Raw genomic sequence first — 136,484 nt, 5'->3', positions numbered from 1 at the left:
GATCCAGACCCAGGGAAAGGATGGATAATGCCACGGGAAAAGAATGGATCCTGCTCCAGGGAAAGAATGGATCCTGCTCCAGGGAAGGGGTGGATCCAGACCCAGGGAAAGGGTGGAGGCAGAACCAGGGAAAGGATGGAGACTGACCCAGGGAAAGGATGGAGACTGATCCAGGGAAATGATGGGTTCTATCACAGGGAAAGGATGGAGACAGAGCCAGGGAAAGGATGGATAATGCCACGGGAAAAGAATGGATCCTGCTCCAGGGAAAGGGTGGAGACAGAACCAGGGAAAGGATGGAGACTGACCCAGGGAAAGGATGGAGACTGATCCAGGGAAAGGATGGGTTCTATCACAGGGAAAGGATGGAGACAGAGCCAGGGAAAGGATGGAGACTGATCCAGGGAAAGGAGGGATCCTGACATGGGAAAAGGATGGAGACCGCCCCAGTGAAGAGATGGATACTGCATCGGGAAAAGGATGGATCCTGGAGGAGAGGAAGGAGGGATCCCGCCATGGGAAAAGGGTGGAGACAGACCCAGGGAAAGGATGGATACTGATCCAGGGAAATGATGGATCCTGCCCCAGGAAAAGGATGGATCCCAGCACGGCAAAAGGAAGAATCCTGCCCCAGGGAACGGACGGCAGAGCAGGGATATTCGGGAGAGGCAGAGCAGGGATATTCGGGAGAGGCAGAGCTGGGATATTCGGGAGAGGCAGGGCTGGGATAATCGGGAGCAGCAGAGCACGGCGGGGGTGCAACACGGGATGGGCAAAACGGCCCCTGCGAGCTGAGCAGAGCACGGCAAACGCGGGCAGTGACAGCACCGGGCACCCCAAGGTGCCCCCTGAGCATTCCCGGGCATTCCCGGGCATCCCTGACCTTGTACTTGCTGGGCACATCCATCTTGTTGCGCAGGAACTTGGCCAGGTGCATCACGGTCATGGCCGCGGGGCAGCGCAGGAACCGCAGCCCGGGGCTCTGGGGGAGCAGAGACCGGGCTGGGGCAGCTCCCACCGCCAGCGGGGTTTGGGGTGTCCCGGGTTTGGGGTGTCCCCCCGTGCCCCCCAGAACCCCCCGAGGCAGCTCCGACCTCCCTGAATGGCGTTTGGGATGTCCCGGGTTTGGGGTATCCCGGGTTTGGGGTGTCCCCCTGTGCCCCCCACATCACCCGAGGCAGCTCCGACCTCCATGAGTGGCGTTTGGGGTGTCCCGGGTTTGGGGTGTCCCCCCGTGCCCCCCAGCAGCCCCCGAGGCAGTTCTCACCTCCCCGAGCGGGGTTTGGGGTGTCCCGGGTTTGGGGTGTCCCGGGGTTTGGGGTGTCCCGGGGTTTGGGGTGTCCCCCTGTGCCCCCCACGCCCCCCGAGGCATCTCCCACCCCGCTGAGCAGGAATTTGGGGTGTCCCCCTGTGCCCTCCATGCCCCAGGACCTCCCTGAGGCAGATCCCACCTCCCCGAGCAGGGTTTGGGGTGTCCCGGGGTTTGGGGTGTCCCGGGATTTGGGGTGTCCCCTTGTTCCCCCGATGCCCCAGGATCCCCCGTGGCAGCTGGGGACTGAGGGCTCCGTGCCACCACGGTGCCACCACGGTGCCACCACGGCGCTCACCTTGTCCCTGTCCAGGTCCCCGTTCTCCACAGGGCCTTTCTGGTCCTCCCTGAGGGCAGAACACAGGACAGGGAATGTGTGGAAGGAAAAGGTGGAAAAGGGGAAAAAAGCCCTGGTAGGGCCGTCCCTGGAGGGGCTGCAGAGAGGGGACACCCAGGGCTGCACCCCCGGCACATCCATGGGCATTCCCAGGGCTCTGCAGCCGCTGGATCCCTCTGGAATGCTGCTCCAGGTGTCAGGGACATCCCTGAGGACACCACCAGCAGCAGGGACACACGGATCACTCTGCTGGGATGGATCAGGGTTCACACTGGGATCAGGGAGCACACTGGGATCGGGGATCACACTGGAATCAGGGATCAGGGATCACTCTGCTGGGCTGGATCAGGGATCACACTGGGATCAGGGATCACACTGCTGGGATGGATCAGGGATCACACTGGGGTCAGGGATCAGGGATCACACTGAGATCAGGGATCACAGGGCTGGCATCAGGGATCAGGGATCACACTGCTGGGATGGATCAGGGATCACACTGGGATGGATCAGGGATCACACTGGGATCAGGGATCACACTGGGGTCAGGGATCAGGGATCACACTGGCATCAGGGATCACTCTGCTGGGCTGGATCAGGGATCACACTGGGGTCAGGTATCAGGGATCACCCTGCTGGGCTGGATCAGGGATCACACTGGGATCAGGGATCACACTGAGATCAGGGATCAGGGATCACCCTGCTGGGCTGGATCAGGGATCACATTGGGATGGATCAGGGATCACACTGGGATCAGGGATCACTCTGCTGGGCTGGATCAGGGATCACACTGGGATCAGGGAGCACAGGGCTGGGATCAGGGATCACTCTGCTGGGATGGATCAGGGATCACACTGGGATCAGGGAGCACAGGGCTGGGATCAGGGATCACTCTGCTGGGATGGATCAGGGATCACACTGGGATCAGGGATCAGGGATCACACTGGGATCAGGGATCAGGGATCACTCTGCTGGGATGGATCAGGGATCACACTGGGATAACGGAGCACAGGGCTGGGATCAGGGATCACACTGCTGGGATGGATCAGGGATCACACTGCTGGGATGGATCAGGGATCACACTGGGATCAGGGAGCACAGGGCTGGGATCAGGGATCAGGGATCACACTGCTGGGATGGATCAGGGATCACACTGGGATCAGGGATTACACTGAGATCAGGGATCAGCCTGCTGGGATGGATCAGGGATCACACTGGGGTCAGGTATCAGGGATCACACTGGCATCAGGGATCACTCTGCTGGGCTGGATCAGGGATCACACTGGGATCAGGGAGCACAGGGCCGGGATTCAGGATGGGGCCAGGGATTTGGGTGCTCCTCTGTCCCCTCCAGCACCCCTGGCAGGGGCTCTCAGCTGCCACTGCCTCGCAGGGAAGGTGGGATGAGGTGACACCTTTAAGGTCCCCTCCAACCCACACCATTCCAGCATTCCAGGATCTCAGATTGGGAAAAGAGCAGGAATTCCTTCCCGACCCCAGAGCCGGGAGAGGCTTGGGGCTCCCCGGAGCGGTACCTGGAGCCCGGGTGGAACTCGATGGACAGGCTGACGATCCCCTCGTCCGGCAGTGGCCCCTGCTCCTGCTCCTGCTCCTGCTCCTGCTCCTGCTCCTGCTCCAACACCTCCCCGCGCTCCTCCCCGGAGCCGTTCGGAACTGCGGGAGAGAGGGACAGGATGGGCCAGGGTGGGACAGCCAGGGAGGGGACCTGGGGTGTGGTGCTGGGACATTGTGACACTGACACTGGGACACCGGGACAGTGACAATGACACTGGGACACTGGGACAGTGACACTGTGACGCGGTGACACGGTGACACTGACCCTGGGACACTGACACTGGGACACTGGGACAGTGACACTGTGACACTGACACTGGGACACTGGGACAGTGACACTGCGACACGGTGACACGGTGACACTGACCCTGGGACACTGACACTGGGACACTGGGACAGTGACACTGGGACAATGACATTGTGACACTGTGACATGGTGACACTGTGACACTGACACTGTGACACTGACACTGGGACACTGGGACAGACACTGTGACAATGATATTGTGACACTGTGACAGTGACACTGTGACACGGTGACACTATGACACTGTGACACTGACCCTGTGGCACTGCGACAGGGTGACACTGACACTGGGACACCGGGACATTGGGACATTGTGATTCTGACACTGTGACACTGGCATTGACACAGTGACACTGTGATACTGTGACATTGTGACACTGTGACCTTGTGACACTGACACTGACATGGTGACACTGTGACATTGACCGTGCCACTGTGACATGGTGACACTGTAACACTGACACGGTGACACTGACACTGACCCTGTGACATTGTGACACTGACACTGACCCTGTGACACTGACAGTGACATTGTGACACTGACCCTGTGACATTGTGACACTGACCCGGTGACACTGACACTGACACTGACCCTGTGACAGTCACCCTGTGACATTGTGACACTGACCCGGTGACACTGACAGTGACATTGTAACGCTGACACTGTGACACTGTGACCTTGTGAAACTGACCCTGTGACACTGACCCTGTGACATTGTGACCCTGTGACACTGACAATGACATTGTGACACTGACACTGTGACACTGACGGTGACACTGTGACACTGACCCTGTGACACTGACAGTGACCCTGTGACATTGTGACACTGACACTGTGACACTGACCCTGTGACACTGACACTGTGACACTGACAGTGACACTGACCCTGTGACCCTGTGACACTGACCCTGTGACACTGACAGGACATTGTGACACTGACCCTGTGACACTGACGGTGACACTGTGACATTGACCCTGTGACACTGACAGTGACACTGTGACATTGTGACACTGACACTGTGACATTGTGACACTGACCCTGTGACACCAACCCTGTGACATTGTGACACTGTGACACTGTGACACTGACACTGTGACACTGACAGTGACATTGTGACCCTGTGACACTGACAGTGACCCTGTGACACTGACCCTGTGACATTGTGACACTGACCCTGTGACACTGACCCTGTGACACTGACAGTGACACTGTGACACTCACCCTGTGACACTGTGACCCTGTGACACTGACCCTGTGACACTGACAGTGACATTGTGACTCTGTGACACTGACAGTGACACTGTGACACTCACCCTGTGACACTGTGACCCTGTGACACTGTGACCCTGTGACACTGACAGTGACCCTGTGACACTGACCCTGTGACATTGTGACACTGACCCTGTGACACTGACCCTGTGACACTGACACTGTGACACTGACAGTGACACTGTGACACTCACCCTGTGACACTGTGACCCTGTGACACTGACAGTGACCCTGTGACACTGACCCTGTGACACTGACACTGTGACACTGACAGTGACGTTGTGACTCTGTGACACTGACAGTGACCCTGTGACACTGACCCTGTGACACTGACACTGTGACCCTGTGACACTGACCCTGTGACATTGTGACACTGACCCTGTGACACTGACACTGTGACACTGACAGTGACACTGTGACATTCACCCTGTGACACTGTGACCCTGTGACACTGACAGTGACCCTGTGACACTGACCCTGTGACACTGACCCTGTGACACTGACAGTGACGTTGTGACTCTGTGACACTGACAGTGACACTGTGACACTCACCCTCGGCCACCGGGTACGCGGCGTAGAAGTCGCGCCGTCTCTTCATCTCATCTGCGGGGACAGCGACAGGGACGTGAGGGGGGACAGTGTCACAGCCGGGGGAGGTGACGGCACAGGGGGACACCCCAAAGGGGGGACGGGGGACACCCCGGAATGCCCAGGGAATTCCCGTGGGAGCTCCAGCAGGACCAGTTCTATAAATCCCGGAGCGGCGGCCAATCCAGAGGTTTTTTTGGTGGCTCAGCTCTTCCCACACCTCAAATCCCGCACTTTTCCCCCGTCCCGAGGAGCTCAGGGAGCAAATCCACGGCTCCTGCTCCCGGTTTTTCCCAAAGCACGGGATGGGCACCGTGTCCGTGTGTCCTCCTGTCCCCGTGGGAATGGGAAATCCAGGGAAAAGGTTTCAGGGGGGTGGGAGCGAGTTAAAAACACCCCAAAACTCCCGAATTCTCCCCATCCATCAGCTGCACCTTTGAAAAGCCCCGGCACCAGCTTGTACACAATGTCCTGGAGGGTTTTGTCCGACCTGGAATGGGGAAAAAGAGGAAAAAAGGGAGAAATCAGCGGGATTTGGGAGCGGTTTGTTCCCTGCACCACGAAACCCTGCTTCCCCCATCTCCCTTCTGGAAAATCCCCATCCCAAAGCTCCAGTTCCTCATCCCAAAGCTTCAAATCCCTCAAATCCCCATCCCAAATCCCCCGAACCCCAAATCCTCAATTCCCGATCCCAAATCCCCAGTTCCCCATCCCAAATCCCCAAATCCCCAATTCCCCAATTCCCTGTCCCAAAACCCCAAATCCCCAATTCCCCATCCCAAATCCCCCAACCCCCAAATCCCCAATTCCCAATCCCAAATCCCCAGTTCCCCACCCCAAAACCTCAAATCCCCAATTCCCAATCCCAAATCCCCAGTTCCCCATCCCAAAACCCCAAATCCCCAATTCCCAATCCCAAACCCCAAATTCCCATGGCAAACCCCCCAGTCCCCCATCCCAAATCCCCCAAACCCCAAATCCTCAATCCCCCATCCCAAATCCCCCAGACCCCAAATCCCCAATTCTCCATCCCAAACCCCATCCCACACAGCGACTCCACACCCCACGAAGGGTTAACCCCGGAAAAAGGAACGAAACCATCCCAGAAATCCTTGTAAATTGTTGGGAACGGCGGCAGTGGGATTTGGGGCCAGGATCCCTTCCAGCAGCCAAACCAATTCCCAAATAAACCACCCCAGGAATTTAAACAAAAACCAAATCCTGGATCAGCAAAGTCTCCGCAGGTTTTAGTTCGAATCCCGGTTTATTTTTGGGATGAAAATTTTGGGGTTTTGATTCCTTCTGTGGGAACCAGGGCAGGCTCTTGGATGGGAATTGGATTCCCTAAAATGTGAATATCCCGAAGCAGGATCAAGGAACCAGGGAAGCTCCAGCACCATCCACAGCCAGGGTTTTCCCAGGGAATCCGGAATTTCACATCCCCAACCCAGGAGCAAAGGGGCCTAGTGAAAATCCAATTAAAGCTGGAATTTTTTCCGTTTTATATGGAAAAGGAAAACAAATGCCTGAATCCCGGGTTATTTTTAGGCCAGGCGCGCATTTCATCCCGAATTCCTCCGGCTCGGGAGGCCCTGCTGGGATTTTATTTATAACAAATATTTTTATATCTATTTATATCTATTTATATCTCTTTATAGTTATATATTTATCTATAATTACATTTATTTATATTTATATTTATAATATTTATGTTTCTATATATAATATTTTTATATATTTATATATTTAATATATTTATATTTATATAATGTATTTATATATTTTTATATATAATATATTTATATGTTTATATATTTACATATGTTTTCATATATATTTTTATGCATTTATATGTTTTATATATTTATATTTATATAATGTACTTATACATTTTTATATATATAAAATACAAATAAATATAGAAAAATTATATATATTTATATTTTTATGTATTTATTTTTATTTACATATTTATATCTTTTATATTTTTATTTTTATTTTTATTTATTTTTTATATATTTATATTTATATTTATATTTATTTCTAGATATTTTTCTCTTCAGATTTTTGATATATTTATATATTTTACATCTTTTGTGCGTTTTATATATTTATTTATATACATCCATAGCTATCAAAAATATTTATAACGAATTCGCTTCGTGATTTATAACAAACTGAGGGAATTCCCTGCTGAATTCCCAGCCCTGCCTGGTGGCACTGGGGGACACTGGGGGACACTGGGGGACGCCGGGGGAGGCACTCGGTCCAAACCCGGGAGTTTTGGAAGCATTTGGGAAGCAAAGGCGCAGGGATTTTCCACCTGGCTCGGGGCACGCTCACCTGGGCCACATCTCCCATCTTTTTTCCCAATTTTTCCCAGTTTTTCCCCCATTTTTCCCCACGTTGGGACCACCCGGAGGTACCACCACCCCTTCCCGGAGCTTGGGGCCAGCGGCTCAGCCGCGCCGGCGGCTCCGGCCCCGCAGGAGATCCCCGAGGAGCCGTGGGAGCCGGAGCGTAAATATTTCATAGTGCGCCAGAAGAAATGGGAAAAAAAGGGGGAAAAAAGGCGGAAAAAGTGTTACTACAGAAACGGATTGACAAGGAAAAGGATAAAAATAAAGCCCGGGATGGAAAAGCGCCGGGCACGGATCACAGCCGGCCGTGGTTTCCATGGCAACCGCCTGCAGAGCCAATTCCACAGCTGGGAATGGATTTTCCCGGAGGAAAATGGAGCTGGAACCACGCACGGGCAGCGTGGCACCCGTGGGCAGCTGGCAGTGCCACCCCGAGGGATGGAGGGATCCATGGAGGGATGGATGGATGGATGGATGGATGGATGGAGGGAGGGAGGGAGGGACGGATGGATGGATGGATGGATGGATGGATCCATGGATGGAGGGATGGATGGATGGATGGACGGATGGATGGATGGAGGGAGGGATGGAGGGAGGGATGGATGGATGGATGGATGGAGGGAGGGATGGATGGATGGATGGATGGATGGATGGAGGGATGGATGGAGGGATGGATGGTTGGAGGGAGGGAGGGAGGGATGGATGGATGGAGGGAGGGAGGGATGGATGGATGGAGGGATGGATGGATGGATGGATGGATGGATGGGTGGATGGATCCATGGGTGGATGGATGGAATCCAGGACATTCAGGGATGGACACAGGGCACCTGTCCCAGCCTCTTCCTGCTGCCACAGAGATGTCCCCAAGTGCTGTTCCCCCCATGGTGGCATTTCCCACCGTCCCTACTCCCTTCCCACCCGGAGCGCTCCTCAAACCCCCTCTGCTGCGGGATTTAGGGTTGGGAACAGAGGTCCCATGCTGGTGATGCAGGACTGGGACACCGGCGGGACTGGGATGGAGCTACCATAGGGATGGGGACACCACTGGGACCGGGATGTTGCAGGAATGGGGACACCACTGGGACCGGGATGGAGCTGCCATAGGGATGGGGACACCACAGGGACCGGGATGGAGCTGCCATAGGGATGGGGACACCACAGGGACCGGGATGGAGCTGCTCCCGGGCTGACAGCGGAGCCCCAGGGTCTCCCTGCTCCAGGTGCTTGGGGCCGTCCCCCAGAGCAGGGACAGGGCGTGAGGGGACCCCCGAGCCCCCCGAGCCCCCCGAGCCCCCCGGGCTCACCTGATGCTGAGCAGGGGCCGGGTTTTGTGCACCTGCACGTCGCACATGGGGCAGTACTTGTTGGTCTCCAGGTAGCGGACGATGCAGGTTTTGCAGACTGTGGGCACACAGGGACCCTCTGTGAGCAGGGGGACGAGGGGACAGAGCCTCTGCACCAGCCTGGACCCCGGGGACCCCCACACCGGCTTGGGGACCCCCCACAATGGGTTGGGGATGGGATCCCTGCCCAGCGCAGCCCCATCCATCCCTCCCACAGCTCCACGGGGCAGCACCGCCTGGCACAGGGTGATGGGCACTGCGGGAGGGGTCAGTGTGGGGTTTTGGGGCACCCATGGGGACCCTTGGGGACACGCAGGACACTCACAGGAGTGCAGACACTCCACGATGGTGGTGGCGTCGATGAAGTAGCCGCCGCACAGGGCGCACATCAGGTGGGGGTTCAGCTCCGTGATCTTTATCCGGGTGGTCCTGTGCATCTTGGAGCAGCCCCAGGGCGGATCCTCCCTGTGGGAAAAGCCCCCCTTAAAGATGCACGGATGGGGCCTGCAGGAGCCGCTTTAGGGGACAGGGTGGGGACTGTCACCTGTCACCCACGGGGGCACCCTCAGCCCTGCGCCCTGCCAGCCCTGGGGGTGCGCACGCAGCACCCACCTGCCTTCCGTGCCACCTCCAACTCCAGAAGCCACCCAGCCCCCTCTGCGTCACCCCAAGTGGGTCCCCAACACCTTGGACACGTCTGGGTGGGGACAAATCCCCCCTGTCAGGAAATCCCCACCTGTGGCTGTGCGCGCACACACACACACACAAAAAGAAGTGTATTTTGGGTTGTTTCCATGGAAAAGGCATCTCCAGCCAAAATTCCATACTTTTTTCGACAGAAAATCCCAAGCCTGGTGCTGGCCACCTCCCCCCGGCCAGGAGCACCCGGCAAAGCCAGGTGGGCACGGCAGGAGCGGGGTGAGGATTTGGGGAATCGCCTCCTTCCCGCTCCGGTGCTTCCACGTTTCCAGTGGGAGCCGGAGCCTGAAATCGCTGCAGTTTTATTGTTTCCATGGCAACCCCGACACTTGGCGAGCAGCCAGGATATTGTCACAGCCACCCGAGGCCAGGGGACAGGGAACCTTGGCATCATGGAAATGAGCGTGGGCACGGCGGCAGGGCCGGGGCAGCGGCGGTGGCACCGCACGGAGCCACGGGGACACACTGGGACACACTGGGACACACACAGGGCTGGGACAGCACCGGCACTGGGATGCTGCAGGGATGGGACGCTGTTGGGACTGGGATCAAGGTGCCACAGGGATGGGACGTCACTGGGACTAGGATGGAGATGCCACAGGGATGGGAGAACCGCGGGGGCCAGGATGACGATGCTGCAGGGGCACCATGGGGACTGGGACGGAGGTGCCACAGGGATGGGGACACGACTGGGATGGGGATGGAGGAGCTGCAGGGATGGGGACAGCACCGGGATGGGCACCTCGGGGACACCCCTGTGCTGGAGGGGCAGCAGCCAAAGCTCTCCTTGCTGAGGGGGGCCAGGGGCACCGGGGGAGGGGGCTTGGGAACCCCAGGACCCCCTCCCAGCCCAGCTCTCGCCCCTGGGCACTCCCGGGTGGTGCCCCCAAACCCTCCCCAGCCCCCAGTGATGGGGGGGCACTGCCAGCCCCCTCCCCACGGCTGGGGGGGGGACGGTGCCCTGTGCCCGTCCCCTCTCCCCCGCACGGGACCGGGATTTCCACCGGGCACCGGGGGCGCGGGACTCACGGCTGCGTTTTGGGGGGATTGCGCTGCTTTCGGTGCTCGCAGCCGCCAATGGCGGCCCCGGGGCTCGGCGGGAGGGGGGAGCCCGAGCCACCGGCGCAAACCGGTTCTAATAAACCGATAAACCGGGCGATAACAGCCGCGGTCTCCTGTGCCGGGGGTGGGAGGAACAAAGCCCCGGAGCCCCCGCAGCCCCCGGAGCCCCCGGAGCCCCCGGAGCCCCGGCCCCGCCGCAGCCCCCGGGGCCGCCCCGTCCCGCCCGCGGCTCCCGCACCCCGGGCCCCGACTTTGGGGCTCTTTTGTTTCCGTGGGCGGTGGCCCGGCACGGTGCCCCTCCGCTCCCTGAACCCCCCGGCCCGGGCACGGGTGGGGAAGGACGTTTCAAAGTCACCGCTAACTCGGCCCCCTCCCCGCGGGACCCCCGGCGGCGGCTGCGACGGCGAGCGCGGGCTCGGGAAACGACCCGGGATGGCTCCCCCGGCACGGCCCCGGCCCCGCACGGCGCTCAGGGGCCCCGGAGCGCCGGGAACACGAGGGAACAGCCCCGCCACTCCGGCAGCGCCCGCCGGGACCCCCCCGCCGCTCCCGGGGTGCGGGACGCGGCAGCGGAGCTGCGGAGGGGCCGCGGCGGGATGGGGAAGGGAGCCCCGCTGGACACGCGTGACCACAAAGCGTGTGGGGACAAGGACACGCACGCACAGCCCCGGCCCCGGCGGCGGGACGGGTCCGCGGGGCGTGACAGCCGGCGGGCACGGGGGGGACACGGGCAGGGGGGGCACGGAGGGACCGGGGAGGGACCGGGCACGGGGGGGGTGGACACGGGGTGGCCACGGACACACGGGGGACACGGACACGAGGGGGACACTGACCCACGGGGGGGACACTGACCCACGGGGAGCAGGGACAACACGGGATGGGCACGGACACACGGAGGGCACGGACGCGGACTGGCCACGGACACGCGTGACCCCGGGGGGGGGCGGCCCGGCTGTGGCCCCGCCGGCGGCTCCCGCGATGGGGCCGGGGGTGGGGCAGCCCCGGTGGCCCCGGGGCGTCCCCTTTGTACTCGGGGCCGGCTGTCAGCGCGGCCCGGCCCCTCCGCCCGCCCCGGGGGGGTCCCGCCGCGCCCCCCCCACCACGGCCCCGCAGCGGCCCCGCCGCGCCGGCCGCGGGGAGAGGGCGGTGCGGGGCCCCCCCGGCGCTGTCAGGGCTCCGCAGCCGCTCCCCGGGGGCCGCCGCGGGGGGGGTCCCGGTGCGGGCGGGCGGGCGCGGGGCACAAAGCGGGGGCGGCGGCGGCCATCGGCCATCTTTGGGCCGGCGGGGCGCGGGGGGGGCCCGCGGCGGGGCCCGGGGCGGGGGGGGGATACCGGGGCCGCGTCCCTACCTGGTGGCGGCGGCAGCGGCGGCCCCGCGGCCGCCCCTCCGCTCCCGCCGCTCGGCGCGGCTCGGCTCGGCTCGGCTCAGGCGGCGCTGCGGCCGCGGCCCTTTTTTTATTTTTTTTTTTTTCCTTCTCTCTCTCGCTCTCTCTTTTTTTTTTTTTCCTCCCGCTTTTTTTTTTTTCCCTCCTTCCTCCTCCTTTTTTTTTTTTTTTTAATTTTTTTCCCTCGTTTTTATTTTTTTAAATTTTTTTTTATTTTTTTTCCACCTCCAGCCGCCGCCAGGCCCCGCCCGCCTCACGTGACCTCATTCCTTTGGGGGGCTGCGGAGGACGGGAGCGAGGGGCCGAGATTGGGGGGGACCCCCGACCCCCGTTCCGCCACCCCCCCCGACCCCCCAACCCCGGTGTTCACGGAGACCCCCGCGTTGTGCTCGGGGGGGGAAATGAGAGCGCCCCAAAAACCCGCTGGAATGGCCCCAAAATGCGGTGCCCGGTGGAACGGGGCCCCGTGTTCCCCCTCGGGACCCCCCTCCCCCCTCACCCGGGGACAGATTTGGCCCCAAATTGGGACGCGGGACAGGCGGGACCTTCCGCGGGATCCTCGGTGCTCGGCAAGAGCGGAGGGGGAAGGAAAGGGAAGAGGGGGGGAAAGGAAGGAAAAAAAATAGAGGGAATTTAAAGGGGGGGAAAAGGGGAAATTGGAAGGGGGGGGTGAGAAAAAAAAGTAGGAAAAAATAGGGGGAAATGAGAGAAAGAAAAGGAAAATGGTAAATGAGAGGGGGGAAAGGGGAGGGGAAAAAGAAAGGGAAGAAAAATAGAGGGAAATTAGAGAAAAGGAGAAATAGGGAAGGAGGTGGGGAAAGGAAGGGGGGAGGAAAAAAAAAGAAGGAAAAATGAGAGAAATTAGAGAAAGGGGAAAATGGACAAGAAGGGGGGGAAAGGGGGGGGGAAACCCAAGGAAAACAGAAGGAAATTAGGGAAAGAAAGGGAAACCAGGAAAATCAGGGGGGAAAGGAAGAAAAAAAAGGAAGGTAAGGAAAAATGGAGGGAAATCAGAGCAAGGGAAAACTAGGAAATGATGGGGGGAAGGAAGGGAAGGAAAACAGGGAAAACAGAGGGAAAAAATAAAACGGAAAAGGAAGAAAAAAGATCGGGAGAAAAGGGAAGAGAAAAGGGGGGGGGAAATGCAGGAAGGAGGAAAAGAGTAAAGGCAGGAAAAGGGAAGGGGAGGGGGGAAAGAAAGGAAAATCTGGGAAAGAAATGAAGGAGGGGAAAGGGGCGGGAGGAGGAGCGGGAGGCGCTGAGCGAACCGCGGCGCTCCCGCACTCCCGGGGTCACCGGCGGCTCCCGGCACACGCAGCCGCTCCCGGCGGCCGCTCCCCGCCCCGCCCGGTGCCGGGGCTCCGCATCCCGGGCCCGTCCCGGTGGCCCCGTGCCCGGGGGGTTCCCGGTGGGCGCTGTCGTTGCCGCTGTCTCGGTTCCCGGTTGCTCGCTTGCTCTGGTGCCGGTGTGCCGGTGCTGGTTCCGGTGGGTCCGGTGCTGGTGTCCGGTGTCCCTGTGCTTGGGGCCGGTGTCCGCTGTCCTGTTCCCGGTGTCCGTCTCGGTGTCCCGGTGGTGGTGTCCCGTTTCTGGTGTCCCGGTGCCGGTGTCCCGTTCCCGATATCCCGGTGCCAGTGTCCCATTCTCGGTGTCCCGTTCCCGGTGCCTTTCCCCGTATCCCGTTCCCGGTGTCCTGATTCCTGGTTTCCCATTCCCGGTGTCCCTTTTCCGGTGTCCCATTCCCGGTGTCCCATTCCCATTCCCAGTGTCCTGTTCCCGGTGCCTGTCCCCGTATCCTGTCCCCATCCCCGGTGTCCCGTTCCCGGTGTCCCGTTCCTGTTTCCTGTGTCCCATTCCCGGTATCCCGTTCCCGTTCTCGGCGTCCTGTTCCCGTTGCCGGCATCCCGTTGCCGGTCCCGGTATCCCATTCCCGGTGTCCCATTCCCGTTCCTGGTGTCCCGTTCCTATTCCCGGTGTCTCGTTCCCGGTGTCCCATTCCCATTCCCGATGTCCCTTTCCCATTCCCATTCCCGGTGTCCCGCTCCCATTCCCATTCCCGTTCCCGGTGTCCCGTTCCCGTTCCCGGTGTCTCGTTCCCGGTGTCCCAGTCCCATTCCCGGTGTCCCATTCCCGGTGTCCCATTCCCGGTGTCCCGTTCCCGGTGTCCCATTCCCTGTGTCCCGTTCCCATTCCCGGTATCCCATTCCCTGTGTCCCTTTCCCGTTGTCCCATTCCCGGTGTCCCGTTCCCATTCCCGGTGTCCCATTCCCGTTCCCGTTGTCCCGTTCCCTGTGTCCCGTTCCCATTCCCGGTGTCCCATTCCCGGTGTCCCGTTCCCATTCCCGGTGTCCCGTTCCCGTTCCCGTTGTCCCATTCCCGGTGTCCCGTTCCCATTCCCGGTGTCCCGTTCCCGGTGTCCCATTCCCGGTGTCCCGTTCCCATTCCCGGTGTCCCATTCCTGGTTTCCCGTTCCCATTCCCTGTTTCCCGTTCCCGTTCCCGGTGTCCCGTTCCCGTTCCCGGTGCTCCGGGCTGACTGCGGCGGGCGGGGCGGCGGTGCCAGCGCGGTCTCTGTGGCGCAATCGGTTAGCGCGTTCGGCTGTTAACCGAAAGGTTGGTGGTTCGAGCCCACCCAGGGACGCAGCCGTTCTTTTGCCTCCGCCGCTCCATTTTTCCCTCTCTCTTTTCCCAGCGCCAGCCCAGGATGCACAGAGCCGCACACGGAGAAAATTCCAGGGCCAGGATCTGCTCCCGGTGCTCCCCGTGGGCTCACGGCTCCTCCTGAGGCGGAAAAGCCGCTCCCGCTGTGCCCAAACCATCCCTGCCCAGCCCGTGCTCCCCGCCGTGGCCCCACAACCACGAGGACACTTTGGGACATTCAAACCGGGCTTGAAATCCTGTTTCCATCCCAATTCCGTGGTCGGGATTCAGCTGAGGGGGGTCCAAAACCCGCAAGGCTGAGCTTCCCCTCTCTTCAAGCTCCCGTCACATCCGTCTCTGCTCCCTGCTCGCCCTGATCTGCTTCCCATCCCAGAAATAAGGAAGTTCCTGCTTTAATCCAGGCCATGAGGTTATTGATCCTGGTTATTCCCACCCGCCTGTGCCCGGGCTGTTCCCACCAGGCAGGACGCGGCTCCGACTGCCGCCAGGAGCGTTTTATGATGGAAAACACCTCGAAAATCCACTTCAAAAAGACGCTTTAAAAAAAAATGACACTTTAAAAACGCAGCAGGCACGGGCTGGGCTCTGCTCCCAGCACCCGATCCCGGGATGTGTTCCTGGGATGGATGAACACCCCCGGCACGGCACCCTCGGAGCCGGGGCTGCTCTGCGGTGCCTCCAGAGCGTTCCCAAGCGCACGGACCCCGTTCCCTTGGGCAGGACTTCCCTCTCCTGAAGGAAATGCTCCATCCCGCCTGCTCCAGGAGGCAGCTGCCACCCGGGACAGGGAATCCTGGCAGAGCAAATCCCCCTTGGAATAAAGAATCCCCCGGCAGCCAGGCCCTGTGCCGGTGCCGGGATGTGCTGGGACCCCACAGAGGGACCGAGAGTGACCTTCCAAAAGAGATTTTTGGGAGAATCCCCGTCGGGATCTGCTGTTCCCGGCCCCACAGGGCGAGGTCGGGGCTTCGTCTCCGCGTCCTGAAGGCGCAAAAGCGGAGAGAGGGAGTGGGGCGCGAGGTCCGGCTGCTCTCCGGACCCATCCAGCTGTGCACCCCATGGAAACAGCTGTGCTGTGCATCCCTGGGCACGTCCAGCTGTGCCCCCACTGATCCGGCTGTGCCCCCACTGATCCAGCTGTGCTGTGCATCCCTGGGCACGTCCAGCTGTGCCATATCCAGCTGTGCCCCCATGGAAACAGCTGTGCTGTGCGTCCCTGGGCACGTCCAGCTGTGCCCCCACTGAACCAGCTGTGCCTCCACTGATCCAGCTGTGCATCCCTGGGCACGTACAGCTGTGCCGTATCCAGCTGTGCCCCCACTGATCCAGCTCTGCCCCCACTGATCCAGTTGTGCCATATCCAGCTGTGCCCCCACTGAACCAGCTGTGCCGTATCCAGCTGTGCCCCCACAGATCCGGCTGTGTCCCCACTGAACCAGCTGTGCCGTATCCAGCTGTGCCCCCACTGACCCAGCTGTGCCCCCATCGATCCAGCTGTGCCCTGATCCAGCTGTTCCCCTTTATCCAGCTGTTCCCCCGCTCCGGCTGTGCCCCCATTGATACATTGGCGCCCCATTGCTCCAGCTGTGCCCCCACTTATCCAGCCCTGTCCCGACGCAGCTATGCCCCCACAGCTCCAGCTCTGCCGCCCATTTTTCCAGCTGTTCTCATTTTTCCAGCTGTGCCCCCCCAGCCCTGCCCCCCCCGCACTCCCGGCATGCCTCGCGCGCCCACTGTGACTCGTCACTTTTCGGCCCCGCCCACCCGGCCCGGTCTCAGCCAATCAGCTGCGCGCACCCCGGGGGCTCCCGCCAGTCACCGGCAGCGGCTGCCAATGGGGAGCGGGTGAGGGCGGGACTACCGGTGCGACAGCCAATGAAAGGCGGCAAAGGAAGGAGCGGCAGCGGCGGCGGCCAATGGGAAGCGGAGGGGGCGGGACCGGCGGCGGCGCGGCGGGGCCGGAGCGGGGCCCGGGCAGAGAGCGGGCCGGGAGCGAGCGGGGCTGGGTCGGGGCCCGTGTGGGGACGGAGCGGGGGAAGAGCGGGGCAAGAGCGGTGACTGAGCGGTGACCGAACAGCCGCAGCCATGGTGAGACCCGCGGCGGCGCCGGGGCAGCTGCCGGGCCCGCGGTGCCCGGGGGAGGCGGGTGGGCGGGAGGCCGCTCCCTCAGGGGCTCCCCGCGGGGACCGGCGGTGGGGCCGCCGGAGGAATGGGAAACCAAAGCAGCGGGGAAATGAAATCCAAAGGCGGTGGGGCGGACGCGGGGAGGGCTCTCCCGGCCGGGCCCGGCGGTACCGGGGGTACCCTGGAGGCTCCTCCGGGGCAGCGGCGGGAGCCGGGCGGTGCCCGCTGAGCTTCTCCTGCCGTGCAGTCGATTATGTCCTACAACGGCGGGGCCGTCATGGCCATGAAGGGCAAGGACTGCGTGGCCATCGCCGCCGACCGGCGCTTCGGGATCCAGGGGCAGATGGTGACCACGGACTTCCAGAAGATTTTCCCGATGGGAGAGAGGCTCTACATCGGCCTGGCCGGGCTGGCCACGGACGTGCAGACGGTGTAAGTGAGGCCTTTGTGCAATAGATACTCGTGCTGAGCGAATGTCTTTGTTTATTCGTGGGGAGGGGAGAATATTTGTAATTAATACAAAATTAAACGGTGCCGGTGCTCCGAGTCTTAGTTCCCCTCGTGGGAGAGCTTTTAAAAGAAACCTTTGTGGGATTTAAGATCAGAGCACTGCTAAAATTCGACTTTGACTGCTGAAATTCGACTTTCACTGCTACAATTTAACCTCAACTCCCAAAGAAGCTGCATCTGCATGCCCTCCTTGCCCCAGGCCCTGGTGAAGAGGAAAAAGAGCCTGCCCTGCTTTCATCCCAGCTCTCATCTTTTGCAGTGCCCAGAGACTGAAGTTCAGGCTGAATCTCTACGAGCTGAAGGAAGGGAGGCAGATCAAACCCCAGACCTTCATGAGCATGGTGTCCAACCTGCTCTACGAGAGAAGGTAGCGGCCAGAACCGTTCCTGTGTGGTGCCAGGGAAGGCTGAGGCTGCTGGAGCTGTGCTGGGGAGGGTTGGGTTGGGAATTAAGGACAGGTTCATCACCAGAAGGGTGGTGGATGAGAGCACTGGTGCAGAAGGGGCACGACCCCAAAGCTTCCAGAGCTCCGGCAGCATTTGGACAACGCTCAGGGATTTTGGGGTGGGATTTTTGGGATTTTCCTATGCAGGGCCTGGGGTGGGACTGGGTGATCCCGTGTGGTTCCTCCCAAGCTGTTCCCTGGCCTCGGGGCTGCCCTGAGCTGTGCTGCTGTCCCCAGGTTTGGGCCCTACTACACGGAGCCGGTGATCGCGGGGCTGGACCCGCTCACGCACGAGCCCTTCATCTGCTCGCTGGACCTCATCGGCTGCCCCATGGTCACCGACGACTTCGTGGTCAGTGGCACCTGCTCCGAGCAGATGTATGGCATGTGTGAGTCCCTCTGGGAGCCTGACATGGTGAGTGGGTGCTGGGATCAGCTGGGATCTGTGGGTTCATGGATTCTCCCTCCTGTGTTAGCTGGAGGCTCTGGGCTGCGGGAGAGGTTTCATTCCTGGAGGAGTTCAGCTCGAGGGGAAAAGCTTGCAGGGTTTTGGGGGGTTTGGACAAAATCCAGGGAGTCAGGGTGGAGTTTGTAGCCCAGCTGAACCCTTCTGTTCCCTCTGTGCCTCAGGAGCCCGAGCACCTCTTCGAGACCATCTCGCAGGCCATGCTCAACGCCGTGGACAGAGATGCCATCTCTGGGATGGGCGTGGTGGTGCACGTCATGTGAGTGCTGCTCCTTCCTGGGGAGAATTCAGCAGGCTGGGCACTCAGTTCCCTCCTTCCCTGGGAGGATTCAGCGAGCTGGGCACTCAGTTCCCTCCTTCCCTGGGAGGATTCAGCGAGCTGGGCACTCAGTTCCCTCCTTCCCTGGGAGAATTCAGCGAGCTGGGCACTCAGTTCCCTCCTTCCCGGGGAGGATTCAGCGAGCTGGGCACTCAGTTCCCTCCTTCCCTGGGAGAATTCAGCGAGCTGGGCACTCAGTTCCCTCCAGGGATCAGTTTCCAGGGTATCCCTGAATCCTGCCCCTCCCACCGGTGTCCTTAGCGAGGCTCTGTGCGCTCCCAGTGTTTGATTTCGCTGTTGCAGCTCGCTGCTAGAACAGCAGCAATGACTCCCCTGTGCTGCACAGGGGTTGCCTGGCTGCATTGCCGTGGGAAGGAGGATGCTCTGCCGCACGTGGATGCAGCGTTAACTCCCAGCTCTGGCTTTGAAAGAGCCCAATTTACTTCCTGCAGCATCCCCACCCTGGGAGCTCCCCAGGGGGATAGGTTTTACTGAGTTGTCACACCCACCTGAGCTCCAGCTGACCCTGCCCGGGCACCTGGGACTTCCCAAGGGAGGGACAAGCTGTAGGCAGGGATTAAACCTGGATTTATCCATAAATAATCTCCTCTTTCCCCCTCCAGAGAGAAAGACAAGATCACCACAAGGACCCTGAAGGCTCGCATGGATTAGCCCAGCACAGGTGCTCTGTGGCACTCGGGACTTTTTAAAATAAAACTCTCCACTGAACTTCCCTTTTGCTGGCTCTGAGCACAAGGACTGAGTTCTCATCCCCAAAGCCGTCAGGAGGAGGTTTTTAGGTGGGAGCAGAGCTTCCCCTCTGAGCCAGCTGCAGCAATTCCCTGGATGTGAGGAGCTGGACAGGGGCAGCTTTTCCTGCCAGACCTGATTCGTTCTGACAGCCAGGACTTGGTAAAATCGGTTCTTACTTAATTCCAGACACACTTAAAGAGGCTTCTCCAGTTGTGGTGCATGAAATCATGGAAAGGTTTGGGTGGGAAGGGACCTCAAAGCCCATCCAGTGCCACCCCTGCCAGGGGCAGGGACACCTCCCACTACCCCAGGGTGCTCCAACCTGGCCTTGGACACCTCCAGAGATGGAGCAGCCACAGTTTCTCTGGAAAATCCATTCCAGCCCCTCCTCACCCTCCCCAGGGAGGAATTCCTTCCCAATATCCCATTTCAACCCTGCCCTTTTCCAGTTTAAACCATTCCCCCCTGTCCTGTCCCCTCCAGGACTCTCCCCAGAGCTGGTGGAGCAGCAGCTGGGGGTGACCCCCCCTCAAAGAGCACACAAATGTACACAAAGTTTTAATTTTATTTTTGTTTCTCTGGTTGGAGACTCATCTTGTAACATGCATGCATTTCAAAACAGTAACAGTGTCTCAAACTGCTCCTAGCAAACAGACAAGCACAGAGGACTTCAAATTCCTATTTAAAAAACAGCAGTGAAAAAACCTAGAATGTTCTTTTTTTTTTTTTAATTACTTTTTTTAGGGTTTTTTTTTTTTTTTTAGGTTTTAGATTAAACTTAAATTTATTCACTTTTTGCACTGATTAGCCCTGCCCACCCTTTGTGACCTGTGCCTGTGGAATCTGCTCGCTCGACTCCCATCCAGCTGCTTCGGCAGCCCCAGAGCAGCACAATTTTGAGTGGTTTCCACTAAAAACGATGTCCAGCAGCTCTGCCGTCCCTGTTATCCACGGGATTCATCCCAAAGAGCCAGGACAACGGGCAGTAGCTGAGGGGGACACTGAGAGTGGCTCTGCAGGAGCGGGGAGGGCTCTCGGGGTTGGGTTTGGGGCTGTGGCCAGGCCGGGTCTGTGGTGGGGACATCCCCCCCCTGTTGATTTTGGGGGAAAATCCTTCAGCTGGGGGTGAAATTCCAGGTGCAGCTGGAAGGGAGGCATGGAAAAGGACTGCATAGTAGTCATGGATTGGGAGCATCCACCACCACAACCTCCTGAGCACCCTGAGCCTGCCCGCGCTGGGTGATGGCCCCGCGGGAGGCGGCTCGGGAAAGCAGGAATTTCCTCCCAAAAAATCCAAAACCAACAAACCAACCAAAAGAAAGAAAGAAGACTCGAGTGGTTCAGTTTTCCTTGCTGATTGTGCTAATCCAGATTCCAAGCTGGGATTGTTGGGCGTGTGGCCACCCCAGGGCACGGATGGACTCCGTGATCGCGGCTTTCAGGATGAAAGCCAGGCCAGGCAGAGGCGTGGAGGAGGCCGGAGGGAAGGGTCCCCCTGCTCCCTGCTGCCAGCTGGGAACTCCTGGGGATATTCCCCCAAATCCCAAGGCCTCAGCCCAGCTCTGGGAATCTCCTGGGATTCCCTGGAGCCCCCAGTTCCCCGTGGCAGGGAGACTCAGCGGGCTCTGGAGTGGTTTTATTGCACTGCTGGAGCACAGCTGTGTCCCTGCCTTCCCTCTCCCGCTCCCGTTTCGGAGCTGTCTCCACAGGGAAGGTGGAAATGTCGAGTTCAAAGCAGATTTTGAGTTAAAATCCTGACAGATCAGAAAGAGAGAGCCCCTCAGGAATGTGGATCCCGCAGCTCCTTCCTGCCCTCAGGCACTGCGGAGGGGGAGATGCTGCACACTGATTATTTGGAACTCCAGTGGACCAAATTCTTGCTTTTTGTGGCCAAAAAACAAAAAAACAAACAAAAAAAAAAAAATCCTGCATTCTGCTGCAAATCCTGTCAGCCCAGGGGGGTCAGTCAAATGCACTTCAGTGGGAAGTGTTCATGCTAAGGACAGGAATTATTTACATTCAGCAAAACTAGAACTAAATCCACACCAGAAACAGACAACAAACTAGCACGAGCAGTTGTAAAACCAGAATTGAAAGGGCTGGGTTTTCCTTTTTTTGTTTTTTTTTTAAATACTTGAGTTAAAAAAGTGACCTAAAACAAGATTAAAAAAAAAACCTAAAAACAACAACGAAACGAAAAAGAAAACAAACAGAAAGAAAAAGTCCCTTTTAAAAAAAAAAAAATCAAATATTTGCAGCTTCACTTCTTATTCTGGTAAGAAAAAAATACTGTCTGGAAAGAAAAATTAGCATTTTGAACGTAATGCTACTCCTCCAAATGTAAACAATACACCAAAAAATGCTTCTGTTCAACAAAGTTCTGCAGCTGGGTAATACATCATGAAACTGAGAGTGATCCTTTAGTACAGAAATGTGGCACCCGACAGAAGGGGCACAACTGGGGAAGTGCTCAAGGGAAGGATCTTTGTGGGGCTCCCCTGATCAGCTGAGCCAGAAAGAGCCAATTTTGGGGCTGGAGTAAGAAAAATATTCACTGCTCTCCTCAAGCCCTTTTTGTCACAACTTCTGTAAGGATTTCTGCAGGAATTCCCTGGATTTTGAGCCGATTCCTCGTTCATTATTACAGAATTCAGCAAAGGAGATTTTTTTAAGCTTCATTCCCCTTTCTCTGCCTTTGCTGTGCGGTGTCTGCACTTCACCCACACCTCCTCCTCTCTTCCTCCCCCCCTGCTTTTCCTCCTCTTTATTTATTTATTTTTTAAACAGATGGTTTCAAGATAAAACAACTTCCAAGCTACTTTCCCCAAAAGGAGAAGGGCAAACTTACCAGGCCAAAGTTGCAGATTCAATGCAGATTTAAGGAATAAAAAGGGATTGGTGTTTAATTCCTAATTGGCAGTAAACTTAAGTGCTTATTAAGAGCAAAGCAACCAATGTAATGCCCACAAAACGAAGCTGATGATGCCCTCCAAGTCCTCAAGTCCTCCCTGGTTTTTTATTTTTTGTTTTAAAGTTGTTTTTTTAGCTGCATTTGGGTTGTGGCTTTTGCAGCTCCACACTTTAAGACACGAGAGCCTCCAGCCTTCCCACACCACAGGGGCAGCAGAAATTTGTCCCAGGCCAAAGGCAATGACCAAAACTGCTCATATCCCATCAGGAGCCCTAATTTTTCATTTCTCCAAGACTCTATTTACAGTGAACTCGCAGGGGCTTCAATTTTAGCCCCTCCCAAGGTGAGACCTGTGGGGGATTCACGTCACGAATGGGAAATGGGGGAGAGGAAATTAAAAAAACCAAACCCAAACCCCAAGCCCACATTCAGAATCCAGCCCAGAGCCAGAGTTAAGTTCAGGGAAGTTACCAGGATGTGATGAGCACCAGTTACCTCTCAAAAGGACCAAAATTCCACACAGCAAACTGTTACAGCACAGGACAGACATTCCCAACAGCTTATTCCCAAAACAAAGGCATATGTGAAAAACAGTTCCAAGGCAGATAAGCAACATGTTTCAACTGCAAGAGGTTTGTTCAAAACTCTAAATCCTGCTTAAAAAGAGAAAGGAAATTAAAAAAAAAAACAAACCCAAAAAACCAAAAAAACCCAACGAAAACTCCCCAAAACAAAGAACCAGCAAGGTCTGTAACTTTGTGCAGCAGAGCTAACAAAACCCAAAGCGAGTCTGCCAAGCTTGGGAAATGGTTACGAGCGTTCTGGAGACAAAACAGGACCATTGCAGTCACTCCAATCAGTCCCAAATCCTTCAGGGGGCTGCCAAATAAATCTGGTGCAAGAGTTCAACCATTTCCACTCCTTGAGCGTCGCTCCAGAGAGGGGTTTGGAGCAGAGGAGGGTGGCAGCACCCCCAGCTCGAGTCCTGAGTCCTCTGGAGCAGTGGGGCTGCCCCAGGTCCGGCTCCCAGCACTCCCCACTGGCAGCGAGTCCAATTCCTTCGTGTGCAAGTCATATTTTTTTCAAAATAAAAGCCAAAAAAAAAAAAAAAAAAAAACCAACCCAAGCAACCCAGGAACCTCTGTCAGGACACAGATTCAAGTACCTGTTGCAGATGGGGTGGGGAAGGAAGACTGAACAATTAATTAGCTAATTAACACTGGCAGGACTGTGATGGTGACCTCAGAGATGCGGCCATTCCTGACTGAGGTGAAAATCTTATCCCGGATCTACAGGTACCAAAATTGCCTTTTTTTTTAAAATGGTTGGGTTTTTTTTTTTTCCTCTTTTTAGGAAATCTTCCGAGTTGGCCAATTGAAAAGCAAGCCCAGGTCCAAGCACATCGTTAGCTGAGGTTGGTCAATGCCTCTCTCACTTCTCACACTGGTTGTTTTCAGGTTTGAGGAGTTACACCTCTTTTTTTTCCGAGATCATCTTTGGTAGATGTTCATTTCCCCTCGTCTTTCTTGTAAATCAAGTGCAGTTACAAAAAAAAAAAAAAAAGGTTTTTGTCGATTTTTTTTCTTTTTTTTCTCTTTTTTTTTTTTGTTACTTAAATTAACCAAAAAATATAAAGTGTCCCAGTTTGAATTTACCTAAAGTTCAGCGATTCCTCCTTTTATCAGAGTTCTATTTGCCATCCTTGAAATGCTGAGCTATTTTCCTTCCAATTCCTACCGAGAGGGAAATAAAAGGGGTCGTATGGCTGCTAAACAGTCCAATAAAACAACAACAACACCAACACAAAACAAGGAGTGGTTTGTGGAATCAGGCACTGCTTCAACCGTGACCTAGAGCCACCCCTCGGATGCGGTGCCAGCGTCGCAATCCCTCCGGGATCCTCTGCATCCAGAGAGGAGGAAACGTCACTACAAAGAGCAGTGCTGAAACAATGCACTTGGCTCGTTTGAAAAAGCCCTCAAATCTTTAGATCTGGGCACTTCTGTAACATAAAACCCCCACTTTTCCACCTGGGTCAAGCGGGCTGTTGGGAGGGTGCACCCTAAGGATGAGTTTTGTCCGGAGTGCCACGGTGCCACACGCTCCCCTCGCACGCTCACACGCACTCCCACACACACCCCACATGCTGCTACAGTGTCTGTTCAGTGTCACAGGCTGGAGGAGCCCCTCTGCTCGTGGTTCCTGGCTGCAGGCTGAGCACGACTATGTCAGGATGTTGGAGATGAATTCGTTGAAGCGCTTCGAGTACTGCTCGGGGTTCACGGTGGAGATCTCAGCCCCGGCCTGCAGGGGAGACACGGGGGTCAGGGGGGGTAGGGAGGGGTCAGGGCAGCACAGCCCCTGTCTGCTGGGGAGGATCTGTGGGTGAGGGAAAATCCAGCAGGTCTGGAGAGATCCCCAAGGGAAATGATTTTAGCACCGGCTGCGTGTCCAGAGTCAAGGTATTGGGTTTGCTCCTTTGTGGTTTACAGATTTAGGAGCATCAGGAACTCCTGGAGACAAGTCAGGGAGGGTTAGGCTGGATATCAGGAAAAGGTTTTCCACCCAGAGGGTGTCTGAGCACTGGAACAGCTCCCCAGGGAATGGTCCCGGCCCCAAGGCTGCCACAAGTTCAAGGAATGTGTGGACAACACTCCCAGGGATGCACAGGGTGGGGTCGTTGGGATCTGTGCAGGGCCAGGAGTTGCACCCCATGACCCTGATGGGTCCCTTCCACCTCAGCACATCCTGGGATTCCACATGAACCCCCCTGTGCTGGGTGGATGGCTGCACTCATCCTCAGAGGTCCTTTCCAACCGCAGCAATTCCCTGATTCCACGTCTTGCTAAGCTGGGCTTTTGCCAAGCCCTGCTGGGAAGCTCAGGGAGGCTGCCAGGGCACAGGAGTGGCCCCAGGGAAGGGCTGCGTGCCACCCAGTCCGTTCCTGCTCTGTCAGGTGCCTCCAGCACCTCCCAAATGGGGATGGAAGTACAAATTATCCAAAGCAACCAGAGGGAAAACCTTTCTGGGACAGCCTGAGGAGACACTGAGCCAAGTGCTGAGCACAGGCACTGGAGAATTCCCACCCTGGCAGGGAAATCAGCGCCAGGAGACATCACAAGCCCCCCCTGAGATGCTGCAGAGCAGAAGCCCCAGCACCCACCCCCCCCGGGCCAGGCTCACCCCGTGTTTCACTGTTTTGGCAGCGTGTGCAGCTTTCTTCTTGGTGTCATAGGGCGTGAGGATGTCTATGATGGCCATGAAATAAACTTCCTTCCTGGGGGCACCTGCGAGGCAAGAGAGGGGCTCAGACCCCCTGGGCACCCCCAGAAACACCCCTGGGCATCCCCAGCTGCACCCCCCGCCCCAGAAACACCAGGCAGGGCTGGTTTGGGGTAACTCAGAGAGGAAGCAAAGGCAGCTGGAGGCTGCAGAAGGGCGAAGATGACTGGAGCAGCACACCAGAGGCTCTCTGAACGTGCCACCCCTGTCCAAGCATCACTTGTCCCCGCTCCAGCCACCACCAGGGAGTGCCCAGCAAAGCAGAGGCGCTGGGCAGAGACAGCCCTCGCGCTCTGCTGAGCCCGGGACACCTTCCCTGCCCTCCATCCTTCCTCCAGAGCTCCCCACACCTCTCCTGCCCTCCATCCTTCCTCCAGAGCTCCCCACACCTCCCCTGACCTTCACAGCTCCCCCACACCTTCCCTGCCCTCCATCCTTCCTCCAGAGCTCCCCACACCTCCCCTGACCTCCATCCTTCCTCCAGAGCTCCCCCACACCTCCCCTGACCTCCATCCTTCCTCCAGAGCTCCCCACACCTCTCCTGCCCTCCATCCTTCCTCCAGAGCTCCCCACACCTCTCCTGCCCTCCATCCTTCCTCCAGAGCTCCCCACACCTCCCCTGACCTTCACAGCTCCCCCACACCTCTCCTGCCCTCCATCCTTCCTCCAGAGCTCCCCACACCTCCCCTGACCTCCATCCTTCCTCCACAGCTCCCCCACACCTCCCCTGACCTCCATCCTTCCTCCACAGCTCCCCACACCTTCCCTGCCCTCCATCCTTCCTCCAGAGCTGCCCCACACCTCCCCTGACCTCCATCCTTCCTCCACAGCTCCCCACACCTCCCCTGCCCTCCATCCTTCCTCCAGAGCTGCCCCACACCTCCCCTGCCCTCCATCCTTCCTCCACAGCTCCCCCACACCTTCCCTGCCCTCCACAGCTCTTCCTCAGCTCCCCACACCTCCCCTGCCCTCCATCCTTCCTCCAGAGCTGCCCCACACCTCCCCTGCCCTCCGCAGCTCCTCACACCTCCTCTGACCTCCATCCTTCCTCCACAGCTCCCCCACAGCTCCCCCACACCTCCCCTGCCCTCCACAGCTCTTCCTCAGCTCCCCTGACTTCTCCTGCCCTCCATCCTTCCTCCAGAGCTCCCCCACACCTCCCCTGACCTCCATCCTTCCTCCACAGCTCCCCCACACCTCCCCTGACCTCCACAGCTCTCCCACAGCTCCCCTACACCTCCCCTGCCTTCCACTGCTCCTCCAGAGCTCCCCCACACCTCCCCTGCCCTCCACAGCTCTTCCTCAGCTCCCCTGCCCCCCACAGCTCCCCACACCTCTCCTGCCCTCCACTGCTCCTCCAGAGCTTCCCCACAGCTCCCCTGACCTCCACAGCTCCCCACACCTCCCCTGCCCTCCATCCTTCCTCCACAGCTCCCCCACACCCTCCACACCTCCCCCCAGCTGCTCCCCACTCACTTTCGTGGCTTTTCATGGCGTACACATCCACAGAGGGGTCGAACTCCCCGGGCCCAAAGAACCGGGGGTAGTTGAGGAGGTTTCCAGGGCTGTCGGGGGGGGTCCCGTAGGAGGAGATGGGGTTCCCCCCCAGGCCGTCGTTCTCACACTCTTCATCCTCTGCCCGGTCCTCCACTTCCATCTCCTCCTGCTCCGCCCGGTCCACGTCGTGGATGCCCACCAGCAGGCTGTAATCCATGATCTTCAGCTGGGCTAAAAACTGGGAGAAAGGCAGCAGTGAGAAGAGCGGCACCCGCGCGGGATTGGCAGCGCTCAGGCCCTAACCCTGCCTCCCTAAGAAGGGCTGGAGCGAGAGCTAAACCCTCGTGAGACTCCAGAGAAACTACACAGGCCCAGTGCCCTCAGCAGGACCCTGACTGATCCAGGAAGGAGTCGGTTTTGCAGTCACTGCTGCAGCCCCAGAGCCAGCAGTGAGGATGCGGTGACGGGAGACAGAGCAGAGCTGTCCCCCAGGAAACTACCTCCACGTCCCGCTTCAGCTTTTCAAGGAAGTTCTTTTTACTCTCTTCTCCAACATGCAGCTTCTGACCCTCATTCAAGAAGTCGTTGTCCTTGAACGTTGGGAGATCCTTGGCCTGCAACAAAAAGCCTGAGGTCAAATCCCCCAGCCTGCTCGCAGGGGAGGGCTGGCACACGGAGCCGGCAGCAGCTGGGTGTGGATGGAACAGCCTCTGGTCACTCTGGGCTCTTTGGCTGCCCAAAGTCCACTGAGGATGGAAATGGCATCAGGCAGAGCACAAGAAGTGTCAGGGAATCCATGGGTTCAGCTGGACCTACAGGGAAGCTCGAGGGAGTCGTGGAGCAAGTGAGTTTTAGAACTGCCAGGCTGAGAGCTGCTCCAAGCAGCTGCCAGAATTGAAAAGAAATGAATTTTCTTGGCTTGTGACTGCAGGGGGAAAGGGGTGAAAAAAAAAAAAAAAAATCTCTCCCCTAAAGATTTGAGGAAAAAATGAACCCCACTGATCTTTGAGGAATCTGCTTGCAGCAGGCCCTGAGGATTTCTGGGGATATGGAAGAATTCCCAGTTGTGCCTCTGGGAATTCAATTATTTAGAGCAACACAGGAGCGGGTGGTGGCTTTGTGATCCCACATGAACAGTCCAACTGCATGAGCCAGGGAACTGTGGGACCTTGGGGCTGGTGATGCCAGAGGATTTGGGGCAGATGGGAGCTCCCTGGCTCCTGGCTGAGATCTCCTTTCAGGGCAGGCTGGAGTAGACTCCAAACCTGAAAATCCTCCGTGCAAAACATGCAACACCACGAGCCACTGCTGTGACCTCCACAGGAATTTCAAGGCAGCATCACAGAAGTTCTGCAGGGGAAGGAGGCTGAGTCCTAAATCCCCCCCACTGGCACCAGAAGCCAGGTTTAGGAACATGCCAAGGATCTGAGAGGAGCTGCTCCGGTTTAGAGAAGCTTCTGTTGGCAAATCTCCCTGTGGCCTGCCTCAGGGTGGTACTCAGGGGGTGCTGTGAGGAAACCCTTCCATAGGGACAGCCCTGCTCTAATGTAGGGTTTGGGACTGCTGGGATCGTCCCCAGGGAGTGCCCCCTACTCCTGGCAGTGCCACCACAATGGAGCAGGGCAGGCAGAACCAGCTCCTCCTGTTCCAGAGCACAGCCTGAAAGGGGGGACAGGAACAGGGTGAGCTCAGGGCCTGGTAAACACCCCTTTGGAAAAGGGGAGTCAGCTGGATCCCATCTGCTTCCAACCACTGGGAGAAAGCAAAGGCTGGCCAGGGATGGCTCCATACCTTCTCTTTATCACTTGCTTCCCTGGATACTGTTGAGCCCTGATTAAGAAAAAAAGAGAAAATCTCATTAGTGCACTGTGGGGTCATATTCCCAATGCATTCATTGGCACCACTTAAATTTCTCCATGCAGGAAAACAGTGAAAAAGCATTTTTAAAATGAGTGCTCAACCCCTTTTTCATGATCTCCTGGGATGGGGGAATGGACCAACACTGAAGCTCCATCCACAGCCCCCCAAAAGCTGATCCCCTGAGCAAAACCCAAAGGCCACCAAGGAGGGGTTCCCAGAAGTGACTCCCACCGTTCTGGAGGAGCTCCCAGCCTCCCCCAGGGCCTCACCTTCAGGTCATACTTCCTGTGCACGGTCAGCCTGTGGCTGAACACGTTCCTGGTGACCACCATGTAGGTCTCCACGCCGTCCACGGTGAGCCGGTACATGCCCAGGAACTGGGGCAGGAGGGTGTTCCCGTGGCACTCCACGATGAACTGCAGGGAGCAGGGAAGGGAGGGCAGGGAAAGAGCTCTGTCACACAAACCCCATCCCTGACAGGCCACGAGACACTGCAGCAAAGCCACCTGACACCAGTGTGAAAGGAAAGGAGGATTGCAACAGCTCTGGGGTCTCAGGAAAGGAGTGAGAATGGTGGGAACCTTCCAGCCCTGAGCTGGGACACAGCACCCCATTCCCTGATCCAGGGAGTGCCACCCTGCCCCTGGCAGGGGGTGGAGCTGGGTGATCTCCAAGGTTCCTCCAGCCCAGTCCTGGCATTCTGTCACTGTGTGTGTGTGCCCAGCCAGCTGTGCACTGGCACTGCCCAATCCTGGCATTCTGTCACTCTGTGTGCCCAGCCAGCTGTGCACTGGCACTGCCCAATCCTGGCATTCTGTCACTCTGTGTGCCCAGCCAGCTGTGACAGGCCAGCTGTGCACTGGCACTGCCCAGTCCTGGCATTCTGTCACTGTGTGTGCGTGCCCAGCCAGCTGTGCACTGGCACTGCCCAATCCTGGCATTCTGTCACTCTGTGTGCCCAGCCAGCTGTGCACTGGCACTGCCCAACTTCACTTCTCGTGGTGACCTCAGTGTGCCTGGAACTCAGGGCCTGTTAAACACCCCCTGCTCCATACCCCTGCAGAGCAGATGGGCTGGCACAAAACGTGGACCAGAACATTTCCAGCTGTTCCATTTGGCCCCTCCCTTCCCTGCTCCTCCCCAGCCCCTCTGGAAAGTCTGATGCAATGAATTAGGAGCTCTCAGGTACCAGGCATCCCAAACTGATCAATGCAAGGGCCACGGCGAGCTGGGAAGGGGCTCAGCACCACAAACACACAGCTGCTGGGTTATATTTGTCCCTCAGACCCTAAGGAACTGCTTTTTTCCTCAAAACCTCCGTGCAAGCTCTGCCAGCTGCGAATCCAAGCTCCAGACCCCCAGCAAATCCCAAGGTGTGCACGAGGGGGGCTCCAGACTCACCGTACCTGGTGGTACTTCTTGAGGATGTTGTGCATCTCCGCCACGTCCTCGCTGGACACGGCCTTGATGACGAACCTCCTGTCGTAGGTGGTGAGGAAGCGGGCACCGCAGCGGCCCTGGCTGTCGCTGTTCACCGGGGCACTGCGTGTCACCGAGTTCTGGGGGACAGACACAGCGTGGAGAGGGGCTGGCAGGAGCTGCCACCTCCCTGAGCAGCCCTGGGAAGCAGGGCCAGCTCCTCAGGACAAGCTCAGAGCACCCCTCTGCCTGTGAACACCCTGAGCAGCCCTGGGAAGCAGGGCCAGCTCCTCAGGACACCCAGAGCACCCACTCTGCCCATCCCTGAGCAGCCCTGGGAAGCAGGGCCAGCTCCTCAGGACACCCAGAGCACCCACTCTGCCTGTGAACACCCTGAGCAGCCCTGGGAAGCAAGGCCAGCTCCTCAGGACAAGCTCAGAGCACCCCTCTGCCTGTGAACACCAAGTTTGGCACTGCTGAGGGTAAAACTCAATTGTTTAAAAATCTGGATGTGGTTTTAGGGCTTCCACCTGGCCCTGGCAGGTTTTACTCCAACACCTGGAGGATGTTTCTGGAAAGTATTTTTTACTAAAGGGTTTTTAAGGATGTGGGATACACAGGCCAAGAGGTCTCAGCATTTCCTCCCAGGGATTTCAGAATAGCCAGGATATTTCTAAGGTTTAAGGAAAACCAGAACAAAACAACTGGAATGGCCTGTTGGCTCTTCCATCAAAGAGCAGTTTAGTCTGGCCAAAGTCTCAGTGTTTGGGAATTCTTCACAGGCCATCCTCCACCAAAAGCCACCCTCAGGCTCCACTCTTCCTACCCCTGGACGTCCAAGATGAGTATAAATAGCTTGGTTGTGCTTCTGACAACCAGCAGCATCTGCCTTTAGATCCCTGTCTCCACCCTTAGCAACCAGACAGTGCAGCAGGGCTGGAAAATCCCAGGAAAACTGCAGAGCAGGGATCAATTCCCTGAGCCACAGCACGAGCTCTTTGTTCTGCTGCCTCTCCCCAGGTAGCTGGGCTTGCTGCGAGCTCCTCCCTCAGTCACAGGCACTGCTCCTCACACCTCAGGCCGAGCTGTCACCTGTCTGTCCCCTCCACCTCCCAGCTCCTGCCCAGAAGTCACCTTATCAACCAACAACCTCTCACCAGCTGCTCCTTATCACAGATGGGGAGGGCTCTGAAACACAGCAGCACCAATACCTGCACAGGGATCTCCTAGCACTGTGTTTTCCAACATCTCAGGGCTGGACATTGTGTTTCAGGCTGGATTATTTATTTTTTTTTTTAGGTGACAGTGGCACTGCTGTGTCCTCCTCCCTCAGCTCTGGCAGCAGAGGGAGTCTGCAGCAGAGCCTGCTCTGAGAGAGAGAGAGATTTACCACGTCATGCTGCAAGTGAGCCGAGAGGTTTCCTTTCAGAACGAAGCATTTAAAGCTTTTAAAACTTTAATGAAGCAGGGGAAAAACTCTGCTGCTGCCAACAGCTTTAGAAAGCATCAGGAAAATAAAGGCAAACAGAAAAATCCCCTTTGCTTCTCGCTGACATTTGCAAAGGGGTCTGTGCCAGGCAGTTTAATCAGCCCTCACCTCAAAACCACAGAGCTTTTCTTCTGGAGCTGGGAAGCAGAAATCGTGACCACACGGAGCATTACCAAACTCACAGCCCTTCGGCTGCCTCCGTTCCCTTCCTGTCACTCCCACCTCTCCCACAGTTGGGCTGTTAAATTCAGCGGCCTGGCTCCATTCCCACTCGAGCCATCGCATTTCACCCACCTGAATTTAGCTCAATTCATGTTTTCTGTTCCAGCTGGACACTTTTAAAGCCAAACCAGCCTGAAGCAATCCCTCAGAACAACAGAGGGAGGGTAAATGACAAACCAGGTACTGAGAGCGTGGGTCACACCTGGGGAGGGCGTGATCACAAAGGGGTGTGACAGTGGCACAAAGGGAAGGAATTTGGGATCAGCGGGAACAGCCCCGCTCCCAGCAGCTCTCCCCACCACAGTGGGAGCACGTGGAGCGAGCAGGGAGCCTGCAGCACTCCCCCACGTGCCTCTGCAGCCAGAGGATTGCAGGGGATGCCCCTGGCACCGTGCCCAGCGGGTTCAGCTCCCTGACACCCGGCCTGCCCAGGGCCACGCAGCCACCACGGCCTCCCTGGCTCTGCTCTGTGAGATCTCCCAGCAGCTGCTGCCTCTCCTCATCTCCTCGTGCTGTGTGAGGAAGGGCAGTCCTGCTGCAGCAGCCAGAGCTGAGACATCTCCCTCTGCCTGGAGCTGAGCCCAGCAGTGCTAACAACACACCACGGCTCTCCTCTCCAAGAAAATCAGACCCTCTGGCATTAGGGGATGAATCCCAAAGCAGAAGCCACCTTGATGCACCCAATTCAACACCACACGCTTGGCTGAAAGCAGCTGAAATTCATCTGAATCTGGACAAATGTGACAGACCCGTTTTCCCTGCAGATATTCCACACTGGATCATTGATATCCTCCAGCTCCTGCCTGTCCACAGCCATGTGTGCCCCCTGTTTGATGCCCTGGGAACAGGGAGCATTTTCTCCTCCTATTGCCCAGTGCTTGGCACAGCAAGATCCACTCCACTGCTGGAGTGGAAGCACTCAAACCACGATTATAAACCCAGAAAAGCTGCTGGTAGCAATGTTTGCATCAGGGTTTGTTCTGTCCTAGGAAAGGTGTCAGGAGGGCAGGAAGAGAAGAGAGGATACCTGGTAATCTTGGTCATCGATCCCAAATCTTTCCCGGAGGTTCCGGAACACCAGTGGACAATATTCCTTGAATTTAAAGCGGCTGGGCAGGTTTTCCCTAGGGCAAGGCAGAGAAGAGATTTGTGTGCAGTGATCAGCCTGTAAAATCCAATTCCACGTTGACTCCCACTTCCCTGCCAGGCCCTCAGGACATCCCAGGGCCTCGCTCTCCCCTCGTTAGGGCAGCTCATTTGTTTGGATGCCCACAAAAATCCATCTCTCCACAGAAATTCTGCAGGATGCACACTACCAGGCTGCTTGGATGATTAGTGTGGAGATTGCCTGTCTGCCAGAACAATCCCCTCTGTCACAAGCCCAGATCTGAGGGAATCATCTCTGCCTGTGCCCCTCCTCTGTGGCTTTGTTCCGGCAGTCACGCAGCTGGCCCTGCACACGCTGTCACCACGCTGCAGGAAAAGCTGAAGGGGTGGGCTCCGGGTTCAGATCACATCAGATCAGTAAAAGAAAGGTCACCACACCACAAACCATCCCAGCCAGAGCACCCAGGAGAGCGGGGATCAGCTCCAGCCTGGCTCTGCTGCCCCCGGGCACAGGACAGGGGGACACAGTGACAGCACCCCTGTCACTGAGGGAGGCTGCATCTGCTCCCTCCCACAGCCCTGAGCCTGCCCAGGGGGGAGAAGCAGAGTTTGGCCCTGCTTGGACACAGTGGGAGAATTTGGCAGCTCCTCCTCAATGAGAAATTCACAGCGACACGTGGGGAACTCAGATCTCCGGAGGAGAAGGGGAAGAGCGGATCCCGCACGCTGTACGTGCCAGGGAAGCCAAACTTTCCAATCACACTCCCACTCTGCAAAGCTGATCCCTGTGAAACTTGGGGAAAACAAAGGATTAATCAGGGAGTGCTGCAGCCCTGCACACGCAGAGCCGGGGTGGAGAAGGCAGCTCTGAGCACCAGCCACAACCACGACTCCAAAAGGGCTTCCAAAAATGGATCTTTTGGGAAAAGGAGACAGGGATAACTCCAGAGAGACCCCGTGGGCCAGGGGAACAGCACAGCTGCAGAGCTGCCAGCTGTGAACAGTTTTCATCCTTCCAAGGATGGAAACCAAGCCACCACAGAGCATCTCAGGGACAGACTGACCCCACCACATCTTGTCCAGGGGTGTGGAGCTTGTGTCCAGCCACGCCACGTCCTCCTGGCATTCCAGCTGGGAACAATCCAGAAGGCCTCCCCCAGGCCAGTCTGCCTCACAGCACACAGAGCTCTGCCTACAGAGAGGCAGGGAAGCACCTCACTTACTTGTTGAATAGATGATTGTCCACCTTAATCTTACTGTAGGCTTTAAAGTCATCGGGCATTAGCATGACGGGGACAGGAACATTGCTGAGCTCATTGATCTGCAAGAGAAAGGAGAAGGAGACTCAAACCCCACGTCCCACTGGCCTCCAGGGACTGTCAGGGGACTTGCAGGGATGCCAAACACGCCAGGGGCCGGTTTTGGGGCACCACAGAACACTGTGGTGACAGGCCACAGCAGTTCCATGATGTGGTGAATCCTCCCGAGCCAGCCTCTGCTCCTTCCTCCTTTCCCCTTCCACCGACCATCCAAGACACAGCTGAGAGCCCAGACAAACCCACAGGCCAAGAACCAGCAGATTTGATGTTCTAACTAAACCACCTCGTTGAGAAAATGTTCCAATTTCTTAATTATTTCTGCTACAAACCACGATGACCAAAGCCTTCGGTGCAGCCCAGCCCAGCTCCCCAGGGATGCTGTTTCCATGCTCGCTGTCTCCTGTTGCTCCCATCCCACCTTCTCTGGAGGGATGAGTCACTCCACTAGATTGTTTTTGCTCCTTAGTCATGTGTGGCAGCCACAGGAACACGGGGAAGCAGAAGAATGAATGTTCAGCTACTATTGTACAGGCGGGCTCGTGCTGCAGCACCCAGCAGTGGCAGCGTTAATAATAATAATAATAATAATAATAATAATGAAAATAAAATAATAACAATAAAAATCCACCTCTGGACTGTGTCTGGCTGTCCTGCTCCAGTCACTGGAGTCACTGACAAGGCTGTGCCAGAATCAAGAGCAGGTCAAGAGGTTTCTGAGCTGCCTTTTCTGAGGACAGCCCCGGTGTCATTCCCTCCCAGGGACTCCATGCAGTCCCATCTCACTGAACTCCTGGTAACAGCCTGGATTTAGGAAGCAATTTCACTCCAGCTCCGTTCCCATGACTGCTGTGCCAAGCAGGTAACGCAGAGAGGGAGGCAGACAAGGCTGGCAACAGCGGGGTTTGGCTGTGAGTCAGCTCTGGGGGCTGTCCCCAACACCAAAACCTCCAGCAGGTCAAGTGACTTCCAGCACACTTGGAAAGCTGCTGGAAAACTTCCCTGCTGGCTGGGAGCAGGGGCCGGGCTCAGGAAAGGGATCCAGCTGTGGGATTCCCCATTCCCTGCGTGCAGCAGGACACAAAACTCCGCCCAAACTGCTGCCACATCCCCGCTCAGCTCCGCAGGGGCCACGGGGGTTCAGCCCTGGGGACGTGCCGGGAGCTAATTCCATGAAGCCCGTGTTTATCCCACCCTTTCTCCATCGTTACCACGAAAAACCAGACCAGATTTAACACACGTCAGACTGGGAAGAAAGACACATCCCCAGTGCCAGGAGGGAAGATGGCTATTTTCAGAGACAGCCATCCCACACAACAGATAAGCGGGAAGCGAAGCGGCCACGGCTGCTGGAGAGAGCGGAGATGGAGCTGTGCAAAGCCCTGCCCTGCACTCCCCTCACAGCAGCATCCAGCTCTGCCACAAAACCCTCTGGGATGTATGGAAAACATTGCACAGATGAATGAATAAATAATGGCACACATCCCCCACCGGCAGCAATCCCAGCGCGGGGAGAGGCCGACGCTCCCCGTGTTCAGCTGACAGCTCAATCCTGCGCAGAGCAGCTCCCTGAGCCACAGGGGAGGGAAAAGGGAGCGGACTCCAGGTGAGGAAGGGATCTCCCAGCTCGCAGCCACTGCAGGGAGCTGCCATCAGAGTCCCACGCAGAGATTTCCCCCCAGGGCGAGGAGAAAACAACTCATTCTGTACCGAGACAGAGGCGCTGCCTCCAGCCACTAATTATTGCTGCTGTCTACCAGGAGGGGAAGCCCGACAGCACAGCTCCTGCCACACGCCTGCTCCCATCCCAGCCTGCTCCCAGCCCTCTTCCCGGCGTGGGGAAGGCACAAACAAGCCATTATCAGCTCCTTGCCGAGCGGAGGAAGGGTGCTGACGGCTGAGAGGGAACAGCGATTCGGAGGCTGCCTCCTCGCTGGCAGGAATTCAGACACAAGTGTTCCGAGGCGTCTCTGGGTGCCCTGGTTTCTGCCACACCACGAACCTCAAAGCGAGCGTGGCACCTGTTGCGAGGCTCCTGAGTGGCAGAAATGGTGCACCAGGATACCTCGGGCTCGTTTCAGAGGTGCCCCCATTCCTCCCAAGATAAAACAGCCCCCCCCAAAAAATCCCCGCTGTGGAAGCCTTTGTCCCCCTTCCAGCAGAGCTGGATGCTTTGGGATTCCAGCTCTGGAAGAGACACAGAGAAGGGAGAGGGTTGTGCTGGGCACCAAGATGTGGATGAGGGCAGGATTTGGCCATTTCTAGTGCCAGCACTGCCCACCTGCCCTCCCCCGAGGCACTGGGCCTCTGCTGCTGACACCAGCGTGGAAGAAAACATGGATTTGTTTAGTTGAGTTTAGTTTAGTTGCTATGTTGGGATTTTTGTATTTTTTTGTTGTTTAAGCGCCGCGTGCTCCCACAGTACCACCCATGCCTGACACTTTCCCAAGGGAGAGAGGAATGAAAAGCCCCCATACCGCCTTGGGAAAGGGATATCCCAACCCCTCCCTCCTCACAGCACAACCCTCAGCAACCAGTCCCCCTTCCCCAGGATTATCCAGCCGAGCGGAACACGAGGAGCTCCAAAGGAAAGCCTCGGCCAGCAGCACCCATCACCTCTCCAGAGGGATCCTCTCCTCAGGCTTATCCCGGGGGAATCTGAGCAGCCTCCCGAGGGAGCAACGTGACTAACGCCTGGCACATGTTTGCTCTCTCACCTTCTCCCCGGGGAGAGGCGTGGAGTAGGAGATTAAATATAGCAGTGTGTGTCCCGGGGTATTTATGCTCCACGAGGCAAGGTCACAGCAAGGTGCCCGGCAGGGAAGTGCTCAGCAACCCCTGCCTCCCGGGGAGCACATCCCAGGGCTCTGTCTCCCAAAATGAGGCTTCTTCCAGCTGGAGGAAGTACCAGGATCTCTGGGGATGTGGGAGCAGGGAGATGCTGGATGTGGTTCTGGAGGAGGCAGGGACAGAGGGCAGAGGTGCAGCAGCACCACAAGCACACACCTGGGCCCTCACGGGCTGTTTTGGGCATCCCAGCCCCTGCAGGGCACAGCTCCAGCAGGCCGTGCCCGGGGCAGTGCCACAGCTCTGCCACTGAGGCTGCAGAGGTCCCTGAAGGGGGGAAAGAACGAAGTGGGGAAAGAACGGCTCATTTGGAGCCCAGGGAGTGATTGGCCTCCACACCCAGAGCAATGCTGGGTTCCCGGAAGGCTTCCAGCTTTTCATCCCTGATCTGCCCTCGAATCCACGTCACTTTTCAGCCCTGATCTGCCCTCGAATCCACGTCACTTTTCAGCCCTGATCTGCCCTCAAATCCATGTCACTTTTCAGCCCTGATCTGCCCTCAAATCCACTTCACTTTTCAGCCCTTTTTTGCCCAGTCCTCTCCTGCCCAGAGTTCTCCATTTCCCCAGCGCAGACACCTGAGAGGGACCAGCCCAGGCTGAGAGCACCACCAAAAAGTGCTTTTTGTCTCTGCCATCTGCGTTTTGCAGAGATAAGGCTCCAGTCCTGCCCCTCCCAGGCCAGACACAGCGGGAGTGGCACTGCCAGAGCCTCCCAAAGGGCTCGGACACACCCCGGGGGCTCTCCGCATTTAAAACCGAGGCACATTTCAGACAAACCCACTGACACCTTCAGCAGGAGCGCTGAGAGGGAAGCACTTCCCGTTTCTCCGCTGGTTTTGCCACGTCTTGGGAACAAAGGAGCAATTCCCGAGCAGGTCAGGCAGCCCCAGGTGTCCAGAGTGACTCCACAAGGACAGAGGGGAGGCAGCAGATCAAAGCAGCCCCAATCCCAGAGGTGCAGAGGGAAAAGCAGGTGGATGCCAATAAGGATCAGGGCTTGGAGCAAGAGCAGGAGATGAGGAGGGAAAACCTCATCCTCAGGCAGCACAATCCAGAGCTGCAAAAACACCTCCTTCCCCTCTCTCTGTCAAGCTTTTACTTCCTGGTCACTGGAATTCTTCAGCAACACCACTCAGGACTCTGGGTTGATGATTTGTCCTCGCCACCAAAGCCAATTCCTTTTCCAATCAGAGCCACATCAATATTCCGTGTCATTCAGGGACAGCTGTTGGGATGAACGGGCCAGGCATAATTTTGTTTCAAAACCTGACTGTAGCCTCAAAGTGGCAATTAGCATCAGTAAATTGATGGGAAAATGTGATTTGTTTACTAACAAGATCCAGCTGACGGAGTGTGTGAGCCCCCACTCTCCAGGATTCTTTGCGACAGGAATTTGCTCAGGAAAATAAAGATACTTTGTTCCCCTCAAAGCCTTTCAATCAGGCATCTCCAAGCACTTGGTGAGCATTAGTTAAACTTCATTATGCTCCGGGGAAGGAGGTAAAAGACACATGGGAAAATCACTTCAGCGTGGAGACAAACCCACAGCTGCAGCAAAACTTCGCTGCTGCTTAACACACAACAGCAACTGGGTGATGGTTTGAGGAAAAAACCCCGTTTTCCATGAATTAGAGCATGATTAATCAGTATCCATGCTAACAACCCCCCATGAAACGCGAGGGAAGAGGGAGTCTTGTAGCCAAGAATTCCTCTGGGGACACCAGGATGCTTTAAGAGGGGGAAAAAAGCATCCCCTGGTGACAGCAAACCCACGTCTTCCTGAACAAAGTACTTGGAAAGGACTCCTGGCTGCGTCCCAGGAATCAGGCAGTGCCCCCAGTCCTGTCAGCCTCAGGGTCACTGGGAAGCATCCATCCTCCCAGTCCTCCCACAGGTGGGCAGAGGTGACGCTTCCCTTGATCCAAAAAAAGCTGAGGAATGGGAATGTTCAACAACCAACCCATGGCCACACCAGTCAGCGGCAGAGCATGGAAACGAGCAGAGAAAGGAGCCCCATTCTCCCCGCTGACCCACCCAGGAAAACCCTCTTTTCTCTGCCAGAAAGGAAAAGGGCTCCTGGAATGTGGATTTGAACAGAGCTCCTGGATGAGCAGGTCGGGAGCCAGGGCCTCGGTCATTGCAGGGGCTGGCACGGCTGTGGCCATATGCTGCTCTCTCCAGAGGTCAATTAGAGCCAGAGCTGGGAAGGACAGATCCAGGCTGCTCCCACTGTGCCAGGACCAACTGATGGGATTTGAGTGTTTGATACGTGGCAGATGCTGCTCTGGCTACAATTAACATGGCAACACCAAACCCAAGGCTGCGGAGCGCGGAGCTGCAAATCCCAACGTTGCTGTTTCCCTGGAATACTAACGAGCTGGGCTCTGTGCTGCCTGGCTCTGCTCCTAAAGGGCCTGGGAGATGGCTGCTGCTCCTCCAGCCAGGAACTGGAGCCTCTGGAGCTGCCTCGGGCAGGATCCACACAGCCAACAGATCTTGCCGTTCCCACAAAAATGGGGTGTTGATGCCTTGCCCCTGTCAGCAGCCAGAGCCTCTGGAATCTTTTCCAGCTGAGGAACTGGCACCTGGAGGAGCAGCATCATCCCAGCCCTACAAACACAGATCCGCAGTCACCTCCCCAACCTCCCCGGGATCCCAGTGCCTTCCATCAGCAGCACCTTACAACCGTTTCCATGGTTCCCAGAGCATCACACAACGCTGTGTTCATCTCTTTGGCTGGGAGATAGCTGCTCCCTTCCAGAAGCATCCCAACTTTCCCCATCCCGTGCACATGGATCCTACCCCAGGCATGGAAAACACACCTGGAGCACCAGCCATGGAGCACCACACACGTACCCAACCCCCAGGAGCTGCAGCTCCTCTCCCAGTGCCATGACAACGGCGAGAGAAGCTTCCCCAGGAACCATCTCCACGTCTGCTGGATTCAGTGCCTGACAGAACACTTGGAAATCAAGGCTGAGCCTCTGTGGCTCCACTCTCACACAAGTTCTCCCCTCCCCTCCATGGTTTTCTGGTCCAAAATTCAGTTGTTTGACTCATACCACCCACATCTGGCCCCGCTCACAGCGGCCCCACCCTGATCCCGATCCCAACCCTGGCTGGGGACCACCGGGACCCGTTCTTTAAACACCCCAAAGTGGTGTTCCAAAAAGCAGCTCCTGTTCTTGGGCTGCTCCTGCTGCTCTCCAGAGCCAGCCCTGCCCCAGCTGCTCGCCAGCCTGTTTAAGGCTCTTGCCAGACTGGGAGACTGGACCCAGGGGGATTTCTTCAGCACGTTGCATAAAATGGTTGTTTGTTTGATTTGTCCGTGAAAAAGTTCATCCCAGATCTGAGCCATTCTGACAGGATCTTCCTGGCACAGCCCTGGGCTTGTGCTGAGAGCTGTTTTCCCCTCCTCCCACTGCAAGGATCCCAGGGCAGAACTCCATGGACACAGCCCAGAGCCTCCTCACTCACTCACCCCTCCTTGTCCAACGCCAAATATTAAACAGCCCCCCCAAAAGATTTCCAACAAAGCTTAAAGGTATTCCCGACATTATTTCCAAACCCATCAGCTGGAGGCACGTGAATTCCAACTCCCACCGAAGCAGGGCACCGAGATCATCTCCCAGCCACAGCCCAGGATGAGCAGCTGCTCGTGGTGAGTCAAGGGAGCCCCCTCAGCTCCCAGCCCAGTCACAGCGGCCACCAAACCCTCGCCCCAACGCAGAGAGGTGGAGGGATTTACTGGGAAATCCTAAACGCCTTCCCAAGGGTCAGGAGGTCACAGCTGAACTTTTCTCACCCCCTTTCCCAGCCCCTCAGGACGCGGGCGCTCCTTTCCTGGCAGCAATTTCTTCCTAATACTCATCCGATATAATCTCATTACCAGCTTAGTGTCAGCCTGCCTTCCTCCCTTTGCCCAAATATCTCACAGCCAAGTGCTCCCAAAGTTACACTGTCCTGATCCAGGGCCTCAAATCCCTGCCAGGCTCCTACTGCCCAGACAGCTACAACAAAGAAAAACACACAAAAAAAAAAACCCAACCCAAAAAAGGTCAATTTCCAGCAAGCAACACCCGTCCCTGTGAGGCCACGAATGAAACGTGGAAAAATCCCACGATTTCCATTTCTTCAGGGCTGCTAATGGCACCACTGATCAAAGGCTGATTAAACTCATTATCCTGCTTCCTGGGCAAGGCTGGGAGCACTTGGAACATCCTTTGCCTCAAAGACAGCACGATGCTGAACCACATTTGGATGCTTTCACTCCAGCCAGGCAGGCCAGGAATGCAAGGCGGATTTTTTTTTTTTTTTTTCCCCTTGTTATTTGTTTTGGAAAAAAAATAAGCCCGAATCCCTTTCACTCTCTAGGAAACATCCACTAATCCACTGGAGAAATAGGTGTGTCTGAGCCTTAAAAGTGGATTAATTGAGGAAGGGATGAGGCTTCTGGGTTCTTTGACCACCAAGAACAGCACCCAGCACCCACATCCAAGAATCAATGCTCGTGCCTGCCGTCATAAACCAGGGAGAAGTTTCCAGAGAAAACACAGGGATGGGTTTTAGGAATTACCAAAGGAGGCGGATCAGAGCTGAGGCACCACTGACATTCCCAAGGGACCTTCTCACAACCTGTTCCCAGAGGAACTGAGGCCAAGAGGACACACATGGCCTGAGTCCCGGAATCAAAGGAGACAAACCTGGGGCCAAACCCCTCATTTGTGGGGGATGGAGATAGGGGACACACCAATGTCCAAGTGAGGCACAGGACTGTCTCCTCGGGGCTGTGACACAGGGAAATCCCTCACTGGGACAGCCACAGCGACTGCCCTGGGTGGAAACCCGGGGGCTGGGACAGGGGACAGGGCTGTGGGTGCCAAATTCGCGTCCTCAGGGCCCCCTCAGTGCCAGAGGGGGGATTGTACCACAGCAACATCACCCGAAAGAGCATCACTCCCCCTGCCCAGTCCTGGGAAAAAGGGTGCTGGAAAAGGCGTCGGGGCTGGGGGTGTGGGGGCACAGGGACGTGTCTGGGAGGGACACCCCAACCTAGGGGGTCCCCAAACTGCCTGGGGAAGGATACCCAGGAGAAAGGGACCACAGAGCCCAGGGAGGGGCTGGGTCAGGGATGCGATGGAGAGGCAGGGAAGGCTGGGATTCAGCGGGGAACAGAGTGCGGGGGGAGAAAGCTGCTGTGGAAAGGAGGGAAACGGCCCAGCCTGAGAGGGAGCGGGGAAGGGTCCGATCTGGGGTGGGGGGCTCGGGCACTCGCTGAGGGGCAGGGCGGGGGCTGAGGAGGACGAGGGGGGATGAGGGGGACGAGGCCCCGCTGCCGGGGTGCTGTGAGGGGCCCACTCCCGGCTCTGAGGGGCGGGGGTTTGGGGTGGTGGGGGGGGGGGGGGGCCCACGCCGCCCGCTCTCACCGTGTGGTTCGCCCCCCACATGAGGACGCTGAGCAGCGGCTCCGAGGCCCGGAATAGCTTCACCTTCTGGCATACGAAGTGTTTCTTCTTGGTCTTGGTCTTGCTGGCGCTGAGGGCCGAGCCCACCGCGGCCACGGCGCCCGCCGCCGTCCCCGCGGCCCCCGCGCAATTCGCGGCCATGGCGGACCCGACCGACCCCCTCCCCGCGCCCCCCTACCAGCGCCTCCGCATGGTTCCGCCCGGCCCGGCACGCCCCCCCCCCCTCCCGCAGTGGTACCGCCCGGCCCCGGCAGCCCCGGCCCGTTAAGCTTCCCCCTCGCCGTCCCTACCCCCCACCCCCCCCCGCCGCCGCCGCGGTGGTTCGGTCCCTGCCCCCCCCCCCCCGCCCGCCCCCGCGGTGGTTCGCTCCGCCGCGGCCGGCCGAGCCCGCTCCGGCCCCGCGCCGAGGAGGCGCCAAGATGGCGGCGGGCTGAGGGGGTGGGGAGCGGGAGGTGCCATGTCCCGCCCGAGCGGGGGGAGTCGCGGGCGCTGGCGGCGGGAGAGCTCCGGCTCGGCCTGCGGCAGGAGCGGGTGGAGCCGCGGCACGCATTGGGCTGTGAGAGGGAGCAACGGAGAGGTGTAACGGACGGAGAATGAGACAGAGGGGGAAAAAAGCCTCCTCCCCCTCCTTCTCTTGCCGGAGATGGTCTCGCCCAGTCGGCGTGACGCGCCCGCCAGGGCCACGCCCCGCTGGGAACGGACCAATCAGCAGCGAGGCGGCTGGAATTATGAATGGGCTGTTACACACGTCACGCGCTGCCATTTAAAGGGCCCGCGGCTGCGCGGGGACCCCGCCGGGACCCTCGGGGAGCCCTCCGGCACCGGGACGCGTCCTGCGGGCTGCAGACACCCGAGAAGGGGCTGCTACAGCCTCCCGAACCCTCACCAACCCTTCCCTCCCGCAGCCAATTCATCCCTGCCCCTCCCACCCACCCCCTGCCAGAGCCACAAAGGACATTTAACAAACGGCAGTGAAGTTTCTTAATTAAAAAGGCAAAACAAATCTACACTGCTGTACATATACACATTACTTACATTACAAAATCCCAGAGAAATATTTGCTGTCAGCTACGCGCTCTGCTCATTTCATTTTCCCCCCCTCAGAAACGGCTTCTTTTGGGTCAAAGATCAGTGAAATCTGTGAGCCACCGAAGGCCAGCCACAGCCGGCCTGGCCACCACCACAGAGTGAGGTGTGGATGCCAACGGTGGCAGTGTGCAACAGGGCTCATGTGGTTCTATCAAATCCCACGGAATTCCCTCACGTGTGGAGCGGTTCTGCTCCGGATTTTAAGGATTAACAAAAATAGGTCTTCAGCTCTGGCATGTGAAAGCAGGGACGAGCCGGCACGATTTGGTAAGAAATGTACAAAAGTGGTACCAGTCAGGGTGGGGAGCGAAGGAGAACTTCTGGCAACACGCTAAAAATGGAACCCAAAGGCTCACGAGGCCTCCAGCAAAGGCCCCAAAGCCCCAAGTCGTGAAGGCTCCCAGGGCTCAGCTCAGGGATCCGGCGCCTCTCTGGGAGCTGGGAAGTGTTCCTGGAGAGCTCTCACCTTTGGGAACGAGTGTCCACGGAACTCCTGCCCTGGGGCAGAGGCAGGACAAGTTTCACCTCTGCATAAAGTTTTTTTCCAAGGCAGCAGGAGTCCTCTGCAGGGAGTGGATGTTGCGCTTCACCCGATCCTCCAGGGTGGAGGTGGAGGCACTCTCCAGCTTCAAACGGCTGCAGGGAACAGAACCAGAGAGAGAAATCAGAACTCTGAGACTGAAGGAGAGCAGGTTTAGATTCCAGACTGGATATTGGGAAGGAATTCCTCCCTGGGAAGGTGGAATGGATTTCCCAGAGCAGCTGTGGCTGCCCCTGGATCCCTGGCAGTGCCCAAGGCTGGGCTGGACATTGGGGCTGGGAGCAGCCTGGGACAGTGGGACAAAGGCAGGGAATGGGAATGGATGGGATTTTAGGTCCCTTCCAAACCAAATCATTCCACAAAGCTGTGATTTTGTGATCCCACCTCTGGGCAGCTTCAGGGCTTTGCCTGCAGCGAGCACAAGGGATTAAGTTGCCACCTGTGCTCAGAAATGGTTTCATTGTCAAACACAACTTTCAGTCCCACAGCCTCACAGGGACTCAAACTGCTACAAGCTCCTAAACCCACACCATTTCTATAAAACACTCCCAGGGTGGCAAAACATCACCAATGCCCAGCTCGAGTCTGACTCCCAATTGGGAATCACGAATCTTTGGGTTAAGAAGCAAATTTGGGCATAGCAGACATCACCAGTTCTGTAGGACACAGGGGAGATGGATCTCATTCCATGATCTGAACCATCCCAGACACTGAGGCCATCCCTCAGAAGCTCTGGCCTGGATTCCCTTCGGATGAGGAGGTGGTAAAAGACTCACTGGAAGAATTTCCCATCTCTGGTGTCGAGTTTCTCCAGCTCCCGCTCCAGCTCCTCCTCCTTCCGGTGCTTCCTGAGGTTGTTTGCTCTCTCCTCTTCCCTCCACTTGGCGTTTTCCATCATTTCCTGCCGTTTTCGCTCCAGTTCCTCTGGAGAGATCTTTCTGTTTGGGTGGCAAACACCACTGCTGTGAATCAGCAGCACGCTGGGCCTCGCTCCCCTCACCTTCTGTTCCTCAGGATCGTGGAATTGTTAAGGTTGGAAAAGGTTTACATCAAGCAAAGATGATTCAAAACGCCCCAATTTAGTGGGATTTAACAGAGTTTTGGTTTTGGCAGCCAATCAGCAAAGCTTGTAAGGACATTTTTAAATATCCCACCTCCCCCACATCCCAGCAAAAACCTCTTTTCTCCCTCTGATTTAATTGATCTCCAAGGTGTTGCTGTCAAGATCCTTTATTCCTGATGCCAGTGGAATAGAACCTCCTCATTAACACTCCACGAGGCAAAGAATTCCCATTCCTGCCCTGCAGGAGAACCAGCACCACACGGATGGGTTTGGGAAGGTGTCCCCAAGGTGCCAACCAGCAGCCCAGCAGCACCAAAGGGAGCCCTTGGGGACCCCTCTGTGTGATTTTCTGGATATTCCACCTGCCCCACTCCAGTCACCAGAGGAAAATGGGGTTTCCAGGTGCCCCCCAGGTGTCCCTCCCCAAGGACAGGGCCCCACTGACCTGGTGTAGCCCGGAGGGTGCTGGCGCCGGTAGCTCCTTTTGGGGGAAGGGCTCCTGGCTCTGCCCTTCTCCGACCAACTGCTGTGTCTGCAACCCCAAAACACCCTTCATTAGCACCAAAACCCACACTTTATCACGTTTCTAAAATTCCCCTGGGGTTTTTGAATACATTCTCAGGCCGAGGTTATCTCCCCACAGCTGCAGGGTCGTTACCTGGCCACTTTGAAAACAAATCCTACTGACTCTTGTAGGAACCCAGAGTGCCAAGAATATTTCTCGGCCTGTTTTTAAGGGTTTTTAGCCCCCTGGACAACACTGGTATAGCTTTAAACCTTGGAAAAAATTACCAACAGTCAGACAACAACTAGAAAATACAGTGGTGTGAATTAGGTGATAGACTACGATGTAAGATTGTCACAGGGTGAAAAATTTAGAAGTTTTGGGCTTCTCTTTGTAGTAAATAGATAAGAGTAAAAAATATCAAAATGGAGGATTGTTGTTGTTCTCTAGACCTTCTTCTCCTTCTTCTACCACTCCATATTTTGCAGTAAAAGTCAAAAGATTGATTGGATAGAAAATTCCACAGTTCCTGCCCGTGTTACTGAATAATTGGTAAGAAAGTCAAAATAATGTATGTTTTTAGTAACTATTGGTTAAAATGTCTTTAAAAGGCTGTGTAAATCTTGATAATTGGTCTCTCTCGCTCTCACTCCTACTTTTCCTCCTTCTATGCTGTACCTGGGTCACGCTGGTGGCTCAGTTCCTCTGATAAGACTCAATAAACAACTCTCTGGAAGCATTGGAACTACAGAAGACGTCTCGCTTTATCTTTTAAACTCCTTGCAAGGACTTTCAGCAAATTCTCTCCCATCAGGAGAGACTCGATTTATGGCACGATAAAAGTGTCAACTCTCAATAAACTCTGAATTCACTTTTTAATTATTGCATCGGCAAACAACGAATTCCAGCTTTTATTCTTTTATCTGTACTTAAGAAAGATAATTGAATCAGCCTGAAGAGAATTGGGAGCCCAAATAAAGCCCAGCCACCTCCAGGGTGTGACTGGAGAGAGTGTCCCCAGTAAAAAGGGGGATTTTCCCCTCCTGGAGCAGCTCCTGCCTTTACATCCAGGGCAGGACAGTGGGAGATGGGATAACAGGGATTGGATTCCAGGGAATTCCTGTGGTTTCCCCCACCCAGGTGAGCCCCACTCACTGTTTGCTGTGCTTGGAAGGAGATCCTGAGCCTCTCTCGGAATTCCTCTTGCTGGAATGTCTCTGGGGAGAGCGGGATGGGCTCCGGGAGCGCTCCCGGTGCTTGTGGGGGGCCCGGTCCTGGCCGGGGGAGCTCCGGGAGCGGTGGCTCTGCTCGGAATCTCTCACCTGGAATTCAGAGGGAGCTGCTGAGAACAGAAGGGTGGGAGCAGAGCTCACACAGGGCAGAGAGGATGAGGTTTGGGGTTGGGTCATGGCTGAGGGAAGGAATTCTTCCCTGGGATGGATTTCCCAGAGAAGCTGGGGCTGCCGCTGGATCCCTGGGAAGTGTCTGAGGCAGGGACAGGGCTGGGAGCAGCCTGGGACTGTGGGAGGTGTCCCTGGATGGGCTTTAACGTCCCTTCCAACTCATTCCACGATTCCATGGATAATGAAGAGCATCTAAACAAACCCTACCCCGAATTCCGAGCTGAAGTCCCACCAAGGTGTGAATAATTTTAATTTCAAGGCTTAGATGGCTTCGAATTGAATCTCAAATGTATTAAATCGTGTCCCACTCATAATCCTCTTCCCAAAACTCCTGGTTTTCCCCACCTCAGGGCACTGAGGGTGTGATACACACGTACCTGCAAGCCATATCCTGGGATTTTGGAAGGAGCAGGCTTCCAGGAGGAATTGTCCACCCTCTTCTGAGCCCTAAAAAGAACCCCAATCCCTTTTGAAGCAGGTGAATCCCAAGAACACATCAATTTTTCACCATTCCATTATTTTTACGACACAACAACGATGCAAAACCAACGAAGCAACAGCACAGAAACACCTAATTAAGCATTTAATTAGAAAGGCAAGCCTCAAAAGCTGAAAACCAACCCCAAACGGAGGTGGTTTGGCTGTAGAACTTTTAAACTCACTTATTTCTGCTCCTCTCCTCCTCAGTGCTGGAGCTGTCGCTGCTGGAGCTGCGCCGTCGATGCTTCTTGTGCTTCTTCTTCTTCTCCTTCTTCTTCCTCTTCTCCTTTTTATCCAAACTGTTCTGCAGCTGCAGAGCAAAAAGAATTCCCTCAGTATCATCCCCCATTCAGAATCCCAGGGAAAACCACAGAATTCCCTGTGGAAAAGCTCCTGGGAGCAAAGCTGAGCCGTTTAAGGAGATTTTCCTCTCCAATTCGAGGAGTTGAAGGCAGCAAAAAGAGCTCAGCTCATAAAAATTGGGATTTCTGCTCCTCCCCCCTGGCACACACCTACCAATGCTTTGATTTTCTTCATTTTCACCGGATTGTTCAAAACTTCTCTTTTCTTCTCCTCCTCCCTCTTCCTAAAGCAGGAAAAAAAAAATAAGGAATAACTCAGTCTTTTGAAACAGCTCCAACCGAGGCATTTTCATGGGGAGAAAGCATCAAGTGCAAGCACCAAAAACATAGAAAGCAGGAAAAAAGAGAAATGGTGGGAATTTAGCAAAATTTAGCAAACCAGGGACAAGTGGCCTTTCCTGCTTCTTTTAAGATGAGCACAAGGAGGATTTGTTTCAAAGATAAATATCCTCATAAAAATGTAAATAAATATCCTGATAGAAATGTAAATAAATATCTTGATAAAATGTAAATAAATATTTTTTAATGTAAACAAATATCTTGATAGAAATGTAAATAAATATCCATTAAAAATATATTTTTATAAAATCGAAATAAATATCTTCATAAAGTGTAAATAAATCTTTATAGAATGTAAATATCTTGATAGAAATGTAAATAAATATTTTTATAAAATGTGAGTAAATATCTTTGTAAAGTGTAAATAAATATCTTTGTAAAGTGTAAATAAATATCTTTATAAAGTGTAAATAAATATATTCATAAAGTGTAAACAAATATCTTCATAAAGTGTAAATAAATATCTTCATAAAATGCAAATAAATATCTTTATAAAATGCAAATAATTATCTTTATGAAATACAAATATCTTGATAGAAATGTAAAAAAATATTTTTATAAAATGTGAATATAAAGTGCAAATAAATACCTTTAAAAAGTGTAAATAAATATCTTTATAAAGTGTAAATAAATATCTTTATAAAATGTGAATAAATATCCATATAAAAATGTAAATAAATATTTTTTAAATGTAAATAAATATCTTTATAAAATGCAAAAAAAAATCCATATAAAAATGTAAAGCCATTTCTAAAAATTCCCAAACATTTCTAAGCCGAAAGACGTTTATAAAATGTATAAAGATGTAAAAAAAGTCTTCATGACTTCACGACATTCAGAAATATCTTTGCAAAAGTGCAAAGACAGAAAAATGCAGAGACATTTGTCATTTTAAGGATGTTTAAAGAAGGTTTTTGCATTGTTTACAAGAGAAATGCCTTTATAGAAACGTGAAGGTATTCATGGAAATGTACAGCCAGACCTTTATAAAAACTTTATAAACATCAAATTTAGCAATTGGAAAACACTTTAAAAATGCCTCCACACTGTTTGTAAGAGAAACATCCTGACAAGCATGTAAAGGCATTAATAAAAGTATAAATAAAAGAGAAATAAATGGATTTAGCATTGAGAGCACAGACATTCCGAATCCTGAAGAAATGTATGAAGTTTATAAATTTAAAGGTGTAAAAAAAAGTTTTTACTCTGTTTACAAGAGAAGTATCTCTATAAAATGCAGAAATATTTTAAAATTTATAGGTTTGTATAGAGATTTTTATCAATTTTAAGCTCTTTATCAAATGTATCATTTAAAGACCTGGAAAAAAAGTCTTTACAAGTAAGTATCTTAATAAAAATACAAAAGTTTTACAGACTTTTACCCACACATTTATCAAATCCTGTAAATTTAAAGGTGTAAAAAAAGTCTTTACTCTGTTTACAAGGAAATATCCCTATAAAATGCAAAGATTTGTAAAATTTAGAGGTTTTTATAGAGGTTTTTATCAATTTTAAGCTCTTTATCAAATGTATCATTTAAAGACCTGTAAAAAACATCTTTATAAGTAGATATCTTAATAAAAATACAAAGATATTTATATAGTTTTACCCACACATTTATCAAAACCTGTAAATTTAAAGGTGTAAAAATAGTTTTTACTCTGTTTACAAGAGAAGGATCTCTATAAAATGCAGAGATATTTTAAAATTTATAAGTTTTTATAGAGGTTTTTATCAATTTTAAGCTCTTTATCAAATGCATCACTTAAAGACCTGGGAAAAACATCTTTATAAGTAAATATCTTTCTAAAAATACAAAGATATTTATAGTTTTACAGACTTTTACCCACACATTTCTAACCCTGTAAATTTAAAGGTGCAAAAAAAAGTCTTTACTCTGTTTACAAGGAAATATCCCTATAAAATGCAAAGATTTGTAAAATTTAGAGGTTTTTATAGAGGTTTTTATCCATTTTAAGCTCTTTATCAAATGCATCATTTAAAGACCTGGAAAAAACATCTTTATAAGTAAATATCTTTATAAAAACACGAAGGTATTTATGTAGAGATACCCAAATTTCAATGTAGAAATACCTACATTTAAATTTATATAGGCATATAAATTTAAATGTATAGATCTATAAATTAAAATGTGTATATGTAAAAATTTAATTGTGTATATAAAAATCTAAATGTGCATATAAAAATCTAAATGTGTATATATATAAATTTAAATGTGTATATATAAGTTTAAATGTGTATATATATAAATTTAAATGTGTATATATATAAATTTAATTGTGTATACATAAAAATTTAAAAGTATATATAAAAATATAAATGTATATATATAAATTTAATTGTATATATAAATATAAATGTGTATATATATAAAGTTAATTGTATATATAAATATAAATGTATATATGTAAATTTAAATGTACAGATATACAAACTTGAATTTATAGACATATAAATTTAAATATATAGACATGCAAATTTAAATATACAGACATATAAATTGAAATGTATAGACCTATAAACTTAAATGTCTATATAATAAACTATATATATAAAATATACATATATTATATATATGTAATATATATAAATAATATAGATAGATGAATTTAACTGTAGAGGCATATAAATTTAACTGTCTAAGCATACAAATTTAAATGTAGAGATAAAGAATTTTAACTGTGTAGACATATAAATTTAACTGTATGCATATATAAATGTAAATGTACAGATATATAAATTTAACTGTATAGACACATAAATTTAAATGTGCAGACACACTAATTTAACTGTATAGACACAAATTTAAATGTACAGATAAATAAATTTAACTGTATATCATGTAAATTTAACTGCATGTGTATATAAATATAAATGTACAGATAAATTTAAATGTATAGACATGTAAATTTAACTGTATAGACACACAAATTTAAATGTATAGACACACAAACTTAAATGTACAGATAAATTTAACTGTATAGACATGTAAATTTAACTGCATGTATATATAAATGTAAATGTACAGATAAATAAGTTTAAATATATACATATATAAATGTAAATGTATAGGTATATAAATGTAAATGTACACGTATATAAATGTAAAAGTGCACATATATAAATGTAAATATACATGAATATACATAGATATATAAATGTAAATATACAGCTATATAAATGTAAATACACAGCTATATAAATGTAAATATATAGATATCTAAGTGTAAAAGTACACGTATATAACTATAAATGTACAGATATATAAATTTAAATATACACATATATAAGTATAAATGTACAGATATATAAATGTAAATGTACAGATATATAAATGTAAATGTACAGATATATAAATTTAAATATACACATATATAAGTGTAAATATACAGATATATAAGTGTAAATGTACAGATATATAAATGTAAAAGTGCACATATATAAATGTAAATGTACAGATATATAAATTTAAATATACACATATATAAGTGTAAATATACAGATATATAAGTGTAAATACACAGATCCATAAATGTAAATGCACAGATCCATAAATCCGAAGCTGCCTATAAAACATACCCCCCAAAACCAGCTACAGGACACCTTCCAGTGCCCCCACCCCCCCCCAGCCCAGCTCCGTGCCCCCCGAGCCCCCAGCCCACCTGATCATGAAGAGCGGATCCTCCCGGATTTTGTTGGCCATGTCCAGCACGGAGTTGGCCCCGGATCTGGCGAAGATGGAGCCGGGCAGCAGCCCGGTGCCGCCGGAGCAGCCGGCCTCCTTGTCCTCCACCTTGTCCAGGATGAACTTGTCCACGGGGCGCCCCAGCAGGTATTCCTCCCTGTTCACCATCCCCCCGGGGCCCTGGTACATCCACTCCAGCTTCTCCTCCCTCTTCCTGTGCCAAACAAAGCCTGGGGCTCGTCCTGGCACTTTGGAGCTTTGTTGGAAGGCTCAGGGAGGGGAGCGGGAATGTTTCGGTGTTGGAGCTGTTGGGGTGAGGCCAGAGGAGGCCAAAAAATGGGATCAGAGGGATGGGGCTCCTCTGCTGGGAGAGTTGGGATTGTTCAGCGTGGGGAAGCTTTGGGGTGACCTGACTGGGGCCTTTCAGTGCCTGAAGGGGCTACAGGAAAGCTGGAGAGGGATGGAGTGCCAGGACAAGGGGGAACGGCTTTGAACGGCTTTGACAGAGGGCAGGGTTAGGTGGGACAGTGGGACAGCTCTGGCTGCCCCTGGATCCCTGGCAGTGTCCAAGGCCAAGCTGGAGCACCCTGGGGGAGTGGGAGGTGTCCCTGCCCATGGCAGGGGTGGCACTGGCTGGGCTTTGAGGTCCCTTCCACCCCAACCCCATTCCCTGAGCAGCAGAGCCACTGAGCCCACGGCTCCCCCAGGGGCACGAGGCAGCACCACCCCAGGCAGTGGCAGCCCCAGAGCAGGGCCCGGGCTGGCTGTCCCTGGGTTGTCCCCGGGGCTGTCCCTGAGGCTGGCCCCGGTGCTGTCCCCTGGGCTGTCCCCGGTGCTGGCCCCAGTGCTGGCCCCTGGGCTGCCCCTGGGCTGTCCCTGGGCTGTCCCCTGGGCTCTCCCCACTGCTGTCCCCTCTGCTCTCCCTGTGCTATCCCTGCTCTCTCCCCGGTGCTGTCCCCCCCGGTGCTGGCCCCGGCTCACCGCACGGTGCCCATGTCCTCGGCGTAGCGCTGCATCTCCTCCCGCGCCCGCTCCTCCTGCAGCTCCCGCTGCAGCTCCTCGATCTTCCTCCTCTCGGCCTCATGCTTCTGCTCCGCCTTCCACACCTTCTCCACATTGCGCAGCGTCTGCGGGTGCCAGCTCTTCTTCAGGTTCTGCGGGGAGAGGGGATCGGCACCGGGATCATCACCGGGATCGGCACCGAGATCGTCAGCGGGATCGGCACCAGGATCACCGCCGGGATCGGCACCGGGATCATCACCGGGATCGGCACCAGGATCGTCAGCGGGATCGTCACCGAGAGGCCGGGGCAGGGCCCAGCCCGCCCACACCGGGAGCCAGTCCCGGAGAACGGGGAGCCGCACATCCCTCCCCTGCAGCCCCCTCAGCACCGCCCGAGCCCTCTCAGTGCCCCCTCAGCACCCCACGACCCCTCCTCAGAGTCCCTCCCCCGCTGAGACCCCTCTCGGCCCCTCCACATCCCCCTCTCAGCCCTCCCGACCCCTCTCGGTCTCCCCTCAGACCCTGGTACCCCCCTCCCGGCCCCTCTCAGCCCGCACCGAGCTCCCCTCAGACACCCGCGATCCCTCTCACCTCCCCACTTCCCCTCCGCCCCCCCCGGCCCCTCTCCCTCCCCGTCACTCCCCCAACCCCCCTCAGGCTCGCCAGCCCCCTCTCACTCCCCCGGAGCACCCCCAGACCACCCGACCCCTTTGATCCCCCTCCCGGTTCCACTCAGCCCCCTCAGGGCCCCTCAGTCCCCTCTCATCCCCCGGTTCCCCTTAGCTCCCCCCAGCCCCTTTTATTCCCCTCCCGCTTCCCCTCAGCCTCCCCTGCCCCCTTCATGCTCCCCCGGGCCCTCCCAGCCGCCCCGGTTCCCCTCATTCCCTCTCTCGGTCCCGCTCCCCCCTCACCAGGTCTCCCCCCCCCCATCGCGGCCGCCGGGCGAGCGCGTCCCCCGCCGCTACCGGGACAGGAAATGCGTCATCACCCCGCGCCACCGCTTGTGTTTCCGCGCGGCTTCAACTCTGTGCGTCACTTCCGGCGCGCCCCGGAGGCGGCTGGGAAGATGGCGGCGCCCATGAGGAGCGGTGCGGGAGGAGGAGGGAGAGAAAGAACCGCTGGGGAGGTCCTTCAGCACCGCGCCTGGGGGTGTTTTCATTCCGTTCCAGAATGGTCTGGGGGGGAAGGGACCTAAACATCCATTCCCACCCCTTGCCATGGACAGGGACACCTTCCATTCTCCCGGGTTGCTCCCAAGCCCCGTCCAGCCTGGCCTTGGCCACTTCCAGGGATTTAAGACAAGATCTGAGCCTGTTTCAAATGAGGCTGGTGGCCGCAATCCCAAAGAAACGCCTGGAAATTGCGAAGTGAGTAATTCCAAAGGCACCTAAAGCCGTGGGACAGCTCTGTCCGGCTGCTCTCGTTGCAGTAACGCGCGGAGGGGACGGTCCGTGCCTCTGGCTCAAACTTTTGGTGCCAAAAGGCTCCGGCCCAGAGTTCAGTGATGCACAACCTGCCCCGAGGCGGTTCTGTCACCTGCGGTGGTGCCCGGGCTGGGTCAGAACCTGTGACCTCCCAGTCTGCGGTGGGGTAGAAACGAGGATCTCCTGTGTCGGGGCGGGTCAGAGCTGGCGATTTCTCAGGCCAGAACCGGTGATCTCTCAGTTTGGGACTTGTGATCTCCCGGGACAGAACCGGCGATCCCCCGGGCTAGAACCGGTGACTTCGCGGTGGAGCCAGGGCGGGTTCGAACCCGTGACCTCGCGGTCCCCAGCCCGCCGCGCTGCCCCCCGAGCCACCCTTCCCCCGCCGCCCCCCGCGCCCCCCCCCAGCCCCGCGCCCGGGGCGTGGCTCAGGGGCAGCGCTGCTGCCTGCGGGGCCTCGGGTCACGAGTTCGAGCCCCAGGGGCACCCAGATAATGACCTGTGCCATTCCAGCTCCCCAACCGGACTGACCTGGACCTCACAGCCTGGAGGAAACAGCTCAGCACAGCTCATGACTTCTAGAGACGCATGATACACCTGATTCACTGCTTAAATTAAGGGTAATTGCTCCAACAGGAAAAACTCGGGCAGCAGCTGCTGAGTTGAGCTCGTTTGTGTGGACCTGCAGAACTCAGGGGAGCAGGGGAGAACGTGTCCGAGTGTGATTTCGGTCTTGGCAAAAGGTCACCGAGTGATTTCCAAGAGCTCAGAGGCGTAAGAAAGGTTCTCCGTGCTCTGTGTGTGAGGAGGTTCTGGAGGAAAAAGGGTGAAAAAGCAGCAAGAGAGGGGGCACCTGGAGTTGAACCAGGGACCTCTTGATCTGCAGTCAAATGCTCTACCACTGAGCTATACCCCCCTGGGACACCTCCTGCACCAGGGACATTTAAAAACATTTCTTGGCAAAGCGACAACTTTGGCTCTCCGGGGCTTGGATTCCTTTCCTCGACACCGCCCTGAGCGCTTTCATGGGCCTGCCGAAGGTACGGGGAGTGAAACGGGACAGGTGGTGGTAAAAAAGGATAAATTCAGGCAGTTCTGATGCCTGCAGAGAATTAAGAACAGACAAACCCCACACAAGCAGTGAGTGGTGCTCACCCAGAGCACAACCCCTGCGCTTCCCCAGTGCTCAGGGCCACAGATCCTCGGATTCTGGAGCTCTGAACCAACGCTGAGCGCACGGAACGAGCTCACAGATCCAGCAAGAGCTCTCCACATGTTTTTCTGTGGAAGATTTGGGCAAAAGGAAGGTGGAAGGAGGGGGCACCTGGAGTTGAACCAGGGACCTCTTGATCTGCAGTCAAATGCTCTACCACTGAGCTATACCCCCTGTGCCAAGGCTTGGAAAAAGAGCAATAAAATCCCTTAGACCCAGCTCAGGTTTCATCCCCACTGCAGCTGAATGTCCCAGCCAGCCCCACACAGAAATAAATGTTGTGTCTTGGCCTTGTCACTGCCCCAGAGGTTGGATTCCTGCAGGATTTTTCTAGTGGAGTGCTCAGTTTTTAATCCCGCAGCTCCCAGCCCTGCTGCTGTGCGGGCACGGACGCTGTGGGGATAAAAAAAGGAGGAATCCTCCTTTTTTTTGAGGAAAAAGAGGGGGCACCTGGAGTTGAACCAGGGACCTCTTGATCTGCAGTCAAATGCTCTACCACTGAGCTATACCCCCCTGGCACACCTGGAATCATTCCTAAAAACCCAGGTTTTTCTCTCTGTGGGTTGGATCCCTTCACCTGACAGGTCCCTGTACCTGCCACAGGCTGTGGAGGGAGTGTGAGGTGATAAATGATGGGAATTCTGAGAATTCTGAGGAATTCTGGGAAACGGTGGCTACAGAGAATTCAGAACAGGGAAAGGCACGTGCAGACAGTGGTTCCTCACCCAGAGCACAACCCCTGCACTCTTCCGGGGCCTTGGTGCTCCCACTGAAGCGCCCACCCCACATTCCCTGCCCAGCACAACCTCCCACATCCCACAGCAGCTTCCCGACCTTCCAGTGGAAGGATTTGGGCAAAAGGAAGAGGGGAAAAAAAAGAGGGAAAGAGGGGGCACCTGGAGTTGAACCAGGGACCTCTTGATCTGCAGTCAAATGCTCTACCACTGAGCTATACCCCCCTGGGACACCTCCTGCACCAGGGACATTTAAAAACATTTCTTGGCAAAGCGACAACTTTGGCTCTCCGGGGCTTGGATTCCTTTCCTCGACACCGCCCTGAGCGCTTTCATGGGCCTGCCGAAGGTACGGGGAGTGAAACGGGACAGGTGGTGGTAAAAAAGGATAAATTCAGGCAGTTCTGATGCCTGCAGAGAATTAAGAACGGACAATCCCCACCCAGGCAGTGAGTGGTGCTCACCCAGAGCACAACCCCTGCGCTTCCCCAGCGCTCAGGGCTGCAGATCCTCGGATTCTGGAGCTCTGAACCAACGCTGAGCGCACGGAACGAGCTCAGAGCTCTCCGTGGTTTTTCTGTGGCAAATTTTTGGAAAAGGAAGGTGGAAGGAGGAGAAAAGGAGGGGGCACCTGGAGTTGAACCAGGGACCTCTTGATCTGCAGTCAAATGCTCTACCACTGAGCTACACCCCCCTGGGGCAGTGCAGGAACATTTGAAAACATTTATTTGAAAAGTAACAAGTTTTTCTGTCCGTAGGATGGTTTCCATTAATTGAGGGCTCCCTGTGCACCTTGGTGTGCCTGGAAAAGGGAGAGAAATGCCATAAATTAGGAGAAAAATGACTACAGAGAAAACCACACACAGGCAGTGAGTGGTGCTCACCCTGAGAACGACCCCTGCGCTTTCCCAACAGTCAGAGCCACAAACTCAACAAGTCCAAACTTGACTTGGTTCCAACCAAGAACAAACTCACAAGGTCTAAACAGAGCTCTCCAACTTCTTTCTGGGAAAGGTTTGGGCAAAAGGAAGGTTGAAGGAAGAGGAAAAGAGGGGGCGCCTGGAGTTGAACCAGGGACCTCTTGATCTGCAGTCAAATGCTCTGCCACTGAGCTACACCCCCCTGGGGCAGGGCCTGCACCAGGGAAGTTTAAAAACGTTTCTTGGGAAAGGGAGAAGCTTTTCTGCCTGTGGGTTGGAGCCCGGTGTCCCTGACAAAGGTACGGGCAGTGAAACGGGACAAAAGATGGCAAACAGGATTCCTTTTGTTCCATTTCCCAGCCCTGATCCCATCCGGGATATTCCCCGTTCCATGGCCTGGCTGGATCCAGTTCAGGTTTCCTCCCATTCTGTATTCTGGCCATTATCCAGTCCGAGTTTTTCCCCATTCCAGATCTCAGCTCTGATCCAGTCCCAGTTTTCCCCCATTCCGTATCCCACTCTGATCCAGTCCGCATTTTCCTCTGTTCCGTATCCCACTGTAATCCAGTTCGGGTTTTCCCCCATTCCAGATCTCAGTCCCGATCCAGTCCGGGTTTTCCCCCATTCCGTATCCCACTCTAATCCAGTCCGGCTTTTATCCCCATTCCATATCCCACTCTGGTCCAGTCCGGGTTTTCATCCATTCCAGATCTCAGCTCTGATCCAGTCCGGGTTTTCCCCCATTCCGTATCCCACTGTGATCCAGTCCTGGTTTTCATCCATTCCAGATCTCAGCCTTGATCCAGTCCGGGTTTTCCCCCATTCCGTATCCCACTCTGATCCAGTCCCGGTTTTCCCCCATTCCGGATTCCAGCCCGGATCCCGGCTCAGTTTTTCCCCATTCCAGGGAATTTCTCCCTCCCGGGAATGAACCGCAGAGGGAGGCTCAGACAGTGACGAGTTCCTGTGAGCGCTTCCTCACCCAGAGCACAACCCCTGCGCTCTTCCAGGCCCTTGGTGCTCCCACCGAAGCTCCCACCCCACATTCCCTGCCCAGCACAACCTCCCGCATCCCACAGCAGCTTCCCGACCTTCCAGTGGAAGGATTTGGGCAGAAGAGAGGTTGGAGGAAGAGGAAAAGGAGGAGAAAAGAGGGGGCACCTGGAGTTGAACCAGGGACCTCTTGATCTGCAGTCAAATGCTCTACCACTGAGCTATACCCCCTGCTCTCCATGGACATTCCCAGCCGGAATCTCCGTGCTCATCACCATCCCAGCAAATCTCTGCTAATTAATCCCGGGACAAAATCCAGATCCTCCTGAAATCCTCCTCCTTTTCCTCACCACGGCCCCCCGATGCTGCTCTGCCCTGCTGGGAATCAGCTGCTCCCCCCTGGCCAGCAAACCCCGCACGGGGCCTACGCACAGCTCAGGGGGGGAAACGTGGGAATTACGGGCTCCCCACCACATTTTTAGGGATAAAAAGAAGGAAAAGAGAGGGGGCACCCGGATTTGAACCGGGGACCTCTTGATCTGCAGTCAAATGCTCTGCCCCTGAGCTATACCCCCACCTGGGCACAGCAGCCAGGTGAGCTCCTTGTGGCCACTGACGTGGCTCTGTCACATTCCAGAGCTGGCCAGCCACACTCCAGCCGCTCCCAGCCCTGCCTGGCACACCCAGCCCTCCCTCACTGCCCTCCAACCCCACCCCGGGGCTCTCACCATGCTCCGGGTAAGGCAGGTACTGAATTCCCACCTGATTCCCTCTAAAACATCCCAAATGTGAACAAGGGAAAGGAACCTTCCCAGCACCGACTCCAAAATGTCACCTCAGGCTCTCGGCTGCGTCTCTGTTTGGTCTCAGGGTGTGCCCAGCCTGGCTCTGGAATTACTGCCACGGCCTCTGGGACACCAAAAATCCCCCCCAAAATGTTTCATCCAGCTCTGGGGCGGTGGAAAAAGTCCTCACGAACCAGATGTTAAAACAGATTGGCAAGAGCAGCTTTATTAGGGTGGTTCCTTACACGAAGCAGGCCCCTGCACCTCTGGAATGACGGGCCCTGCTTGGGAAGACAGAGACCCCCTTCAGCTGCAGGTTTGGAATGTTGGGATCACAACCAGAGCAGCGCTGTGCCCCTCCAGGGACTCCAGGGAAAGATCCACGAGCTCCGAAACCCTGTGGAAAACAGAGTGAGTGACCCTCAGGACGTGCAAGTCCTTGGCCAAGTCTCCTCCTGGTGCCTGTGCCCAGCTCTGGGGTATCCAGAAATCCATCGGGAATGGTCAGAGAGGTTGGAGAACACCTCAAAAAGCGGGGCCAGGGCTTTGTCCAGCCTTCCCTGGGGCTGTGCTGCTGAATGCCAGAGCTGTCGCTGCCTTCCCCGCTGCGGGAACGAGCGGCACTAAAGGCATCAGGAATGGCACAGAAGCATCAGGAATGGCACTAAAGGCATCAGGAATGGCACAGAACCACCAGGGATGGCACAGAACCATCAGGAATGGTACTAAAGGCATCAGGAATGGCACTAAAGCCATCAGGAATGGAACAGAACCATAAGGGATGGCACAGAAACATCAGGAATGGCACTAAAGGTATCAGGAATGGCACAGAACCACCAGGGATGGCACAGAACCATCAGGGATGACACTAAAGCCATCAGGAATGACACTAAAGCCATCAGGAATGGCACTAAAGGCATCAGGAATGACACTAAAGGCATCAGGAATGGCACTAAAGGCATCAGGAATGGAACAGAACCATAAGGGATGGCACAGAAACATCAGGGATGGCACTAAAGGCATCAGGAATGGCACTAAAGGCATCAGGAATGGCACAGAACCATCAGGGATGGCACAGAACCATCAGGAATGGTACTAAAGGCATCAGGAATGGCACTAAAGCCATCAGGAATGGAACAGAACCATAAGGGATGGCACAGAAACATCAGGGATGGCACTAAAGGCATCAGGAATGGCACTAAAGCCATCAGGAATGGCACAGCAGCATCAGGAATGGCACAGCAGCATCAGGAATGGAACAGAACCATCAGGGATGGCACAGAACCATCAGGAATGACACTAAAGGTATCAGGAATGGCACTAAAGCCATCAGGAATGGCACAGAACCATCAGGAATGGCACAGAACCATCAGGGATGGCACTAAAGCCATCAGGAATGGCACAGAAACATCAGGAATGGCACTAAAGGCATCAGGAATGGCACAGAACCATCAGGGATGGCACAGCAGCATCAGGGATGGCACTAAAAGCATCAGGGATGGCACAGAACCATCAGGAATCTCCACAAGTGCAGCAGGGACCAGCTCAGTGCCAGAACTGCAGTGCTGGGGGCACCCCCTTGGTTTGGGGTCAGGGTGGGCACCAGGGCCCCAAAACCAGGGCGAAGCCACCCCGTTGTCACCTGTGGGCCCAGGGGTGAGGCTCCCCCGAGCCCGTGGGCCAGGAGAACACAGCTCCCACCCAAACCATTCCTTGTTCTACAAACACCAGGAGAACCACGCAGAGCTTCCCAGAGAGCCCCAGCTCTTCCCTGGACATCCCTTCCCACTCTGCTCCTGGAGGTTCTGAGCTCATCCCGAGCTGATCCCGGCTCTCCAGGTGCCAGCTGGCACCCAGGGTTCAGCTCCGGCCACTCCTCAGGTGACAGCAGTGGCCTCCCCGTGTCCCCATCACGGGCCCAGGGACATTCCTCAGCTCCCTCTGTCCAGCTCAGCTCCAGGCACTGTTTCACTCTACACCGTTAAATTGCCCATTCCACAAGAAAATTCCGGGAATTCTCCAATTCTGGGAGCTCCAGCAGCAAGGCAGAGCTGCCAGGGACTCTTCCCAGCTCCCATCAGAGAAGGGATCAACTCAGGATCACTGAAATTTGAGCCATTCCAGGTATTTTTCAGGAAGCTGCCTGAAAAACAGAACTATTCAATCCCCCAATCCCATTTTCCTGCTGGAGCGCACACGGAGCTCCATAAAAAGTTTCCCACCACGATCCTGCTCCTTTTTGGCAAGAACAACACCACGGAGTTGGTACAAGGAGTTTTATTTTGTGTCCCTGGCCAGGGGCAGGATCAGGATCGGGATCAGGATGGGGATCAGGCGATGCTCCCGGCGTTGGAGGCGATCCTGGGCCACAGATCCGCACATTCCTTGGCCACGGGGCCTGTGATGGCCGAGCCTGGAAAACAGGGACAACACCACAGGGTTAGTTCCTCCCTGAGAGGCTGGGATGAATTCCCAGAGCAGCTGTGGCTGCCCCTGGATCCATGGAAGTGCTGGATGGAGCTTGGAGCAGCCTGGGATAGGGGAAGATGGCCCTGCCCACGGGAACGGATGGCATTTAAGGTCCTCCCAACCCAAATCAGGCTGGAATTCTGTGATTTAGAGGTCTCAGATGGTTTAGGGCAGCATTTCCCGCTCCCAATCCCACTCTGGATCCTTTCCCCCAGCCCAGCTCAGCCCCGTGGCGCTGCCAACCCGCTGTGTTCCCAGTGGGATGCAATTCCCGTGCTCACCTTTCATCTCCCCTTTGTTGTTTACAATCACTCCTGCGTTGTCCTCGAAGTACAGGAACACCCCATCTTTCCTCCTGTAGGATTTCCGCTGCCGGATCACCACCGCTGGATGGACTGGGGAGAGAAAGCACCACAGGCATCAGGATAAACACACATTCCAGAAGAGATCCCACAGGAATCAAACCCAAGGCACAGATTTGAGGCGGTTTTTGTTTTGCACCTCTTGTTTGTGGGGTTTCACCATGGAAAATTACAGTTTGTAGTCAAGGGTCCCCTTAAAACTGACCATGAAACACCTGCAGCTGCACCCACGCTTGGAAAATCCAAGGTTTTCCCACTTTCCCACCTTCAGTTTGAAATAAATTATTCATTCACAAACAATATTCAGCAAAACTCCTCTGGAGCAGGAGCAAACCCATGGCAGGGGGTGGAACTGGATGGGATTTAAGGTCCCTTAATCATTCCATGGTTCCATAACCTTTAATTTTACAGATCCCTATGACATCACTCCTCCTTTACTGATGGGACACCTGGACTCAGGGAAGAAATTCCTCCCTGGAATGGGTTTCCCAGAGAAGCTGCGGCTGCCCCGGGACACCTGGAAGTGTCCCAGGCCAGGCTGGATGGGGCTTGGAGCACGCTGGGATAGGGGAAACGTGTTCCTGCCCACGGATGAGCTTTAAGGTCCCTTCCCCCCCAGGCCATTCCATGATTCCCAGACCCGATGTCCCACCACTGATTGAAATCAACAGCACCAGGAGCTGCCACTTCACCCAAAAGCGGCGCCTTTGCTCTGCCCTTCCACGACAACTCCCTGGGCCACGGCACGGACCCAACGAGTGCTTTAGAGAAGGGGGGGGATGACTCTGCAGGGGCTCTGTGCCCCATTCCCACGGCATTTCAGGACAGCAGTGGTGCCACTCACCCTTCTTCCGCAGCTCCGGCTTGCCCTTCTTCACCGTGGCCATCACCATGTCACCCACGCCGGCCGCCGGCAGCCGGTTCAGGCGGCCCTTGATGCCCTTCACGGAGATGATGTAGAGGTTCTTGGCCCCTGCGGAGAGCGGCGGCGCCGCCGTTATCCCGGGATGGCCGGGAGCAGCACCGCCGTTCTCCCGGGGTGGCCAGGGACAGCTTCCCGTGTCCCCCTGCAGGGACACCCAACAGCGCTGCCACTGCCACCGGCACAGCGAGAGCTTTGAGAAGGAAATCTGGGGCTCGCGATTTCATTGAACACCTCGCCCTACGCGTTCCTCCCGGGGCTCTTTCTCCGCCGGTCCCCGGGGGTCTCCTCCCCGCTGCCCCCGCGGTTCCAGCCCCGCACTCACCGGTGTTGTCGGCGCAGTTGATCACAGCCCCCACCGGGAGACCCAGGGAGATGCGGAACTTGGCCCCGGACGAACCTCCGCGTCCTGCGGGTCGAGAAGAGCGTTAAGACCCCGGTACCGCCTCACGAAGCGGCCGCGGTCGGCGCGAAGCAGGCCCCGCAGCCCCGGGGAGGGCGGCGGTGACATCGCCCGCGACATCCGCTCCCGCCCGGGCTCAGACACCTCTCCCCGATTCCCCGCTGCGCCGGGACGGCCACGGGGCCACCGGATGGCGGCGGATGGAGCCGGATGGCGGCGGAGAGCGGCGCCGGCCTCACCTCGCTTCGACATCTTGGCGCCGGAAGAGGCGGCGGATGTCACGTGACGCGCCCGCCCCGCCTCGCCGCGCGCGCGCGGCGCCCCCTAGCGGCGGCGGGAAACGCGACACCCCCTCACCGATACCGGGAGCACCGGGAGCACCGGGAGGGGACGGAAAGAGCAACCGGGAGTAATTCGGGTGAGGAAACTTTGGGTAAACGGACAAAAAAAAAAAATATACATAAAACAAGGGGGCACCCGGATTTGAACCGGGGACCTCTTGATCTGCAGTCAAATGCTCTGCCACTGAGCTATACCCCCGCTGCTTACAACCAACCGCTAGGTGTCCCTTTACCCTTCACTCCACGCCTGCGCAGTTCCCGTTCCACGCGCGGACGCCGCGGGTCGCGGCGTCCGCGCGTGGAACGGGGACTGCGCGCGCGTGCAAATGCGACGCTCCCGCCTCAACCCCCCCCCCCCGAAAAACCGCCAAAAAAAACAAGAAAATGGGAAAAAACCTTAAAACCACACCGCGAGGGGGCACCCGGATTTGAACCAGGGACCTCTTGATCTGCAGTCAAATGCTCTACCACTGAGCTATACCCCCGTTCGCCGCGCGGTTCACCGAGCGCTCCACTCTACCCCCGCCGCGGACCCAAAGATCTCCGGTTCGAATCCCGTCGCGCCCTCAATGCAAATTTCTTGCGGTTTTTTCGCCGTTTTTAGCCTTTTTTAGGGCTTTTTCAGCTCAGCGCCGCGCTCCTAGAGGGTACATCCCCTTCGCACGCGTGCTACGTGTACGCGCAAGCGTAGGTGACCGCCCCGCCCCCGCGGTCCCTCCCACTTTTCCTTTTTCCCCACCTCCTCCTCCCCCTGCCCGACTATTTAAAGTCGCGACATCGCGGGCGGCGGCTCAGTGGAAGAAGAAGGAGCAGCAGCGGCGGTAGAGGAGGGTGGGAGTGATTTCTTTTCCCCCTCTCCACGCGAGTTTTTCAGCCATGAATCCCAACTGTGCGCGCTGCGGGAAGATCGTGTATCCCACGGAGAAGGTGAACTGCTTGGATAAGGTGAGTTCCGGAGGGTCGCACGTGGGGAGTGGGGACAAGGATTTGGGATTTTTTCCCATGGGATCGCCTCTGGATGCCATGAGTTCCCCCCTTGCCCCACCGGGGTTTTTTTCCATGGATTCCCGTTGTCTTGGGGGGGGGGGGTGGGGGTCTCCCGCACTCTTCCAGCCCCCCGCGGGTGGCACTTCCTTGTGGACACGGCTCTCCCTCCGCCCTTTTCCCGGGAATATTTCCACGCTTCCCACTCGAAACCACCCCCCTTTTTCTCGGGAACCAGGCTGAATCCCCTCGCGGTGGGACCCCATTGTCCCGTGGCTCCTTCCAGCTCTGGGGGACTCCAGGGAATGTGGTTCCCTCCCACCCCCCACTTCCCAGGGATCTCTCCACACTTCCCAACCCCCTTTTTCCCGGGGGTATTTCCACGCTGCCCACGCGTGTCCCGAGGGTCCCACGAGCCCCCGGTGTCCCGAGGGAGGGGACAGGGACGGAGCTCTTTTCCCGGGGGGCTCCGGCTGCGTCCCCAGCTTTTCCTTCCATATGAAATATTTCGATTTATTTCAATCTCTCCGATTCCAAGGCAGCACATCCGTGTGGAGGCCCAAGGAAAGCAACAGTTAACGCTTCCCTGAAACCGGGAACCTCATCTGGTTTCCATTATCCAGCTTTTTCCCCGTGTCTTTTTTTTCTGTTTTTTTCAAATCTTCCATCCCAATTGATACTTCCCTGTTCCAAAATCCCATCCCTCCATTCTGGGGCTGCCTCTCTTCACCTGGAGTGTCCCCCTTTTTTTAAATTTATTTCTTTTGGAATATTTTCCCCTCAAAACCAAAGCTCTGGAGGAACCTGGTGGTGGGGTCTCCATTCCCGGTGCTGTTCCCATGGGATTTACTTTCCTCTGGAGCCACTCTCCTCCTCCTCCTCTCCCAGGCTTCTGGGACAACCAGTTTAGGGACTAAAAAAAGTAACTGGGAGAACGCTCCGCTCTCCAGCGGCATTCCTGAGCTCCGGCAGACCCTGTTGCTCGCATTTTTAAGGGATGAGGCTTCTTCCTGAGGCTGGGAATGGCTCGGAGCTGAACTATCACCCCCGAGTCCTGGGATGTGGGGGCACTGAGTGGCTCTGGGAGCCACCAGGAGCTGCAGGATTTCGGGATTGGGGATAATAGGAAGGGGAAAAGGGGATTGGGGATATTTGGAAGGGAAAGGGGGTGTTGGGATTGGGGGTAATAGGAAGGGAAGGAGGGTTCTGGGATTGGGGATAAGTGGAAGCGGGGTTCTGGGGTTGAGGATAATAGGAAGGGAAAAGAGGTGCTGGGATTTGGGCTAACTGGGAGGGAAGGGGAGTGTCGGGGTTGAGGCTGATTGGGAGGGAAGGGGGATCCCAGGATTGCGGATAAGGGGCAGGGAAGGGGGGCCTGACCCCGTCGCTCCCCCGTGCTCAGGCTCTGCCCGGGCCCTGTGCCCTGGGAGCCGGGAGCTCCAGCAGACGATGGTGGATTCCAGCTGTCGGGAGCAGCCAGGAGCCCTCAGTCACCATCTTGTCCTCCTCGGGCTCCTCACCTACTTCCTCTTCCTAAAAACCATGGCACAGCGGGCTCGTGGCGTGGCTCACCCCGCCCTGAGAGCGCCTCCGGCTCCCGTTTCACCGGAGAGCTGCCCCACTTCCCATAAAACCCTCGGAGTGACTCTGGCCCCGCTTTTCCCGGAGCGGAGTCCGAAGGGCAGCCGGGGCGCGTTCGCAGGAGTTGTTCGGGGAGGGGACAGCCACAGCCTTGGGGTGCCTGGGATGTGCCCACTTTGCCCCTGGAACCAGGGAAAGTCCGCTTCCCGTCGGGATTTATGGAAAACTCGCCGCTTTAGCGGGAGTGGGAGCGCCTGCCCACGGTGCTGACCTGGCGCTTGCCCCTTGGCCTGGCCCGAGTGGCTTTGGGGACACTGCTGTCCCTGCCCCCACGGGGACGGGGCCGCTGCTGGCTCTGGTTTCCGCTGGGGAAGTGACACCCGGAGCAGCTGCGGAACCTGCAGAGGGCTGGGCTGGGCTCAGCCTGAGCTGCACAGGGCCCTGAGCCTCACCCAGGGTTTGTGTCCGGCCCAGGGTGTTGTCCTCGAATCCTGGGGTCTCTGCTGGTGCCTGCTCCAGGTGTGGCGTTTGGAGCTTCGGGAGCAAGATCCTTTCCCCCGCTGGGATGAATGCGTTGGGAAGATCAGGAGAGATTGGATTTTATCCTAAATTAGCCAGGATGTTCCCTGGGCTTACAGGTGTTCCAGGTGTGGAGCAAAGGCTTTGCCTGGTGGGACCCAGAGCAGCTGTGGCTGCCCCTGGATCTCTGGAAATGTCCCAGGCCAGGCTGGACAGGGCTTGGAGCAGCCTGGGATAGTGGGAGGTGTCCCTGCCCATGGCAGGAGTGGAACTGGATGGGCTTTAAGGTCCTTCCCACCCAAACCTTTCCATGATCCTATAAACAGATTCCATGATCCTATAAACAGGTGCCACCACTGCAGCTCTGAGCTCTGTCCCCACTCTGCTGGGAGTGGAAGTTGCTCCGAGGGCTCCATCGCTGCCTCCCTGTGCTCCCCATCCTGGCCAGCCTGCAGGGATGTGGGATCACCTGAGATCCCCTCCAGGCCTTTGGAGCGCTCCAGGCTCGGAATTGGGAAGCACAGGGCGTTCGTGCTCCTCTGAAACCCCGTTTGGAGCCTGTCCTCCTTCTCCACAGCAGAGTTTCTGGAACTGAAATAACTCCTGGTCCCCTGTGTCCGGTTGTGCTCCAGCCTCCTTTTAGTGCTGCCGTAGATTTTTGTGGATCCAGCGTTAATTCCATCGGTGTGAGGCAAAGTGCAGTGGCAGCGAGGCTTGAGGACAGGGAAAAGCGCTCCGTGGGCATCCCAGCTCCCTGCCCGGGCTGCAGAGAGCCTCGGGAAGAGCCTCAGGCTGGGAATGCCGCTGCTGAGCAATTCCTGATGGGAAGTGGGGCGGGAATGTGCTGGGAATGGGAGCAGAGCCTGCCTGGGAGCGTTGCCCTGCTGTGGGCCGCCGTGGCAGGCGGGCAGCTGGCAGTGCCCGATCCTCCTGGGAGCTGGGAGATTCCTTGAGGAGAAGGCTCTGGAATGGTGCTGGCTGCAGATCGACGGTGGCATCACTGGCGGCTCGGAAAGGGCCCTTCATCCCCTGTAACAGCCTGGCACTTCCAACCAGCCCAGAAAACTTGGGATCCATCCAGCTGCTGGAGCCCAAAAGCTGGGAAGGGTGAAAACCACCCTGGGAAGGGATGGAGGAGCAAAACCCCTCCGGCTGGAGGAACTGGTGTGAGCAGAGGGGAGGAACAAATCCATTGCTCAGAGCGATTGAAAGGAGGAAAAATTGTCCCCTCCCGGGCTGAGTCACATCGCCAGAGCCTGGCAGTGTTTGTGTGCGGGGTGTGGCGCCAGGGGAGGTGGCAGCAGGGCTTGGCTCCCTGTGGGAACACAATCCAGGCCAGCTTGGAGTGGGGAATTGGCTTCTTGAGTGTCTTAAGGTGGAAATCCCAGCGAGAAGCGGCAGCTGGGTGCCCTGGGTTTGCTGCTTGAGTGTTACAGGCCTGGGTGTTGCACCTGCCTGGCCTCTAATTAGTGCTTGCAGCTGCTAATTGGGCTTTTGGCGGGGTTTTCTCTGATTTTTTGGGGGGGTTTGGGAGCTGAGGGGGTTACCCTAGGGCTGACCTGGAGTGAGCAGACCCAGCTTTGAGGGAGTGAAGGTGTTGCCCCAGGTGGTGCTTTGCCTGTTTCCTGCTCCAGCTCAGCCCAGGAGGAAGCCCCAGGAAATTCCCATTCTGGGCTGAGCCCTGGGAATTCACACCAGATCCCTCAAATCCCCATGGAAACACAGAGTCTGGACACTGGGGGAGTGGCAGGACGTTGGACTTGGTCCGTGCGGGGCTGAGCAGCCTCAGAATCACGAAATCGGGATCGTTTTGGTTGGAAAAGATGCCCAAGATCATCGAATCCAACGTTTAATTCCTCGGGAGCAGCTCTGAGCTGTTCTCCTCGGGCTCCTCCCAGCCTGGGGGCCAGCCCAGTGCCAAGTGGGAATCATTCCTTTAATAAGAGCAGCCCTAAGAAAGAACCTTAAACCGCTCCTTTAGGGTTTGTTGGGTGTCGCAGCCCGGGCTGTGGGGTCACGGGCTGGATTTTGGGGCTGGATCTTTCACCTTGGATCCGTGTCTGCTTCCCATGAGAACCTTTTCCTGCTTGGCTTGTGCAGCCTCACCTGACCTGCTCTTCTGGCTGGCAGCGGGCAAAGAGCAGCAGAAAGGAACAAAAATCCCCCAAAGCAGCAGCTTCGAAGCCTTGAAGTGCAGCAGTTCCCTCTGCCGAGGTGCCCCTCGTGCTGAAGGAGCTTCTCCCATCCATGAATTCCTGGAGCTCTGGAAGTGGGATCCTTCCCCCCTGCTGGGCTCAATGTGTTGGGAAGATGAGGAGAGATCGGATTTTAGGATCAGAGGGATCTGCTGTTCCTGGGTTTGGGGTTGGGGTTGTTTCCCTTTAGGATCAGAGGGATCTGCTGTTCCTGGGTTTGGGGTTGGGGTTGTTTCCCTTTAGGATCAGAGGGATCTGCTGTTCCTGGGGTTGGGGTTGGGGTTGTTTCCCTTTAGGATCAGAGGGATCTGCTGTTCCTGGGGTTGGGGTTGGGGTTGGGGTTGTTTCCCTTTAGGATCAGAGGGATCTGCTGTTCCTGGGGTTGGGGTTGGGGTTGTTTCCCTTTAGGATGGGAGGGATCTGCTGTTCCTGGGGTTGGGGTTGGGGTTGTTTCCCTTTAGGATCAGAGGGATCTGCTGTTCCTGGGTTTGGGGTTGGGGTTGTTTCCCTTTAGGATCAGAGGGATCTGCTGTTCAGGATTTTAGCCTGAATTAGCCAGGCTATTCCCTGGTTTAGCTCCAGGTTTTCCTGGCATCACAGGTGCCACCGCTGCCATCCCGGGAGCAGCTGGGTGGGAATTGCAGGATTCCAGCGGGGATTCCAGCCTGATTTTGGGATCGCTGGCGCTGATGGTTGTCGGTCTGTGTTGCAGTTCTGGCACAAATCGTGTTTCCACTGCGAGACCTGCAAGATGACGCTCAACATGAAGAACTACAAGGGCTACGAGAAGAAGCCGTACTGCAACGCGTGAGTCCCTGCTCCGGAGGCGCCTGCCTTCGGATTTCTGTGGGATTTCCTGGCTGTTCCTCTCTCGGACACCAAGAAATGGGTGGTGTGGGGCACCCCGAGCTCTGCAGGAGCTCCCTCGCTGCTGCTCTGCGGGGTTTTGGGGAGGGAGGTGAAGCCTTGGCTGGAAAAGTCTCAGCTCCAGTTAATGCTGGTGTTAAACCAGGGTTACATCCACAGTTAATACTGGTGTTAAACCAGTTCATTCTGGTGTTAAACCAGTGTTATGCCGTAGTTAACACTGGTGTTAAACTAAGGGTCACATCCCCATTTAATACTGGTATTAAGCTAGCAAATACTGGTATTAAACCAGGGACCCCCCCCCCTCCCAGTTAACACTGGTGTTAAACCAGGGTTGCACCTCCAGTTAATACTGGTATTAAACCAGTTAATTCTGGTGTTAAACCAGTGTTATGCCGTAGTTAACGCTGGTGTTAAACTAGGGATCACATCCCCATTTAATACTGGTATTAAGCTAGCAAATACTGGTACTAAACCAGGGGAACCCCCTCCCCAGTTAACACTGGTGTTAAAACAGGGGTCACACCCCCAGTTAATACCAGTATTAAACCAGTTAACACTGGAGTTAAACCAGGGGTTGCAGTCTCAGTTAAAACTGGTATTAAACCAGTTAACACAAGTTTAAGCCAGAAGTCTCACCCCCATTTAATACTGGTATTAAACCAGGGGGAAATCCCCCAGTTAACACTGGTGTTAAACCAGTTAACAGTGGTGTTAAACCAGGGTCACACCCTCAGTTAATACTGATATTAAACCAGTTAACATTGGTGTTAAACCAGGGTCACACCCTCAGTTAATACCGGTATTAAACCACTTAACACTGCTGTTAAACCAGGGTTGTACCCCCAGTTAATACTGGTATTAAACCAGTTACCATTGGTGTTAAACCAGGAGTCGTGCCATCACACCCTCAGTTAATACCGATATTAAACCAGTGAACCCTGCTGTTAAACCAGGGTCACACCCCCAGTTAATACCGGTATTAAACCCGCGTTCTCCACCTTTCAGTGCTGCTGGCCGCTCTCCAGGTCCAGCCTGAGCAGGAAAAAGGGGAGAAATTCCGAAGCAGCTCCATTGAGCTGGAGCTGGTCTTGGTCCGGGTCCCCTCCAAGGAGGAGCTCAGGGCAGTCTGTGCCCCTCCAGGGGTGTGGGGAGGGCAGGAATTCCCTTTGGGGTCGGGGTCACCTGTGCCAGGCTGGGCCAGGTGCACCACCCCGAATTTCCGGGCGCTGCCGGGGAAAGAATCCAAAGGTAAATAAATAAACCTTGGAGGCGAAATCCTTCGGTGTGGGGGATGGAGGCAGGGCAGGGTGGAACAGAGCAGCTGCCTGGGCCCTTTTCCTCCTCCTCAGCCCCTTTTCCTCCTCCTCCTCCTCGGCCCCTTTTCCTCCTCCTCCTCCTCCTCCTCCTCCTCGGCCCCTTTTCCTCCTCCTCCTCGGCCCCTTTTCCTCTTCCTCCTCGGCCCCTTTTCCTCCTCCTCCTCCTCCTCCTCCTCCTCGGCCCCTTTTCCTCCTCCTCCTCCTCCTCCTCCTCGGCCCCTTTTCCTCCTCCTCCTCCTCCTCCTCGGCCCCTTTTCCTCCTCCTCCTCCTCCTCCTCGGCCCCTTTTCCTCCTCCTCCTCCTCCTCCTCCTCGGCCCCTTTTCCTCCTCCTCCTCCTCCTCCTCCTCGGCCCCTTTTCCTCCTCCTCCTCCTCCTCCTCGGCCCCTTTTCCTCCTCCTCCTCCTCGGCCCCTTTTCCTCCTCCTCCTCCTCGGCCCCTTTTCCTCCTCCTCCTCCTCGGCCCCTTTTCCTCCTCCTCCTCCTCGGCCCTTTTTCCTCTTCCTCCTCCTCGGCCCTTTTTCCTCTTCCTCCTCCTCGGCCCTTTTTCCTCCTCCTCCTCCTCCTCCTCGGCCCCTTTTCCTCCTTTGCCCCTTTTTCCTGAGCTATTTTTTTCCTCTGGGCCCTATTTTTTCCTAGGCCCGTTTCTTCCTTTACTCTTTTTTTTCCTGGGTCCTTTTTCCTGGGCTTTTTTTTCCTCTGGGCCCTTTTTCTTCTGGGCCTTTGCTCCCTGGCCCTTTTTTTTTTTTTGCCTGAGCTCTTTTCTTCCTTTACTCCCTTTTTTCCTTCCTTGGGCCCTTTTTTCCTTCCTTGGGCCCTTTTTTCCTTCCTTGGGCCCTTTTTTCCTTCCTTGGGCCCTTTTTCCTCTGGGCCTTTGCTCCCTGGCCCCTTTTATTTTTTTTCTTTTCCCTCTGGGCCCTTTCTTTTCCTGATCCCTTTTTTTTCCCTTGGGCCCTTTTTCCTGGGCCTTTCCACCTTTTCCTGAGCCATGCATGTTCCCTTCCAACCTTTTTTTTGTTATTTATTTCCTTATCAAGAAGGACCCTGAGTTGCCTTCCCCTTTCCTGGCTGGTCCCAAGCTCTGTGCACCCAAAATATTAAATATCTAAAAGGGAGATTGGAAATCCAATTTTTGTAGCTGCTCCTTATGCACTGGCAGTGCTTAGAGGGAAAATTAGGGAATATAATTAATGTAATTAATTGCTTAGCACTGGAATAGGGTGCTGTGTTCACAGGGTGCTTTAAAAATGCTGATCCTGACAACATCCCTGTGGGATTGGTGTCGGAGTCATGGAATTCCAGGATGGTTTGGGTGGGAAGGGCCCTTAAATCCCATCCAGTCCCATGGGCAGGGACACCTCCCACTATCCCAAGGTGCTCCAAGCCTCATCCAGCCTGTCCTGGGACACTGCCAGGGATGGGGCACCCTGTGCCAGGGCCTCCCCGCCCTCCCAGGGAGGAATTTCTTCCCAATATCCTTAAACTGATCTAAATTTACTCTTCCTGGTTGCGTCTGAGTTACGCCAAAAAGAGAAGTGCTGAGAGCAGACCTTGGCCAAACCCTCCCACTTCTGAGGTTTTTATAGGTGGTTGTTGCTGGGGTTGGGTGTTGGTGGTGACCAGGGCTTGTCCAAAGGCTGGGAATTCAGCTGGACTCAGAGGAGACTGGAAACATTCCAGGTTTGGCAGGGAATGGCGATTCCCAGGATCTCACAGTGGGTTGGGAAACAGCAAATAACTGGTTGAAAATAAATAGCTTTTTTTTTTTTTTTTTGGGAGGGGAAACTGCACCGTGTGAGCTCCAACTTTTGGGAGGAAACCGGGAACTTCTGGAATCCTGTGAGGGGGAGATGTGTGTCCTGAGGCAGCTGGGCTCTGGGTCTGGGGGATGAGGATTTGGGGCGCTGCAGGGAGCTCAGCCTGGCAGAGCTGAGCTTTCCAGAGTGTCCTGATCCAAAGCTTTCTCCCCTGGACCGTGGAACACGGGCCTGGGGTCCTGTGCCTGTGCTCTCCCTCCAGGCTGCTGGAAGGGAAGTGGGATAATAATGGGAAATTCCTGACATTCCAAGGAGTCTGCGCAACCTCGGCCCATCTCACCCCCCTCTCTCGGGGCTCCCTTTGATGCTGCTGCTGCTTTAACCCTTCCCAGCCCCTGCCCCGGGGCAGCTCTGGATGCTCGAACTGCCCGAAATCCTTTGTTCTTCCCATTTTCCTTGGCTTAAAGCTAAGGGAAGTGGGAGCAGCTGGAAGCCCTGGATTTTCCAGGGGGGAGGGGGCTGCAATGCCGGGATGTGGAAAGAAGGGAAAGCTCCAGGGTCAGATTTGGGGTCGAGTCCTTCTCAGCTGCTCCCAGGAATATCCTGGGAAACCAGAAATTCCAGGCAAGGTGTGCCTGGCTGGGGACATTCCGAGAGGAGCCCACCCTTCCCAAATTTGCTGGAGTTGGAGCGGAGGGGCAAAGTCTTCTGTGCCTGGAGAAGGGGGTGGAAAAGCAACGTTTATCCTGGCAGGGGAGAGGCTGCTTTTCCAAACATGCCTCAGCACAGGGTCCTCTCTGTTCCAGCCGTGGCCCCCTGCCAAATTCCTGAGCTCCTTTCTTCAGGAGAGCAGGAGGAAGAGGGCTGGGCTTCCTCCAGCCCCTGACATTCCCCCAGCCATAAATCCGGGAGAAGCCTTTGGGTTCCCGGTGCCGGCGTGTGGGAATTGCTTGGTGGTGGATGGGACGGTGCCCACCCCTCTCGCTGTGCCCTCCTTGGCTCCAGCTGGGCACTGGGAGGGACTGGTGGCTCCCTGGAAGTGACATTCAGGGCTGGGCTGGCCTCTTGGCCTGAGCGCTTTGAACCAAAAGTGGAAGAATCCAGGGAATTCTCAAGCTCCTCTGAATGAAAAGTCGGGAAAACCTGGATACAAGGGGCAGGCAAAACTCGTGTTCCAGGGCCCAGCTGCTCCCAAAAATCCATTTTGTAGAGGTTTTGATGTTTAATTTGCTGTGCTGAAGCTGAGGGACCCAGGGAGATCCCCCCCCGGCTCCGTGTGCAGCACAAATCCCTCCTGGAAAATCCTGGATGAGAGTTCAAAGCTGAATATTCCATCTGGGAAGTGTTCAGAGCCATCCCTGGGCGGCGGTGCTGCCTGGAATGCCGAGGGCAGCCGGGTTGGGATGGGGAGGAGGAGAAGGATCCTGGGCAAGGGGCTCCTTCTCTGCCTCCCTCGGCCACTGGGATCGTCTGCTCTGTCTGCTCCTGGTCCTTGGAGCCAAGGGCAGGAATTCATTCCATGGGTTTGCCTGGATTCCTGCTGGGGAACAGACAGCTCCAGGCTGGATGCGTCCCTGTCCAGAGCCCTGCTCTGGCTGTGGGTACATCCCAGGGCATGGACCAGAGGGATCTGCTGTTCCTGGGTTTGGGATCGGGGTTGTTTCTCTTTAGGATCAGAGGGATCTGCTGTTCCTGGGATTGGGGTTGGGGTTGTTTCCCTTTAGGATCAGAGGGATCTGCTGTTCCTGGGTTTGGGATCGGGGTTGTTTCCCTTTAGGATCAGAGGGATTCACTGTTGGTCCTGGGTTTGGGATCAGGGTTGTTTCCGTTTAGGATGGGAGGGATCTGCTGCTCCTGGGTTTGGGACTGGGGTTGTTTCCCTTTAGGATGGGAGGGATCTGCTGATCGTGGGTTTGGGGTTGGGGTTGTTTCCCTTTAGGATCAGAGGGATCTGCTGTTCCTGGGTTTGGGATCAGGGTTGTTTCCCTTTAGGATCAGAGGGATCTGCTGTTCCTGGGGTTGGGGTTGTTTCCCTTTAGGATCAGAGGGATCTGCTGATCGTGGGTTTGGGGTTGGGGTTGTTTCCCTTTAGGATCAGAGGGATCTGCTGCTGCTCCCAGGACTGGGATTGGGGTTGTTTCCCCGCTGGATCAGAGGGATCTGGTTCTGGGATCGGGGTTGTTTCCCCGCTGGATCAGAGGGATCTGGTTCTGGGATCGGGGTTGTTTCCCTGCTGGATCAGAGGGATCTGGTTCTGGGATCGGGGTTGTTTCCCTGCTGGATCAGAGGGATCTGGTTCTGGGATCGGGGTTGTTTCCCTGCTGGATCAGAGGAGCTGGCAGGAAGTTGAAGCAGTTCCTGCTCCGAGCAGAGGCAGCCTGGGCTGACACATCCTCCTTTGTTGGGATGTGCTGCCCATCCAAACCCCCTGCTCAGCCCCACAATCCTGGAGCCACCATCCCCAAAACCCGAGGAAATCGTGCTGCTGCTCCATCTCCACATCCCCCTCACTAAACTGCCTTTTTCGCCCTCAAAAAGGGACTAAAAGGCTGCCAAAAATACCTCCTGGGGGGTGGGGGGAGTGTCAGCAGGTCCCGGCTCTCCATCTGCCCTGACTTCAGCTTTCCCTCGTGGAGCTGCTTCCCCTGCAGGGAAACCACACCCGGCACGGCCCCAAAATATCCCAGGGGATGTGGATTTGGGGCTGAGAGGGGAACCATGCCCGTCACGACCCCAAAATGTCCCAGGGGATGTGGATTTGGAGCTGGGATTCCTCCCCTGGCAGGGAAACCACACCTGTCATGGCCCCAAAATTGTCCTGGGGGATGCAGATTTGGGGCTGGGATTCCTCCCCACTGAGTCAGGGCTTACCTGGCACTGTCAAACCCTTCAATCCTGCTGATGACCCCCCAAAAAACCTCGCTGGCTGTTAAAATCCTGCCTTCCCGTGATCCAGGACCTCCAGGGCAACTCCTTGCTTGGAAAAAAATCGGTGAGCGGCTCTCAGGAGGAGCAGTGATCGCTCCTGGCACCCTCCCTGCTCCATCTGGGAGCAGCCCCCCACATCCATGGGGTGATCCTGCAGCCTGGGAAGTGGGGGGCAGGAAGGAAAAGAGGAACAACTCTGCTGCTGGGATGATGTCCAGGTGTTTATCTCGGGTTTTATTTGTGTTCCGGGATCAGAGGAGCTGCCCCTGGGCTGTGGGGCTCGGAGCAGGGTGTGCTTTGTGTCCTGTGGGAAAAGGAGCCATGGAATTGATGGATTTTGGGATATGGGGCCATCCTGCAGCTCTGCTGTGCTCGGGGAAGGGTTTGCTGAGGAAGAGGAGAGGGGAAAGCTGGGATTTAATGGCTGGAATCGTTGGAGAATCCTCTTTTTCTGGAGGGCTTGGGAAGGGCTTGCTCGGGGCGCTGGCAGTGCCACGGACCTGTCACAGCTGGCACCGGTGCTCCTGGAAATCCCAAACCTTTCCTTAGGGCTGCCCTCCCTCCACCCCATTCCTGGCTGTCACCTTCCCTCTGGAGCTGTCACCTCTCCATGCCCGGCTTCTCCCAGCACTGGGAGAGGAGCTCCAACCAGTAACTCCCCAGTGAGCAGCACCAGTTTGTGGGCGAGGTGGGAAAGGGGAAATCCAGCCGTGATCCCTGCGGGAATCGCTCCTTTCCCTCCAGGGCTCACCCTGCTCGGTGCTGCTCCTTCCCAGCGGCTCCAGATGTTCTCAGCACATCTGGAGGACGCTTCCCAGCTGTTCCTGGCATGAGGAGGGGATGTGTGGAACTGAGGAGTTTCCCTCTGCCCTGGGCTGAGCTCGGAGCCGGGAGGGCGGCAGGGGCTGCCCAGCCCTGACCTGCACCTGGATGTTGATTTTTCCCAAATTTATCCGTGCCTGGGGCCAGGAAAACCCTGTGGAAGATCCCGGCTGTGCTGCCCTGCCCACTCTGCTCCCAGCAGCGGGGTCAGCACCAGCCCTGCTCTGTTTTGGGGTCACAGCCCTTTCCAGGGGTCAGTTCTGACTTCCCAGCTTGGCACCCACTTCCTCCTGCGTTCCCTTGAGATATTCCCGGTATGGATTGGAGCAGGGTGTGGAAAGGGGCTGGCCGTCCCTTGGGAAGCTGCTGGGAGCCTTTGGGGTTGGGATTGGGACTGGGATGGGGATGGGATAAGAAGTAAAATGATGGGATAGGATGAATGGGATGGGATGGGATGGGATAAGAAAGGATGGGAGGAGATAGGATAAGATGGAAAATGATGGGATGGGATAAGAAAGGATGGGAGGAGATAGGATAAGATGGAAAATGATGGGATGGGACGGGACGGCTCCTGCTGCACCCACAGAGAGCAGAGCTGGTGAGCAAAGCCCCGTTCCCACTGCTCTCCCCCAAAACATCCCTGGCCATGGGATTGGCCTTTCCTGCCCCCTCTGGCACTGGGACAAATCCTGGAAGACTCCCATCCTACAAACTCGTGCTGAGCTGGGAGCTGGGCTCCCCAGAGCCGCTTTGGGGCAGGCTGGGAGCTGCACATTTTGGCAGCTTTTCCCTGGAAAACGCTGGGAGGATCCAAGCCCTTCCCTGCAGCCTGCCCCCGTTCCCGGTGGGATGGCTGCGGATCGGGGCTGCTCTCGCTGCTGACAAAGGCACAGTTTATTTTTTAAGCTCGTCCCGAGCTCCAGCAGCTCTTTGAAAGGCAGGATGTGACCTCGGAGCCTCCTGGCAGGCACAGCCAATTGCTTCCTTTGTTTAACTCTTCTCTCCCGAATCTTTCCCGGATCTTTCCCAAATCCCTGATCCAGCTGCTGGGATGTGGCTGCCACCCCTGCGAGCCGCAGAGACAGGGGATGTCGGCACTCGGGGCTGCTCCTTGATAGATCAATCTCTTTAAAGCTTCAATGTAAGCAACACTTGGAGCTCCAGAGGTTTTTCCCCAAACACTGGCGGCTCTCACATCATCCCCGGGGATTTTTTGGCCTTGCTGGGGGATGGGACTCGGGGTTGGGTGGTGCTGGAGATGCAAGGTCTGGTCCTGGAGCTCCCAGATCCCATCAGTTGTCTCTGGAGAGCAGCTGGGCGATGCCAGGCTGCCTTCACAGGAGTTTTTGCCGGTGTTCCAGAATTTATCCTCGTTTCCAGCTTGGGAAAAGCCCCAAAGGCAGCAGCTCAAGTGCTGCCACTTGGGATGGGAGGATTTTGGGGGAAACGCTGCTTTTAGGGCAGGATTGGGATGGGATGGGTTATGAGTGCTGGGAGATTTCACCTCCATCTGGGAGTGGCATCGCTCCAAGCCCCTCTCCTGCTGCGGGGCTGGGAAGGTGGGAATTATGGATCCCATGGAAACCGAGCCACGGTGCTGCTGTGGATAGTCTGGATTTGCTTCCCGACCTCCCTATGGAAATTCCCTCCCTGATCCCTGCCTGGAGCGGTGCAGGAATCGCCAGCAGCCCCCCAAACGAGCCCTTTCTCCGTGGGGCTGCCGGGAGGATCCGCAGAGCAGCCGGATCCTTCTCCCGCGGGAGCACGGAGCCGGATGAGCTCTCATCCGCCTCGGAATTGCCGTGCTCAGCTCCTAATGCGGGAGCCAGACGGGATCTCTGGCCGGAGGAGACTCCGCTGACCTGATTTAGCAGCGCCGCAAAAGCCGCCTCGTCTGGGCCGCCGCAGCCTCCGGGGGCTCCTCTGCTGGGAGCAGGAGCCGGGCTTTTGTGGGATTTGGAGGGTTCAAGGAGCTCTTTTCCCGCTGTGGGGGTGCTTCCAGTGAGGGGTTTTTTGGCTGGCGCTGAGCACGGGGTCCCTGCGCTGTTCTGTGTGGAATCCTGGAATATCCTGGGCTGGAAGGGACCCCCAAGGATCGTGAGGCACAAACACCCCAAAATCCCATCCTGTCTCTGAGGGTGTTGTCCAAACGTTCCCAGAGCTCTGGCAGCCTCGGGGCTGTGACCGTAGGAGAATTCCAGGGGAGTTTATCCTCATTTCCAGCTTGGGAAAGTGGAAGTGCTGCTCAAGCTCAAGTGGTGCTGCTTGGGACGGGAGGTTTTTGGGGGAAACGCTGCTTTTAGGGCAGGACTGGGATGGAGGTGCGAGTCCTGGGAGATTCACCTCAGTCTGGGGAGCCTCTCTGGGGAGCCCCATCGGTGCTCGACACCCTTTGAGGGAAGAACCTCTCCCAAAATCCAGCCTGAACCTCCCTGTCCCGGCTCCCGCCCTTCCCGTGTCCTGTCCCTGTCCCGGAGCTGCCTCTCCGTGTCCCCCCATGAGGAAGCTGCAGCCCCAATGAGTGTCCCCTCGGTTTCCCCTTTTCCAGCTGGATCCAGAGGTGGCTTTTCCTCCCTTTTCCTCACCCGCCCAGGATCCTGTGGAGCTGCAGCTCAAGGAGGGGTTTTCCTGCCCCGTCCCCGGCAGGGAGCACACGGGGCCTTCGCTCCTCCATCCCTGTGGGGCCCTGGGCTCAGTGGGGCAGCGATTCCAGCAGGGATCCGGGCTCCAATCGGGCCGGGGAGGGATGGAGGGAGGGATGGATCCATGGATGGATGAAGGGATGGAGGGATGGATCCATGGATCCAGGGATGGATTCATGGATCCATGGATGAAGGGATAAAGGGATGGAGGGATGGATCCATGGATCCAGGGATGGATTCATGGATCCATGGATGAAGGGATAAAGGGATGGAGGGATGGATTCATGGATCCATGGATGAAGGGATAAAGGGATAGAGGGGTGGATTCATGGATCCATGGATGAAGAGATAAAGGGATGGAGGGGTGGATTCATGGATCCATGGATGGATCCAGGGATGGGTTCATGGATCCATGGATGAATGAAGGGCTGGATGGATCCAGGGATGGATTCATGGATCCATGGATGGATAAAGGAATGGATGGATAAATGATGGATGGAGGGATGGATCCATGGCTGGATGGATGCCAGCAGTGAGGACAGACCCCGAGTGTCCCAAGCCAATCCCCCCCTGTCTCTCTGTTGGCTCTGTTCCAAGCTCTCCAAGCTCCTGCCCATCAATCCTTGGGATAATCCGTGCCTGGCTGCTGCTGGAGCAGCCGTGGGATGCTGGAGCTCCACACACCCACCCTGAGCACCGCAGCAGCACCAAACCCAACCTTCCCAACACCCACCGAAACCTGGATCCCATCCCGCTTCCCCCTCCGGCAGGGCAAACACCCTGGCGCTCCTGCCGGAATGGGATCCTGCTGCGCCCTCACCCAGGAGCTGTGGGGGCACCTCGGGCAGCCCACAGGAGCTGTTTGATTCCCCGAATCCTGGTTATTCCGGGAAGTTTTGCCTGGAGAGCTGTTCCTCAGCAGCAGACTTTACACGGATGTCAGCGCGGGGCTGCGTGGGATTAATGATTTCCTCGCCGTGTGTCGGGAGAGGGGCGGATCGAGGCAGCTCCCCCCACCGTTTATCCTCGCGTGCCTGGAGCCTGGGCACTTTTCCTAAGGGCTTTTGGGATTCCATCTTCCCCTGGCATGGCTTTGTTCCCTGTTGGGATAAATCAGGGATTTCCTGCAGGACAGGCAGCGAAGGGCGGGTGTGTCATGGGGGGTGGGCAAAAAGCCTCTCCCTGCACGGCCTCTGAGCTCCGTGGGCACAGAATTCCTGCTCATTCCCCTTCGGGAAGCCTTTGGCACCGCTCCCTGCAGCCCGGGACTCTCTGTGCTGCTTTTGGGGTGGGTTTGGCTCGCGCCGCTTGGGGCAGGTGGAGTAAAAACCTCCCTCCCCCTCTGCTTCCCCTGCCCAAACCGATTTCTGGTGGGGGGCTCTGGGGGCCTCCTCCAGCTCTGCTCCAGCCGCGGTTTTGTCTGTGGGAGAGGGAAAACGAGGTCTGCTCCCCCCGAGACCCCCACACGAGGGGGGCTGAGCCCGTCCTCGCCCCGTTCCCACGCAGCCACTGCCTCCCAGGGCAATCGATTCCCTCCCCGCCTCCTCATTAAGGTTTAATTTATCACTGGCGGCTCCGGTGCTGATTCCCATGCGGGGGAGGTGGGGTTTTCCCCTCCCTGTGTGGGGCTGGGACAGCAGGAACCCCCCCCTCCTCCGGCCTGAAATTCCCTAAGGACTGAAGCGCCTCTTCCCCAGGGAGCAGCCCCCGGGAGCTGGGAGGGAACAGCGGTGCCTGATCCCGGGGGAGGATCCCGAATTCGGAATTCCCTGAGGATTGAAACGCCTCTTCCCCAAGGAGCTGGGGGGAAAGCGGTGCCCGATCCCGAATTCGGAATTCCCTGAGGACTGAAACGCCTCTTCCCCATGGAGCTGGGGGAAAAGCGGTGCCCGATCCCGGGGGAGGATCCCGAATCCGTGCCGTTCATCCCACGCCCGGCGCACAGGGATCCCTCCTGCGTGTTCACTCAGGGCTGAGCAAAAGCTGCCTCAAATCCATGGGAGATTTCCTCAAAATCCAAAGGAAACCTAATTCCAGCTTCATCCCTGGCTGTCTCCTGCTCTCCCAGGCCGGGACACAGCGTTGTGTTCATTCCAGCCGGGCTGCTTGTTGTTTTCCAGGTTATTTTTATTTTTCCCTCCTCCTCCTCCTCCCGCGGTTTTTCCAGCTTCCCTGAGCTCCACAGGGATGGAATCCCGTGCTTCCCAGCCCTCGCCGTGGCTGGGGCTTCCCTCCTCTCGCATCCAGAGGTGGCTGCTGGGACCAGATCTCCTCCCGAGCGTTATCAGCATGCCCGGGGCAGGGATGCGGTTGCCATGGCAATGGGACGATCCCGGCTGGCAGCGCCGGGGATGCTCCGGGAGCTCCGGGCTGTGGCTGAGCTGCTCCAGAGGAGCCTTTGCCCTTCCTGGGCCGTGTCCCGCTTTCCCTGGGGAATGTTCACATCGGGAATATCGGTAAAAAGCGCTGGGAAAACCTTCTGGGTCTGTAAAAACCCCGGGCGGAGGTGACGGGAATCGCCGCACGGGGTTGGGAATGCTCTGTGCCTTCCCAGGGGGAATTCGTGATCTGGGATCTCCCAGAATCCCGGGATGGTTTGGGTTGGAAGGGACCCCAAAGCCCAGCCAGGGCCACCTTCCCCAGCCCTGCTCGCTCAGGGGTGGAGCTGCTGAGGCTCCCAAAGTGGCTTCGTTTCCTCTGACCTTGCTCCGAGCCAGGCTCTGCCTCCCCAGGAGCTCAGGGAAGGGCTCCAGGATTCCAGGAAGGGCTCCAGGAGCAGGAATTCGGGCAGGAGACAAGCTCAGGGCCGGCCCCCAGAGCCCAGGGGTTGCTCTTAGTGGATTAATTGATTAATTAGACCCCGGCTCTGCCAGGAGCTCCTCATGGCACCTGGGAGAACACAAAATGCTGCTGGTGTTGGATCCTCTGGAATTCCAGAATCGCCAGCATTGGAAAAGCCCTCGGAGGGCAGAGTCCAGCCATTCTCCCAGCAGTGCTCTGCACCCTAATGTGGGTGTCCCACGTGGTTTTGGACACTTCCAGCGATTTATTCCACCCCTTCCCTGTCCCAGTGCCTGCCCGCCCTTCCAGTGAATGAATTTTCCCTGAAATCCCACCCTAAACCTCCCCTGGCGTGACCTGAGGCCCCTCCACCTTGTCCCCTGCAGTGTCCTGATCCTCCTGGCGAGCTCGGGAGCCTCCCAGACAATCAGATTTTACCACGGTTGGGGTTTCACTGCAGGAATTTCTGTGCAGCAGCCACAGGCTGGGGGCAACCCCTGCCTCGGCACTGCATCCCAGCGGGAATCCTTGGCACACCGGAGGTGCTGGGAAGGAGCCGGAGCGCCCGGTGTTATCTCCCCTCTAATCAGATGAATCCAAACGGGGATTATCCCAATCCCCCGAGCAGTCGGTGATCTGGTGTTTGGGTAAAACTGACTCTCGTCCTTCCCAACCCCGCTGCCGGCTGGGTTTGGGGTTGTTTGGGGCTGCAGCCCAGTGGGGGCCTGGTTGGGGCTGCTCCAGAGCTTTTCCCATCCCTCTGGAACCCTGGGGGTGACTCCCAGCTCCCAGAGCAGCTGGGATGGTGGGGATGGGACAGTGGGACAACGGGATGGGACAGTGGGAACAAGCTGGGACAGTGGGAGGTGTCCCTGCCGTGGCAGGGGGTGGCACTGGATGGGATTTAAGGTCCTTCCCAACCCGTTCCATGACTCTGTGAGGGAAATGTGGGAGCTGGAGCAGCCCAGTTGGAATGGCAGCCCTGGAGCAGGGATCAGCATTGTGGGGGAGCCCTCGGATCCCCAAAAAACCAACGGGACCTCGCTGTCCTCCACAGTTCTGTCCTCAGGGGGTTCGGCCCAGGTCACCTCTAAGGAGGGGACACTGGGATGGCTTTGCCAGGGAAGTTATCCCAGGTTTTGCATGGATTTGGGGGTGGAGCAGCACCAGGCGTGGTCACCGTGGTCAGGATGGGAGCAGCGCTGTCCCTGTGCCCCCTGCACCGGGGATTTACTCCCCTGCAGTCGGTTTGGGGGATTCCGGAGCAATCCCAGTTTGGGAATTCTGCTTTAAGGCTGTGACAGAGCAACCCGGGACCCTTTCCCAAAGGTGTTTTTCCCTCCATGCCCCTTTCCCAAAGATGTTTCCCCTCTGTGCCCCTTTCCCAAAGGGATTTCCCCTCCGTGCCCCTTTCCCAAAGGTGTTTTCCCCTCCGTGCCCCTTTCCCAAAGGGATTTTCCCTCCGTGCCCCTTTCCCAAAGGCATTTCCCCTCCGTGCCCCTTTCCCAAAGGTGTTTTCCCCTCCGTGCCCCTTTCCCAAAGGTGTTTCCCCTCCGTGCCCCTTTCCCAAAGGGGTTTCCCCTCCATGCCCCGTTCCCAAAGGGGTTTCCCCTCCGTGCCCCTTTCCCAAAGGGGTTTCCCCTCCGTGCCCCTTTCCCAAAGGGGTTTCCCCTCCGTGCCCCTTTCCCAAAGGCCTTTTTCCCTCCGTGCCCCTTTCCCAAAGATGTTTCCCCTCCGTGCCCCTTTCCCAAAGGGGTTTCCCCTCCATGCCCCTTTCCCAAATGTGTTTCCCCTCCGTGCCCCTCTCCCATCTGCGCCGCAGCCCCGGAGCTGCTCGGGCCGTGCGGGGGTGTCAGTGCCAGCCCACAGCCACCATCTGCTCCGGCTCAGGTTTCCTCCCGAGGCTTTTCCTGGGAATTGTGGGGCGTGGAGGGCTCTGCCTCCGTGGCAGCCGGGCTGGAAATGCTCCTCTCACTCCAGCTGGGGGATCGGATCCGGTGGGAGCATCCTCCGGGATGCAGGGCCTGCGGGTGAAGCTCCTTAGTTGGGGCCGACTTTTCCACTTCTTGGCAGCTGAGAGACCCCAAATCCAGTAGCCCTTTGGGGTCAGGGCAGGCCCAGCTGGGGGTTTGCCCACTGAACCCTCCCTGTTATCCAGGGATTCACCTCCTGCTCTGCTCCACGTCTCCTGGAGCTGGGAATGGCCCCGGGAAGTTTGGGCAGGGCTGAAAGCAGCCTCCAGCTGGAGCACTGGATATTTCCTTTCTCCCAGAACTCCCCCTGAGTCTCTCCCCAAATTCCTGACCCCGTTCCTGTGGTTGTTCCCGTTATCCTGGTGCGGTTTGTGCTGGGATCGGGATATTCTGCCACACCGGGAACCACAGCGTGAGGCTGCCGTGGCCAAAACCTCGGTCAGGGAGAGCTCAGACCCTGCAGAGCCAAGGGCCTGGGAGCAGAGCCAGCAGCTTCTCCTGGGATAACGGGGCCCTGGGGGCAGCTTGGAGCTGTGGAAAGCTCTGTCCTGAAATCCTGGAATGGCTTTGTCCCCCAGGGGAAAACGCTGCTCCTGCCCTTTTGGGATAAATCCGACACTGGGAGAGAGCCCAGGGAGAAAAGGGTTGGCTGGGGAGGTGTTGGGCACAGGGGAGAAATCCCATTGTTGGAGAAACCCCATTGTCCGGGCAATCCCACATCCCAAACCGGAGCTGCCAAACCCTCCGTGCGTGTGTCGTCCCCAGCTCTGGCTCCTCCAGAGAACGCTTGGATGTGGCCCCCTGGGGACACCAGTTTGGGGTGACACGGCCGTGCTGGTTGGGCTGGACGATGCTGGAGGGCTTTTCCAGCCTGAATGGTTCCATCATTCCGTGATTCCGCGTGCTGGGAATTCCGGAGCAGCCGGGCGGGTGGGGCCAGGGGACGGCGGTGGCGTTAACGGTGTCCTTCCCTCGGCAGACACTACCCGAAGCAATCCTTCACCATGGTGGCAGACACGCCCGAGAACCTGCGCCTAAAGCAGCAGAGTGAGCTCCAGAGCCAGGTGAGCCCCTCAAATTCCCGAATTCCCACGGGAAAAACCCACGCACGGACATTCCCCGCTGTGTTTCTGTCTCTGAGGGTCCCGTGTTTTGGGGTTTCTCTGCGTGTTTGACTTTCGGGAGGTTCCTGAATTCGTGTTGAGCACGGGGACCTCCAGCCCTGACAATTCCGTGATTCTCTGGGTGCTTCCCAAATCCCTCCCAAGCTCTGGTGCTTCCCAAGCCCTCACCCCGGGAAGGCAGAGGCGGGTTTGGGCTTTCGGGTGCAGGTCCCTCCTCTCAGGTCCCACCTGTGTTTGCTGTTCCCTTCATCCCTGGCACCTCCCAGAGGTGGGAATCCGCCTCTCCCAGGCCCAGCTGGATTCCCAGCTGGATTCCAGGTGGGGAAAGGCAGGATCCTCACCTGGACAGGTGTGCACCCTCCAACCTCAAACCTCGCAGGGCTTGGGCGCCCTGGGAGGCGGGAAGAAACAGATGGAGGGATAAGGAGTGGCACAGGGAAGGATTCCAGGTTTTAGTGGGAAGAGGCTGCTGTCCAGGCTTGTCCTGGTTCGTCCCCTGGAGGTGGCCCTGGCTCAGCAAAGTCCCTGCTGCTGGCTCAGGGTGAGGGCTGGGCTCCCAGGGACTGTCCCCTGGGGTGATCCTGGCGTTCCTTTTGCTCCAGAACCCTGGGAGCAGGGATGAGAGCAGGAATTCTGCAGGAAAACTGCTGGAAATGCAGGAATGGCCATTGAGAAGGGGCTGGAGCACCAGGAGGAGCTGGGAAAGGGGCTCAGCCTGGGGAAAAGGAGCCTCAGGAGGGAGCTTCCCAATCCCTACAATTCCCTGGAAGGAGCCAAGTGGGGGTCAGGCTTTTCCCCAGATGAACAGGATGAGAGGGAACGGCCTCAGGCTTTTCCAGCTGAGGAAAAGCCGGGAGACTCCAGCGCCGGAGCAGCGGCATCTCCGTGGTTGCCATGGAAAAGCCACGGTGTCCCCTTGTCCCTGTCACGGACACAAATCCAGCCTCGGGCTGGGCTCAGCTCTGAGCCTGAGCCTGGGATCTGCTGGGCCACTCCCGGGGGGGAGAGCTGGGACAAAAGCTGAGCTTTGGTGACCCCACGGTGGCCCCGGCCCCGCCAGCTCTGCCGCAGGTGAGGCTCCCCCTCCTCCTCCTCCTCCGCCTCCTCCTCCTCCTCCTCCTCCTCCTCCTCCTGGATGCATTCCCAAGGAATCTGCTGCCCAGCTCCTGACACTCTCAGGCTAATGGGAAGAGAAGGAAGGTCACAGCATCCTTCACAGGGCAGCAGGGCGGGATCTGATCCCGAAAAAACACTGATCCCAAAAAAACCACTGATCCCAAAAAACCTGAGAGCAGCACGGAAAATCCCGGGCTGTCCTCCCTCTGGCCAGCACAGCCAGCAGGCCTCGCTGGCAGCACCCTGGGCTGTCCTACTGCCCCTTTTCCAAGGAAAAAAGGGAATTAAACAGGCTCCCGGGGCAGTTCCACAGCCTGAGCTCTGCTGGGAGACACTGGCTCCAGCCAGGATCGCCTCTGGATGTGTTTTTTTCCGGCACAGCGAGCTGGGAGCACACGTGAGCAGGGCTGTGACATCAAAGCTCAGACCACGGCTGCAGCGCAGCCTCTCAGCAGAGCCAGATCCCAGAAAAACATGGAATTTTTAGTGCTGGAGGAGCCCTCTGAGATCAGAGTCCAGCGCTGCTGCATTCACCATTAACCCACGTCTCCAGGTGCCACCTCCACGTGGTTTTGGGGACACTTCCAGGGACAGTGACCCCAGCACTGCCCTGGGCAGCCCCTCCCAATGCTTGACAGCCCTTCCAGGGACCGATTTTTCCCTGCTATCCAACCTAAACCTTCCCGGGATTTTCAGGGCAGGATGGGTCCCAAACACGCTCCAGGATTAGGATCTTAACCTGTTTCTGCCTTTGTTCTGCCTCCAAAGGGAGTCAGAGCTCCAAACATTTGCGTTTCTCGGAGCACTCCAGCTGCTCTGCTTTATGGACAAACCCCGAGCTGAGCCCTGGGCATGGAATTGGTCATTCCAGGCCTGCCAGGGGGGTCTGGAGTTCTGTGGATGGACTGGAGGAACTGGAGCCATGGGCTGGGACAGGGAAAGGCTCCTGGAGAAGGAGCAGCCTGGCAGGAGGCTCCGATTGCCACCTCCAGGGCCACCCACTGGGCTCATCCCAGCAAACCGCGCCGGGACGGGCAGGGACGGCGAAAGCCGTAGGAAAATCCCGCCTGGAGTAAGGTCAGGGTTGTGGGAACGGTCACTTCCCACCTTCGGCCGGGGGCTGACACCAACCCCAGGCCCGGCTGGAGCCGTGGCCCTGCAGAGCAGCCCGGAGCGGGCTCCCCTCGGTGGGAAAAGGGAATTCCCTGCGTCGGTGTCCGGAGCCCCTGGAGCTGCTGGGGGTCGTTCCCAGGCCAGGGCAGCGATGTCCCCGGGCCACTCCTCGGGAGCCGGGCTCTGCTGGGTCCCTGGGTGTGATCCCGAGGAGGTCGATTCCCTGTTGCCTCCAGCAGGAACACCCAGTGGGACTGGGACAGCGGGGGGGGTCACCAGAGCTGTGGTTTGGGGTGCACAGGGATGGGTGACAGGGGATGGGGTGACAGGGACGGGGTGCTGGACACCCACAGGGATGGGACAAGGTGCTGGGCACCTTCAGGACCAGGGTGACAGGAATGGGGTGACCAGGACAGGGTGCTGGCCACCTTCAGAAAGGGGGTGACAGGAATGGGACACTGGGCACCTTCAGGTACAGGGTGGCAGGGATGGGGTGCTGGGCACCTGCAGGGACAGGGTGGCAGGAACAGGGTGGCAGGAACAGGGTGGCAGGAACAGGGTGGCAGGGATGGGGTGGCAGGAACGGGGTGACAGGGATGGTGTGGCAGGGACGGTGTGGCACGAACAGGGTGGCAGGGATGGGGTGGCAGGGATGGGGTGGCAGGGATGGGGTGACAGGGATGGGGTGACAGGGATGGGGTGGCAGGGACGGGGTGGCAGGGACGGGGTGGCAGGAACGGGGTGGCAGGGACAGGGTGGCTGCCAGGGCTGAGCCGCAGCGCTTCCGTGTCACTCTCTGTCTCCTCTATTTGTGTCCCTGAGGAGGCGTCTCCCGTTCCGGTCACGGGAAGCCGCAGGATAATGATGTCCCGTGTGGCCAAAAGCATCCCCAAAGTGACAGCTCGGTGCCCACGGGCTGCTTTTCCGAGCCCATGGGTGGCAGGGAAATTGCAGGTTCCCGTCCTGTGGCTCCTTTTCCGAGCGGGAATTTGGGCACGGCCCTTCCTGCCGGAGGCTCCTGTGCGTGGGTGGCAGCTGCCGCTCCTGTCCCTGCTGTGCCAGCTCCTCTGGGAGCTGTCACCTCGGTGCTGGTGGCAGCACGGGGAGGGTTTGATGTGCCAGGGCCGTGATGTGGGAAGGGTTTTTCCGGCTCCCTTTGGATAACGCGTGGATGAGCGCGGCGTCACGCTGCTTCCCGGCATGGAGGGCGCAGATTCCCTGGGAAAATGGATTGTGGAGCCCATTTTATTACTGATACATTATCCTCATCATCATCATCATCATCGTCATCATCATTATCATGGTGGCTTTTTAGGGCTGAATTCCTTTATCCTGAAAAACCGAGGGAGCTGGAGCAGGGTGGGATTTAGGAGGGTGAAAATGAGGGATTTCTCAGAGGATCTGCCTGCCCGTGGGATCGGCGTCTCGCTCGGTGATTCCTTGTCCTTCCAGCCTGGAATTCTCCCAGCTCAGCAGCTCTGTGTGGTGCTGCCCTGTCCCCTGCCCCAAGCAGCGTGGGGACAGCATCCCACGCTCCAGAGGGAAGCGTGTCCTTCATGGAAAACATCGTGGATGGACGGCAAACCACAGCCCTTGCCGGGCTGGCACTGGGCAAACTGGGGCTGGTGGCTCACGCAGCTCCTCCTGACCCTGTCCTGGTGTCACTGGGTTTGTGTCACCGCTTCTTTGTCACCAGTTTTGTGTCACAGCTCCTTTGGCTCCCCATCCCCGCTGGTCAAACCCCTGGGCTCTCCTTCCCCCCTCTGGGAAATTCAAATTATTCTTCAGCCCAGAGAGCGAAAATTTGTTTTTCTTGCTTCAAAATGGAGCTTTCTGCCCCAAAACGAGCCCGTGTTTGTGCCGTGGTGGGGTCAGAGCCCCACGTGCGCTCATTAAGCCGTGGCTCATTAACCCTTTGCTTCCCGATGTCACACCACAGTCAGAAACCAGCAGGAATTGGTTGCTGACCGGTGCCCCACAGGAATCTGCACTCAAACCCGAGTGACCCCAACTCCTGCCGGAAGGGAACCGGGCTCTGTGGGCTCGGGGAAGTTGTTTGGGTGCTGGCAAAGCCCTTTTGCCATCCCTGGCTGCGCTGGGGGGCTCCTGAGCGAGGCTGAGGCCGTGCCTGGCAGCGAGGGGCTGCTGCTGCACCCAGCTCTGCGCTCTCCCGCTTTTCCCGGCGTTTCAATCCTGTTTTCCTGCTGTGCCCCCAGATCCGCTACAAGGAGGAGTTCGAGAAGAACAAGGGCAAAGGCTTCAGCGTGGTGGCCGACACCCCCGAGCTGCAGAGGATCAAAAAGACTCAGGATCAGATCAGCAACGTGAGTGGCTCCTCGTCCCCCCGCTGTGACATTGCCGTGACCTCCCCGGGGCCGGGGGGAGCCGGGGAGGGGACAGCTGCTGGCAAACAGCCTGGGATCACGGAATCCCGGAATCCTGGGCGGGAATAATTCTCCAGCCTGTTTGCCCGGGCACCTCCTGCCCCTCTCCCGGCTCCTCCATGTCCAGGGATCCGAGATGCTCGAGGTGACTGAGAGAGGGAAGGAGGGAGCAGCAGAATTCGTGGAGCAGGGGCAGCTCCACCCGCCCCTGGCTGCCACCAAAAGCCGCAGCATGGGCAGCTCTTGGATTCCTGGAATATCCTGAGCTGCAGGGAGCCCACGGGGATCTCCAATCCCAATTCCTGTCCCTGCGCTCGTTTGGGCTTTGCTGGGCCCTGAGGAGCTCAGTCCTTCTCCTGCTCTCTCTGTGTGTGTGTGTGGATGTCAGGTGGATGCCGGAGCGTTGCCATGGAGAAGTGGGAGGATGCACAGGGATGCTCAGGGATGGACAGGGATGGACAGGGATGCAGGAGGATGCTTGGAGATGCTTGGGAATGCTCAGGGATGGACAGGGATGAAGGAGGATGCTCAGGGATGCACAGGGACGGACAGGAACACTCAGGGATGCCCAGGGATGGACAGGGATGCTCAGGGACACTCAGGGATGGACAGGGATGGACAGGGATGCCCAGGGATGGACAGGAACACTCAGGGATGGACAGGGATGCCCAGGGATGGACAGGGATGCTCAGGGATGGACAGGGATGGACAGGGATGCCCAGGGATGGACAGTGATGGACAGGAACACTCAGGGATGGACAGGGATGCCCAGGGATGGACAGGGATGCTCAGGGATGGACAAGAACACTCAGGGATGGACAGGGATGCCCAGGGATGGACAGGGATGGACAGGGATGCCCAGGAACACTCAGGGATGGACAGGAACACTCAGGGATGGACAGGGATGCTCAGGGATGGACAGGGATGGACAGGAACACTCAGGGATGGACAGGGATGCCCAGGGATGCTCAGGGATGCAAAAGGATGGACAGGAACACTCTCGGACACTCAGGGATGCCCAGGGACACTCAGGGATGCCCAGGGATGCCCAGGGACACTCAGGGATGGACAGGGATGATCAGGGACACTCAGGGATGCCCAGGGATGCTCGTCCAGCTGCAGCACCGGGAGTGGCGGGCCTGGCTGCGCCTGCCCAAAATCTCCCACACAGGGAGCTCATTCCCCTTCGGCTGCCGGGAAAAGCCAGGAGTGTTCCTCGGGAAGGGACAGGGCTGGATTCTTCCTGCTCTGTCACCCCTCTGCCACGAGAAACCTCCTGGGGTCCACGAGCCGGTGGTGCCTGAGCTGCTCCTGCTTTTCTATCCATGACATTCCCTGGGGACACAGAGCGTGGCTGGGAGCTGCTGGCTGCTCCGGGGAAGGGCTCTGGAATGCAGGGAGACAGTGCCGCAGTGGGAGCCCACACAAAAACCCAGGAAGCCCCAGCAGGGCGCGAGGGGGGGATGTTTGTTCCCTGCTTTCCTGCTCCCATTGTGCAGCTCCCTGGCACCCCTCGGGACGTGATGGACGCACCAAACTCCAGGGCTGGGCAAGGCTTGGGAATGGGATCCAAGCTGGGAGATTTTCCCTGGGGCAGCTCTGAGCTGGCAGCTCCCCCGGAGAGGGGCTGGGGGCTGGATTTGGGGCGGAGCCGGGGGGGTTTGGGGACATTAAATGACAGAGCAGAGAGCTGAGCCCGGCCCTGGTGGCTCTGCCGGGCCCCCTCACCCTCTCCCAGCCGATTCCAGCAGCTTCCCAGTGTCTGGCTGCCAGCCTGGGGTGGCCGTGACCCACTTAGGAGAGACACAGAAACCAACCCCGTTCCTGCTGAGCGGCTGCCATTCCCGATCCAGGGGCAGCAACCGGGGCAGGGAAGGTGGGGCCCAGCCCGGGCGTGCCCCAAAACGCCCTCGGGGCGGGGGGACAGGCGGGGAAACCCTGCTGGGAACGGAGCTGGGCACAGCCTGAGCCCGGCCTGGGGCTCATCCCGAGCCTGGCCCTGTCCCTGGGGCTGTTTTAGGGCTGATCCCGAGGCTGTTCCCGGGGCTGTCCCCGCTCCTGTCCCTGTTCCCGAGGCTGTTCCCGAGACTGTCCTCGTTCCCGGGGCTGTTCCCGAGGCTGTTCCTGCTCCTGTCCCTGTTCCCCAGGCTGTCCCTGCTCCTGTCCCTGATCCCAGGGCTGTTCCCGAGGCTGTTCCCGAGGCTGTCCCTGCTCCTGTCCCTGATCCCAGGGCTGTTCCCGAGGCTGTTCCTGCTCCTGTCCCCGTTCCCGGGGCTCTTCCCGGCGCTGTTCCTGCTCCTGTCCCTGTCCCTGCTCCTGTCCCTGCTCCTGTCCCTGTTCCCGAGGCTGTCCCTGCTCCTGTCCCTGATCCCAGGGCTGTTCCCGAGGCTGTTACCGAGGCTGTTCCCGAGGCTGTTCCTGCTCCTGTCCCCGTTCCCGGGGCTCTTCCCGGCGCTGTCCCTGCTCCTGTCCCTGCTCCTGTCCCTGTTCCCGAAGCTGTCCCTGCTCCTGTCCCTGTTCCCAGGGCTGTCCCTGCTCCTGTCCCTGTTCCCGAGGCTGTCCCTGCTCCTGTCCCCGCTCCTGTTCCCGTTCCTGAGGCTGTTCCTGCTCCTGTCCCTGCTCCTGCCCCTGTACCTGCTCCTGTCCCTGTCCCTGCTCCTGTCCCCGCTCCTGTCCCCGTTCCTGAGGCTGTTCCTGCTCCTGTCCCTGTCCCTCCTCCTGTCCCCCCTCCGGTCCCTGTTCCCGGGACTCTCCCTGCTCCTGTCCCCGCTCCTGTCCCCGTTCCCGAGGCTGTTCCCAGCCTCCTGAGGTTCCCCAGAGCAGCCAGGGCAGGGCAGGGGGTGCTGCCCGCGGGGTTCTCTCTGCTCCAGGCCGTGCCCGTGCCCAGCTCCCGGTGCCCTCCAGTCCATCCCTGTTTAACCGGGTGACATTCCCGAGCTCCGGGTGCTTCCCGGTGGGAATGCACTCATTAACAGCAGGGGATTAATTGTTAATTTTCACCCTCACGCCCCCCGTGGCTGGGTTAACCTTTCCCTGCTGCCTGCCCTGGCGTCCCCTCTGTCCCCCTGGCACTGGGGGTTGCACACCAAAATTCCTAAAGGGGATTTTGCTCCGTGTTCCCGTGGTTTGGGAGGTGCATCTGGGGTTGGATCTCATCCTGGAAAAATTCCTTATCCCGCCCTCGGGACACTGAAACCTCCTCGTGTCTGTGCCACAAAGTGCTCAGGGGGTGTGGGGGAAGGAGCCCCCCAGGACTGCGGGAGTGGCAAAGCCGAGCCCTGGCTGGCGGAAAGGACGGAGCTGGGATGAGGTGAAGGATCCTGGAATCCTCCAGGCTGGAAAAGGAGTCCGGCATTAACTCAGCACTGCCCTGTGACCCATGTCACCAACCCCTGTCCCCAGTGCCACATCCACGTGGTTGTTTAACACTTCAGCGACGGTGACTCCACTGGGCAGCCCCAATCCCCCTTTTAGGAAGGAATTTTCCCGAATTTCCAATCCAAACCTCTCCTGAGGCCGTTCCCTTGTCCCGTCCCTTGTTCCTGGGGAGAAGCTGCTCCGGGGCCGAGCTCTGACCTCTCCCATCCCACCCTGCAGATCAAGTACCACGAGGAGTTCGAGCGGAGCCGGATGGGCCCCAGCCCCAGCGAGAGCTCCGAGCCTGAGCGCCGGAATTCCCAGGAGAGCAGCAGCTACCGGAGAGGGGCAGAGCAGCAGCACCAGCCCCTGCACCACGGCCAGCCCGGCGCCCCAGGTGAGGCAGGGCAGCCTCAGGAGGGGCTTTTCCACATCCCCCACATCCCCCAGTTCAGGGATCCAGCCTTCCCTTCATGGATCCACACTTCCCTCCACATCCCCCAGTTCAGGGATCCCCCCTTCCCTCCAATCCCAGCTCATGGATCCACCCTTTGCTCCAATCCCAGTTCAGGATCCCAATCCCAATCCCAGTTCATGGATCCCCCCATCCCTTCGTGGATCCCCCCTTCCCTCCAATCCCAGTTCATGGATCCCCCCATCCCTTCATGGATCCTCCCTTCCCTCCAATCCCAGTTCATGGATCCCCCTATCCCTTCATGGATCCCCCCTTCCCTCCAATCCCAGTTCATGGATCCCCCTATCCCTTCATGGATCCTCCCTTCTCTCCAATCTTAGCTCATGGATCCCCCCTTCCCTCCAGTCCCAGCTCATGGATCCACTCTTTGCTCCAATCCCAGCTCATGGATCCCCCCATCCCTTCATGGATCCCCCTTCCCTCCAATCCCAGCTCATGGATCCCCCCTTCCCTCCAGTCCCAGTTCATGGATCCACCCATCCCTTCATGGATCCCCCCTTCCCTCCAATCCCAGCTCATGGATCCCCCTTCCCTCCAATCCCAGCTCATGGATCCCCCCTTCCCTCCAGTCCCAGTTCATGGATCCACCCATCCCTTCATGGATCCCCCCTTCCCTCCAGTCCCAGCTCATGGATCCCCTCTTCCCTCCAATCCCAGCTCATGGATCCCCCTTCCCTCCAATCCCAGCTCATGGATCTCCCTTCCCTCCAATCCCAGCTCATGGATCCCCCTCTTCCCTCCGCAGTTTACCAGCAGCAGCAGCCGCCATCCCAACCCTACGGCTACAAGGAGCCGGCGGCTCCGGCCTCCACGCAGCGCAACGCCCCGGCTGGAGGGGGGGTGAGTGCAGCCCCCCACCCCTGGGGGGATCCCTCTGTCCTTGGGGAGGGGCTGTGCCCCCTGTGTCCCCTGGGGCTGTGCCGGTGACCCCAGTGACCCCTGCGTCCCTCGGGAGGGGCTGTGCCAGTGACCCCCCTGTCCCTCAGGGTGTGCCAGTGTCCCCTGGGGGTTGCTCAGTGACCCCAGTGTCCCCTGGGGCTGTGCCAGTGACCCCAGTGTCCCCCGGGGCTGTGCCGGTGACCCCTGTGTCCCCTGGGGCTGTTCAATGACCCCAGTGTCCCCTGGGGTTGCTCAGTGACCCCAGTGCCCCCTGGGGTTGCTCAGCGACCCCAGTGTCCCCTGGGGCTGTGCCAGTGACCCCAGTGTCCCCTGGGGTTGTTCAATGACCCCAGTGTCCCCTGGGGCTGTGCCAGTGACCCCCCCTGTCCCTCAGGGTGTGCCAGTGTCCCCTGGGGTTGCTCAGTGACCCCAGTGTCCCCTGGGGCCGTGCCAGTGACCTCTGTGTCCCCTGGGGTTGTTCAATGACCCCAGTGTCCCCTGGGGCTGTGCCAGTGACCCCAGTGTCCCCTGGGGCTGTGCCGGTGACCCCAGTGTCCCCTGGGGTTGTTCAATGACCCCAGTGTCCCCTGGGGCTGTGCCAGTGACCCCAGTGTCCCCTGGGGCTGTGCCAGTGACCCCAATGTCCCCTGGGGTTGCTCAGTGACCCCCTGTGTCCCCTGGGGTTTGCTCAGTGACCCCAGTGTCCCCTGGGGCCGTGCCCCTTGTCCCCACAGAAGCGTTTCCGCGCCGTCTACGACTACAACGCAGCGGACGAGGACGAGGTGTCGTTCCAGGACGGGGACACCATCATCAACGTGCAGCAGATCGACGACGGGTGGATGTACGGCACCGTGGAGCGCACGGGGGACACGGGGATGCTCCCGGCCAATTACGTGGAGGCCATCTGAGCCCGGGGACGCGGCCCGGCCCCGCCCGCGCCCGTGTCCCCCTCCCCGAGTGTGCATCTCTTGTCCCCCTCCCCCCCCGCCCGCTCCGGCCTCGGAGCCATGTCCCGATGTCCCCTCCGTGTCCAGTTTCTCTTGCCAATTCTGCTTCGGGGTGGTCCCGTGGGGCCTGAGGGGCCGCACAGGGTGGGGATCCAACCCCTGCGGCTTTCCTGCTCCTGGCTGTTCCTCCTCTCCAGCCCTTTCCCGGCCGGGGGGAGCCGCCGGAGCCGCCGGGATCCCAGAGAAGGGAGGGAGAGGCCAAATTAGGACCAAATTCCCGCTGTGGAGGTGAGGGGTGCTCATCTCGAGGGTGCAGGAATGGGCTGGGAGCTCCCCCTGCTCCGCGCCAGCTCCGGCCCCGGCTCATCCCGGGCTGCTCCCAGGTCGGGCTCATCCTGATGCCGCGGCTGCTCCCGGCTCCCCTGCCCAGCTTCCATTCAATCTTTGCTCCCTTCAGACCTCAAAGCAGGAAAGCACTCAGTTCAAATCTCAAACAAAACCTCTCTCCTCGGGATTCCGAGCTCTGGGCAGCCCTGGGAGCGGCTCTGGCTGCTCCTGCTTCGGGCTCCGGTTGTCCCGATCCCTCCAGAGAAGGAGCAGCCGTGGGGCTTTTCCTGGGAGCTGCTGCTCTGGCTCGAGGGCTGGGGCTGGGATGAGCCCCCCTGGAGCTGGGATGAGCCCCCCCTGCAGCTCCAGCTCCCTCTGGGCCGGGGTCTGGGGGTTCCCTGGCAAAGCCTTTTCCTCTCACCCAGAATTTTCCTGCTTTTCTCCTGCTGCTGCCGACTGCTGCCACCACTCTGGGGCCATCCTGGGGGCCCTGTTGTCCGCTGAGTGATGTGGCAGCCCGAGCCACCCTGCACCTCTCATTCCCAGCGCTGGTGGCAGATTTTGGGACCACTTTGGGATGGTGTCATGGACCAAAACGCCAAAGCACATCCCTGTCCCCGTCTCCTCGGGGCTCCGCAGCTCCCAGAGCGGGTCGGGGTCGGGAAAAACTGGAACTGAGCAGGGAGGGAGGAGCGGGAACCTCTGCGGGGTGACAGGAGCGGGACCTGGGGGCAGCGGGGATGTCCCCTTGCCGGGCTGCACTGTGGGGTGGGATATTCCCAGCGGGAAGTGCCGCCTTTGCTATTCCCACAGGAAAAGCGGGAATACGGGACCAAAGCGGCTGAGTGAGACATTCCTTGGTTCTGTTGGGGACAACTCCCATCCTCAGGGGGCTGATGGGGCTGGGATTGGGGAGAGCGGGATCAGGGGCAGCGGGAAGGGCAGAGACCCGCCGGGAAAAGGGAATTCCGGCTGCAGTGGGACGGGGGGAGAAGGACAGGGATTCAGGGTGACACCGGAGGGTGGCAGGAGCAGCCAGGATGTCCTGTCCGGGATGGGGATCCCGGCTGGTGCTAAAACAGGGAGCACAAGGGCAGGGAGGATCCACCTCTCCCTGCTAAATCCTCTTCTTAATCACGTTCTTGTCCGGGAATGGGGGGGGGGAGCATCAATGTGAATAAACCCTTTTTTAACGGACCAAATAACACAGGAAATTCCCTTTTGGGATACAGACCTTTTTTTAATCGTTCCCTTGAAACCGTTGTCCCTAAACTGTCCCCTCTCTTGCCCTGCCCCCTTTTCTCCCCTGCCATGGGAAACAAACCTCTTTACTGCTTGATTTCTGCCTTTTCTCTCAACTTATGCACTTTTTTGCCTTTTTTTTTTCATCGCTGAAAAGCACCTAAACCTGTATTTAAAATAAATAAATAAATAAAGGGGGGGGGGGGGGGAGGGGGGAAGAAGAAAAAAAATGGAAGAAGAACAATTAAAAAGCTGAAGAATTGCTTCTCATCACGTGTAAAATAGACCTCGTCCATCCCAGCTTCCCCGGTTGCGTCTCAGTGCTGAGCTTAGAACGTGTTTTCCTCGGGATCCGTCGCTTGATTGGGGTTTTGTCCTTGTGTCCTTCCTGGGCTGAGCACCCACCACTATTAAAAATAATAATAATAATAATAATAATGTTATTTGGCCTTTTTATCCAAAAAAATTTTTAAAACCCACGGAATGGAAAAACCCGACCGATTCTCTTCCCGGTTTACTCGGCATCGAAAATAAAAGTTTAATTTTTACCTGCTGATTGTGCTGGCTTTGATTGCGGCCGCTTTTCCGGCCGCTTTTCTGCTTCCTCGGGACCAGGGGAGGCTTCCAGAGCTGGGATTTTCATCTCGCCTGAGGCTGGGACACGCTGGCGTCCCTGGGGATCCGCCTGGGATGCAGCTCCTTGGCTCGCCCCCTGCTTTTGGAAAGCCCGGGGATGTGTTTTGGAGCCCGACTGCAGCCAAGGGGTTTCCAATGGAGCCCTGGGAATTCAGCAGGTGGGATTTTCAGCAGGGTTTTAAACAGCGGGGGAACAAAAATGTGGCGGGTATGGAGGGAAGGATGTTGTTTATCAACAGCGCCGGTAAAAAAAAAGCGAGGAAAACAAAGCGGGCTCCGTGCGTGACAAAGGGCGGTGCTGGGGCAGCCCAGGAGCACCAAGGAAGGTGGTTCAGGGTCCTGGTGTAGCTTGGCCACGGCCAGCGCTCGTTTTCCCTCCTTTCTCCAAAGGATGGGCCCGTTCCCAGCTCCAAAGGGGGGGGGGGGGCACATCCCCGGGGGGCACCCCCTGAAGTGGGGAGCGCTTTGAGAAGGAAGGGGCAGGGGCAGAACAACCCCCCCGCAGGGAGAGCGGCCCGGGCTGAGCCCGGCTGCCCGCCTGTGTTGATCGCTTTATCGCCCTCCTGCCCGCTGCAAAGCGGCTCCATCAGCTCCGGCATCATCTCTGCATCCTGAGCGGAGCGAGCCGCGCTCGGCCGGGGAGGGGAGGACGCAGCGGCGGCTCTGCCCAGCAGCCCTGCCCGGAGCCCTGTCCGGAGCCCTGCCCGGAGCCCTGTCCGGAGCTCGGCAGCCCCTGCCCCCGCCGCCGCCTCCTCCCTCCCTCCCTCCCTCCCTCCCTCACCATGCTGGACATTTTCATCCTGATGTTTTTCGCCATCATCGGCCTGGTGATCCTGTCCTACATCATCTACATGCTCTAGAGAGCCGCTGCGGAAGATGCGGCTGAGCAGCAGCCTCGCCACCCGAGCGGCGGCCAGGTGAGCTCCTCGCCCCACCAGGTGTGAATTTCTGGGGAGGAATGCGCGGGGAGGGGGGGCGGGGGGCAGATTTGGGGTCGGTGCTTCTGGCTTTGGCTGCCTGGGCTGGAAGGGGGGCAGCGGGGGTGATTTTACACCGGGCCACTCAGCCCCGGCCATTGTGCAGCTGCCGGGCTCTGCCGGCCGGATTGATCAGCCCGCTCGGGTGGCTTCTGTTCCGAGAGAGGGAGAAACGGAACAGCTCCGGGGAGAAACCGGGCGGGATCCCGGCTGCGTCATTCCTAAGGAGCCAAAGGAGGGTCCCGGGATGAGGGGGGGCTGCGGCCGCTGCTTCCGCACGGAGCTGCTCCATCCCGCTGCTCCCGCACGGAGCTGCTCCATCCCCGCGGCTCCGGCACGGAGCTGCTCCATCCCCGCGGCTCCGGCACGGAGCTGCTCCATCCCCGCGGCTCCGGCACGGAGCTGCTCCATCCCCGCGGCTCCGGCAGCTCCGGGCCCGGCTCACACCGGCCTCTCCTTTCCCTTTCTCTGTCACAGCCTCTCCTTTCTCTCCCGCAGCCTCCGCCCGGTGCGTGTCCCTCGGAGCCTTCTGGAACAGCGTTAACCTCTGCGAGCCCAGCGCGGAGCACGGAGCGGCCACGGAGCCAGCGGGGCCGGGGAGGGAATGAGGGGACAGAGGAGGGGACCGCTGTCAGGATCTGGGTTATTCGCGCTGCCAGGACCTGTGTCCTTCCCGCGGTCAGGTCCTGGGATGCTCCCGGTGACGCACGCGGTGTTCCCGGGGGATGCGAAGGGTCCTGTCCCCTCTTCGTGTCCTGTCCCCCCTTCGTGTCCCTGTCCCCTCGGCGCGAGCGCATCCGAGGTCGTTTGGGCTTAATTTTAGGAAATCGCTTCTATTTTTAATGAACAGTGTTCAGGGAATGGAATAAAGAGGAAGGACATGGCAGAGGGAACATGGCTGCTGGTGTCACTGCGTGGATGGGGATGGGGGACACGCGGCTCCAGGGACAAACTCCGTGAGTGCACAGGGATCCAGGGCATCCCGGGAATGCTGAGAGATTGGGAATCCAGGCTGAGGCACCCCTGTGTCCCCCAACAGTCCCTGGGGAGGGTCCCTGCTCCAGGCAGGGTGGGGTCCCCACCAGCCTCTCCCCTTTGGAGGGTCCCTGAGCATCCCCACTCCTCACTCAGGTCCCTCGGTGGTGTTTGGAGAAGCTCCAGGAGGCCTTGGATGGGAAAAGGAACATTTTTACCACGATGGAAATTTCTGTGGGATGGAAAGAACATTTCAGAGCTTCATTTTCCCTCTGCTTGGAGAGGCCTGGGAAGGTGCTTGGGGCATCAGGAGGATTTTTCTTGTTCTTTTATGAAGCCCTGCATCAATCCCTGACCTCCCACTGCCACTCACGGGCAGCGACTGAAAGTTTCACCCTCCTAGAAGGCAAAATTTTCATATTCCTGGTGTCTCCCAGGGTTTTATAATTTTTTAAGCAACAAACACCTGAAATACCCATAATGGGAAGAACTTTGTGCCCCTTTATCCATGGAACCACCACACAAGAGTGTGAGAGAACGGGATCCAGGGAGAGCAGGAAATGCTGGAATGGGCTGGTGAGACTTTCAGGAGAGGGTGTTCACAGGATAAAAAAAGAGGGATTTCAGAGTCTGGGAATGCTGGATGTGGTCAGTGCTACCAGTTGAATGCTTGACACTGCGATTTCCTGCCAGTAAAACTCCTGAGAGAAACTCCAAGCTGGGGATTTCATCCCAAGCGTGTTCCTGGAGCCACCCGGAGCGATCCCTCCCACTGAGCCCAGGAGGTGAGGAAACGCTGCTCCCTCGCCCCACCACCAAATATAGCCGGGAATCAGGAGCCTGAAATATTCCGGGAGGAATTTCTGCAGGCATAAGTCATGTTCTCAATAACCTCCCCTGCCGAGGCTGTGAGTGGAGCCGACATCTGCGGGGATGAGGGGAGAGTGAGTAAGGAGGAATGCGTGGAATGGAAACTCCGCTGAGTGTGAAGCCAGGAGCGATCCTTTTCTCTGACTCCCAGGCCCTACAGAGCTGCCAGCTCTGCAGGACAATCCCTTCCTGCACCCCCAAACTGGCCAGCTCCGGGCTGGGAGGCGAGGAGGGGTGGGAAAAGGGATTGGAACCCACAGTTCCAGCAGTTCCAATCTGGCAGCAGAAGGAAAATCACCCTTTTCTCAAGTACCGCCATCCCAGCTGCTCTGGACCTGGACCCTCCTCGGTGTTAAATTGTGAGAGCTGATCCAGGGGGGAACTGGAAAAGGAGGGTGCAGGGCTGGGGTCATTTCCCAGTTCATCCCAAGCCGGGCGGGATTGGGCTTCAGGCCTTTGGGAATTTTGATGGAAATGAGGCAAAAACCATCACCAAGCACCTTCCCCCCCCCCCCCGCCCCGAGCCGCCGGGAGAGCCAGAGCCGGGGCAGTTAATGACAATTAATAAAGCCATCAATAATTGATGAGGAGCCGGCGCTCCGTGCTGACATTCCAGCCCCGCCCGGCTGCTCCAGGGAATCAAAGAGCTCCCTTTTCCCGTGTGGCTGCGCTCCCATAAAAGCCCCCCTTGTGCCCGGCTGGAATTTATGGCCGCTGCGGCCCCGGGGCCGGGAATGCCCCGGGACCCGGCGGGACAGGGACACACAAAGCGCCGGGCTCTGCTCCCTTCTCCTGCTCCCATCTGCCGGGATTATTTATCTGGAGCGATTCCTGAGGATAAAAGGGAGAGACGAGGAGCTGGGCTGGAGATTCCGCCTCGGCGGCTTCCTGGCGGCGTTTTCCCGTCGCTGTTCTCACTCCGAGTGTGTTTTCTCCTCGTATTTTGGGTTCTTTGGGGATCAGTCCGGCCACGTTCGGTTCCCGGAGTAGAAAGTAGAGCCTGGAATTTCTCTCCCTTCAGAAATCACGCACAGCACAACCGCGGCGTTGCAGCGCCCTTAAACATCACCTTCAGCCAGCCAAGGGAAAAAAGGGATGGTCCCAGCATTTTCCAGCAGCTGCCGCGCTCAGGGAAGGTTTCACCTCCGCCATCTACCGGCACCTGCAAAGACCGATGGATGTCCCGGAGTAAAATCCTGCCTGGAATCGTGTATTCCACAAAGGTGGCGAGGATTTTTAGCGCACAAACTTCAGAGCAATTCCCGAGCTGCTCCCAGGTTGTTGCCGATGGGAGCAGGTGGGGGCAGCTGAGATAAATCGGTCCCACTTCAGCTGTTCCCACACTTCCCGAGGTAAATGTGGGAAAAGCTGGTGCTGAAGGAAGCCTGAAAGGTTTGGAAAGGGAACACTGAGGTGGGGAAAGCGGCTCTTCAGTAACCTGGAGGCTGCAAACAGCACACGGAGCGTGAGTGCCTTTTAATGCTGTCACATGGGTTTGTCTGGAAGGCAACAGAGCAGAAAATCAAACCCTTCTCTAAGCAGCAAACACTTATCCATTTAATGAAGCAGAGTTCTAATTTAATGTGGTTAATGGGGATCTTCAACTTGGCTAAATCCTAAAATGCTTCCACAGTTGGTACCTGGGGCAGGGGGAGAGATTGGAAGTTTCTTCTGCTCTATAAAAACCTGGAGATTGAGAGGAAAAAAATGCCTTGGTAGATCAAAGCATTGGGATTGCGTTCAGAAATCACGTTTTGCTGAAGCTGAATGTACAAACTGCACTTCTGTCACAGAGCCTGAGTTAGAGACCCTGGCAAGCTGGAAAAATGCAGCTCCTCAAATCCCGCCCCTGCCTTTCTCCTCCAACTCCCAAGAGAAAACAAATTCAAGAGAGCAGAATGTTTTGGGTTCTGGGCTAAGATAACACGAGCTTCACTCGGTGTCTGCACATCAAATATGGAAACCACGTCGTTTTTATTGTGTGTGCAAACACGCACAGTGGGAAAAGAACGCAGTTGGTGTTCCCAACGGAGAGGCCCCAGCCCTCTTCCCTGGAGGAGCAGAGCACACGGAATGGAATTGCACTCCCCAAGCCCTCCATGAGCTCACTCAGCTGGACTGACACGGGTGGTCCCAACTTGTGCCACTCCAGCTCTTACTGGGACAGGAATTCAAGGAATAATCAGACACTTCTTTGCAAACGTTCAAAGGAAAAGGAAGAGAAATCCAGCAGGAGTGGAGGGAGGGTCCATGGAACTCAGGTGGTGCTGCTGTTGTTGCTCATGGCCAGGTAGAGGATTTCCTTGTGGAAGCTGGCCTGGGCATTCACCAGGTGGAACAGGTTCAGGAAGCTGCTGTCCTCCTCGTCCCGCTCCCCTGCCAGGGCACAGAAACCACGGAAAAGGAGGAGTGAAACTGAACTCTGTACCCAGTCCGTCTCTGGAGGTGAATCTTCCCCAGGCAGAGCTCTCAGCAGAGGGAAGCAGCAGCCTGTGCAGTGTGCTGGGATTTAGCAGCAGCCTCTGCCCCTGATGGCAGCACAGCTGGGAGGGAACACAGGAGGATCTCCTGGGTTCCTCCACCAGCCTGGCCACAGACAGACAGCAACAGCTCTGTGTGAGGACAAGGATGAGCTGAGCAGGGTGTTCCTCGCTCCAGCTCAGCTCCACCATCGGCCCTGAGGCTCCAGCAGGGCAGCAGCTGCAGCTGGTGCAGGTTTAGGCTCAGCCCAAAGGGACTTTGGGCTCAGCTTTCTGGTGGGATGGGTTTTAAAATACTCTTGGTTTCACCATCCACAGCACCAGGAATCTCTTAGCAAGAGAAGTAAGTTAAAATAAATATTTCTTCCCAATTATGACACTTGGTTGGTTATTTTTGCTGCCCAGAGAAGCTGTGGCTGCTCCTGGATCCTTGGAAGTGTCCAAGGCCAGGCTGGATGGGGCTTGGAGTAACCTGGGATAGTGGGAGGTGTCCCTGTCCATGGGACTGGATGGGATTTAAGGTCCCTTCCAACCCAAACCATTCCATGATTCTGCTCCAAACCCATCTGCTCCTTGTATTTACTTGGATTTGGATTTGCTTTATGAGGCAGTGAAAGACCTGCCCAGGGATCAGGATCAGGCATGGCAGGAGTGGAATGGGATGAGCTTTGAGGTTCCTTCCAACCTAAATCCTTCTGGGATTCCAGAACTTTACAGATCCAGGTATCACTGCTGCTCTTTTACAGATGGAGAAATGGACTCTGGAGGGGATTTTGGGAAGGAATCCTTCCCTGTGAGGGTGGGCAGGCCCTGGCACAGGATGCCCAGAGCAGCTGTGGCTGCCCCTGGATCCCTGGCAGTGCCCAAGGCCAGGCTGGATGGGACCTGGAGCAGCCTGGGACAGTGAGAGGTGTCCCTGCCCATGGCAGGGGTGGGATGGGATGAGCTTTAAGGTCCCTTCCAACCCAAACCAGTCTGGAATTCTGTGGTTTTATGTTATCAAACCCCTCAGGTTCTGCAGGACTGCCCTGCCTGGGGAGGGAGGGAAGGCCAGGCTGTTCCTGGGTGCTGTGGGCAGCTCCAGAACCTGATGCAGGAGCTGGTCCAGGCCCACGGGCCGAGCCTTACCGGCCAGCACTGCCTGCAGCATGTCCATGAGCATGTGAGCAAAGGTGTTCTCCAGGCACTGCAGGAAGTTGTTTCTCTCCCAGGGGGTGCTGAAAACCCTGCAGACCTTCTGCATCATTTTCACTGCCCAGTCCATGCAGTACAGGTCCTTCTCACACACCTGGAGGGCAAAGGAAGGATTAAAACCACACCTTTTATGATGCAAGATCAAATCTTAGCATTCACTATTGGCTCTGGATCAGTTGTGCCACAGCCTGGAAAATCAGGGGTTGTGACAAGGACACAGAGGTGGGATAGATTTTAAAACACTCCTGGTTTCACCATCCATGGCACCAGGAATCTCTTAGCAAGAGAAGCAATTTAAAATAAATATTTCTTCCCAATTATGACACTTGATTGGTTATTTTTGTTGCCCAGAGCAGCTGTGGATCCCTGGCAGTGTCCAAGGCCAGCTGAATTCTGGGAATTCTGAACCTTTTGCTGGTGGTGCTTCTCCTCAAGGCTTGCTGCACAGGGAGCAGAGAGGGTGGAAGAGCACCCAGCTTCTGGCTGGATTTATTCCTGGTGTGTGGGAGAGGGTGGGGAAGATTTTCCAGCCTGAGACAGCAAATTTGGGGGTAAAGAGGCTGTGCTGAGTTGTACTCACCAGGGCCATGAAGACCATGAGCCTGGCCAGCTCCGCAGCTCTGCCATTCACAGCTTTGCTGGCCAGGAAGGTGAAGCAGATGCTGTTCCCACTCAGGAGGAGGAGCCGAGCGTTGTTCTCCATCAGCCACTCCTGGGGAATCACTTTGTAATGATGGAGAGAGAGAGGATTTCAGTCACTTGTGAGCAAAAAGAGGAGCAGTGAAACGGCACAAATAATCCCTGCCAGCAACAATCAGAGCTCTCCACACCAACTCTGTGACACAACCTCAGCCAAAACTCTCAGTGTAGCTGTTAAAACTGCTCCGGAGAATTTGGCCTGAGCAAACTCCGCGTTTGGACAATGTTTCCTCAATAATTCAAGGCAAGATTTGAGTTTTAAAGGTCTCCATGGATTCTTAAAAGATTTCTCCATGGGGAAAGACAGCCTGGATGTGTAAGGGACTTTCTCTCATCACCAGTGTGGTGACTTTTCCAACCAAGGCACAGCTACTGCGAGGAATTTTGCGGCACAGAGCTGGATTTGGAGGACGTGAGGATCTGTAATCCCATGGATTAATGATAAAGGCAAAACCACACCTGACAGCTCATCCACAAGACTGATAACATCATCTGCTGTCCATTCTCTAGCTTCTGTGCCATACAGCAGCTTAATTGCATCAGCTAAACCCTTCAGACTGGTCTCATCTGTCGGTCCTTCTATCATTTTCTGCCAGACCACGTGTCCTGAGCGATATATCAATCACAACTGCTAGTAAGTGACATTTATTAAACAAGAAAGTTGCTAAACTGAGCCTCACAGCAGGTGCAGAGGAGGGGAATTCAGGTGACACCACCGAGGCTTTGTGTTTCTTTCCCATCTGTCATTTTAGTGGGAGTTGCAGCGTGAGCCAAACTTAAAGAAACCCAGGTTTAATAATTAAGTGAGGAAACGTGTTTTCCGTCAGGGAAATGGGTGCTTCTTGGAGATGGATTTAAGTCTACTCCAAGCAGGAGAGAATAGAGGAACAGAAGTGCCATTTAATCTCTTCACTTGAATTGTAACTTATAACTCTGTGTGTGTGTATTTGATGTATTTTATGTGTGTTAGTGATGTCTGCTTGAGCAGAACAATTTTTTCCTAGGCAATTCAATGGCTTCACACTGACAGAGGGCATGTTTAGATTGGGTTTTAGCAAGGAATTCCTTCCCTTTCTTCCTTTCCAGAGGGCGGGGAGGGGCTGGAATGGAATTCCCAGAGCAGCTGTGCCTGCCCCTGGATCCCTGGAAGTGTCCCAGGACAAGCTGGACAGGGCTGGGAGCACCCTGGGCTAGTGGAACATGTCCCTGCCCATGGCAGGGGTGGCACTGGATGGGCTTTAAACTCCCTTCCAACCCAACCCATTCCACGACTCCATTATTCCAATACAACCACATTTTTGGGGGTTTTCCTGCAAGAAAATCTCCTCCCCGGGGCCCACCCTTTGCGCTCACCATCGAGGGACGACACGGGCCCGAAGATGATGTAGAGCAGGCGGGCCTGGTTGACCATGGGCCAGGGCTTGAGGATGCGCGTGAGCCAGAAGGCGGAGTCGCTGCGGTGGCTCCCGGGCGACAGCAGCACCCCCCGGCAGTAGAGGCGGATCCGCAGCTCCAGCCTGCGGGCACTGCCTGGGAAACGGGCTGGGCTCAGCAATTCCTGAGCCTCCCTCCGTTCAAAGCATCGCTTCTTCATAGCAAGGGAAAGGGGGGCGGGTTCTTAACGTGTTTAATTCGGTTTTCATCTCTTACTGCCTGAATTTGGCTGGTTTTGGTGCTTTGCCCCAATTCAGGTGGTGGCATCTGTGGATGCACCCTCTGGGATCCTCCACAAGCTGTGGGGTTTGGTTTCTGGGTTTTGGCGATATTGGAAGGGTGAGATGGCTGTGGGTGAAGTGTTCCACAGAAATTCCCTGTTCTGTGTTGGGAAATGGGAGAATTTCTTGGGAGGCGTTTGTGCCGTCAGTGTTGGGGTTCAGAAATGTTAAACCTCGCTTTTTGCTGCATCATTTTCTTTCTGAGTGGGCTCCCTTCCCATTGATTTCACTGTTGTAGGGTAGGAAAGATTCAAATCCATGATGTAGAGACACAACTGATGACTTGGATTGATAATGCAATGATTTATAAAACCCCTAAAGGCCTCTCAAGACAAATCTCTTCACTGCAGAGACAAAGGCTCTTGGTGAAGGGAAAACAGCTGTGTCCGTCGAGATGAAGGCCAAGAACTCGCTGTAGGATGCCCACAGAACACACAGCAGAGTCAGGAACCCCCTCAGTCCCACCCACATTCTGTTTGCAGCAATCAGGAGCCATTTCCTGCCCTCTCCGTGCTGGCACATTTTGGGTTTTTGGGACTGCTGGCTGCTCTGAGTTACCTGGTTTGCTGCTGACGACTGTCTGCACTTTCCTGGCTAAGTTGCTCAGCTCCCAGAGGAAGTTAAACACCCGTGGCACTCGAGCTCATCCCAGCCTGCTGTCAGGATCTGGAGGGGAGGGAAAATGGGGTGAAAACGAGGAGATTGAGCAGAAATTCGGTTCACAGTGCCAGTGCTCACAGCAGATAAACACAATTGGTCCTGCAGGTTCTCAGGAGAGGGAGGGAAGGGTTGTACCTGAGTGAGGTGCCTGAGGAGGGCAGGGAAGGCATTGCCTGCCTCAGGCGGTGCTTAGGGCCTTGATACTGAAATTGGCTAGAAAAGAAACTTTCTAACAAAATTTGAAGCATTAGAAAGCAGGGATTCGTCAGCCTGATGCCTCCCAGAACTAAAAGCTGCTGAGGGTGTTCCAAAATCTGATTTGTGAATCTTAAGTGGAAGGTATTTGCTACAAAATGTCCCTGCACCAATAATCACCTGCTCTGCTAAGAGACGATTTTAATTTTAAAGTTTTTTTACATTAATTTTAAGCTACCACAAACAGAAACTGTTCTGACCTCTGATGTGTGGAGCCATTTCCCTTGAAACGAAAGCATCTCTGCTCTTGGCCTGTGAATTTGGAGCTGTGTGATAAAACACTCCCCTTCTCCGCTCCTTAAGTAATAAATTGCTAATCAAAACCCAGACTGGTTGGGAAAGAAATCCAGGCCAAGGAATCCTCAAGAGTCAAATCAGCAACTTGCAGCACCAGAAAGAAAACTCAGGAACTGTGTGAATAACCACCACCCCCCTCCCCTACACCCCAAACCAGCTCATACTTCTAAAAACCTTGCAAGACACAGATGAATTTAGAAAACTGCCTTAATTTTCTGTCCATGGGGATACTGTACCTGTAAGAACACACCATAGCACTGTAACCCCAGGCAGTGCAGGGGACTGGCACAACCATTCAGCTTGAAACAGGAAACCTGCAAGTGCAAACAGCAGTGGTTTGTCCTCGTGGACCACGAGTTCATTGCTATGATTGAAAATTCTCTGTGCTCCTTGTGTCCCTCAAAGCAGAGAGGTTCGGAAGGATTCCCTCCCCTCCTTGTGTGAGTTTTGGGAATGTTATGGAAATGAGTTGTTGGAATGAGTTGTGGTAGCTGCTTTAGGGTTTAGCATTGAGTCAAAACTGTGGGTGTATAAAAGGGTTTGGAGAAGAAAAATCTGATTTTTTCCAGTCTGGGGAGGAAAAACCTTATTTTCAGGGAGGGAAATTTCCATGAAGGGCTGTGCAGAGCTTTAGTAGCCCATGAGATGATGAGGGGCTGAGAACCACCAGCCTGGGAAGGTGGGGTCTCAGTGGAACAGCCTCCAACATGCTGGAGTTTGGTACTGATATTATGAAGAGACTGATTCCAAATTAATAAATTGATTATTCAGTGGTGATAAACTCCAGCAAAGATTCACAGAATCACAGAATTAACGAGGCTGGAAAAGAACTTTGAGGACATAAAGTCCAACCTATGACCTAACCCCACCTCATCAACTAAACCATGGCACCGAGTGCCACACGCAGCCTTTTGTTAAACACCTCCAGGGACAGTTCCCACCTCCCTGGGCAGCCCATCCCAGTGCCCAATCACTCTTTCTATGAAGAATTTTTTCCTCGTGTCCAGCCTAAACCTCCCCTGCCACAGCTTAAGGCCATGTCCTCTTGTCCTGGTGTCACTGGAGACCATCCCAGAGGAAATGACCTTGTGGAAATAGAGTTGTAAGCACAAAGGGCAGTGAGGAATGCTGCTGGAAGGAAGGTGGACTTACACCTGAGAGTATTTTGTGCACATCCCCTCGAGTACTTACCCCTGAGAGCACCTTGTGCACGTACTTGAGCCTGTCCCTGGTGGGCAACAGCAGGGTGCACCTCTTGAGCAGCAGCCCTGGGGCAGAGGGGTCAAACACACACAGCTCTGGGGATGCTCAGACACCGCTGGAGCATCCTCAGGAAATAAATACAGCCTGAAAATGCAGGCACAGAGAAAAAGCTGCTACTCCAAGGTGAAAGGAGCAGTGGTTTGTGTTTGGAGTAGGGGCAGCAAGGCCATCTTTCCCCAGAGGAATGTTTTCAGGGAGTTTCCAGCTTCCTGCACCCACTGTAACTTGTTTATGGTGTTGTTTAAAGCCCCCGTTACTCACAGTTGGAGCTGGATTGAAATGACTGCATTGGTTTGGGAATTACAGCTGTTCAAAATACTGCACAGAAATGTGAACTTGTTGCACCTCTTCTAAAAGCACCCTGGGGGAAAGCTGGTTTTCCCCTTACATCATCCCCAAGTTTTTTTCAGGATAGCCACATGTTCTAAAAAGCAAATATTCTGGATTTTCCTAATGTAAAACGTAGCAGAGAGTGAAATTTCTTTTCCTATACAGGCATGGTTGGGATGTCAGAGTCTGGAGCTCGTTATCCCAGGGAACAGCTGGTTGTTGAGCAGAATTCCTTCACACTCCTGATAAAAACTGGGTTAACAGCTTGCACTCAAAGCCTTTCACCAGAATAAAATATATATATATATATATATATATGCTGCTTGTTAATTAATCAAGGAATCCACTGAAAAGCTTGGAGCTTCCCAGGGAGAAAGAGAAAAAAAAAAAAAAAAAAAAGGAGATTTTTCTCCAGAAAAAAATCCCACCCTAAAAATACATCCTTTTTTTTTCCCAAGGTCAGAAAGTGCTTTGTGGATTTACTGTGATTCTGAAGTGACTCTTCCCTCCCTCAGAGCATGTCAGCATTCCTGCACGACAGCCATAATTTATTCATCAGCCTCGGATGTGCTCCAGAGCTCAGCCAAGTCCATTTTTTATTGACTAGATCAGACTTTGGAGAGCACTCCCCGAGGAGCAGCTGTTAGGACAGCTTAGCTGCACTCCAGGATGGAGCCACCCGTGAGGGGAAAACCCCGTGGAGTGAGAAAAGGCTCGAGCAAAAGGTGCTTTTTGTCTCCAGCTTTTTCCTGCTGCAATGTAAATATTGATTTTGCAGCCAGCCCTACCAGAGACGCTCCCCTGAGCCTCCCACCGTGACACAACCGCAGCCAATGGTTTTGTGTTTTGAAAAGGTTGTGTTTGACTCCTCCAGCTCCTGCAGGGGTGGGTTCACACCTACATTTGAATAACAGGGTGCCATTTTGGGTGAGATTATTACAAAGCCCAAACTGATTCTGATTTTTATTTTTTTTTTAAGGATTTCTAGGTTTCAGGCTTCATTTTAAAAAGGAAAGACTAAGATTAATTTTAAAAGGTATTTTAAGATAGCTCAAAACATCCATGGTTTGCTTACTGCAGGTTTTCGTTCTGAATTATTTTAACATTCAGAACGAATGTTAAAATAATTCAAACATAATTAAATATTAAAATAATTCAAACATAATTAAAACATCAGCTTGTGTGAGCTGATGTTTTAATGCCTTTATTTAATGCCTTTAAGGCCTTCATTTAATGTCTTTAATGCCTTTACTTAATGTCTTTAAGGTCTCTATTTAATATATTTAATGCCTTTACTTAATGTCTGCAGTTCAACCCATATTTACAATTCTCCCTCTAACCCTGGCATTTATTTCTCTGTCAAACATACATTTTTTTATCAGACAGGGAACAGTAAATATGGACCCACTGATGTTTTAATTTCATTTCCTCCCCTGACAGAAGGATGTAGAGCGAATCAGAACCAACGTGCTTTAAAAACGAGCAAGGCAGCCGGTGTTGGTCACTCCGGAGTTAGGCTGGGCTTAAGGGCTGCATTTCCCAGCCTGAGGAATGTGAGCTGCTCCAAAGGGAGACCCCGCGGGCTGAGCAGCCGCATTCCTTTGGCTGCCCGGGGCCTGGGAGCCTCGGTTCCCTCTGCGCTTCTCAGCGCCGGGTTCCAAACAGAGGGAATTTGGAAACACCTCCTCCTGCAAGCTGATCCTCTGCCTGTTCTCTGGAAAAAGGACACCCAGAGGAGGCAGGACACGCAGGGTTTTTTCCATAACTCAGAGGTTTTGGAAGGATTTCAGGCAATTCTTCGGTGTGGGAAGGGATTGTTTGGCTCCTCGTTCTGCACGGAGGATTTGGGCCACATCCTCAGCGTTTCTCTGTTAACGCACACACCAGGAGAAAGCTTTTGAGTGAGTTTTGCTCTCACCTAGAGATTTGTAGTGCTCCAGAATGGAGGCTCCTTCTTTCCTGCCAGGGAGTTCGAGGTTGTGGAAGTCCTGCAGCAGGAGCCGGCGGGTCCCTGACGAGGTGGAGATGTAATTAATCAGGCGGCTGCTGATGGTTTTGGACACCATGCTCAGCATGCTGATGTCCTTCACTGGAAAAGCAAAGCCAGGACACTCCTAAATCCCTACTGCAAGGGAAAATGCTGATCACGAGTCAATAACTTCTTCTGACTTCAAAAACAGCCAAGAAATGAGATTTATAAATAAAACAAAAATTAATTACTGTTGATCTCCTTTGCCAGCAAACTGGAGTAATTAGGAACTGACAGATCTAAGGAATAATTTTCACATTTGATAAGCAAAACCCAACTTCAAATAGATTGTAACCATCATTGAAATTTTGGTCAGTTGTTTTCCCATGCTTAAAAGCTGAAAATTCAGCGTTAAAGCCACATAAAATGACTTTAACTGCTTAAAAGCGACAGCATTTTGAATGCTAAAGCTTTGTAGATGAAAAAAAAAATCGATGGTAATTTTCAGATGTTGAGGTTTCTGATCAACTCCTCACCTGAGAGATAATTCAACATCATTTGGAAGATCTCTAAGGGAAGGGTTTGGAAATCCCCCAGTGCTGACAGAGCCTGGCAGTCCCTGCCCGGGGTGTGGCAGGAGCGGCGGCTGCTCCGCCTCTGTTTCTGCCCGAGGGTCGAGGTGCAGCTGCTCCCTGCGCTCGAGGTCATTGTTCCGGTGTTCCCATCAATTTAACCTGGAGGGAAGGGAAAAAAAAAAACCAAAAAATATTAAAGTCTGATTTTCTGAGGAGGAAAAGGCTCCCAGGATGAGGCTGAGAGGAAATGACTCCCTTGGAGACACAGAGTGTGTGAAAATCTTGTCTGTGCGTAGGATAAGCTGCTTGGATTCAGGGCAGTGAAAGTGATTTGCTCAATAACTTTTAGTACATAAGGAATGAAATGTGTTCTAGCTAATAATTTATGTGTTGAAAAGTATAAATAATGTCTGGGGGAATGCAGGATTCAGCTGATTTTGGAGGAGGAAAAGACAAAAGCACTGGGGGCACATCTGAGGGGGCAGACACAGCAAGGGAGGAAAACAGCTCTGAAAGGGAATTCTTGGGGAATTACATGTGAGGGTACAAGCTACAGTAATTAACAACATCGTTTTAATTTGTCACACTAATTATTCAACAGAACACCGAAGTTACAGGGCTGTTATTGAAAGGATCATCACCGCTCCTTTAGGGTGATAATTACTGATACGTGTGCTTGTGTGGGACCAAATCAAAGATTAAAAGCACCAAGTGATGCTTCAAACCCTTCTTTTCCTGCAGCACTGAGCTGGTGCAAGGCTTAATTTAATATAATGTCTCTATGTGTGATATAAAAAGAAATGGTACAGTATTGCCCCGTGAAAATGTCCGTGCCTCAGGCTTTTCCAAAATCACAGGGGGCTGAAACGAGCTTTGAAAGAATCAATAAATCGGATTATTTCGTTTACCTTCTGGGTTTTGAGTCCCTAGAACAGCCACACTTCACAATGTCAGGCAACACTGGGAGCCGGGGACTCACTGTGTCTTAAATTTATGTTCTAACTGAGATTTTTCACACTGCTCCTTGATTCCAGCAGCTGAGGCTCCGGGGGGATTGCCAAGGAGGAGAACGAGCGCCGCAGGATAATTCCAGGAGCTGGCAGCGCTGGCTGGAACATCCCTGGAGCCGGTCCAAGCTGCAGTGCAACATCCCAGCCACCAGCAGTGGGAAATTCTCCCGGAGAATAGACCCCATTGTTCCCGGGATTACAAATTTACAAAATTACAGACAACAAGCTCCAAACATCCTCCCTGTTTATTACAAAATCACTCCAGCCAGACTCTCTGATATTCCACGGAGGAGAAATGGCCTCGTCCACAATGGGGGCTCTGTTTGTGCTGAGGAATCGAGGCATTTTGGGAAAAGTGCTACACGCGGGGCTGGCCGGCTCTGGGGAGGCTTGGAATTGTACATTTAAGGAGTTTTTTACTTCGCTGGGAGCATTTTTAATTTAGCTGTAGGATATTTCTGGCTTGCTAAAGCAGCTGAAAACTTTCACAGGGCTTGTGAGCAAATGTAAGTGCTGCTAAAATTAGTGGGTTTAGGATTTGAGGAGGAAAAATTGACATAACACCTTTAAGAAAAAGTCACCTATAGATAAAATTCTATTGAAAATGCTTATCTTCTAAAAGCAAGGAATTTTACACAGAGAATTGTGCATTCCCTATAAATTCCTTGTGGACCACATAAAAATCAGCCCATTCCCTGTTTATAACCACCACCACCAAACTTGGCTGAATCTGGTGCAGATTTCTGATCCAGGCTTTAGAAATAAAGTTGCAATCCTATGACACTTTCTTCTCTTCCCACTCTCTCCTTTCTGTCTGGAGCTGTGGGGATTTGTGGGATCTTTCAGTGGTTTTTTAAAAAATCTTACCTTGGGTCTCCAGTTGTGGAAGGAAAAATACTTGGCCACCAGCGAGGATTTGGGAAGTATTTGTCTAATATTTGTCTCTTTTTGTCCAACCTGGTTGAAGTTAAATGGATTGTTGCTGTTCTAATGCAGAGCAGAGCTAGATAAAATTAATGTAAATAAAAATGAGTGCAAACAGCCAGTTTTAAAGCCTTTCCTGAAAGCTCCCGTTTGCTTCCTCTTTGACTTAACGTGGTTTTTTTTATTTCTTAGGGAGTTGAGCCAGAGCGGGGCAATGGGCTGTGCATCTCCATCTGCTGCTGGGACACCAGTGTTTGGAGAACTGCTTAATCCACACTGGAAATTGAAAGGTAAATGTTAAATATTTAACAAGCTAAACTCAAAACCTTAGCTAAGAAGGGTCATCTTATTTGTTGCTATAAACTAATTTGTTTACAAGGCCAAAAGCATCAACTTCCACCCATGTTGCCCTTAAGCAGTCGCTAAACTCCTGCTAATGGATGCACTTTAGTCCTGATATTTCTCGGAGCCCTGTGTTAGCATTTGGCAAACATTTATTGCAAAAAGGGTGTTTACTTTGGAGATTGGTTTGGGATGTTTCCCTTTCCCTTCCTCATCACCACGAGCATAAACCCAGTGGCTTTGAATATTAACTCCATGGGGGTTTTCATTTGTTTTTCCCCGATTTTCTCTTGTCCTTTGTCATATAAAAATAAAATAAAATGGAGTGGAAGAAAATAGGATAACATAAAATAATAATTTTCAAGTACAAGCCTAAGTGGGGGATGACAAACCTTAGAGCACTGAGTGCACCCATGGAGTTACCTTAATACTTGTTACCCCTAACCTACACTGAAATTTTTTGTTTAAAAAAAGTGTTTTTATTTATTATAAAGGCTCTGTGTAAGATTGATGGTGCAAATCGGTCCCAAAACCACCTAAATTGGAGAATAATGTGAGTACAAAGCAGAGCTGAGGGTTCCTGGCCTTGTTGCTGGTGGTGGCCGGGTTGTGGTATGAGGGGGCTGGCTCCCAACAGAGAGGAGAAACACTAAAAAGAGCTTCTTTTTCCCTCATTCCAGCCTGGATTTGCTCCTCAGGCTTCAATATTTGATGAAATGGGTTATTTTGGCCTTTTACCTGTGTTTTCGGGTCAGATTCAGACGAGCTATGACCTTTAGCCAAAGGATGGGCCAGGCTGTGGCTTCCGCCATGGCTCCTCTCCCTCCAACCTATCAAAATTCGTGGCTAAAGGGCTGAAATAGGGGCCCTGCACCCCAAAACCTACATAAAATTAATAGAGGGTGTCTCACAGTTGATGGTACTCACATAAAACAGTGTATCAGCTGCTTTTTCCCTCAGGGAAACCCCATCTCCACAAACACCCCCGGCCGGACGCCCTCAGGGAGCTCTGAGGGAGCAGCAGGGGATGGGGGAGTGGGGTCACCAAACCCCGTGTCCCTGAGGGGGAAAGAAACCCCAAACCCCCATTTTTAAATGATTATTATTTTTAATTCAACTCTTTAAAGCCTTATTTCAGTCAAATGTTGTTACCTATTGGGGTCAAAAGGGGTTCTGGTTGTAGAAGCAGAGGCGGGTGCGTACAGGCAGCACAGCTGTGTTTGGGAGCCTCAGCCGGGAGCACAAATGTTGGCAAATACTAAAAACCAACACAGTAAGTTTCGATTTGGTAGTCGTCAATGTGGCCACAGACGCGCTGGAGGGGGGAAATGACTACAGACAACAACAGCGCGTTCCCCCAGCGGTGTTTCCTTAGTGCTATTGGCAACTTGGCCCCTTTTTTAGGTGAATTTATGCGAATTTTGGGCAATAACGACTTTTCCCGCCTTTTCGCCCGCGGCCCCTTTCGGCGCGCGGGGCGGGCGGGGGGGGGGGGGGGGGGGGGGGGGGGCGGGCGGGGCGCGAGCGGCGCGCGCGGCTTTTCCCGCCCGCGCTGTCCCCGCCCATCTCATGAATATTTAAATTAGGCTCACGCCTCCCTCCATAATGGCAAGCCCGTCCCGCGCCCCGTGGCGTCACGCCTCCCTCATGAATAATCAATGAGCGAGCTGATCGTTCATGGCGGGAGGGTCCGACTGGGCGAGGGGACATCGAGGGTCCCAGGGGCGATGTGGTGTCCTCAGGCCAGGGCTGGCCAGGCCCCGCGGGTGGGTGGGTGCGAGGGGTGTGGTGTGGTGGGGTAGGGCAGGTGTGAGTCCGTCCTGGGCTGGGGAGGCTCAGGTGTGTGGGATGGCGCAGGTGTGGGGTACCATGGGTGTGGGGTAGCGCAGGGATGGGGTGCCACAGGTGTGGGGTACCAGTGGGTTTTGGGGTATCACAGGTGTGGGGTACCATGGGTGTGGGGTAGGGCAGGGATGGAGTGCCACAGGTGTGGGGTACCAGTGGGTTTTGGGATATCACAGGTGTGGGGGTACCGGTGGGTTTTGGGATATCACAGGTGTGGGGTACCAATGGGTTTTGGGATATTACAGGTGTGGGGGTACCAGTGGGTTTTGGGGTATCACAGGTGTGATCCCACAGGAGCATCGCTCTGAGATGGGTGCACAGGGCACCTGCAGAGCTCTCTGTAGCTGCCTGCCCTGGACCCCCGGCCTGTGCTGGACCTAAAACCCCACACCCTGCACAGTGGTTTTGCCTGAGGCCAGAGCCACCAAACCCATTTGCAACCCTCATCTCCAACTCTCATCTCCAACCCTCATCTCCAACTCTGATCTCCAACTCTGATCTCCAACTCTCATCTCCAACCCTCATCTCCAACCCTCATCTCCAACCCTCATCCTTCCCAGAGAAGCTGTGGCTGCCCCATCTCTGGAAGTGTCCAAAACCAGGTTGGACAGGCTTGGAGCAACCTGGGACAGTGGGAGGTGTCCGTGCCCATGGCAGGGGGTTGGAACGAGATGAGCTTTAAGGTCCCTTCCAACCCAAACCATTCCAGGATTCCGGAATTCTCCCCGCTGAGCTGTTTCAGGGAGCAGTCCCTGATCTCTGCACGGCCTCACGGCTGCGTTATCCCGTGGAATGGTGATGTTCCATGGGCTGCGGCCTCAGGGAAACTGCGCCGAGCTGCCTCTGCCAGAGCAGCACGTTCCTGTTCATCGCCAGCCCGGCTTTAAAATAACCTTTAACATTTCTTTTTATAAATTCAGCTTCGGAAGTGGCGGACTCGGAATAACTGCAGAGTTCTCCTGGGACAGCGGCTGAACCTCCCGGGAGAGGTTTCCTTGCTGCTCCAAAGGCAGCTCCCATACGATGGCAGCAGAGGCCTGCAGCTGCTTCGGAGGAATTTTTTGCCCAGTATTTTATTTTTTTTCCCCAAAGACGGTTGTTTGTTTTGGTTTCGTTCTTGGGTTGATTTCTTTTTTCCTTCGCCTTTTTTTTCCCCCTTTAGCAAAAGCACTCTCCTCAGAGAAACTGAAATAGAAACAAAGCGAAAATCACCCTCAAATGGGAGGAAATGGCATCGTCTGAGACCAGTTCCTTAAATTAACAATAACATGATGCAATATTTTTGCTGAAAAGTTAAATTAGATAAATGTACAAAAATAATGAGCCTCGGAGCTGAGCAGCACAGGGCAGAGCCTGAAGTGACGCTGTTCTTGTTTCCTTCTCCTCCTGCGATCCAGGACCGGACTGAACCTCTCCTTGGAATCGCATCCCACCTCCACAAATCCTGCTGGATGCACTGCACCTCCGTGTTCCACCCCAAAAACAAACCAGGGAATTCCAAAGTGCTCATTTACCCCAATGTTTCTAGAAACCACCAGATTCCATTGTGGGGGAAAAAATTATAATAAACAGGGGCCTCCTGGAGTATCCTGGGAGAGCTCCTTGGAGCCTGAGGGGATTTGAAGGATTTCCTGAGGCTTCAGCCCGTGTTTAACACACAGAGCTGGACCTACATAAACGCTGCAGTGATTGGGATAATTAATGGTAATGGGTTCGGGGTAACACCATCACCTGGTGCTGGGTTGAGTGAGTCACTGCTGGCCTTTGGTTTTGTTCTGGTTGTAATCCAGTCAGGGCTTGTGAGCCGGGCTGGGGTGAGGGGGTGCAGAGCAACGAGGGGAAAGGCACGAGACTGAGTTGGAAAAGGCACGAGATTGAGTTGGAAAAGGTACAAAATTGAGTTGGGAAAGGCACGAGATTGAGTTGGAAAAGGCACAAAATTGAGTTGGAAAAGGCACAAGATTGAGTTGGAAAAGGCACAAAATTGAGTTGGAAAAGGCACAAAATTGAGTTGTCCCAAACTCCTGAGGGTTGGGCTGAGGCCTCGTTCATCTCATCCGGCTTTGCCAACACCAACCCTGGGAGCAGCCCGGGATTCTGCTGAATATTCCCGTTGTGGTGCAGCTGCCACTGCCAGGAGGGGTGAGAGAGGTTAAATCATCAAATCATGGAATGGTTTGGGCTGGAAGAGACCTCAAAGCTCATCCATGGGCAGGGACACCTTCTACCAGCCCAGGGTGCTCCAAGCCCCGATGTCCAACCCAGCCTTGGACACTGCCAGGGATCCAGGGGCAGCCACAGCTTCTCTGGGCAGGAACAGGAGATGGCATCATGGAAGGCTTTGGGTTGGAAAGGACCTTAAAGATCACCCCATTCCCAAATATTCCGGGTTTAGACTGCAAAGCGAGTTTTCCAAAGAGCCCAAACACTAAAACCCACATGGAGCAAGGATGGGCTGAGCTGTGTTTGTCCACAGCATTCCTCCCTGTGAGGGTGGAGGAGCCCTGGGATGGAATTCCCAGAGAAGCTGTGGCTGCTCCTGGACTCCTGGAAGTGTCCAAGGCCAGGTTGGACGGGGTTTGGAGCACCCTGGGACAGTGGGAGGTGTCCCTGCCCATGGCAGGGGTGACACTGGATGGGATTTGAGGTCCCTTCCCACCCAAACCATTCCAGAATTCCATGAAAAGCAAGGAACCTTCAGTGCTGCAGGATGAGGAAGGGACAAAACCCCTGGAAGCCTTTTCAGGATGATCCCTGGATTGGGAAGGGGCTCTGTTTTGGGGGACAGGAGGTTTTGGGTTCACCCTCCCAAATTTTCCCTTGTTTATGACTTCTTTAAAGTGCCTTTTTCACCTTTATTTTAGGATATTCATTTTCCACATCCTCAGACATTCCCCAGGAGTGGATTGGAATGGAAAACTGTTGAGCACCAAGCAGAAAAATGATGGGGTCTTGTGGTTTTTTGGGGGCATTCAAAGAAAACACCGAAGGTGGTGGGGGCCAGAAGAAAAGGAAGGAAAAAAAATGGAAAAAATTGCACCACTGGGCCTAAAAAGCAGCATCTCCTGTGCTATAGGCAAAGGGGAATGGGAATGGGAATGGGAATGGGAATGGGAGTGGGAATGGAAGTGGAAAAGAAATTGAAATAATAATAGTAATAATGATAATATAATAATAAAAAATAATACTAAACTAATACTAAAATAATAACAGTAATAACAATAATGATAATGATAATTATAATGATGATAATAATAAATCAGCAGAAGAAAGGCTCCAAGTTCCGTGCCCCTTCATCTGCCACCTTAGGCACTACATCTTTTTCTCCTTAATCTCTCTAAATCAAATTTTTCCTCGTTGGCCAAATATTTCTTCCCTCCGAAGTGTTCTTAAGGAGCTGCAGCCTTTCATTTAGCCTTAAAAAAAAAAGCACAAAATGAGGGAAGGAAATGATCAGCGGGAATTGTTGACTCATCCAGCACAGGCCTGTGTGGGGATACAGCAGGAATTTCGTTCCCATCCTCCTGTTTAAGGAATTCTCTGGATAAAATCCCCTCAGCTGGCATTTTTAGGGCTGGATGCAGAGGATTAGGAAGGGGCAGGGATTTGTATTCCCAACATCCTGGCCCGGAGTGAGTGGAGCCGGTGGGAAGCTGAGCAGGATTTGCCCCCAAATCCCATTTTATCGTTGTTTTCCTGTGGGGCCTGTGCAGTGACAGAGGTGAGGACCAGCAGGAGGAATGAAAAGAAAAGGGGGGAAAAAGGAAAATTTCACAGAAAATAAGAAAACACTGGGGAAAAAAAAAAAAAAAAAGAGGAGGAATTGAGGAATTGAATCCTTGGAGGCACTGAGGGATTGAGGCCTGGCTGATCCCATCCTCACCGCAGCTCCAAACCTGCCGGCGTCCTGCTGGGCTGCAGGAAACCATGGCAGGATCTTCCCTAATAATCAGAATTTCCAGCTGCCCCCATTCCCCATTCCCCATTCCCTGCCCCCAATCCCCATTCCCCAATCCCCAATTCCCATTCCCCATTCCCCAATTCCCATTCCCCAATCCCCATTCCCCATTCCCCAATCCCATTCCCCATTCCCCAATCCCCAATCCCCATTCCCCATTCCCCATTCCCCATTCCCATTCCCCATTCCCCAATCCCCATTCCCCATTCCCCAATCCCCATTCCCCATTCCCTGCCCCCATTCCCATTCCCCATTCCCCATTCCCCATTCCCCATTCCCCATTCCCTGCCCCCAATCCCATTCCCCATTCCCCATTCCCCAATCCCCATTCCCCATTCCCTGCCCCCAATCCCATTCCCCATTCCCCATTCCCCATTCCCCATTCCCCATTCCCTGCCCCCATTCCCCATTCCCCATTCCCCATTCCCTGCCCCCAATCCCCATTCCCCATTCCGCATTCCCCAATCCCCATTCCCCATTCCCCATTTCCCATTCCCCATTCCCCAATCCCCATTCCCCATTCCCCATTCCCTGCCCCCATTCCCCATTCCCATTCCCCATTCCCCATTCCCCATTCCCAATTCACTGCCCCCATTCCCCATTCCCCAATCCCCATTCCCCATTCCCCAATCCCCATTCCCATTCCCCATTCCCCAATCCCCATTCCCCATTCCCCATTCCCATTCCCCATTCCCCATTCCCCATTCCCCATTCCCCATTCCTATTCCCCATTCCCCATTCCCCATTCCCCTTTCCCCATTCCCATTCCCCATTCCCCATTCCCCATTCCCCATTCCCCATTCCCCTTTCCCCATTCCCATTCCCCATTCCCCATTCCCCATTCCCCATTCCCCATTCCCCTTTCCCCATTCCCATTCCCCATTCCCCATTCCCCATTCCCCGCCCCCATTCCCCCCAGGATTGGAGTTGGCTCTGCGGGGGCAGGAGTGGACTTAACGCCAGGAGTTGCCCTTTTCTTGTGTCTCCCACCCCATTTTTGGGCCGTGCCGGTGGCTGGGATGAGTTAACAGCCTCTGCCCTTCCACCAGGCCTCGCTTCCAAGGATTTTAAAATGCTTGGAGTGCCCTGAATCCCTCTGGGATTTCGGTGCCCCGTGTGGGAGGTGTTGGCCTCGCCCGACCACGCTGAGGCAGGAGCAGCTCGGGGACCTCTCCAAGGTGGTTTGGAAGATTCCAGAGGCAGAATCCAGAGCCCCAGCTCTTGCTCGCTGCCTTCGGATGATGGCACTAAACCTTGGGATGGAGGGAATGGGGGAGTGGAAGAGGCAAGACAGGGATGGGGTAGGTGCAGAGGTGGTCCCGGCGTGCCCCGTGTTTGTCGCTCACCCTTCATCCTTCACATCCTGCACTTACCAAATCCCAGGATTTGGGATTCAAGGATCCTCCCTCTGCATTTTCCAGCCTGCTCCTTCTTCCTCTTCAACATTCCTCTTTTTTTTCCCCACCTCCAGCTCTTCCCAACCTTCCAGCTCTGCAGGCAAACAGAGCCCAGCCCCCCCCCCAAAAAACCCAGCGGCTTCCTGAGAATCCGTGAGCATCCCAAACCCAGCTCCTCCGGCTGGAATCGCTGCTTTTTCCTTTCTCCCACGTTTTAAGATGCAGCATCCAGCCCCAGACATGTGGGAAGCTGTCTGTGGGATAATTACCCACTGGAGCCACGGGAAGCTCCAGAACAGCTCAGGAGTGATTGCAGCCAGGGCCGCTCTGCTTTACGATCTTTTCAGTTTCCTTGGGCCCAGCCTGTTATTCCTTGGGAAAAAAAGAAGGAAAATCTGGATTGGGTAGGGATGAAAATCCTCCCCAGAGTTGCTGTCCTGGCCAAGGAGGGAAAAGGACCCGGCCTGCACGGTGGGAATACCATGGGAATGCCATGACACGTAAAAATGTTGATGAAGCTGATCGTTGCTCCAAGCTCCTGGGTTAGAATCGTGGAATCCTGGAATTGTTCTGGCTGGAAAAGAGGTTTTAGGATCAACAAGTCCAATGGTCAAGCCAGCACTAAATGATGTCCCCAGGTGCCCCATGCACAGGTTCTTGAGCACTTCCAGGGATGGGGCAGGGCTGCTGTCCAGGGCTGGAGAAGCCTTTCCATGAGGAAATTCCTCCTGATGTCCAACCCCTGGCACATCCCAAGGCCAGGATTTTCCTGCTGTCCCCATCCCCTGGGAGCAGAGCCTGACCCTCTCCAGCTGTCCCCCCTTGTCAGGCACTCGTGGAGATCCAGAAGGTCCCTCCTGATCCCTCTTTTCTCCAGGATAAACATTCCCAGCTCCCTCAGCCACTCCTGGTGCTCCAGACCCTTCTCAGCTCCATTCCCTGGACACGCTCCAACCCCTCCAGGTCATGAGGGTCCCACTCCCACTGCTGCCCACCCAGAAATCCCACATTCCCGATGCTGAAACTCCTGGAATCTGCTCTTTTTCATGGATCACATCCAAACTCGCGCCTCTTTTGCTGTCAGACCCCTCCAGGCCGCCTCCTTGCAGGAGCCATCACAGATCCTCATTTTTTCCTGGATGTTCCATCGAGGTATCCCCACCTCCACCAGCTGGGAAAGGTGAAGGAGCTCAGAAATCCTCACCTTGGGGCTCTCTGGTTATTCTGGAAGTCCCTTTCCTCAGCTGGAGGAATTAAAAATCCTCCAGCAGCCAAGAGGAATCGGGGAACAAAACCCTGGCGGGGAGGAAGCTGCCTGCAGCTCATCACCGAGCACGAAACCCCACAATTATCCTCAAAAAGAGCGGCGAGCCTGCTCCGTTCAGCCCTTAAAAAAGCAAATTGAAGAGGTTTTTTTCCTCCTTCTTTATCAGTGATGTCATTTTTGGCAGGGGCGGAGGGGGGGGAAAGGGTTTGCACGAGCGCTGCCGGCACGCGCCGAGGGTTTTGTCAGATTTTATTTAAAAAGTAGCAAAACCCACCTGTCAAATTTTATAGCTGGAGTTCAAATCGAGGAGGGGAGCAGGAAAATTTAGCTCCTTTTTCCTGAGAGTGAGGGAAAATTGCTGCCTGGCCTGACCTACTTGCTAAACAATCGGGATTTGTGGCGTGAAAAAAGGGGAAAGAGAAGAAGAATCAACGGGAAATGTTCGGAATTGGGGTTTTCCTCATCTTTTTGTAACGGGAAAATTGTGGCAGGAGGTGAAGGTGATTTCAGGATCCTCTCGTGGCAGCTGAAGGGAAACGTGCAAGGGTTTCCTGCTCCTTGAAACCCATTTTTTTTCAGGATTGTGCTGGTAATTATCCCACCCCAGGAATCCACCCTCTCCTCTTCCCATCCCTGCCTTGTGGGAGGGGGAAAAAGCACCTCCATGTGATTCCCCCGTGCCTTAAAAACACCTTCTCCCTGCAAATATCCCCCCAAAACCAGCAAATTCCCAAATTCTTTCTGAGAAAGGAAACCATTCCCATCCCTCCCTGCTGAGTGAGGCACAATAAATACATTTAACACCCAAGCAGGAGCCCAAGTTCCCCTCTCCCACCCGTACCCAGAGCTTGATTCTGCCTGGAAAATGCAGATTCAGAGCATCTATTTGAGATTTTCTTCCTCCACCCACGGGCCCTGCTGGAGCAATCTGCTCCCTCCTTGCTGTCAGTGCTATTAATGATGGCCCTGGATGTTGCTTTGTACCTGGGCTTGCATTTCCAGGGTACAAATCCTGGTTTCTTCGCATTTCGGGGGGTGTTGTTTGGTGTGAAGACGATTTGTTGGCAGCTATGGAATTCCTAATTCATTTTCTATTAAAAAGTGGGGATTTGTGTGCGTTTCGGTTAAAAAAAAAAAAAATCGGAATATTTCTATCAAAATGGAATGTTTTCATCCCTAATTATAGATCTGCTGCTTCTCCGCTCACAGAGACAGAACAAGGCACCAGGACAGGAGAATTCTTTAATCCTGATTCAATTCCCTCCCACCTGTTTGCATTGTTAGCACAGCCTGGAAAAAGCTCCTGCAGGAAAAGAGGGATGAACGGGGTGAAAGGGAAAACGGGGGGGGAATAAAGGATTTATTATTTATTTTTCTGATGGGAATAAATGGATAGAGATTAAAAAAAAAAAAAAACAAAGAGAAGCCTGGGTGTGCAGTGCTGCCCTGAGCTCCCGGGTTTATGAATGACCTTTGAAGTGATTTATATTTGAAATTATTTGGGAGCAACGCAGAGATCAAAACATTGATCTTGAATATTTTTAAAAACCAAATGATCCAAGGGGAAAAAAAAAAATCGAAATAATCCAAGCAGAATAAACGAGAAGGAAAAAAAAGCCTTAAAAGAAATAATTCCCTGTATTCCTGGAGCATCTGTGGAAAAAAAAATCCGGGGTGAAAGCCATTCCCAAAGAATCCTTTGTGGGGTTTGTTTGGAAAAAGAAGCCTTCCGAAAGGAAGAGGTTTTTAGGTTTTTATTCCCTATCCAGGCTCCGTCCCATGCAGAGAATCCGTGGCAAACGCTCTGCAGGAAAAGAGGGATGAAGTGCCTCGGGTCCCTCAGAACGCTCCAGACTCTGCTGGAAATTCAGGAGTGTGGAAAATCGGCCTTTAGTTACGCAGAGAATCGTTTTTAAGTCAAAAAAAGGAGGTTTCACCCCCTTTTTCACCCCAAACCTCCCTCCCTTGGGTCTCCCCTGAAGCCCAGGCTGTGTTTTCCCAGCTGTTTTCCAGCTCAGAGGTTCCAGGAGCAGGGAAGGGATGGAATTTCCCATCTGGGACGGGCACAGCAGTGGCACAAAGGAGGAGCTGGGGCAGAATTTGGGGTTTTCTCCCCGTTTTGAGCCAGCCAAGCCGGGCACAGCTGCACCCCCAGCCCCTCTGTCGTGATATAAGAGGAGATCACGATACACAGGGACACTGAAGCAAGCCCAGAATCCAGAGGGATGCAGAGGAAAACTTCAGGATGTGGCTGGAAAAGCGAAATTAAACGGATTTTATGTCATCATCGTCACTCCAAGATTAACCAGCACCTCGGAGTTTCCCGGGCAGGAAAAGGAGGATTGGATTTGGAGCATCCAGACTCTGCTTTCCGACAGAACCTGGCCGTGGAAAAGCCATTTCCCCCTTTTTTCTAAGCCCTGGCAGTGCTGGATTTTCCCGGATTTCCCAGATTTCCAACTCCTCTTCCACCACAAGGAATATTCAGGAAATGATTCTCCCCAGGCTGAAATTCCAGCTGCAAACATGGAAAAGCAGGACAGGGAATTTCTGCTCTCCTCCTTGGCACGCAGCATCCCCAGCTGGATCCAGCCTGGAGCTGATTTTGGGCAGGAATTTCTCCTTTTACTCCACCACCTCGGAGCTGAGGAATTGCACCTGGGAATGCCCAGATCCCAAACCTCTGGAGCAGAGCCTGGCTGGGTTTGGTTCTTCCCTTCAAGGCAAAATTTTAAATAATTTAAAATTAAAGAGCCTTTAATTAATAACTCGGCATCTCCCTGAATTCCAGGTGTTCCACGCATCCCAATCCAGCCATTTCCGTGCTGTGGATGTTGGGATTCCCCACCTGAATCCTTCCCAAATCTCTGTATTTTTTCCCCAAATCCTCCCAAAATCCTGGCTCAGCGATTGGCACTAAAACTCGCCCTTTAAAGGCAGCTTTCCTTTAAATCCATGGCATTTCAGAACCCTTGGATGTTTCCCAGCACTTCCAGGGGCTGCGGGGGAAGAGAAGGACCCAAAATCTCGCTGTTCCCGTGTGCTCAGGTGCAGAAAACCAGGAAAAACCAGGCCTAAAACGATTGGAATTAATAATTCCAATTTAAACCGTTGAAAAAGAGCGAAATCCAGAGAAAATCCAGAGAAAATCCAGAGAAAAAATTTGCTCGTTACCATTACAAAGGAGATCAGATTTGGGGCAAAACCTGGGTGAATCCCTTTGAATCCTTCCCACTTCGGGGAAAGGAACAGGTTTTAGGGAAAAGCTTTATTTGGGAATAAAACTTCTCTTCCAAATCTGTCTGGTCCACGATCCCGACTCGGCTCGAACATTTTGGTGCTTTTATGCCTTAAAATGCAGCAAAAAAACTCCTCCCCAGTGGCTGCAGGGAAGTCGAATCTGGGGTCTGAATGCCACCAAAGATCCGTATTTATCCATAATGGTCCCATAAATTCAGCAGGTGAGAAGGAAAACGTGAATTAGACAGACCCTGCCTTTGGAGCAGCCAGAGGATAAAATATATCCCCAAAATGATCATGGGAATAAAAAGCTGAGGAGAAAGAGGAAATTAAAAATAAAAGGGAGGGGGAAAAAGCCCCGTAATCCAACAGTTTTTGGGGTGGAAAGAAAATTTACCTCTGCCAGAATCTGTGGGGTTCTGTGGGGGTTTTTTCCCCTCAGTTTAGGGCCTGATCTGTGGGATTGTTGTGCAGGTGAATCCTGAGTTCTGGTGGCACAGAAGGAGGAGAAAACCCTGAGAGGTCCTGAATCGAAGCCTTTCCTTGGGCTGGGGATGTGGGATCCCGAATCCATCCCAACCCACCCAGGGGCTCATCCCAGGCATGGGGGAAATGAACCAAAATGAGGAAAAAACCCTAAAAATGATGATGTTAAAGGGGGGATTTTCAGGTTTTCTGCGGCGTCCAGGCGCTCCTCATGGATCTGAAACACCCAAGAACGAGCTTGGATTTACTCCAGGATTTAGCCCGTTCTCCAGAGCTCTGTCCCATCAAAACCTCTCTGCTCCCGCCGCATCCGTGGCCATCAGAGGACGCGTTTTGGCGGAATCTCAGATTTATTTCCCCCTCCCCCTCCCCTTTAAGGGCCAAGGGTCACAATTAGCAATTCAGCAAAACTCATTAAGTGCCCAAAAGCGCAGCAAAGCCGGTGGGGCCCGCGCAGATCCTGCAGGTGAATCCTCGGCGGTGTTTTGTCCTCAGAACAAACCAAATTCCCCTTTCCCGGGAGCTGGGGCTGGAAGGGGCTGCTCGGAAGGGAGAGTTGGAGGCACAGGGGTGGAAAAACAGAGGTGGGATGAGGAGATCCAGGGCTGGAGGCTGCTGAGCCGTGAAGGCAAAATTCAAATGTCAGTGGAAGGAGGAGAGAGGAGAAAGGGACAGAGCCGGGGGTGAGGGGTGGGAGAGGAGCCCTGGATGCCCCTCCTGGGATTCCACGGGATCTGTTCCCACTTCCCAGCCGCTCCAGAGGCACCGGCACAACGTTCCTGAGCACCGGCGCCCCAAAAATCCTCTCTGCTGCTCCAGCAAATCCCTGTTTTGCCCACAGGGAGATTTCCCCACCATCCCTGCCCCTGTCCAGGCTCCAGCAAAAGGAGGGAAGACGAACAACAACCAAAAAAAGGCAGAAATCCCCAGGGAGCTGAAAAAGAATGGGCTGCGCTTTTTTCCAGCCTGGTGCCGCTCCAGGCACTGCCCACGAGGATCCAGACACACCCAGGCCGCCCTCATTCATCCCAAAAATCTCCTTTTGGGGTCTTCTCCCTCTCCTCGCTGCTCCTTTCCCGAGAGGGGACACACTTTGCAATGGGACGATGGAAGATTCCGGCACTCAGGGAGGCTCGGGATTCCTGGGGATTCCTCGGGAAAAGCGCTCAGCACTGCTCGGCCTCCACGAATCCCTCCTTTTCCTGGCTGGCCGCTTCCACCTCGGCATACGAAGCGTGGTTGGAGCGGTTCCGGAATTTCATGGCGGGCCAGCGGTGCGGCCTCCGCTGGGGACGGAAACAGAGGCACGTGAGGAGCTGGGATTGAGCCCTTCACCCCAGTTCCTGCAGGCAAAGCAGGAAAAATGGGAAAAAACAGGTCCCGAGGCACAAAGGACGTCATCGGTGGGAGAGCTCGAGGTTTTGGTGATAAAAATGAGATTTAAAATATCGTTTAATGCTTCAAATGCATCGATCCCACTGGGCTGAGCCACCAAATGGGGAGCAGGGGAGGGAATGGAGCTTCCAGTGAAATCAGCCTGGAAAAACTGGGATAATCTGTGCCTGGAGCAGCCAAGGAGGACCACGAGCATTCCCTGGAAGAGGCGGCTCCGCTCTTTGTGTCAGAGCAAGGACAAGCGCTGCCCCTTCTCCTTGGGGGTGGATAAATCCCACCAGAATTTCGGGATCTGGATTGGGAGAGGCCTCAGAGATCGTCCTCTGCAGCTTCCCTCTGCACAGGGGGGAGGAAAAACACTGCAGGAAAAAGCCAGAGATGGATCAGGAGAGGCTGAGGGTGGAGTGGAGGAAAAACACTCCAGGAAAAAGCCAGAGATGGATCAGGAGAGGCTGAGGGTGGAGTGGAGGAAAAACACTCCAAGAAAAAGCCAGAGATGGATCAGGAGAGGCTGAGGGTGGAGTGGAGGAAAAACACTCCAGGAAAAAGCCAGGGATGGAACAGGAGAGGCCGAGGGCTGAGAGGAGGAAAACGGCTCCAGGAAAAAGCCAGGGATGGATCAGGAGATGCTGAGGGTGGAGTGGAGGAAAAACACTCCAGGAAAAAGCCAGGGATGGGTCAGGAGAGGCCGAGGGCTGAATTCTGCTCAGCCCAGCAGCAGCTCCCGTGCCAGGATCCATCCCACTCCTCCTTCCTCGGGATCCCACCCCTCTCCCCGCTCCAGATGGAGATCGTCGGACCCCCCGCCACGCCGGGAATTAAAACTCCTCCGTTTGGAGCTCTCACCGTAAAAATGAGAAAAAACCCCAACAAAAAAACCCCACAAAAATGAGAAAAAACCCCACAGAGGCCCCAAACCAAACTGAAAAAAAATTTTAAAAACCCCAAACAAACAAAAAAGTCTGGAAATTCCAATGCACAAAATTCCTCCAGGCCCGTGGAGCAGGGGAAGAGGGTTTAGGGCCTGATCCGTGGGGTTGTTTTGCAGATGAATCCTGAATTCTGATGGCACAGAAGGAGGAAAAACCCCGAATCAAAGCCCTTCCTTGGGGTCGGGATGCGGGACCCCGATATCCGTCCAAAGCCACTCCAGGGGCTCGTCACGGACACGGGGAAATGAAACCAAAATCGGGGAAAAATAAAAATATTGAATTAGAAAAAATAGAACCAAAGATGAGAAAAAAATAGAATGGAAAATAGCAACACTGAAAATACTAAATTGGCAAAAATAAAGCCAAAATGAGAAAAAATAAAAATATTAAATTAGAAAAAATAGAACCAAAATGAGAAAAAATAAAAATCCTAAAATAGCAAAAATAAATCCAAAATTAGAAGAAATAAAACCAAAATTAGAAGAAAGAAAAATACTAAATTAGCAAAAATAAAACCAAAATTAGAAGAAATAAAAACATTAAATTAGAAAAAATAAAACCAAAATGAGAAGAAATAAAACCAAAATGAGAAGAAATAAAACCAAAATCGGGGAAAAATAAAAATACTGAATTAGAAAAAATAGAACCAAAGATGAGAAAAAAATAGAATGGAAAATAGCAACACTGAAAATACTAAATTGGCAAAAATAAAGCCAAAATGAGAAAAAATAAAAATATTAAATTAGAAAAAATAGAACCAAAATGAGAAAAAATAAAAATCCTAAAATAGCAAAAATAAATCCAAAATTAGAAGAAATAAAACCAAAATTAGAAGAAAGAAAAATACTAAATTAGCAAAAATAAAACCAAAATTAGAAGAAATAAAAACATTAAATTAGAAAAAATAAAACCAAAATGAGAAGAAATAAAACCAAAATGAGAAGAAATAAAACCAAAATCGGGGAAAAATAAAAATACTGAATTAGAAAAAATAGAACCAAAGATGAGAAAAAAATAGAATGGAAAATAGCAACACTGAAAATACTAAATTGGCAAAAATAAAGCCAAAATGAGAAAAAATAAAAATATTAAATTAGAAAAAATAGAACCAAAATGAGAAAAAATAAAAATACTAAAATAGCAAAAATAAATCCAAAATTAGAAGAAATAAAACCAAAATTAGAAGAAATAAAAATACTAAATTAGCAAAAATAAAACCAAAATTAGCAAAAATAAAACCAAAATTAGAAGAAATAAAAATACTAAATTAGCAAAAATAAAACCAAAATTAGAAGAAATAAAAACATTAAATTAGAAAAAATAAAACCAAAATGAGAAGAAATAAAACCAAAATGAGAAGAAATAAAACCAGAATTAGAAGAAATAAAAATATTAAATTAGCAAAAAAACCCCAGAATTAGAAGAAATAAAAATATTAAATTAGAAAAAATAAAACCAAAATGAGAAGAAATAAAACCAAAATGAGAAGAAATAAAACCAGAATTAGAAGAAATAAAAATATTAAATTAGCAAAAAAACCCCAGAATTAGAAGAAATAAAAATATTAAATTAGAAAAAATAGAACCAGAATTAGAAGAAATAAAAATACTACATTAGCAAAAATAGAACCAGAATTAGAAGAAATAAAAACATTAAATTAGAAGAAATAAAGCCAAAATTAGCAAGAATAAAAACACTAAATTAGAAAAAATAAATCCAAAATTAGAAGAAATAGAACCAAAATTAGAAACAATAAAAACACTAAATTAGAAAAAATAAAACCAAAATGAGCAAAAAATAAAACCACTAAATTAGCAAAAATAAAGCCAAAATTAGAAGAAATAAAAATACTAAATTAGCAAAAATAAAACCAGAATTAGAAGAAATAAAAATATTAAATTAGAAGAAATATAAACAAAATTAGAAACAATAAAAACACTAAACTAGCAAAAATAGAACCAAAATTAGAAGAAATAAAACCAAAATCAGTAGAAATAAAAATACTAAATTAGCAAAAATAAAACGAGAATTAGAAGAAATAAAACCAAAATTAGCAAAAATAAATCCAAAATTAGAAAAAATAGAACCAAAATTAGAAAAAAAAAATCCAAAATTAGTAGAAATAAAAACTCTAAATTAGCAAAAATAAAACCAAAATTAGCAACAATAAAACCACTAAATTAGCAAAAGTAAATCCAAAACTAGAAGAAATAAAACCAAAATCAGTAGAAATAAAAATACTAAATTAGCAAAAAATAAAACCAGAATTAGAAAAAATAAAAACACTAAATTAGCAAAAATAGAACCAAAATTAGCAACAATAAAACCACTAAATTAGCAAAAAGAAATCCAAAATTAGCAAAAATAAATCCAAAATTAGAAGAAACAAAACCATTATCCACCAAAAATCACGTGAACGGGGCGATTTTCACGTTTCCTGCGGGCTCCGGGCGCTCCTCACGGATCCGAAATTCCCAAGAACCCGCTTGGAATTTCCCCCACGAGGGGAACCAGAGGCAGAAATAAAACCGTGAGGGAAGGAGAGGCCGAGCTCGGGGGGTGGGGAGAGCAGCAGGACCACGGAAAAGGACTGGGATGGGAACTTCCCAAAATTCCTGCCACTCCCCGTTATCCTCTGGAAGATGAGGATTGGGGTGGGAAGCCAAAACCTCGCTCACCTCGATGAAGAAGAGGGCGGCGGCGGATGTGGGGTGGCCGCTGATGTAAATTCCGGCCAGGATGATCCCGGCCAGGAGCAGCACGGCCACGACGATGCCCACGATGGTGCCCGTGGGCATCGGGGCTCCGGAGCTCTGCGAAGGGAGGCTGCTGCTTCCCACACCTGGAAAACAGGACCCAGCTGAGCCCGGAGCGGCGCTGAGACCTCGGGATACAGAGGGTGCCGCCGGCTGTTCCCAAATGCGTTTAATATAAGTTCGCAATTTTGCATAAACTTGCTTGCTGGGAGAGGGATGAGTTTAATATAACCTTGCAAATGCTTAATGAGTTAAGTGTAAATGTTATTAGTGTTAGACTTATAATATTATAAAATTAAGTAGCCATTGATTTTCTATTATTAGCTCACAGCCACGGCTGTGAAAAGTTCCAAGGTATAAATTTTTCTAACCACTTTGTCCTGATTCACAAGCAGATAAGTAAGTTACATCAATTAACCACGCAATTACAAAAAGAAGATGGTCTCAGCTTAGAAAGATGCTTAAAGTTACTACGTTTAAAATCATGGCTGGTTTTATTTGTGTAGCATTTGATTACTGTGTAGGACTAGTAATATTATTAATAATAGAGTGTTGCCTATGCCAGCGCTTGCAGAAGATAATATACAAAGTCACTACATCTGTGACCCATCGAGTATTGCTTGTACAAAAAGAAAAAGGGCGAATTTGTTGCAAAATTATTAAAGGATCAGGGGCATGGATCATTGATAGAATTATGGGATCGATAAAAGAACTGTACAAGCAAGAGCCTGCAAGCAAAAGGCCTCTGTGAGAAAAACTCTGCATGAGGAAAAATCCCTGTGTGAGAAACAGGCCTGGGAAACAAAAAGGGAGTTTTGAAGCGATGCAGCTGCGCTGATAAGACCCAGAGGGAGGAGGGTGAACTCGGAATTCTTTTAATCATAACATGACTGTAGAAGCTTGCCAATGTAAGTCCAATTATGTAGAAGCAGAAATGCGCTTTGATTAAGTTTTAAGCCGTTTAAGAGTTAACGAGCTGGTATACTATATAAGTGCCTCTGCATTGCTAATAAACGGAGCTTGCTTTTATCAACCATATTGGTTTGGACTGCAATTCCTCCCCCTGCCAGAGTCCATGGACCCTTTTTTCCAACACAAATGGATCCCGGTTGGGGGGGAAATTTGGCTAAAATTAGGAATATGGTGGATTTTGAAGGCTCTGGGGCTCCTCTCTGCCAGCTGAACTTCCCAGAGCTGCCCTCAGGGAATAGGGATTCACTCCTGCTTTGCAAGGGGATCTGACACCTGGGGAAGAGGGGTTGGAGCCTTCCAGAATCTCTGGAATTATGGCAGCACTTTGGGGCTGATGGAAAGACTGGGACTGAGCTGGGATTGCCGGGAAAAGGGAGGGAAAAGGCAGAGCTGGGCAGAGGATGCTTCATAGCTGGATTTGACGCTGGATTTTGTGTCCCAGCCAGAGAAATTCGAAGGAAAAAGAGACTTTGTGTCCGTGAAAATGTTGCAAATAACGGGAATTACGTGGAAGGAGAAAACTCCTCGAGCTGGCACAGCGGGAATGAGCGGGAAAAGCGGACAAAGAGCAGCAGGGTAAACCAGATCATTCCCAGCTCTCTTTTCACTGCCTGGATTTGCTCTAATCGGGGTTTGGACAACAGGAACTGCACCCAGATCCCTCTGGGGTTCATCCTGGTGCCCCAGCACAGCTCCCGTGCACCCGAATCCAGGGAAACCTGGGTTCCCTTGGAGCAGAGGGAGGGGGTGAAGGCCTTACCCTCTCCTCCCGCAAACTGGTTGAGCTTCGTGTCGTCTGAAAAGGAGAAAACGCGGTGAAAAAATCAAGTCAGGAGCTTTCTGTGATATCCCTGTGTGCTTCCCACCCACTCCCATCCCTCTGGAATGGGATCTCTGGAGAGTTTGAAATTTCTGTGGACGAGGGAAGCACCTGAGAAGCCACAGTGACAGTGAGCGGGGTGTGGGTTGGGGATTTCCTTCACCGAGGAGGCACCTGGAGCACAAACACCCGAGGGACGGGGTCGTTCCCTGCTCCCAGTGCCAGGTTTTATCCGTAACTGGGTGTCCTTGGAATTTGCAGCCAACGCATCCCAAATAAACCCACGGGATGCTCAAAATCCACTTCTGTTCCTTGCCTTGCTCTGGAAGAACCAGGATCCATCAGGCAAGGCTTTGTCTCACCACAGGCTCCACAGCACCGCCCTCACGAGGGTGAAATCCTGATCCAGAATTCCCGGGACTTGGCTCGGCTCCCAAATCCTGATCCAGAATTCCTGGGGCTTGGCTCGGCTCCCAAATCCTGATCCAGAATTCCCGGGGCTTGGCTCCCACGTGTACTGGCCACGGCAGCGGCACGTGGCCGGTGAGTCAGGCTGTGCACCAGCAGCTCCAGCAGCAGATCCAGGCAGGATGTGGATCCAAAAAAATGGGGCTGCCTGGGGAGGACATGGATCCAAGGATCTGGGATGGTGAGGAGGGTGCAGATCCACCAGTGTGGGCTGGCTGGGGAGGACACAGATCCAGGGGGGTGGGATGGTGGGGAGGACACAGATCCAGGGAGCTGGGCTGGTGGGGAGGATGAGGATCCAGAGAGCTGGGCTGCCTGGGAAGGACACAGATGCAGGGATCTGTGCTGGTGGGAATGATGTGGATCCAGTGAATTGGGCTGGTTGGAGAGGACACAGATCCAGGGATCTGGGCTGGCCAGGGAGAACACCATGGCCCAGGTCCCCTCCCTCGTGTAGCTGCTCCTCTGCTGTTCTCCAAAATCCTCCTCCGGGCGCAGCTGCCGTTCGTTCCCGTCCAAGATCCCAAATTAACTCCATGCCTGGCTGTGTCACACAAAGCCTCTCGCTCTGTTTTTTCCAAGAACCGGGCGATGGGCTGGAAAACAATCTCCGTGCTGCTGTTCCAAGTCTTCCCTTTAAGTGCTCCTTTCAAAGTCAGCCCTGGCAGGAAGGAGCTCCGTTCCCCCACCCAGCTCCTTCCACCGCTGAAGGACAATTACCAACGCTCCTTTCTATTTATCCTAATTAGCACTTTGCGGTAGGGACAATTAAGCAGCCAAATTGCGGCGCTCCCTGTGCCAGGATCGGCGGGGCCGGCCCCGTGGTGATGGGATTATGGAGCTTTAGGACTCGGGGGGATCTCCAGGGAAGCTCGGGGGGGTTTTGTGGAGCTGGAAGGAGCAGCATTCCCAAGGAGAGTGCGATCACCACGTTAATTCCAGGCTGAAGGTCCCAGAAGCCTTGAGCCCGTTGGAATCCCGAGCCCCTCTCTCCGGGATTAATCCCTTCAGGATCCTGTGGGTTCCCGCCCACCGTGGCTTGGTTGCTTTGCTGACCTTCACAAATGGGTAAAAAAGCCGGAAAAACTCTAAAACTCTTCCCACCGTGCCACATTCCCTCAGGTGGCACCTCTTGGCTGCCCTTCCTTCCCTTTTCCATCATCTACTGTCCTCATCCCGCCCCAAGGATGGGGCTTGGAGTAACCTGGGATAGTGGGAGGTGTCCCTGCCCATGAGACTGGATGGGATTTAAGGTCCCTTCCAACCCAAACCATTCCATGATTCTGCTCCAAACCCATCTGCTCCTTGTATTTACTTGGATTTGGATTTGCTTTATGAGGCAGTGAAAGACCTGCCCAGGGATCGGGATTGGGATCAGGGGTGGGGATCACTTGTCCAGGGATCGGGAGTGTGGGATCACCTTCCCAGGGATGAGGATCAGGGATCACATTCCCAAGGATCGGGATCAGGGATGTGGGGTCACCTGTCCAGGGACAATCCCCAGTGATGGGGGAAGTCACCTGTCCAGGGATCAGAATAAAGGCGTGAGGGATCACCTGCCCTGGGATCAGGGATTGGGGGTCACCTTCTCAGGGATCAGGGATTTGGGGTTACCTGTCCAGGGATGAGAATCAGGGGTGAGGGATCACCTGCCCCAGGATCAGGGATTTGGGGTCACCAGTCCAGGGATGAGCATCAGGGATTGGGGGTCACCTTCTCAGGGATCAGGGATTTGGGGTCACCAGTCCAGGGACAATCCCCAGGGATCAGGGGTCACCAGTCCAGGGATCAGAATCAGGGGTGAGGGATCACCTGTCCAGGGATCAGGGATTGGGAGCCACCTTCTCAGGGATCAGGGATTTGGGATCACCTGTCCAGGGATGAGAATCAGGCATAAGGGATCACCTGCCCCGGGATCAGGGATTTGGGGTCACCAGTCCAGGGATGAGCATCAGGGATTGGGGGTCACCTTCTCAGGCATCAGGGATTTGGGGTCACCAGTCCAGGGATCAGAATAAAGGCGTGAGGGATCACCTGCCCTGGGATCAGGGATTGGGGGTCACCTTCTCAGGGATCAGGGATTTGGGGTTACCTGTCCAGGGATGAGAATCAGGGGTGAGGGATCACCTGCCCCAGGATCAGGGATTTGGGGTCACCAGTCCAGGGATGAGCATCAGGGATTGGGGGTCACCTTCTCAGGGATCAGGGATTTGGGGTCACCAGTCCAGGGATCAGAATCAGGGATGGGGATCACTTCTCCAGGGATCAGGAATGGGGGATCACCTTCCCAGGGATCAGGATCAGGGATCACCTTCCCAAGGATTGGGATCAGGGGTGTGGGGTCACCTGCCCAGGGACAATCCCCAGGGATCAGGAGTCACCTGTCCAGGGATCAGAATCAGGGGTGAGGGATCACCTGTCCAGGGATCAGGGATTGGGAGCCACCTTCTCAGGGATCAGGGATTTGGG

At 54.6% G+C, this 136,484-nt stretch overlaps 8 protein-coding genes, 1 long non-coding RNA gene and 12 other non-coding genes across 22 annotated transcripts in view; 4 read left to right on the top strand and 17 right to left on the bottom strand.

The window, feature by feature from the left end:
- PCGF2 (polycomb group ring finger 2) overlaps positions 1-12,236 on the bottom strand; it is a 13,385-nt gene extending 1,149 nt beyond the window's left edge. Inside the window, exons 1-8 of the mRNA XM_048318352.1 lie at positions 12,197-12,236; positions 9,413-9,552; positions 9,049-9,145; positions 5,819-5,874; positions 5,349-5,399; positions 3,179-3,317; positions 1,608-1,656; positions 884-982 (exon numbers count right to left, since the gene is read on the bottom strand). Coding sequence (XP_048174309.1) covers positions 884-982; positions 1,608-1,656; positions 3,179-3,317; positions 5,349-5,399; positions 5,819-5,874; positions 9,049-9,145; positions 9,413-9,524 — 603 coding nt within the window. The 5' untranslated portion in view covers positions 9,525-9,552; positions 12,197-12,236. The remainder of the gene's footprint in view (positions 1-883; positions 983-1,607; positions 1,657-3,178; positions 3,318-5,348; positions 5,400-5,818; positions 5,875-9,048; positions 9,146-9,412; positions 9,553-12,196) is intronic.
- A 2,559-nt stretch (positions 12,237-14,795) lies between these two features.
- On the top strand, positions 14,796-14,869 carry TRNAN-GUU. Its single transcript has one exon. It is a non-coding gene; the product is annotated as a tRNA-Asn (tRNA).
- A 1,999-nt stretch (positions 14,870-16,868) lies between these two features.
- Positions 16,869-19,482, top strand: PSMB3 (proteasome 20S subunit beta 3). The gene is made up of 6 exons (XM_048318341.1): positions 16,869-16,977; positions 17,261-17,445; positions 17,783-17,890; positions 18,206-18,383; positions 18,599-18,693; positions 19,377-19,482. Exons 1-6 carry the CDS (start codon positions 16,975-16,977, stop codon positions 19,423-19,425), a joined length of 618 nt encoding a protein of 205 aa, XP_048174298.1. The 5' UTR covers positions 16,869-16,974; the 3' UTR covers positions 19,426-19,482.
- Positions 19,483-20,053: 571 nt separating this feature from the next.
- On the bottom strand, positions 20,054-43,080 carry PIP4K2B (phosphatidylinositol-5-phosphate 4-kinase type 2 beta). The gene is made up of 10 exons (XM_048318334.1): positions 42,885-43,080; positions 34,517-34,614; positions 33,214-33,310; positions 30,463-30,615; positions 29,326-29,472; positions 28,988-29,026; positions 27,697-27,810; positions 27,176-27,434; positions 25,601-25,704; positions 20,054-24,721 (listed from the first exon to the last, which is right to left on the bottom strand). Exons 1-10 carry the CDS (start codon positions 43,062-43,064, stop codon positions 24,641-24,643), a joined length of 1,272 nt encoding a protein of 423 aa, XP_048174291.1. The 5' UTR covers positions 43,065-43,080; the 3' UTR covers positions 20,054-24,640.
- An 807-nt stretch (positions 43,081-43,887) lies between these two features.
- Positions 43,888-54,651, bottom strand: CWC25 (CWC25 spliceosome associated protein homolog). The gene is made up of 11 exons (XM_048321957.1): positions 54,623-54,651; positions 54,325-54,430; positions 53,393-53,565; positions 52,389-52,625; positions 48,521-48,590; positions 48,187-48,314; positions 47,902-47,971; positions 47,277-47,443; positions 46,062-46,148; positions 45,330-45,491; positions 43,888-44,648 (listed from the first exon to the last, which is right to left on the bottom strand). The coding sequence occupies exons 1-11, from the start codon at positions 54,649-54,651 to the stop codon at positions 44,534-44,536; spliced, it is 1,344 nt and encodes a 447-aa protein (XP_048177914.1). The 3' UTR covers positions 43,888-44,533.
- Positions 54,652-55,681: 1,030 nt separating this feature from the next.
- TRNAC-GCA lies at positions 55,682-55,753 on the bottom strand. The gene has a single exon. It is a non-coding gene; the product is annotated as a tRNA-Cys (tRNA).
- Positions 55,754-56,152: 399 nt separating this feature from the next.
- TRNAC-GCA lies at positions 56,153-56,224 on the bottom strand. The gene has a single exon. It is a non-coding gene; the product is annotated as a tRNA-Cys (tRNA).
- Positions 56,225-56,491: 267 nt separating this feature from the next.
- On the bottom strand, positions 56,492-56,563 carry TRNAC-GCA. Its single transcript has one exon. It is a non-coding gene; the product is annotated as a tRNA-Cys (tRNA).
- Positions 56,564-56,937: 374 nt separating this feature from the next.
- TRNAC-GCA lies at positions 56,938-57,009 on the bottom strand. Its single transcript has one exon. It is a non-coding gene; the product is annotated as a tRNA-Cys (tRNA).
- A 397-nt stretch (positions 57,010-57,406) lies between these two features.
- On the bottom strand, positions 57,407-57,478 carry TRNAC-GCA. Its single transcript has one exon. It is a non-coding gene; the product is annotated as a tRNA-Cys (tRNA).
- A 356-nt stretch (positions 57,479-57,834) lies between these two features.
- TRNAC-GCA lies at positions 57,835-57,906 on the bottom strand. Its single transcript has one exon. It is a non-coding gene; the product is annotated as a tRNA-Cys (tRNA).
- Positions 57,907-58,856: 950 nt separating this feature from the next.
- Positions 58,857-58,928, bottom strand: TRNAC-GCA. The gene has a single exon. It is a non-coding gene; the product is annotated as a tRNA-Cys (tRNA).
- Positions 58,929-59,200: 272 nt separating this feature from the next.
- TRNAC-GCA lies at positions 59,201-59,272 on the bottom strand. Its single transcript has one exon. It is a non-coding gene; the product is annotated as a tRNA-Cys (tRNA).
- A 2,471-nt stretch (positions 59,273-61,743) lies between these two features.
- On the bottom strand, positions 61,744-63,965 carry RPL23 (ribosomal protein L23). Its single transcript, XM_048318328.1, has 5 exons — positions 63,878-63,965; positions 63,561-63,644; positions 63,158-63,286; positions 62,233-62,346; positions 61,744-61,895 (listed from the first exon to the last, which is right to left on the bottom strand). The coding sequence occupies exons 1-5, from the start codon at positions 63,888-63,890 to the stop codon at positions 61,813-61,815; spliced, it is 423 nt and encodes a 140-aa protein (XP_048174285.1). The 5' UTR covers positions 63,891-63,965; the 3' UTR covers positions 61,744-61,812.
- Positions 62,955-63,088, bottom strand: LOC125335645. Its single transcript, XR_007207509.1, has one exon. It is a non-coding gene; the product is annotated as a small nucleolar RNA SNORA21 (small nucleolar RNA).
- A 141-nt stretch (positions 63,966-64,106) lies between the features above and the next one.
- Positions 64,107-64,178, bottom strand: TRNAC-GCA. Its single transcript has one exon. It is a non-coding gene; the product is annotated as a tRNA-Cys (tRNA).
- A 214-nt stretch (positions 64,179-64,392) lies between these two features.
- On the bottom strand, positions 64,393-64,464 carry TRNAC-GCA. Its single transcript has one exon. It is a non-coding gene; the product is annotated as a tRNA-Cys (tRNA).
- Positions 64,465-64,748: 284 nt separating this feature from the next.
- Positions 64,749-97,856, top strand: LASP1 (LIM and SH3 protein 1). Its single transcript, XM_048318305.1, has 7 exons — positions 64,749-64,924; positions 69,971-70,065; positions 85,324-85,408; positions 89,914-90,021; positions 93,679-93,835; positions 94,659-94,753; positions 95,527-97,856. Exons 1-7 carry the CDS (start codon positions 64,856-64,858, stop codon positions 95,698-95,700), a joined length of 783 nt encoding a protein of 260 aa, XP_048174262.1. The 5' UTR covers positions 64,749-64,855; the 3' UTR covers positions 95,701-97,856.
- A 4,383-nt stretch (positions 97,857-102,239) lies between these two features.
- FBXO47 (F-box protein 47) lies at positions 102,240-112,356 on the bottom strand. The gene is given in 11 exon segments (XM_048318318.1): positions 102,240-103,142; positions 104,375-104,534; positions 105,021-105,163; positions 105,599-105,745; positions 106,493-106,669; positions 107,413-107,484; positions 107,487-107,520; positions 108,303-108,380; positions 109,258-109,334; positions 111,578-111,748; positions 112,165-112,356. Coding segments are annotated over 11 exon segments (1,350 nt in total). The 5' UTR covers positions 112,337-112,356; the 3' UTR covers positions 102,240-103,023.
- A 1,220-nt stretch (positions 112,357-113,576) lies between these two features.
- Positions 113,577-118,815, top strand: LOC125335609. Its single transcript, XR_007207498.1, has 3 exons — positions 113,577-113,719; positions 114,330-114,427; positions 117,245-118,815. It is a non-coding gene; the product is annotated as an uncharacterized LOC125335609 (long non-coding RNA).
- An 8,188-nt stretch (positions 118,816-127,003) lies between these two features.
- PLXDC1 (plexin domain containing 1) overlaps positions 127,004-136,484 on the bottom strand; it is a 24,696-nt gene continuing 15,215 nt past the window's right edge. For both annotated transcript variants that reach the window (XM_048318285.1, XM_048318292.1), the window contains exons 12-14: positions 133,488-133,523; positions 131,678-131,841; positions 127,004-127,958 (exon numbers count right to left, since the gene is read on the bottom strand). In XM_048318285.1, coding sequence (XP_048174242.1) covers positions 127,839-127,958; positions 131,678-131,841; positions 133,488-133,523 — 320 coding nt within the window. In that variant the 3' untranslated portion in view covers positions 127,004-127,838. The remainder of the gene's footprint in view (positions 127,959-131,677; positions 131,842-133,487; positions 133,524-136,484) is intronic.

The sequence above is a fragment of the Corvus hawaiiensis genome, chromosome 1 (genome assembly GCF_020740725.1).
Source record: "Corvus hawaiiensis isolate bCorHaw1 chromosome 1, bCorHaw1.pri.cur, whole genome shotgun sequence".
Lineage (NCBI taxonomy): Eukaryota > Metazoa > Chordata > Aves > Passeriformes > Corvidae > Corvus > Corvus hawaiiensis.
Note: the sequence above shows the minus strand (reverse complement) of the source record. Positions and strands in the feature narration are given on the sequence as shown.

Coding starts and splice junctions, on each gene's coding strand:
- RPL23 (XM_048318328.1), bottom strand. Junction 62,347..63,157: donor GCCGGAGCTGCGGAAGAAGG/GTGAGTGGCACC, acceptor TTCTCTCCCCAG/TCCATCCAGCGGTGGTGATC. Junction 61,896..62,232: donor CAACAAAGGGGAGATGAAAG/GTGAGCACGGGA, acceptor CCTGTTTTCCAG/GCTCGGCCATCACAGGCCCC.
- PSMB3 (XM_048318341.1), top strand. Junction 17,891..18,205: donor AACCTGCTCTACGAGAGAAG/GTAGCGGCCAGA, acceptor TGCTGTCCCCAG/GTTTGGGCCCTACTACACGG. Junction 18,384..18,598: donor CCCTCTGGGAGCCTGACATG/GTGAGTGGGTGC, acceptor TCTGTGCCTCAG/GAGCCCGAGCACCTCTTCGA.
- CWC25 (XM_048321957.1), bottom strand. CDS start 54,651: ATGGAAGGTGTCCCTGTCCATGGCAAGGG. Junction 48,315..48,520: donor TGAAGAAAATCAAAGCATTG/GTAGGTGTGTGC, acceptor TTTGCTCTGCAG/CTGCAGAACAGTTTGGATAA. Junction 47,972..48,186: donor GAGGAGAGGAGCAGAAATAA/GTGAGTTTAAAA, acceptor GGTTCTTTTTAG/GGCTCAGAAGAGGGTGGACA.
- PIP4K2B (XM_048318334.1), bottom strand. CDS start 43,064: ATGGCCGCGAATTGCGCGGGGGCCGCGGGGACGGCGGCGGGCGCCGTG. Junction 25,705..27,175: donor CGCCATGAAAAGCCACGAAA/GTGAGTGGGGAG, acceptor CTTGCCTCGCAG/GTGCCCCCAGGAAGGAAGTT. Junction 24,722..25,600: donor CCAAAACAGTGAAACACGGG/GTGAGCCTGGCC, acceptor TCTCCCCTGCAG/GCCGGGGCTGAGATCTCCAC.
- LASP1 (XM_048318305.1), top strand. CDS start 64,856: ATGAATCCCAACTGTGCGCGCTGCGGGAAGATCGTGTATCCCACGGAG. Junction 64,925..69,970: donor AGGTGAACTGCTTGGATAAG/GTGAGTTCCGGA, acceptor TCTGTGTTGCAG/TTCTGGCACAAATCGTGTTT. Junction 94,754..95,526: donor ACGCCCCGGCTGGAGGGGGG/GTGAGTGCAGCC, acceptor TTGTCCCCACAG/AAGCGTTTCCGCGCCGTCTA.